We start from the raw sequence: 144,179 nt of genomic DNA, 5'->3' as shown, positions 1-144,179 counted from the left end.
TCTAAGAGTTGCGCGAATGTACCGTTCTAAGGGGGAGAGACTGAAACTGCACCCGGATGAGGTACACTGGCATGGGCACGCTCATTCCTCGAGCACGCACGCTTAATGCAGCTAGATTATAACGTGATGGTTCGCGACTTATTGAATCATAATATATGTCACTGTGCATTTCTTATCGTGCAGAAAATTGGCAATATGCAGCTTTATTAAAAAGAGAGTTTGTTTTTTTGTGAGTTAAAGATGGATTGAAGTGAACAGAAAGGTGAGAGAGGATAGTCTTCACCCCATTATACACTGCAACAAAATACGTTTTTGATTAGTTTTTGTTTTGGCTTGTTTTCCAATATAGATATCTGAAACTCCTTTAAAACAACGTACATTTACTTTAGCAGCTATACTGCAGAATAATTTTATTTTTTTATCTGAGAATGTTGAATATAATATTAAAAATACAAATATTTTAAAATATCTAAAAATCCTTTAAAAAAAGATGCATTCACCTGAGAAGCAGCATATAAGATGTTTAGACTTGCTTTTAGAGAATAGATCTTGAATATATTTTGTCTTTACTGCACTCACTGAAGTATAACCAAGTGAAAAAATACACTTGTATTTAAGAAACATTCTCTTAAAGCAAGTCTAAATATCTTATATGTTGCTTCTCAAGTAAATGTGTCATGTTTTAAGGATTTTTAGACAATTTTAAATAGAAAACCAGACAAAAACACTGATACAATAGGATTTTTTTTGCAGTGAATTTCTTTACTGAATTAAACTTCAGCATTTTTTCCCCTTTTTCACCCAATTTGGAATGCCCAATTCCCAGTGTGCTTTTAAGTCCTTGTGGTGGCGTAGTGATTCACCTCAATCCGGGTGGCGGAGGACGAATCTCAGTTGCCTCCGTGTCTGAGACCATCAACACGCGCATCTTATCACGTGGCTTGTTGAGCGCGTTGCCACGGAGACATAGCGCGTGTGGAGGCTTCACGTCATCCACCGCGGCAACCACGCTCAACTCACCACGTGCCCCACCGAGAACGAACCACATTATAGCGATCACGAGGAGGTTACCCCATGTGACTCTACCCTCCCTAGCAACCGGGCCAATTTGGTTGCTTAGGAGACCTGGCTGGAGTCACTCAGCACGCCCTGGGATTCGAACTAGCGAATTCCAGGGGTGGTAGCCAGCGTCTTTTACCACTGAGCTACCCAGGCCCCCACTGAATTAAACTTAATAAGAAGTTTGTTTTTTTCCCCTTTTATTCAGTGAATGTCATTTAGACATCCACATGAGGATTTTGAGATTTGAGTTCATGCTGCCCAAGCTGACAACACTATAGGAACATGTTTTTCCCACAGCTAAATCCTAATGTAAGCATGTAACGGAGGAGGAGTGCCACCAATTTTTTTTTTTTATCTTTACTATCATCAACAAATGCAAAGCGCAAGAAAACAAAGTAAAGGACAGCCAAACCACTCATTTATCTCGCATGACTATGAGTTTATTTGTTGGAGAAAATAAAAAGTGTTGCCTTGAAGCAACAGTAGCTTGTCTGTCATTTACGGTTATTATTTATGCTAGGCAATCATTCCCAGACTTTATCTTGGGCAACCGAATTTAGTCAGAAGAGACAGGATTAATCACCTGTGTAGGAATAGACTTACACTGACAATGAATTACATAGCATCTGACTGTCAAAGAGCAGTTTTTTGTCTCATATTTAGAAGCACAAATTCAGCTCTCAGATAGTGTTTCTTAAGGGCTCTATTTTTCCCCTCACTAAATGTTCCCATTTTCCCATTCCTCAAAGTCTCTGGCAGGAGGCAAACTGACAATAGAGCACAGCACAAAACATGTCTTATTAGCCATAGAACAATGGGGCCCATTTTTCATTCTATATTTTCACAGCAATCCTTTCTTTTCCTTCATGCCTGACATGGAGTGCCCGACTGCCAACAACCACCTGCAGGAAAGAAAATTCCAGCAGCGGGTATGTGAACGCACCCAGACCGTTTTCCTGCATGCACACACACGCTTGTTTATGCACACATACACACCCACACAAAGGCCTGGTGCTTTCCTGCAGTTCTGCAGCCGAACTGGGATGAAGCAAGCTTGAGGAAAACAGAGCGTACACTGTTCATTCCTAAATCCCTCTACAGGCCAGCCGTGTCAGCTCCCATCCCATTAAGCCGGCCTTCAGGGAGCTGCGCTCGCATCAAATTCACAACATCCTGCACACTAACTCTCTGCTCATGCTGCCAGACTTCCAAATGGCACGTCATAAGCAAGTCTGTTTGATTATCCGCTGTCCTCGGCAAACAAGCTTCGCACAGAGAATGTAAATGAGCGGTGATGAATTTCGGGTTATGAAACAGAGAAAAAGTCTGAGAAAATTGCAAATCCTTATCTCCACAGTTTCCGCTTTGTGATTTTTTTGCCATTATGTGGCATCACATCCAAGACATGCATAGAGAAAATTCAAGAGAAAACAGACAAATCTGCAGATATGATTCAATCAGTCTGAGCAGAGAACACAATCCAGATGGTGATATTCCTGTGGCACATAATTCTATGTAATCTGCCATGAAGGTGAAAGACAAACTATCAGATGTTGGTGGTTCTTCAGTGATGACCAAGATTTTGCGAAATGTGTTCCTGGATCATCATCTTTTGTTGGCCATGGAACAACATTACTGCAAAGAAACAAAGTCCTAACCCTATCCCAAATAATCAACTATCCCAAAACTTAGCAGGAAATTGTAGGTAGATAAGAATAACATACAAGTCCTAACCCCGGCCCTAAACCTAACCCTAAAATCTAAATGGAAGTGCTGCGCATCAAAACAGATTTTCCGATTCTCAAGCTCTCTATAAGATTTTGATTAATTTGGGTATATTTCAGTTACAATGTCTATTTTGTTTACATAGGAAATAGGGCTGTGCAGATACAATAATTTATTGATATATTGCAACACTTTAGATCCCTTTACAACTATAACTGTACTCAAATAATGTCAAAGGTTCAATTATGGAAAAACTTCATCTAAAAAAGTGCAAACTCTGAGACCGACATTTCTCAGTGCAATCAGAGTATTCCAATTCATGTCATTTGTACATTTGAATAAAGCTAAAATGTAACCATAATAATAACAAATAAAAACAATAGAACAAAGTTACAAATGAATAAAACAGTGATATAAGTTTTTAAAAGCAGTATCAAGTATTCAAGTAAGAAATAACATAAAACTACTTAAATTACTGGTCATGAATATGATTATAAGACATGAATTATTTTTTAAAGGTACTAAAATTATCCAGCCAAGAGCAGGAAGTGGTTTTCTCATTTCCCTGTTATGGTAGTGTGATTTTTAATATTAACAACATACAAGACAGGAGCAGGTCTATAGACCTTATTCACAGTAGCGCCATATTTGATTTCTGATGGGAATGAAAATGAGGCTGTGAGTGACTTACTCTCTTCAATGACATTCAATTGCAATCTAATTTTCACAACATGTACTTTCTGGAGTTAGTTGTCTACTGAAATTTTTTGGAAAGATGTATTTTTTTGTCCACGGAACCTTTCAAAAAACAGTCAAAAAACAATAATTCTATCCCTCACAGTCTCATCTTCATCCACATCAAAAATTAAATATGGCGCTGCTGTGAATACAATCTATTAGGCTGCATTTACACCTCAATTCCGATATTTTGATACATCAGCTTTTGTGTCTCACTGTTTACATTCACTTTAGATATGTGTTTACATTTATACCTCACCAAGACAAGCATTTTCAGAGAATTTTTAATTGAATTTTATGCACACATAAGCCGTTTGTCAGTCAGTCAATCTGTGCGCAGGTACAGAAATTAGGAAATAAACTCTTCACGATTCACGTTTTTTTCTTTCTCTACTCTATTTTCCTTCTGGCCTTTAAACAAGATCATCCAGTGGTTGTCTTGTGATCGACTGGTCAATTGCCCTCAATGTAATGTGCACCCTCAGGATCTTTAATGAAGATCATGAAGATTTTTTTATTTACCCAGCCCTACTGATTGGTTAAGAATGAAAATATTCTTAACCAATAAGAATAAGAATGCTGTTCCAGGACCAACAAGGATGTCAAACTCGGCAAAATCACGGTCACACACTTTCGGGTTTTGTGTTCATGATCTCCCTGAAACATGTGAAATTTGCCACTGTGGTGAAACACTTGCACAAGCTCCTCGGCAAAGTGACGCAGCAAACATCAGCACCCATTTATCACATCCTGGCAAAGTAATAAGAAATCCACATGTAAATTTCTGCAGTGTTATTTCCCCATTGATAAAGCATTAATTTAGCTTAATTCGATTTTAAGACTTAAGTTATTGTGTTGTAAGCATCTTTGCCTAGTGGAAGTGTTCATCTTGCTAGGCTTAAGGGGCCAAAACGCTTTGAGTATTTGAAAAGCTTTCTTTAATCAACCTGTAGCCCATATAACAAGATTTAACCTAATTATTACAGCTTATTTTCACCCTCAAGATGGTTGTTAATTCCTAGCCACTAAAACAAGAGGGCCATTTGCATGCAAAGACGGAGTAAGGGAACAAAGCGTAATTATCTGGGTGTGTTCAAATTCCAGCACCAATCACTGGTGTAAAGTGACTTCCTAGAAGAACATTTATGGTCACTAGCTGCTCAACAGTCATTCAATTTACAGTGAATCTGTGCTCTCTGTGGGATGCACAGTGCATTTTATTTAACCATTTATACATAACATTACACACTAATGCAAACCACAAAGAGCTGAGATTATATTTACCAAGCACAGGATTTGTCTAAGAATATCAGGGATGTATTCAAGTCAACAGGCATGTTTGTTGCACATCACCACCTCTGAACATTTTGATGACTGAATGACAAGCTCATTTGAATAAGTCAATGGTTTAATTTTTTGTATCTTGTCAGAGATAAGTGCCCCTTGGTCGACAGAACAATGAGAAAGCTGTCTAGTGTGCAGATCACACTGAGTCGTGGCAGGACCTCAAACATCTGCTAAAGGTCAGGTTTCCACTGTATGGAACCAATCAATGAAGCCCATAGAACGCTGCCCAGCACCAGAAGAACTTCCAAACAAAGAATAGTGTTTCACATAAGAGAAGGAACCTTGCCCTTCATTTAAAGGACACTGATTTTATACACTCAGTAATCCCCTCTAGGCAAGACAACCCACATTAAACAAAAAGACAGACATGTGAAACCTGACTGGACCAGTGGCGGCAATTCACAAAAACCTAGTGCATGGCTTATTTTCCATATTTTTGGAAAATATACCGCAGACAAATCAGAGAACGAAACTATCAAAGCACATTAAATATATATGTGTGTATGTATATATATATATATATATATATATGTGTGTGTATGTATGTATCTATATTTTATTATTTTTATTTATTTATTTATTAGGGATGTGCGAGACTAGTCGACTAAACGGTTCTGATGCTGCTAATCGACACTGGAATTACTAGTCGGTTAATATTTCCCCCCATTAAACTGATCATCATTTTTACACATTTACGTTTGGCTTTATATTTTTACAGAGGCTGCACTTAAATTACTGTCATATTAATGTTACATATTACATATAATACAAATATTATTTAAAAAATAGGATTTCTAGGGCAAATACAAAGTTTCATTTCATCTCAGGCTGTGCGTGCTTCTATCTCTCACTCGCGGCGCATGCAGGAAAATATCCTCTCGCTAGACAAGCAAACTCAGCAAAGTAGTTACGAAATCACTTAGGTGGTGGTGCGGGAATCAGCTCTCCAAACGTTTGAAAGTCCCTATGGATGTTTTCACATTTGAGTCTTCTTTAAATCTGTGCATGCTTGTATGTTATTTTTCCACTGAGCCGGCTTTTTCAAGTGCAGGATAGCCGCCTCAGGTGAGTCAAGTCCCGTCTTTCACCGGACCATGTCGACGGGTTAATTTGCTCATCCAAAAAATTATGCTTTTGAGTAAGTAGCCTAGAAAATAACTGTTTTAGGCTAGGTGTGCCATTTTTTAATCTGCTGATTAAGAAGGCTATTTTCAATGAGGTGCCGACTGCTTAACGGGTTAAACTATCCTTGATTCTGTGTGCACGTCATGTTTAGAATACATTAGGTTTATTGTAGGCTACATCACAGGCCTATTTTTTCTATCCTATAGCTACTTTATTTTATTTTTTTTACATCATAACTGTTATTGGTTAACGTTCTTTACCGAACAGCTGTCATATTAGATCAATGGCTAATTTATGACTGCACGTCTTGAAATACGCGCAACTTTTCAGCGCATTTGTTTTCTCTCATAGATTTGGCTTACCTGTTAATTATTTTCAACAATGTCCTGACTGTTTTAATATGTTAAGTAACTTTTACTTGGTGATTTCCATTTAGAACAGGCTTTTAATGGTTGTTCTATTAATCCTGCACTATTCATTCAATTGTTTTCAATAAATATGTCTATTAAATATTCACTAACGTTGATTCAGTGAATGTGTGTCATGTTCTATATTTAATGTACAATCATCATAATTCAAGGCGAGCACGTCACAGATAAATGCCCCTTTTCAGTGGAATTTAGCTTCGGATTTGGAAAAGATTAAGTATTTTAAATGTGTCGCATAAACAATTTTTTGTTTTTGTTTTTTTGTTTTACTGTTTTCTGAAGGTTGGTTTCTCTTTAGACTAGTCGACCAGTCAGTTGCAAAACAGTTTAAACGACAGTCAAATTAGTCGTAGCGCACATCCCTAATATATATATATATATATATATATATATATATATATATATATATATATATACACACACATATATACACACAAAAAGCCATCACCATGCACAGACTTACAGATAACAGCAATACAAAAAGCAATAAAAAAAAAAAAATTAAACAAATGTATCTATTAAAAATCTTAAAAACATTAAAAGTCTTAACTATTTTGTTGCAGTGCAGTTTTTATTCCATAAGTAGGTAGCGGTGAGGTTGTTACTGTGCAAAGTCGGTGATAAGCTCTTCCAAATCTAAATATTTCACCAACTCTTTCTCCACGGACATAAGGATCAAGTGACTTAGTCTCTCGTCACCCATTGTTGTCCTCAGTTACACTTTTTTAGTTAAGGTAGAGAAGAAAAGTTCATTAGAAGCCATTGTGATTGGTGGGGTCACTACGATTTGGAATAGTTTTATCAACTGACCCTTACCCAGATGCATAGACTACAGATGAATGAGATCTGACAAAATGTTGTCATTTGTTGTTTGTTTTAAATGGTTTAAAAAATCCTCACTTCACTGACCTGGGACTCAAGGATGAATTTATCAATATTTGCAGCATGGTAGTTTGCACCATTTTTTTGCTGAATCCAAGAACAAGGTTGAACCTTTGTCAAAGGCCTCCAGAAACTGTAGAAGGCCGTCATTATCACTGAACCTGCCACAGAATTCGGCAATAAAACAATCAATGACAAAGAAGTACACACTTTTCGTGTTGTCTACTCCTATGCGATCTCTTGATCCAGTGGTTGAATCAATTAGATACCCGCTCAAGAGTGCTGATCATTTCTGTAGTCTTGCTAGTCGGGACTGGGATACTGTGTTTGTATATTCGGGCGAAAAGACCTACTGTGACAGCAAAAGTTTTCACTTCCCATTCAGTGTAAGATCTGATGGTCTCAAGGTGCTCATTGGTGCTCCTGATCAGAGCTCTTGCTTGACAAGACAAGACTCCTGCAGCTGTTCAGACAGTCCAAATGTAAAAGCTAATACCTTTTCAACAATGTGAAGGTTCACAATAAAATTGTATGACTCCAATTTTGCCTTAAGCCCACCAGCCTCAACTGACCCGTGCTTGTGAGCCGCAGCAGTTGCATCCAAAACAACCACCAAAGCCTCAATAGCAGCACAATGGTAGTTTCTGTACCAGTTAAGTTTGCTCCAATACCAAAATTTGGCTACAGTACGATACCATCCCTGGTACCTTGGCATCGATACTAACTTGATACTTAAGCAACAAATAAAAAAAAAAGCTCAGATTTTTGATGAAATTACACAGAAAATTACTTGTCTAAAAATACTGCATTAAGTCTTATAGATACAAATGATGCCTTTTCTGTTTTATTTCCATGTTGTGTTTTAATTAAATGTTATGATCAAATTGTGTTTAATCAAATACATACTGTACAGCTTTAATCAAATGAAAATATATGTTATTTTTGGTAAAAAAATAAAAATAAAAAAAAGATACACAACAGAGCTTTACAGTATTACTAAAAACATTAAATGAAAAAAAAATCTGATTACCTGAGGTGAAAGGCTGCCATGGCTGAATCACAACATGCTGATATTCAGTACACTTGCTTATGTGATATTGCTTCCAGATAAAATACTAATAATAAAACCATTTAATATTATATTATTGTTACTATGAGTATTACTGCGACTGCTTTGAATATTACACTTTTATACAACAGCAATATTTTTCTGTAGTAATGCCTTCAATTTCATGAATCCAGCTGAATAGAGCTCTCATTTCAGCGGGACCTTTATTTTGAAAGATCTTTGAAGTTCTTCCTGTTTGTGAAGAGTTCGTTATATGAAACTTCCCGCGAGCTGAAATCTCCGAGCTGCAATGGAGAAAGATTCATTATAGTTCACAGCTGTTTATACACTCAACACAGATGGATACTATTGGACACACTGTATGAAAATCAAGCATTAGTAGTGTGTGTTGTATTTGTGTGTGTGTTCGTGCCTGTGTGTGTGTGTGTGAGAAGGAGCTGACAGGGCAGAGAGGTGCCTCTTATTCATACTGTGGCACGCAGCGCATATGACTGTATATTATTTCATTAAATGACATCTTTCTGCTGTTTAATGATCACAATTGGCCATATAGAGGCTTTTTATTATTATTTTCAAATGGTCTTTGATTTCATCTCAAAACTCTCACATTACATTACATTTTGCTAATGACAGCATACTTTAATATGGTACTGAAATTAACAACAAGATGATATCGTACCATTTTAAATTTTTTGGTATCGCAATATTTCGTTAGAATACTGCACAACCAGTACAGCCACTGAGAAGTGCATGTCCGTTCCAACGTCATAATATGATACACATCATGGTACAGAGGCCACAACACAATACGCACCATGATACATGTTGCGTATTGTATTGTGGCCTCTGTATCATGATGTGTATTGTATTGTGGCCTCTGTATAATAGATGTTTATAGTAAACTCAACTGTATAACAGTTTCAGCAAAACCTATCATTTAGCACGTTACATTACACAATAAGTTCCATAAAGAGAAGAAAAGCAAAATAAATCATTCTGTTACAAAAATGCAAATTACTTTTATTGGCCCTTTCTTCTTTCTGATTTTGAAGTGTTTTGTGCTACCCTTACTACAGTTTCCAGTATTCTGGCTCAAAATCAAATCCTGTTTTTGAAGTATGCAACAGGTAAGGAAAAGCAACTAGTCTTAACACAAGGCAAGCACAACTCACTTCTACACACTGTTCTTGTATTCACATGAAGAGTTGTATAATAATCAAAACATGAGTGTTATTTGTAGCTAAATTTAATAGAAATAATCTAGCCCATATTTTAGGCCAAATTCATGAATACATTGGAAGTGTCTCAGATTATGGGCAGTGCAAAATATAGTGTGCTATCGTGTTGTCAAAAGTACCAGTCTGTACAAGGTCGATACTAAAATAAAAAAGATCTAATGATACCAGTGTTTCTGCTGTACCGGTAATACCAGGCACCGGCTCTATCCGGTACCAGCGCGCAATATGACAGACACACGACTGCTTTAAAATGCTCACAGGCTTATTTTGAACACGAGCTCTGTTACTCCTTGTACACTGAAATGGACAATTAATCAAATTAAAACCATGACATGTCCTAGTGTGATTTATTAAACCACTAAAGGCTGTAATCTTACAGTGGAAGAGCTGCGTACTTTAAATAAATCCGCCAGCTCATCCACTAGAAACTCCACAGACATTGAGAATCATTCACATTATATGAGATTACTGAGCAGGGCGCTTATCCATTGTGAACCACGCAGCACATGTAAAATATATTTTTATATAATTAAAATCACAGCATTTGTGCTTTGATCTCAGCTCAGCTTTATTTATATAGCACAGTAATCAAATTTAAAGCATAACATTTTAAAATGACCACATACACAAACACCAGTAGTCTACAATACAAACACTCCAAAACTGTGTCCTTCATTTCATTTGTGAAACTCAAAGTCCTGTGTAAAGAGATGAGATTTCAGACGTGACTTAAAAGTCTTCAATGATCACACTGCACCGGCAAAGCATCTGGCAAAAAACACGCATCATAATAAAAACACGATTCAAAATCAAATCTAAATGCCTGAAATTGAAGAAATTGAAGAAAAATATATTACAACTGTATAGTAAAATGTAATATTAACTGTAATAATAATAATAATAATCAAAATAATCACAAGCAAGACAGCTGTTGAATAAAAGTTTGGCAAAAATGCAATGACATGTTGAAAAGTTCTATTTTCTCTTATTAAAAGTTTTAACAATTTATTGATTAGACACAATTTTGATGATGAAATTAAATTAACTTTAAAAATATTTCTAGAAAGTTCTGGAAAATAATAATTATTATTAAACAATAATTATTAAAATAATTATTAAATAATTAAAAATAACTAAACTGGTGTGTTCAATAGCACATTATAATATTAGCATAATTTTGCTGAGGTATCGAAATTGGTATTGAGAACCGTGAAATTTCGCTGGTATCTGTACCGAATACTGAAATTTTGGTACTGTGACAACACTAGTGTTCTAAAATTACTGGTGCACCATCAGGAAATTTGAGGCCGATCTAAAAAAAAAAGTTTGCCACACTTTTGCAAGTTATATTGTGCAGTTATACGTTTATGACCCACACAGTTAAATTACAGTGACATTTTACAAAAAGTTCCATTTGTTAACATTATTTAACAACATTACTGTAGTTATCAAATCAAATCAAATCACTTTGTCACACAGCCATATACACAAGTGCAATGGTGTGTGAAATTCTTGGGTGCAGTTCCGATCAACATAGCAGTCGTGACAGTGATGAGACATATACCAAGACATATAGTTAACATGAACTAATGAACTTGATGTTAGTTACAACATATACTATTACATTTTTAAAATCAAAAGTTGTATTAATTAACATTAGTTAATGCACTATGAACTAACAATGAACAATTAACACAAATAACACTGTAACACAAATCACTAAGCAAATGCGTGAAGACACGGTGCCGTTATGGTTAAAATGTAATTGATGTGATTAGTGGTAATGTGACCAACATTAATCTGATTTAAATTGGGATCCTCACAAAATAGCACTGAGATGAGTGACTGATGAGATATTGAGAACATCTGGAGAGCGCGCATGTTTGATTGACACCGCGAGTGAGCATATACTGAAGGGAGTGAAGCTGAAAGTGCTCGAACAGTTTCTATCGCTCAACACAACATCTGATTGTCATGACTCAGGTTACATCACTTATACTCAGATTTGCATTTTTATTTGTTGTTTAATTCATTTTTTATACGTTTGTCTCTTTATCCTCTCCATGCTCACAGTGCAGCAAGTCTAGAAAATGGGCACCTTAATATTTATACTTGTGTTATTCTTACACATTTTTAAAAACAAACCTGCATTGTCATCTGAATAACAGCATGTCTAAAGTTTAAATTCGTGAATACTTAGAATTGCCAACAATTCACCCTCCAGAGGCCACATTGTCATGCATCAAGGGCTGAGAAAGCACTCATTATTTAGAGTAGCAGTGTATGTGTGATTCCCTGTATGCTGCAAAAAAGATCTGCCCTGATTCTAGGCACGATCGACCGATCACAGACTTAAGACGAAGATCGACCGATTTAGATTGGTGGCCGATCGGTGCACCCCTAGCTAAAATCAAGTGAAAAGTGATAAGCATGTGATATCCTCGATGCCTCAACTGCAGATCTTTGGCATTTTCTGCAACTCAGTTGAGAGCAGGTTACAAAACCAGCCACTTTGATTTTTACAGCCATCTTTAACCGATTCATATATACAGTATACACTCACCCACCACTTTATTAGATACACCTGTACACCTACATATTCATGCAATTATCTAGTCAGCCAATCATGTGGTAGCAGTGCAATGCATAAAATAATGCAAATACGGGTCAGGAGCTTCAGTTAATGTTAACATCAACCATCAGAATGGAATGTATACCTCTCTCTATGAAGGGTCGAGCTTCACTTCTTTCTCTTGGCCCAAGTGACAAACTGCCAAAAATGTCGACAGGCAAAGCTAAAAACAGCATTGTCTGAAATTGAATATTCAATCCACTCATGTATTTTGAAAAACTGAGATGAAAATTGTCTCCCGTTTCAGACTGGAATGTTGGATAGCTGGGGCTATTTGGGGGATTAATTTTTAGTCTTGCTGATATCTCTGGTTGAGTTGCTAATGCTGCTAGATCACATAGAAAAATCCATTGCAGGATTCATATCAGAAATTGTAGATGATATTTTGCTAAAAGTACCGGTAAAGTCCTGATTCTTTTCACTGCTGCTCTTTTTTTGTTAAAAAGACATCCAGAGACCACCCGCTACCATAAATCATCTTCATTAAAGGATCCGACCTGCTAATGTTATGTTCAGATTTAAGACTGTTCTATTAATATTTATCTTTAATGAGCATATTGAGGCATATATTTCCCAGGTTTTGTCTGCATGCTAGGGTATGGCAACTGCCATACGTGAACACATCACCTAGATTCACTCAGCCACTCAGAAAAACCAAAATGTTCTGTTTGATCTGCCTGATCATTCTCTTTGCGTCACATGACTAGTGCTTCTTTTGATGGCATGTCAAAAAGACAAAAAGTCTGTCATTAGCTCAGATTGCAGTCACCAGTGATTAAGTTAGTTCATCGTTATCAGAGTAAAAGTTTGGTTTGACTCATTCCATCCAAAGATCCATGAATTAATATGCAAACACACACACACACAAAAATATACAGCCTATTTATCAGTTCTCGGATGCATTATGCTTACATGTTATGTCAATGGTCTGGTAAGTAAAATAAAAAAATGTACTAGCCAATGGAGATTCTTTCTCTAGAGGGTTGATTATGCATGGGGTGATGACAGCAAAAAAAGTTAAGAATAGCAAAGACAAGCCTAAATTTGGGTGAATTTTAACTTTATTTTACTGAATTATACGCAAATAAGTAATTAATTATGCCTGTGAAATAAGTGCGTACTCCATCAGTAAAAAATATAACTCATAGTATTTCTAAGTAATATATTCAGCGGCCCCTACAAAGAACAATGCTGAGCTCAAGAATCTAAGAACAGGCACATGTTTGCATCAAAGGTTTCTTGAACCCGGCCGAGACAGTTCCACCACTTATGAATAGACCAGTTTTCAGCATTGTTCCTGGACGATCCTTTGCGCACTGTAATTGCACTCAAATTTCCCCTGATATTTTCACTAAATCTGAAGTACTGCAGCCACATGCTGTGCCCTACATGCCAAAGGTATGCACTGATGTATGTGTGTGTGTGTGTGTGTGTGAGTGTGTCTGTAAGGCTGTCTTGGCTCCAGGCGTGTACACTCCTCTCACTGGGCCACTCTTGAAAGGTGTGTCATGCACACAATGCTGCCTCCAGCTCGTGGGTGTTGCTTTTTTAGCCCCAGGCACAACAAAACTAAATAAACGCAGGCATTTAGCAACCTCCTTCAGATATTGTCAAGCTGCTGCCAGAGTCAAGACATTACAACAAACAGAGACAAAACAACTGCTTAAACACATTTGTTTTTCAGATCTACATATCCTACCTAAACTGGACTGAGACACTTGAAACTGAGCAAAAACTCTGCATTACAACACTTTCTCTTTCTTCAGCGTTTCCCGTGTCCAAGCTCTGCTTCCACATGCATTATTGGTAATAACATGTGTGACTATTCAAAAAGGGAAGTGGAGATATTGCACTCGAATATTGCTATCCAGATGAAGTGGGACTGTATTGCTCAAAGCAATTCACTGGTGCTAAAATCATCTGTGCTGCAGTCGAGTTACCTTTATGAGCCAACAGGAGTTCACTTGTTTGGGAGCGAATTTAATTAAGAGCACATTCCAGCAGGCTTCTCAAGTAGCAGCGCTGCCACCTCAGATGGAAGTGCTAAAAAAAGCCAAGCCCTGAGAGTAACAGTTCATTTATTTGATTTGTGAAAGTATGCGCTGAAAACGAATATACAGTACAGTCTAAACTGAAGACATCTGGTTTCATTTAAGAGCACATTCAACATAAGCAAAGATGGATCGACACAAGGAGATAGGGCTGGAAGCCGGCGTTAGCTCAGTTGCCCATAACCGCCCACAGAAAGCTGGCCTAACATTGTTTATGCTTTACTGCTGACTGTTTTCCTTCTTTTCTAGAGCTAAAAAGACTTCATCAAAGGCACAACTACACAAACCAACATTAGCTCTTCCAGTGACAACGAAATTACAGGAAGCTCAACAATTAAACTTAAACTGCATGAGAAATACATTTCCCAGCTCAGGCTGCTTACTAATGTGAGTGTTATTCAGAAAAAGAGGAATCGGCTCTGAGTGTAACAGATCTGTTGCCGAGCATAACAGGATATATGACACTACTTACTCATTGCATCACCCCTAAGCTATTCAGACCTCTGCCGTTAATGTGTCCGTTCACACAGCGAGGTCAGCCAGTGGGGCTCCAATAAATGCACTTACACACTTTGATATTTGCCGTACTGAGGGACTGTGTTTGACTATTCATGAACAATCAAACGATATCGGCTATATGCACGTTTAACACAATTAAATGCATAAATATGCATAATTCCACTTAACAGCAAGACATAGCCTATGTTCTTTTCCAAAACATTGTGAGCTGCCTTGCTGTCTACTGACTACAAAGGCAGCATCCTGAAAACAGAAATGGAACTGTACAATGACCAATTTGGAACAATTTGGATAGCAAGGTCACGAGCCACACTGTGAGACACTCAACATATTTCCTGATTCTATTTGATTACAATTTCGATTAGATTGTGATTCATTCTTGCATATATCAGATATAATGTCCATTTATCTTACAAATTAAAGAAATTCTCTCTCAGCTAATGCTGTTAATTATACAGGGGACCTTCTATCGAGGTACATAATGAAAATATAAATTTTACTCATTTTATTTTATCAACTTTTCTTTATTTTCATTTTCTTATATATATATATATATATATATATATATATATATATATATATATATATATATATACACATATACATATATATATATATATACATATACACAAATCAATGTATTCCATCAATAAATATGTATTATATATTATATATACATATATTATATTGCATTAGGTCTGGGTATCGATACAGATTTCCTGATTAGATTCAATTCCGATTCACAAGCTCGATTTCGTTTCGATTCCAATTTCGATTCGATATCGATTCATATGGGTATATTTCAGTTATTATGTCCCTTTTGCTTGCATATGAATAAATTCTCTCCCAGCTAATTATGTGAATTATACAGGGGATCTTCTAACTAGGTACAATATGAAAATATAAATTTTACTAAATATATATTAAATGGGTTTAGTTTTAATAGTTAGGGCTGAAACAATTAGTCGACGTTATCGTCAACGTCGACAATAAAAAATTGTTGACAAACATTTTCATTGTCGAATAGTCGTTTGATCTTAACGTAACATAAGATCATATGAAACTCTACTGATTGCACACAAGAGCAGCACTGCAGCTCGCACCTGACTGAGGAGAGGAAGAAAACACATCTAACAGTCCAGATGCACTCTAAACTTTCCAAATATCTTCAGGTGATGTAGATCGCAAAGTATGAGGGAATTATAATGCAAAAATACAAAATAAGTAAATACAGAAGCAACTCTTGTTGTGGAATAAGCAGAGCCGGAGCTGACACTCAGCTTAAGCAAAACTTGCGTGTCGAGCGTCTTTAAAGGAAACACCCCAGCGTTACATCTTTAATGCAGTTCTATTTAATGCGTTATATCTTTATTAAAGTTAAAATAATAAGGAAACTGGCATTTCTCTGTGCGGTCAGTGCCTCGAGTTGAGCGAAGTGTCCCGATCTAAGGGGGAGAGATTGAAACTGCACCCGGCAGATGTACAATCTGTCACGGGGACGCTCATCACTCGAGTGCACGTGCTTAATGCAGCTAGATTATAATGCGATGGCAACTTATTGAATCATAATATATGTTCACTGTGCATTTCTTATCGTGAAGAAAATTGGCAAAATGCAGCTTTATTAATAAGAGAGATTTTGTTTTTGAGAGTTAAAGTGAAGTGAATTGAAAGGTGAGAGAGGGTAGTCTTCACCCCATTATACACTGCAACAAAATAAATTTTTGATTCGTTTTTGTTTTGGCTTGTTTTCCAATATAAATATCTAAAATTCCTTTAAAACAACGTACATTTACTTTAGCAGCTATACTGCAGAAGAATTTTATTTATTTTTATCTGAGAATGTAGAATATAATACTAAAAATATAAATATTTTAAAATATCTAAAAATCCTTTAAAAAAAGATGCATTCACCTGAGAAGCAGCATATAAGATGTTTAGACTTGCTTTCAGAGAATAGATCTTAAATATAAGTGTATTTTGTCTTCACTGCACTTGAAGTATAACCAAGTGAAAAAATACACTTATATTTAAGAAACATTCTCTTAAAGCAAGTCTAAATATCTTAAATGTTACTTCTCAAGTAAATGTATCTTGTTTTAAGGATTTGTAGACAATTTTAAATGGAAAACAAGACAAAACCCTTGATAACAATAGGATTTTTTGTAGTGAAATTTTAACTGAATTAAACTTAATAAAAAGTAATTTTTCCTTTAATTTAGTGAATGTCATTTAGAGGTATTTTTAAAAGATGATTTTGTCCTCTTTATTGTTGGCAAGCACGTTTAATATAACCTTTAAAGTCGCGGCACAAGTAATCGGTTAAATAATCGGTTTAAAGCTAATGATTAATCGTTGTAATAATCGCCCAAATAGTTCTAATAATCATTAGATCAGTCAATTATCAAAATAATCGTTAGTTGCAGCCCTATTAATAGTTAATAGTTTGTGTCATCATATTGGTTGTGGAAGTGTTTTGGATGAGCACATATTAATGACAGTGAAGTCAAACGGCTTATTTACACGGTGCACATGTGCATGATTTACTCAAATTGTAGAGGGTTGTGCCTGTAGTATGAGATCAATCTTGGGAATTAAGAACCGAGATCATTTAAATGAAAATCGCAATTTAGCAGAAAATCTATATTTTTACCCACCCCTAATTTTAACAGTAATAGTATATATTGCATACAATGAAATCCTTCTCTTTGTGTTTCGGCATTTAAAGAGTTAAGTGCAAACCTGCTTAAAATTATGGCACCGTAGTTCACACCTTTGGGTTATTGTTGCTATGGGATACAGTCCAATCACTGGTTAAACACTTGAAGTGTTACTCTCTTTGCTGTTGCTCACAACCTCTTTTGAGATGTCGCATCATTGGTACATCTTAAAGATTCCAAAAATTGCAGGACAAACAGTCTGAATTCTCTAAGGTGATACACTTAGTGATTTAGGAAGTCATAAGACTGTAAATCTGAAACAATATTATTATGATTTAAACAAAAAAACTAAAATGGCACCTAATTTTCATGTCATAGTCCACAGTATTGCTAAAACAATGAAGTAGGCCACTGTTGAGTAAATATTATAGTGTAAATTGTTCTTGTAACAGAAGAGGTCAGTAGCATTTGAATGGAAAGATTATTCCAGAGAGGTCTGGCTGATATAGGACAGGGGTCAGTCCAGGTTAGACAGCACAGATTCTGGGAAGAGCATCTGTCAGTGTCACAACAGACACACACGGCAGACTAACCTCAGGCTAAAATTAGTGTGGCATTATATGATTATTCATCAGAGAACAATTATGCAGCATTGAAAAAAAAAAGGAAAAGTTTGCCTAAAACTATTGATTTAAAGTTGTTACATTTAAGTATTGAGTCAATATATTTAGTGTATATAGCAAAAGCCTTCAGATATATTAAAATATGTAAGTAATTATACTCGATTGCATCATTCACAGTACATCATGCGAGTTGGTGGTCGCTGCATAGCTCGTCTGGTGCATTAAGTTGGCTGCGATTCTCTGATTAGTGGATCTCTCTTCAGGGTTATGGGTAGTGTAGGTTTCACCAGAAAGTTTATATAAAGCAGCCTGATGGCTTCAACAGAAGCATATAGGCTACCATTGATTAACAATCTCGGAGCTCACAGTAGGTCTGTCTTTAAAGGTTTTTAAGTTATCATAAGCGCCCTCCAGCCAGGTCTCCTAAGCAACCAAATTGGCCCGGTTGCTAGGGAGGGTAGAGTCACATGGGGTAACCTCCTCATTGTCGCTATAATGTGGTTCGTTCTCGGCGGGGCGCGTGGTGAGCTGTGCGTGGATGCCGCGGTGGATGGCGTGAAGCCTCCACACACGCTATGTCTCCGTGGCAATGCGCTCAACAAGCCACATGATAAGATGAGCAGGTTGATGGTCTCAGACGCGGAGGCAACTGGGATTCATCCTCCGCCACCCGGACTGAGGCGAATCACTACGCGACCGCGAGGACTTAAAAGCACATTGGGAATTGGGCATTCCAAATTGGGAGAAAAAGGGGAAAAAATTTTTTTAAAAAAATAAAATGGCAGCACCCGGTTTAAGTATGGATTCCCCCGAAGAACAAGCTGCAGCTAAAAAAAAAACTCGCCTACGGTCATCTAAAGCGTGGGAGTATTTTAGCCAGAGACCTAACAATGTGGTGCTGTGTAAGCTATGCAAATTGGAAATGGCTTATCACAGCAGTACATCCGCCATGAATGAACACTTGAAGCGAATGCATCCCAGAGTGCTTTGTCAAGACGGCAGCACTGTAAGTCCTGTTTACTTTTTGTCCCCTGATTCCCCACCCAAGCATGATATATTAGTATTACAGCACGTGTTTCTGTTAGTAGTAGTCACTTTAAATTGATTTTCTAAATGTTTCCTCATCGCCCCCATGTTAAAAGTAATTTCTGCACCGCTGCTAACGTAGGGTGTGTGCGCGCATATTTGCATTGCTTTAACCCCTCTTTGTAAGTCCCGTCTTCTCGCACACCAATTGGTCAATTATAAGAGGCTTGCAGCAACTATTGGCCAAATTCCTGCCTGTCAATCTCTCCGTGAATGCACGAAGCGCTGTGGTGTTCGGCATCAAACAGCTGCTTGACAGCAGCAGCAAATGACAGCTGACTGGAAACAATGCCCAAACGAAAGTGCAAATTTACAGAAGATTTACACAAAAATTCCCATGCTTTTGTCCAGCAGAATGTATGACATGTAAAGCTGGCACTTATGTGTCAGTTGCTAATAAAGGTGCAAGTGATTTAGAAGCACACATTAGCTCTGCGAAGCAAAAAGGGTCAGCAAAAGGTGAAAGTTTATCAGGTAAATTAACGGACTACTTTTTGTGACCAGGTAAAACTGTTATCACATTGCTTCATTTTCCATGGCCATTCAAAATAATACTAATAGTTAATGAAGGTACACTCATGGTATCAAATATTTTATTTTAGTACATGGACATTCAAAAGAATGTTGGAGATTTTTATTTATTTCTATATATATATTTGTTATGCTAATAGAGTGTCTTTTTCACTGTATTAAAGTTTGCATTCATAGTAACACTGTTTTTTGTTGCAGAATAATGCCCTGCAGTGCACAGTTTGTTTCTTGTACATTTGTTTGTGTTTAAGAGAAGATGATTTAATAAAATATTGAAATATTAATGAGACAAGTTTTGTATATTTATTTTGGGTTAATTAATTGTTATATTAAACATGTAATAATTATAAAAATCTTTAGGATAATCGGCAAATTAGTCATTAGATTAATCAACTAATTGGAAAAACAATCGTTAGGTGCAGCCCTATTTATAACGCCATGCCAGCTTCTATGGCTATTTCCATGGCGAGAAATGTGCAAGGAATTCTATAAAAGGTTTTTAAAATCTATTTTTCCTAAAAACTCTAAAATTGCATTCGGTTTGAGTCACATGGGGTAACCTCATTGTGGTCACTATAATGTGGTCCTAGCTCTCGGTGGGGCACGTGGATGCCACGGAGAATAGCGTGAAGCCTCCACACGCACTAGGTCTCCGCAGTAACGCGCTCAACAAGCCAGGTGATAAAATGCGCGGATTGACTCTCTCAGATGTGGAGGCAACAGAGATATGGTATTTATTTAATTAATTAATACAGTACAAAAGTTCAATGTTTTTCCAGCTCATTGCATTCAATTACGCAGCATCCTTCAACACTCCCGGCAAACTACTGTTGCAATCCAATCCTGAAAGGGAACATGACAGAATGCTCCGCATTCAGGTTAATGCTTTGGTCCACCTTTAATGTTTAAACTCGAGGCATGTCAGCCATAAATCTCTCCAACCAATAAGTGTCATATCTCTTGTCGCAAACCACTATTTTACAACCGAAGGATTACAGAAGGGGTTCTTTATATTATGTAAGTCTAATAAAGATAGGAAATGTGCCACTGCATGGCCTCACATAGAAATGTTGTCATTACCAGAGTACAAAGTGCTCCATAAATCGTTTTAGAGAAGATATTTAAATGGATGCTCACTGTCAAAGGAAAACATTGCAGGGTTATAGTGTCAATCAAATAGAACAAAGAGCAATCTCTCTGTAGGTTAACTCCAGTTCAGGGGAATGTTTGAACATAGCAGTCTTTATGCTTTGCTGCAGTGGGGGAGGGCAGTGAATGACCATTGCTCTCATGTTACTAGCTGTTTTCTTAAGCCACAAATCACATGGCCACTTCCAGCACTTTACAGCCAGTTGTTGCCAGTGTGATTGAGGGCTGTAAATGAAAGCTGCATTGGTATTTTTTGCAGTTACATTCATTATTGAAATACCTGCAAATGCGCTTTTCATTATTATCAGCACTGATATCTTTCCAAATAATAGTGGTACGATGTCATGAGAAGAATACTTAAGAAATTTTACCAAGAACAGAACTGGAAGATGTGTGATTTTAGGCCATTAAAAAATACTATATGACAGTGTGCATACATGGTCGCATTCAAGTCTGCTGTTTTAAATAATCTCTCAAGTGAAAATATATTCTTTTTCAAACTATTTATGAATGATAGATTAATTAAAACAATAAAAACAACTTGTTGAAGCAAGTTTGTCTCTGTATGCTTTCTTATTGTCCTTTACCACATAGCTGCTCGACCAGACTACACGCTTTTAAATTCTCTCTTTTAAAAAGAGCCAAAGGAACCGCGGACGTTTACAGCTTTAACTTTCAGCTGCAGGGAGGCTATTGAAAGTGGAAAATTCTTTGTGCTGATTAGTAGCGGTACAGTTGGTAACCTCAGGACACAGCCCTGAAAACAAACGGAAGCGTACTGCACACACTTACTCTCTATACACACACTGACAGGAGCCGCTCCATTCATCTCCAAACATATGAGAGCAGCTGTATAGCCCTGGAACCTGCCTGTGTGCTTCTGACACTATCAAAATGATCAAAGATCACACTTTTGTTTCAGATGGATGATAAATTAGTGTAAAGGTCGACATTTGAAACTTTACAGCTTAAAATTGTCTTTATTTCCCATCCTTAACTAATCACTGAGATTTTGATATTTTATGCTTAGGATTATTATTATTATTAAAATATACATATTTTAGAACTTGTACTTTTATGGAATAAGTAAGGACATTAAGTATTCATTGAAATGTATGAAAACATGAAATCATAGCTTATATTTTAAATAGCTTATTCTATTCTATAAGTGACATACATAAAAAGGGACAAATTAAATGCTGGGGGGGGGGGGTAGGTGCATGTATGTATTTTTTAACATTTTACCACTGAAAAACTAATAACTCTAAATTACCTAGAACCATTATGGAAGGTCTGGGACGTCACTAAACTATATATTCATGAATGAAAATTCAGGTCAGAATTGTTTTATGGCTCTTTTACGCAGATGTCTTACATTTGGCCCATCTGTTTGTAAAATACTAGATTTCAAAAAGTACCACCATGATTACACTGACGTCTAAGGCAAATGGCAACAAACATGACCATGTTTAACAAGAAAGATCCTCTAAATAATAATTTTTTATATTTTTCAATGAGAAATCATGCTGCAAAATAGTAAAGCTGTTCTTGAATTGATTACACTATTACTAATTACTTGTCATCAAGTCAACGTTCAGTATTTGAATGGTATTATACAACGGGAAAATGTTTTAATTCAGATTACCAAGGCAAAAATGTCACCAACTGGCCAATAATATTGCAATTCACCGATGTTGACTCTATTCCAAGTAGAGCTCGATTACACGACTCCACTGCCAGACTGACTTACAAGCCTGTTTCCATGTACCAACCAAACGACCAAAATGTAGAATAACCCAGCGTTTAATTTGCTATTTCAGAATGCAATGTCCTCACTTAGATTTCCAGCTCGTAATATCGCAGTATTTTGGCCGCTGTCTTACCGTCAGTTCGGGATTGTCGTGGTCACTGTGAGTGACGGCTCGGATGACTCCGGCACGCCATGACCAGCGCGCGATGTGCGCGGGCTCCAGCGGCTCCTCTCCGCTCACGCACAGGAACCGCTTCCCGACCACCATGGCGAAAACCCTCGAAAACTTCAACACTCGCACCCTAACGACCGCACATTTACGCCGTCAAAACTGTGTGCTGAACAAAAAAGAAAGAAAGATCCGTAATTTTTCGCCTTTTTGCGTGTCGACCGCAACCCGGGGGATTTAAATTTCTCTCAGCCTCCACCCGCGAATGGTCGCCCTCGCGCTCCGTAAAACTGAACACTGGACCGGATCACTACGAACGTAAAAAGTAGTATCCTTCCGCCTCACACAACGCACAATGGCCATGTAAAACCGCAGCAGGGAGATTTCTACGTCCGCCAGACAAATTCATTCTCAATGGGAGACTGGCTCATTCCCTACTATACGCCTGTCTGCTGAAAATAGTGCTCAGTTGTTTTGTGTTTGATTCACTAACAAGGCAGAGCACCAGAGAAAAAAGATCAAAACAAACTGTAAAAAAAAAATCCGTATATACAAAGTTTTATGACAATGCATTTATATATATATAAATGCAGTGTCATAAAACTAGATCAAAACAGTCAAAAAACAAACTATCTATTTATCTAGAAACTCCAGTCCATATCAAATCAGATCACCTGATTGTCAATTCATCATGTACACAAGTGCAATACATTTATGCATTTGGCAGATGCTTTTTTTCAAAGCAACTTACAGTGCCTTTATAACAGGAACAATCCCCTTGGAGCAACCTGGAATTAAGTGCATTGCTCAAGGACACAATGGTGGTGGCTGTGGGGATCAAACCAACAATCTTCTATTTACCAGTTCAGTGCTTTAGTCCACTACACCACCACCAATGAGTGGAAAGAGTAATGAGTGGAAAAACTTTCAATCTAATTCTAATTCTTAATATAATAATATCCATTTAATTCACCCATTGGAATATAACAGAAGTTTGTTTCCATTCACTCATACAATCACAGAGATGAAAATGTGAGTATGAATATAAAACCTTTTGTGTCCAATTGTGTTATTGCAAGTTTATAGCTACTCCTGTAGTTGACCTCTTAGGCTGTTGTTCATTGATGAGCATGAGAGGAATGCTGATATAAGGGAAGCACGTCCACTGGATACAATCAGTGCAGTGTCACCATTAGGTCATAGCAGAGGATGGAGACTGGAGACAGATATCTCTCTGCTGATAGAATCACAAATCATAGAGTTCTGTTGAGATGGTTGTTAGGCTTGTCGGGTCTTGCTGACACTTTGCTCAAAGCAGGATAGCTAATATGTGCCTGATCAAAATGTCTAATGCAGCAAGGCACGATTCCCATTTACAGTCTATTGAACATCAACATCAATGATCGCAAGCAGCAGTGGAGAGAATTATACTGTTCACTTGTGAAAATACTTCTCTTTAGCATTTTTTTAAGGTATTACATTTTTTGGCATTTCAATTTCAGTTAAAGTTTGACTTGAGAATATAACATGCATTTCAGAAGTTACTAGTATTTGATATGTCCTCTTTGCTTTAATAGCAAAATGCAATGGAAATCTGACCTTCTGTACAAAAGAGCTAACATTGTTAGTGTCACAAATGTGCTTATTTTATCAGTGACCTAGAAATAGTGCAAAATCTTACATTTATCTTGTTCATTTTATTTTATTTCCAGGTCTAAATAAGATTTTAAAACCCAGATTTTAAATGTGGACTCTTGAACAGCACTGTATATATTTGTCCACTTTATTTATTGTTTTGCAAGCAGATAACCTGTGTCAAATATTATTCAAAATCAAAATCAGATTCTTGCTTGGTCCAACAAAATATTTGCCATTAAATATCTAAGAATATATACACTATATTGCCAAAAGTATTCGCTCACCCATCCAAATAATTGAATTCAGGTGTTCCAATCACTTCCATGGCCACAGGTGTATAAAATGAAGCACCTAGGCATGCAGACTGCTTCTACAAACATTTGTGAAAGAATGGGCCGCTCTCAGGAGCTGAGTGAATTCCAGCGTGGTACTGTGATAGGATGCCACCTGTGCAACAAGTCCACTCGTGAAATTTCCTCGCTACTAAATATTCCACAGTCAACTGTCAGTGATATTATAACAAAGTGGAAGCGATTGGGAATGACAGCAACTCAGCCACGAAGTGGTAGGGCACGTAAAATGACAGAGCGGGGTCAGCGGATGCTGAGGCGCATAGTGCGCAGAGGTCGCCAACTTTCTGCAGAGTCAATCGCTACAGACCTCCAAAATTCATGTGGCCTTCAGATTAGCTCAAGAACAGTGCGTAGAGAGCTTCATGGAATGGGTTTCCATGGCCGAGCAGCTGCATCCAAGCCATACATCACCAAGTGCAATGCAAAGCGTCGGATGCAGTGGTGTAAAGCACGCCGCCACTGGACTCTAGAGCAGTGGAGACGCGTTCTCTGGAGTGACGAATCACGCTTCTCCATCTGGCAATCTGATGGACGAGTCTGGGTTTGGCGGTTGCCAGGAGAACGGTACTTGTCTGACTGCACTGTGCCAACTGTGAAGTTTGGTGGAGGAGGGATTATGGTGTGGGGTTGTTTTTCAGGAGCTGGGCTTGGCCCCTTAGTTCCAGTGAAAGGAACTCTGAATGCTTCAGCATACCAAGAGATTTTGGACAATTCCATGCTCCCAACTTTGTGGGAACAGTTTGGGGATGGCCCCTTCCTGTTCCAACATGACTGCACACCAGTGCACAAAGCAAGGTCCATAAAGACATGGATGAGCGAGTTTGGTGTGGAAGAACTTGACTGGCCTGCACAGAGTCCTGACCTCAACCCGATAGAGCACCTTTGGGATAAATTTGAGCGAAGACTGTGAGCCAGGCCTTCTCGTCCAACATCAGTGTCTAACCTCACAAATGCGCTTCTGGAAGAATGGTAAAAAATTCCCATAAACACACTCCTAAACCTTGTGGAAAGCCTTCCCATAATAGTTGAAGCTGTTATAGCTGCAAAGGGTGGGCCGACATCATATTAAACCCTATGGATTAAGAATGGGATGTCACTTAAGTTCATATGCGTCTAAAGGCAGGTGAGCGAATACTTTTGGCAATATAGTGTATTTTCAAACTGTTTAATAACATGCCATTAGTATGTAGTATGTGTTTGCAATTCATATGGTGGCATGGTTAAATGTACTTTATAATAGCACTTCACTGCAATTTAGTAGGCCCTATTATGTGAACATTAAACATGTTGCAGATGAAAGTAAGGTTATAGATGAATCAGTAATTACCTGCTAAGTGTAAAAAGTGCTGTTATATTACCTTAATATGTACTTAATATACAAAGAGAAAATTACATGGTTAACACTTCAGATGTTTAATAACATGAAACTGTAAGGAGCAAAAAATAAAAAAATAAACCTCGTACACATATTCATGAATAGCAACAAGATTAACAAGAGAGACCACATTTCACAGATGTCATCAGTTAGTGGACATGTTCCACTATACACTTTATGTATTTCAATCTGTTAGAAAGCACAACTCATCCTTCCTCTCTTAGAGATATCGCTATGGTGATTTCACAGCAGATATATGCTGTAATAATACCACAAGTATTGCTCGATATTTCTGTGTTATATTTCAAAATATGGAAATTACAGTTTCTCACAGTTGTGACAAAGGAACAATTTGCTTTGAGTTAAGGAAGGGTATTTGCTTACACATTTTATACATACATTATAATAGATACTTTTAAAATGGTTGGATATAAATCATATTAATTAGCACATTTAATTAACATTGATCATTGTTTTTTTACATTTACATTTATGCATTTGGCAGACGCTTTTATCCAAAGCGACTTACAGTGCACTTATTACAGTGGTTGGTGCTATTCAGGTTTCAAGACAGTCTTATCTATGAGATAGACAGATAGACAGACAGATAGATAGATAGATGATAGACAAACAGACAGACAAGTAACAGAAAGTAAAGTCTTATATTTACGTATTTAAAAGCAAAAGCCATTGAAAAAACAACAAATACACATAATTGTCCCAGTCTGTTGTTATTGTAGTACGCTGTCACTACAGAGTTTTTATTTTCAACACTTTTATATGTGATTGGTCAATACACACGTCACGGTGTCTATCAACCAATCAGCATTGAATGCGCTGAGAGAGTGATGTTCACGTCATTGAAATAACGTAATTTGACAGACATTCATTCCGACCAACTAATGTACGAGTTTCATGTAAACAAAACCTAATAGCCAATCACATACGAAGAAGATCGGGTCCCTTAAATCCAATTATTCCTGACGTCAACCGCAAAGAGCACCTTTTACAGTAACGGCGTCGGCTTGGTCGGGGGCTCGAAAATCATGGGCACAACAAAAATGCGATAATTTAACTCATGTTAATGCCATAGTTAGTTTTATACGCGGTAGACGAGATGTCTGTGTGTAATACAGAGTAATGAGCGACCGCAGGCTTTTAGGAGGGCGTTAATGTTTGTCCTCGTTTGAAGTTGAAGTCAGGTTAGCCTAGCTAGCATCTCTCTCTCTCTCTCTCTCTCTCTCTCTCTCTCCAGTGGTTGTGGCCTCTCTCACCCCGCTTGACTCATTGCTGAGGAAAATATGGTGTCCTGGATCATATCAAGATCCGTCGTGTGAGTATAATCCTTTTTTTCATTAAAATTGTTAAATTTTTGTGTTTCATTGGTTCTTTATTTTATCTGGTTAGTTTCTAAGCATCCATATACTGGTCAAGTTTGTACCTGTAAGAACAGGATTGCACATTTGGAGGTTGTAAAACTAGATTTATGGTCTGTTCTAGCCGATACCTGCTCTGATTATTTAAGCAGAGTGCTGTATTTATTTATTTTGTAAACTTGATTTGAATTTGTAATTTTTAATCAAGGTAAGTACTAGCATCAGCAAGCCAGTGTTTGTTTATTTATGGGAATTATTTGCCATAACCACTGGACTGCAGTATGTTAATGTATGTTTCTTTTGTGTATTATGTAGTGATTAGTCAGATAGCATGTCGGTGTGATGTGTCTTTTTGTGTTGACGCCCTGTAGAGAGGTTGTTGTTCAGGCCTGCGGGTTAGGTCGAGTTGTCACAGGGTTCTGACTCATCTTTCTGAACTTTTCACATCTTTTATTATTAACTTACACTTAATCTCATTCTGCAGGCCTCAACAGACTTAGAAAATCGTTTTTAAAAACCTGAAGTTCCTCCCAGGGAATCGAAAAAGTAGTCTATGTCTGTCTGCCTAACCTCATCCATTTTTTTAATTTTTTTTTAGATGTCTTATATATAAATAGACCACATTTGCCTTTATGGGTAGGAAAGGTTTTGTATTATTGATGTGTCTGCCCTTGTATGCTCATTTGCAAACAGTAAAGCGAAAGAGTAGTATTGTGCTTTATTTTGTGGTCAAGACGTATTTTGCTTCGTGGACCCCTTAGAATGTGCAGGAGTCAGTGCCAAGCAGTTAAGAAGAGACAGTAAGGGTGTGTTCACACGTGTAGTTCGGTTCTCTTGGTCTGGACCAAAAAAGAAAATGATACATTTAGTCCTGGTTCGCTTAGTGTTCACTCTGGCATTTTTAACACCGAACCTAAAGATATAAAACCAAAGGCGTCAGGAAAAATCACAACCTGATTGGACAGCTTTTATGACGTATTTTTGCGACAGAACTTATATATATATAAAATTTTGTATTGGTGGTATTTTTACCAGCTGGGAACAAATGAAGAGCTAATAAAATGTGTAAAGGAGTCAAAACAGTGCCAGGAATTCCTCCGTTGCACACACAAATGAAAATATGCTGCAAGGACGGCTGACGGGGCTTCCGACGCCTGTACCGAACTGTAATGGGCAACATAGCTCCTATGATGAGAAGAACCAGATATGCTTGAGGTCAGTATTAGGCAAATTACTTCCTGTTTTTGGTCCGTTTAGACGTCTTTGGTCCATGTTGCATTCATATATCAGTCGAACCCCACCAGAGTTCGTCTGGAAGCGAACCGAGACCCACTGTTCAGGCGGTCTCGGTCCTCTTGTTTGGTGCGCACCAAGGTTCGGATGGCAGCGTTCACACTTGCTCAAATGAACCGCACTAACAGAGCAATCGCACCAGAGTTTGTTTTAATCGAACCAAACCTGCCAAGTGTGAACACACCCTAAGTCACAGAAACCAGCAAGTACCTATTAAAATCCACCTTGCTAGTTTAAGGCTATAATTCATCAGCATATATGTTGTAAAGGTTAAAATCAGTGTTGGGTAAGTTACCCTAAAAAAGTAATTAATTACTAGCTACTAATTACATCTTCTACAGTGTAATTAGATTACTGTACTAATTACTCTTTTTGAAAAGTAATTGTATTAATTATTAATAATTACTTTATAAAACCCTGATCAACCTTGCCAGATGAAAAATACAAGGATAGACATTAAACTGTTCTTTTAATTCTTTCAAATAAATCATATAAATTCAAATCAATTATTCATGAATTGGCCAAAGAATTTAAGGGGGCTGCAAATTAGAATTAGAAAACATCTGAACATTTAGATGTTACATTTCTATTTTAAATTCACTATTGTTTTATATAGAATTGTTCTATAGTCTATACAGTATTTAATGCAATTAGATCAGAAGTAACTGTAATTAAATTACTGAGAAATTAAGAGTAATCCCTTTACTTTTTTCAATGAAGAAGTAATTTAATTACCGTAATTAATTACTTAGTAATGCATTACACCCAACACTGGTTAAAATATAGGACAATAACTCTGAGTATGGCAGGATAAAGAGAGAAATTGAGACCACATTGTTAATGTCTGAAATTATGCTTTGAGGTTCTTGCTTTTTGGCTTATCTGCTTCACGGAAGCTTCCGTAGCTGTGTTTTGTTTGCCTGATTTGCCTTCTCTATATTTGAATTTTAAAGCACAGAGTTGTCAAGTAGTACTAGACATCAAAATAGAGGTCTGCATGGGCCTTAAAATGAAGCCCAAACCTTAACCATACCAGAGACCGTGTGACTAGGCCCTACCCGACCTAAATGGTACCGCCAGATTTTAAGCCAGAACCTGAAATTTCTCACTCTCTTTAAATTTCTTCTCCAAGCAAGTATGGTTGCAATAGGCTACCAGAGTAGAATAGAAAAAACATTGGCTTACCGTTTATCAAGCACCAAAACTGTGCTTAGTGCAGAACAATCTGGAATCATGTGTAACAATGTAACAGTCACGTTAAGTCCTCTTTGCAGACAGGCAAACTCCTTCAGAACATCATATCTTTGTGACACCAGCACTAAAAACAAGCTAGATGCAGTGCAACGAATGAAACGGAACTCAGGTGTCTCTACATGCGTTTTTGAAACTTTAACTTCTTTCTTGACAAGATGTCTAAAAATGTTGCGGTCCTGCGCCAGAAGTTAAACAAACAGCGAGACGCGTTGCAACAGTCAAAGACCTCCATCGAGCATGCGTTTACATAGGAAAACAATTGAAAAACAGAGCAGACGTGTGCAAAACACATTTGGTGTGAGCAGCCCCTAACTCGTGCATGTCTGTGAGTGAGAGCGTGTGCGCTGAACAAGTTTGTTAGGCCTGTTTATTTTTTCATTCATTACAAACACAACCCAAAGTCATACTTGGAAAATCTGATCCGAACCCGGCCTGAAACCCTGGTTTCTCTGCATCACAAACATTCCTTAGTCTTTACAATGAATTTGGCAGTATGATATTATGCTGAGCAGATTCATGATAACAATGTGGAGACAATGCAGAAATAGCTGTTGTTTTCCCCTGTTTCACTTATTTCGTTAACCTTTAGTTTGTAAACTAGTCTGGCATCTGAGAACTGTGGTACACAATAGGTTTGTAAAAAAAAAATTCCAATTAGGATCTCTGTATTTGTGCATATGAATTCCTCTCTATTGCTTAACTGTAAACCTCAGGGCTTTTCTTTCTGATTGCATAATATAGTATGTTTATTTGCTTGCTTCAGCTTAACTAATATTTCACTCCAAGTAATTTTACTAAGATAAAATAAACTATTGGCCTATCTCTGTCTACACAGCTGGGGCCAAGGCTTTCTACACTGAAAAAAATACAAATAAAAAACGTTATTCAATTGTAGATTCTTTGGTTCCACACAAAGAAAATGAGTTTCTTTGATTTGAAATTAAAATTGTGGCCTACATCATGGCCAGTGTTCATATATTTGACATATTTCACACTGTGTATTCTGTACTACAGATGGTGGACTAGTGTAGTGTGCTACTGTTTATGAACATTTCAGATAATCTCATGATGATAATCATGGCCTGATTAAGACTCCTTAGATCTATAGTTTTCTTCTAGATGATATAAGTGTTTTTCCTTCAGTGACTCATGTGCTATTTTTCATGTTTTCTAAAGTCATATAAAAGCTGTGTGTGAGGAATGAACCGAATTTGCAAAACTGTTTCCTGAGACACAAAACTTTCTTCCTCCAGGGGGCGCTTGACGGCATAGAAAACCGAATCTTCCAATAATCTGTATTCATATCTCAGGATGTTTTTATATCTAATTGGAGATATTTTTACACTGGATAGTTATTTTTAATCAAAACGGATAATTGCAATGATTTGTTACTTTGGATAGAAACCCCGCCGCAGCAGTATCTATACAATAATTTCTTAAACTCCTCATCCATCCATTAATAATAAACAACAGTTACTGGTTCATCCTGACTAGCACTGACAAATGGAACAGGTGCCAAGTGACAGCGCCGTGTATGTAATGCTTTGGCAGTGGTCTGGACCTCTGGACAATAATTAATGAATGATATTAAAACTTTTGAATAAATATTGAATTAAAGATTCAGCGTGCTGCAGTATATAGTAAACTTGTCAGAAATGAACTGAACTAAGGCAATTAAAAATTGCAGTTGTGTGTTGGTCCATTATAGTTTCAATTTTCATTTTTGAATATGAAAACTTTACTGAGGTCACTCATAGCTGGTAACGGCCAAGATTCCAAAAGAATCAGAAGCAGAATAAAGCAGTGTTACAAACAATAGGCTAAAAATTCCCATTGCTGTTATACAAGATATAAGCCCTTTGGGAACCCCACATGTCCGATGAAATTAGTGGACAGCCTAGTGGAATTAATTGTAACTTCCACATCTAGTAAATTGTCTTTGCAAAATCTGATGGAATATCAAACCATTGAAAAGCTGAATATCTAAACACCCTGACAGGCTTTATTTTTGTGATTTTAAAGGAAAATAGATTCCAGTCCAGAGAGCTGAACCAGATGTGGTTTAGGAGACTCAGTGTTTGGCTCCAAGCAATACCCAGTCCACGCAGTCATCAGAGTAAGAGTTGCCTAGCCGTGTCTTAGCAGGAAACTCAAAGTTGACCTAAACAGGGTGTCTAGGCCCATCTGTAGGTTTTATTTTTTCAGCTGCACACCCTAAAGCGATATCCTGCTTCACGAAAATACTTTCTAGACTACTTGATGCAGGTCCCTTTTCCTTCAGGGGCCCACTGGAGGAAGACCAACTCCTTGTTGTGAAAACAATGAAAGGTTGATGTGCAGCACATTTATTAGTTTTGCATAGGGTCTGTGCAGGTTCTGTTGTGGAAAGGAGAGACCACAGCCAGATAGTGAGAAGAATCAAAGCCTTCAAGCTAAGTGATTGCTAAACCAACAAGTTGATTGTACTTTATGGTTTTATTATACACTGGTAGGGCTGGATGATATGGCTTACCGAAACTCTAAAATCTGCCCCCAGTGGCCACTGCGGTAAGTGTTGTTTTTATATGTCTATTATTATATGGGCTCGTGTGATCTCCATTTTCTGGATGAAATATCCACGGATGGGTGCCAAAAGCGAGTTGTGAAGCGAGTTGTTTTCAGCTGTACCGGCTTTAATACAGTGAAGAGGAATGCATGTTTTTATAAACATACCCCCTAAACCTAACCGTCAGTGGAGGAAAAAAATGTAATGTTAGAGGGAAAAATGCAACCTCCGAATCATACTCGTCAACCCGGGTCTTCCACGCTGCTGGCGCAACACGCTTCCATGGGAAAGTAAATACACTTGAGCCAATGCAAAAATGTCTGAAGTGATATTTACCTTGAATGCTCTTTGTTTTCTTCACAAATCAGTTGTCTCATATTTCATCTTAAGCATGCTCTTCACTGACACATTTGTTGACTTGGATAGTAAGTACACTGCAGGGCAAAATGTGTCCCAAACAAGTCAAGACGAGGTAGAATCTATTATTAAGGGGTGTAACATGAAGCAGAGTTTAGTTGTTTAGGTTGCTGAGCAATGTCGCAACTTGATGCAATTTTTTTTCTTGGAAAGGTATGCAGAAATTTGTGCTAATCCCTGAAAGAAATGAATGAAACAAGTGTTGTGAGATATGTCCCGTCTCTGTGACAGCTCTAGACTCTGTTAAAAGCAAACAAAATTGTGTCTGCGGACAATGACGCTTTCTGCCTGTCAATCATTTTGCGCTTTCTCATAGTTTTGTAGTTGCAGCGAATTATTGAGGCAAAATGCTTTTTTATGCCATGTTGTTCATTACAGTTGTCAGATGAGGGTGCTATTTTACAACTGTTGTTTTTAACCACCGTTTCTGCTCTCAATAAAGCTCATTTTGGTATCTTTGGAATTCGGGGATTTGGAAAGAGGGGCGTGGCTGATCCAACGGCTCAGTCTCGTGGAAATAGAACGTCTGAAATTGCTTACATCACCTTTAATGTAGAATTTAAGAATGTATGCATGTGCGGCTAAATGAATGCGTTTGTCTGCTGTTTCACAATGGCTTCAACTGTTGCACATCAAATTTGAATTTAGAATTTAGAGTTAGATCTATCATTTTATTATAGTTTTAGTGTTTTGAGTTATTTGTTTTTAGCTTAATTGTCTTTCCACTGATGCCAGACACTGTATCATTCATTTGTTATTCTATGAATAATCTTATCTTTTGGTTTGCATCCATCGAGTTCCAAAGATAAATAAATAAACAAAACAAAAGCAATTGAGATGGTGCATTGTTCACTTGTTAAGTATTTATTTTACTGGACTGTCCAAAAATAGCCGTTACCTCATGGTTATTTAATATATTAGTTTATACCGCCCGGTATCATTAACATACCTGCTATCTGAAGAGACTTTAGCCCAGATCCACATTTGTGCTTTGGAAATATGAAATAGCTTTGGCTAATACACTCTCAACAGCTTTTGACATACTGGTAAAAAGAGGATGACTGGTTGTATTGTTTTTCCTCTTGCATATTTCATTGTTCATAGAGCTAGATATGTTTCTGAAGTCTGTTCTTGGAAGTGTATTTGATTTCCATATAAACAGAGTGGAGAATGAGTCAGCAGTAACCTACACAACCGTGATATCTAACAATCGGCAGGGCTGTTTGTATGTCTGTGATAAGTCTGGATGCGAGAAGGCCTAGGCTAATACCGCACTGGCATTAGGCTAGTAATTTAGTTGAAAGACAGTTCATTTAATTTTTGTTTTAATCTTAAGTCATTTGTTTTAAACTCACAAATTTCATGTATGTGGACTCCTTATCAACAGGTTCTGTCTTTGTATACAAATCATGACTAACACCGTGTCCTAACTAGGGATGGGCATTTTTGAGTAATTTTGTAGTTGAGTACTCTAACCCACAAAAAGCAAGTAATCAATTACTTGTTAATTAAAATGTTAAAGGTTAAAATAACAAGTACTAAACAACAAAAAACAAAATGTTACCAAGAAAGGATTCAAAATAATGCTTTTCTTTTTGAAAAAAAGAATAAATAAAAATGAAATGAACAATATGCATTAAAAAAAAAATGGAAAAAGATTTAAAAATGACATCTAAAACTTTTGGACTCACCTGGAACTTCTATAGAAATCAGTACTGAAGGCATTAGGGTAATGCACATATATAAACGCTAAGTCTACATAAAGGTTATCACATTTTTATAATTTCACATGTTATTATTCAGAAAAACAAGTGGTGAATGTGATCGATTTTCAGAGATTTAATGCACATACACACATACTGGTGCAGTATGATAAGCTTCCGAGTTTCTTGCATCTCTCTGCTCTTCAGGTTACTACATTTATCTAAATAAGTGCGCACAACTGTTTTCATCATGGCTGGCTGAATTGTGTATTTTCATATTTAAAAAACAAACAAACATAATGTTGGCTTAACTGGAGACGCCAAAACCACTGCGTTGAAAATAGTTTTGAAGACCCTGCGTTCTGTTCCATTCAGCTATGCTCTCTCTAGCAGTTTGAAATGAAGAACTCGCCTGGTGTGTGTGCTTCTCCAGAGTGTTGAGTGCTGTCTCTGCCCTGGACAGAAAGTCACTGTGCATTGTGTTTGAGTTTTTGCTGTGAAGATTCAAACCACAAGGTACCGCTGAAAATCATGACAATCTATCTCTTAGAAATAAGAGATATACACGTTTGTGTATAGTTAGCACTGAATTTTGAATTTAGTGAAAAGTCACGTCACGCATGAACATTTTCAATCATTGTTTTCGTGATCGATCATTGCTGTCACTTCTGAGTACTCGTGCCCATCCATAATACCAAAACAGTATAATTCAATAAGAATCAAAATATTACAAGTATTTAGGGATGCACCGACCCTGTACCTGGATCGGAATCGTCTCCGATACTGACGTTGTTAACTGGATCGGATATCAGTCCCATGAGCCCGATCCAAAACCGAAACTGTGTGTTATTCATGGTTGTTGCTGTCAAGCTACAAATATATAAATATACATAATGTAAAAGAGTTTTTCGATGTAAGCCTAGATGTGAAAATCTCTTGTGCTTGTGCCTGGTTGGATAGTGCGTGGCATCCTTACGCGATGCAATAAAGCGATAAAGCAATCTCTAGCATGTAAATTTGAGTTTAAATAATCAGCCACAAGCGACAGCATGTTTTGTTGGTCGCTTGATTTCTGTTTCTGTTGCTTTATGCTGGGTAGCCCCACCCACAATAAAATATCATTGGTTTAAAATCCTGTTCCACGTAGTACTGATAAAAAAAGCACTATTACGTGTTCACGACTTTCTAAAATACGTCAGTCAGAAGAGAGAAAGATGACAAATTAACTGTCTCTCCATTAGCAGCTGAATTTGAAACCCCATTGCAGCAGTGGTGACATTTTATTTTTTAATGAATGCCTGGGTAATACAACACAATGAATAATGTTATAAATTTACATTAAATAATAAAAAAAAAGTTTGCTAGATTTTTGCATCATCGAAACACATCACAGTTTGTGAAAAGGTTTCATTGTGGGAAAACCCTTTTGTCCAGTGACTACAGTCAGTCTGTGGCTCCTCGTAAAATGCTGAGCAATGTAGTAGGTGAAAGTGAATTTCCTCATTTGACACTGATTAAAACAATCAGTCAATGAATGCAAAATACTAGTGATTAGACCATGTGAATGCAAGGAACAGATCTTTAAATCACAGTGCTTCAGGGAGGTGGGGGGGTATGAGAGATGTGTGGAGCCGAACACCATTGTTACAGCCTGGTGCCTCTGCTGTTTCTATGGCAACAGGAAAATAAACCGCTGCCAAGGTGGATCCTTGGATGAGGACCATGCAGCAGAAGTTTGTAAACGTGTGTAGAGCACATCCATTACACAAATATTCAAATACTTGTGCAGTAAAGTGTTTCCTCGCTGGCCTTTTCCTATTTGTGTGTGATTGCTAATGCAAATGTTGCTATTATTATTGCCTCTTCTTCGGGTGAGGGATTTTTTTTTCTTTTTTTTTTACTTCAATATAAATGCTTTATTTTTGTAATTATTTTTTTTTTATTAAATCATACAATAACAATGAAATGCAAAACATATATACATATACATATACATAAATAAATACACACACATAATAATCATACTAACTATATTACTCTCCACACCCCACCCAAGAGCCCTCCAAAAACTCCAAATACCTGCCTCATTTCTGTATAAACATATCCAAGCCACCCCGTCTTTCCGATGACACCTCCTCATAAGCTGCCACCCTCCCCACCTCCATGCACCACTTTGGATATGGGGCGCACTAGCTGACCTCCAACCCCTCAAAATAACCTGCCTGGCGATCATCACACAGGTCAGAACCCAGTTCTCTATATGGCCATCCCCCACATCGATGACCGCCCCATCGCCCAGAACACAAAGTCTGGGGCAAAACGAAACCCGAGTGCCAACCACGTCGCACACAAAATTCTGAACCTTCGACCAAAATCTATGCAAAATTTTGAATTGTATAAGACGCACCCTTGCATCTCTAGATGCAGACTTAACGTTTTTAAGAATCTTAGCCCACACTCCTTCCTCCAATGCCAAGTTGAAATCTTTCTCCCAAACTCTCTTGAGAGAAGTTAAGGCTCCGTCCCCCAGACTCTGAATTAACAGGGAGTAATACACTGATGCCTCATGACCTTTTCCAAAAGCCGCAATCACCTTTCCCAAAGCATCTGCCTCCTTAGGGGGGTGTGTGCTACTCCCAAAAATAGTACAAATCAGGTGGCACAGTTGTAAATACCTATAAAACTGAGGTCTGGGGATCCCAAAATGTTGGACCAAGTTTTCAAACGATCTCAACACTCCACTTTCATATAGGTCACCGAGTGTAGCAACCCCCCTCACAATAAACTCTAGCCAGCAGAAAGGGGACTTGCCAATACACAATCTTGGGTTCTGCCATATGCTCGAGGCAACATTTAAATAAGTGTCCAATTTAAACAATCTTGACGGGTGTAAATGCGAAATAACGGGGTGTAACTTAACTTTTCCGATTAGTTTGATAGAGATGTTTTGTAATGGCGAAATAGGGGCAAGAACTGCCTGTTCAATAACAAACCAGGGAGGGGCTCTCTCAGGTAGAAGTGACCAATGAGCCAAATGTCTGAGACTGAACGCATAGTAATAAAACAAAATCTTGGGTAGTCCTAGCCCACCTTTGTCTATCAGCCTATGTAACTTATTAAAATGCAATCTGGGACGTTTACCATTCCAAATGAAGGACTGTGCTTTGCTATCAAATTGCTTTAAATAAGAGAGGGGGACATCTACAGGGAGAGATTGTAGCAGGTAGTTACATTTTGGAATACAATTCATTTTAATAACATTAACCTTCCCAATCATCGATAAATGTAATGAAGCCCACCTGCCCACATCGCTCAAACCTTTTTATCAAGGGGTCAAAATTAACACTAACTAAATCAGACAAATTTACTAGGAATAAAATCCCCAAATACTTAATGCCCTGTTTGGGCTACTGGAAGGTGCCCGGCTGGAAAGCCGTTACTGGACAGTACACTGTCAGAGCCAAAGCTTCGGATTTAGACCAATTGACTTTGTATGCTGAGAACTTGGGAAAGGAATTAATAATTCTGTGGAGGTAAGGCATAGATCCAGTAGGTTCAGAGACAAATAATAAAATATCATCTGCGTAAAGCAGAAGCTTATGCGCCACACCTCCCTCAATCACCCCTGGAAAAATCATCCTCCTTTCTTATCGCGGCAACTAATGGTTCCAGGGCAAGACAGAACAATAATGGGGAAAGAGGGCAACCCTGCCGAGTGCCCCATCCAGAGTAAAATAATCTGAAATTAATCCATTTGTTTGTACCGCTGCTACAGGGTGTCTTATAAAGTAACTTAATCCAACCAGTAAATGTACTCCCGAACCCGTACATTCCCATAATCTTAAAAAGATAATCCCATTCTACCATATCAAACGCCTTTTCGTCGTCAAGTGAGATGGCAGCCACTGGAGACTGATCATTCGCTACTGACCACATGATATTGATGAGACACCTGATATTATCAGAAGAGTTTTGGCCCTGAATAAACCCCACCTGATCTATATGTATTAGAGATGTCATAACCTTACTTAATTGGTTAACCAAAATTTTTGACAAAATTTGTACATCTAGTTGGATCAGGGAGATTGGACGGTAACTTTTACACTTGCTTGGATCTTTGTCCTTTTTAAGAATCAGACTGATCCGGGCTTGTGTCATGGTTGGAGGAAGCTTTCCATTCTTTAATGATTCCGTATAAACTTCTAACAAAAGTGGAACCAGCTCTGTAGCATAGGATCTAAAAAATTCTGTGGCAAAACCATCTGGCCCTGGAGCCTTTCCTGTTGGTAGGGACTTTATTACCTCGTCAAACTCCTCCAAGTTTATCTCAGAATTAACAGCGTTTTTTTGCTCAGTCTTCAGTTTAGGAAGATCTAATGGTTCCACAAAATTTCTCATATCTTCATCAGTAGACGAAGACGTGGAACTATAAAGATCAAGATAGAATTCTTTAAAGGCATTGTTAATATCAATGGCTGAGGTAAAAAATTCACCACCAGCAGATTTCACTGAGGGAATGATAGAAAGAGATTCTCTCTGCTTTTTATATCTAGCCAAAAGCTTCCCTGCTTTGTCACCCGACTCAAAGTGTGACTGTCTTGCCCTGATTAACCAAAACTCCACTTTCTGCGACAAAATAGTGTTATATCTATATTTCAATCGGGTCAATTCTCTGAGGCCATCAGATGACATACAGCGCTTCAGTTCTGCCTCTGCACTTTTAATATTTCCTTCCAACTCCACGAGTTCTCGTGCTTTGGATTTTTTGATGAATGAGGCATACTGTATGATCCGACAAAGCCACGCCCACAGATGATACCGAGGACCAGTTGGTCTCCATATCAATATTGATTTCAGTCTTTAACATTTGTTGGAAATCAGGATTTTGCAAAAGGGACACATTAAGGTGCCAATTATATGATTTCTTTTTCTCTATATGTGGCAACACCTCTAAACTCACCAGGGCATGATCCGAGACTAAAATGTTACCAATTGAGCAATCAACAACAGATGAAATGAGGGATTTGGATGTAAAAAAAAAAATCTATTCTAGAATAAATCTTGTGGACTGATGAAAAAAATGTATAGTCTCTACCAGATGAGTTCAAAAGTCTCCAAATATCTGTAAGACCAAGATTTGTACACATCCTGTGAAGCGTCAATGTTGCTCTAGGGGGCTTACACACTTTTGCTTCACTATGATCAAGGACTGAGTCCATCAAAAGATTAAAGTCTCCTCCCAAAATTATATCATGAGGGGTGCCAGTGGCTTGCAACATCCCTTCAAGATCTATAAAAAAATCCCTGATCATCAGCGTTAGGTGCGTAAATATTAGCCAAAATCAGACTTTGCCCCTGAATTTCTGCTAAAACAATAATGACTCTTCCTAATTTATCATTAAACTGTTTGAGACATTTGAATTGTAAATATTTATTTACCAATATAATGACTCCTTTGCTCTTACTTGAGTCAACACTAAAGAAAACATGTCCACCCCATATCTTTCCAAATTTTTCAGCTTGAAGAAACACTATATCATATTTCTTACGTTTAATAAAAGAAATAACTTTTTATGGGGTGCCCCAACCCATTCATGTTCCATGTGGAGAGAGATAGTACACTCATATTAACATTTGACATTTTGATATAATAGAAAAAGAAATTGTGTGCCAAAGACAAAATTATGAAGACCACATTTCAACATTAATGCAACAATAAAACCCCGAACTTCCCCCTGAACAAAATAAACAGAAAAAAGAAAAATGTGCACATTAACCCCGAGCACAACAGCGCCAACCGGCGTCAATCCCTTTAAACTCAAAGAGTCCATGTACGCCTACGAGAGCCCCTGCGACAATTTTGCCATCGGATTGCTCAATTTTGCCTCACAAATTTGTAAGGCAAAATTACATAACATCAGATATTTTGTAAAACAAACCCCAGCCAATAGGCAGAATAAACACAAAGAACGTGTAGACTCATTCACAGAACTGTCTCGAAGATGTGTTCCTTCACAAAACAAATTCCAGCCGATATAAAGCCGTTCAGTTTCCTCGGTCAGACAAAAAAATCTAAAGTGAGCCAGCTGATGAGTGCAGCAGATGACATAATCATTCCAATGTCCCACGAAAATACTCCACAAATCATACTCCAGCCAACAGGAGGCATAAGCACAAGGAACTGACAGATTCATCCATAACTGTCCCGAAGTAGTGTTATTTAACAAAACAAGCTCCAACCGCTAGGCGGGACCAGCACAAAGGAAACGAAACACGCATCCCGGTTCCTCGGATGGTCAAGAGTCAATTTTCTCGGAGGCCGCATAAAAGTATATCCCATGATTTATATAGTCCGCCAACTTTATAAAAGACATCCTTTGTGTGGTTATGTAGATATTTTGCAGTCATCCGTAGTGTCTATTCTCAATCTGCCTGGGAATTTCATTGTAAAAGTGATCTTCCGTCAATGCAAAAGTTTCTTTAAGGAAAAGTGTTAATCCACAAAACAAAACAAACTCCAACCACTCGGTGGAGCCAACGCAAAAAGAAAAAAAATGGTGCCCAGCTTCCTCCGAAAGCCAGAGTATGTACAGTGAGTCAATCCACTCACAAGAAAAACACCCAATGGTTGCTCACCCATTGTTTCAATAAAAGACATTGCCTGATTGGGACATGTAAATACTTTGCTGCCATCCTTTGTGTTTATTCTCAGTCTGGCCGGAAACATCAGAGCAATCTTCCGCTGATGTAAGAGTTTCTTGCATTCCTTAAACCGATTGCTTTTCTCTCTTGTCGAGTTCGCAAAGTCCGGGAACAAGAAAATATTGTAATTCTGCCAAGAAAGCTTTCCTTTGCTCCTCGCCTGGTGCAACACGAGATCTTTATTGGATGATCTAAAAAATTTGCCCAGAATCAATTGGGGGCTTTCTCCCTCAGCAGATCTGTGAGCTGGGTCTCTGTGAGCTCACTCAATTTCTAGCTTGTGGCCTGTTATGTCGAGCAGACTCGGGAAAAGCTTGTCTAGGAATTTCACCATATCTCTGCCCTCCTCATGCTCAGGAATTCCAACAATTCGAATGTTATTCCTGCACTTCTATTCTCAAGATCTTCAAGCTTTTCAAGAACACGTTCCAAATCAACTTTGGTCGCGGGTGGATTAGCGGCTAATTCCCTCTCTGATGCCTCCAAATAATCGATTAGTTTTTCAACATCTGTCACTCTTATGACTAGCTCAGAGAATTTTTTTTTCCATCGCCGTAATCGATCGACGTATTACAGCGAGATTCTGCAAGTACCTTCGTCAACTTCACCGACATGTTGGACAGTTGACGCTGGATTCCTTCTCCCGCCGCGCCATCCAAATCGAGTCCCCGGTCCACAGGCCTGTCTGGGCTTTCATCTTGAACCTGTAAGTGTCTTTTAATGTCTCCAGAGCCTGAGGATTTTGACTTCTTTGCCATGTTTACCTCAAACAGTAAATGTGTAACTGTATCGAATTTCACCGGATTATATCATGAAAATAATAAAAAAAATTAGCAAAGTGCGCAGAGCTGTCTCTCACACATCTGCCCTTCACATGGCGTCACGTGGCTCCTCCCGGGTGAGGGATTTGAATAAACCTCTGACCTGAAGTATTAAACGGTGTCATCTGTACTGTATGTGCTACTGACATGAATATCTCAAATCAGAATCAGCTTTATTGCCAAGTATGCTTACACATACAAGGAATTTGTCTTGGTGACAGGATCTTCCAGTGTACAACAAGACAAAAACAATACAAAAACAGCAGCAAGACATAGTTTATAATTTAGAATTAATAACTAATTATACACATACGTACAGACAGACACATACATACACACATACACATGGGTAGTGCAAATCTAATACAAATTTTTATGTGCAGAGAAAATACAAATCTGTTATGTCAGGGCAAATGTTTTTTTTGTTTTTGTTTTTTCAGAGGAATGAAATGGCAGAAGAGGTTGGATGTGTTGGATAAATATAAGACAAACTAAACTGTGTATTGCACATAGTTATTGCTCAGTGGGGCAATTTAACTGTTCATGAGATGGATAGCCTGAGGGAAAAAACTGTTCTTGTGCTTGACGGTTCTGGTGCTCAAAGCTCTGAAGAGTCGGCCAGAAGGCAAAAGTTCAAGGTAGTGGGCAGGGTGAGTGAGGTCCAGAGTGATCTTTCCAGCCTTTTTCCTCACTCTGGAAGTGTATAGTTCTTGAAGGGGGGGTAGGGGGCAACCAATAATCCTCTCAGCAGTCCGAACTGTCCTTTGTAGTCTGATTTCGTAGCTGAACCAAACCAGACAGTTATTGAAGTGCTGAGGAGAGACTCAATGACTGCTGAGTAAAACTGTATCAGCAGCGCCTGTGGCATGTTGAATTTCCTCAGCTGGCGAAGGAAGTACAACCTCTGCTGGGCCTTTTTCACAATGGAGTCAATGTGGGTCTCCCACTTCAGGTCCTGTGAGATGGTAGTGCCCAGGAACCTGAATGACTCCACTGCTGCCTCAGTGCTGTTTAGAATGGTGAGGGAGGTCAGTGTTGGGGTGTTTCTCCTGAAGTCCACAATGATCTCCACCGTTTTGAGTGTGTTCAGCTCAAGGTTGTTTTGACTGCACCAGACAGCCAGCTGTTCAACCTCCCTTCTGTATGCAGTCTCATCGTCATCTCGGATGAGGCAGTGGTGTCGTCTGCAAACTTCAGGAGCTTGACAGAGGGGTCCTTGGTGATGCAGTCATTGGTGTAGAGGGAGAAGAGTAGTGGGGAGATCACACATCCTTGGGGGGCACCAGTGCTGATTGTACAGGTGCTAGAAGTGAGTTTCCCTGTCTCACAAGCTGCTGCCTGTCCATCAGAAAGCTGGTAATCCACTGACAGATAGACATGGGACCAGAGAGTTGGTGTAATTTATTCTGGAGTATAGCTGGGATGATGGTGTTGAAAGCCGAACTGAGGTCCACAAAAAGGATCCTTGCATATGTCCCTGGTCTGTCCAGATGTTGCAGGATATAATGCAATCCTATGTTGACTGCATCATCCACAGACCTGTTTGCTCGATAAGCAAATTGAAGGGAATCTAGAAAGGGTCCAGTGATGTTCTTCAGGTGGGCCAACACCAGTTTCTCAAATGATTTCATGACCACAGACGTCAGGGCGACAGGTCTGTAGTCATTAAGTCCTGTGATTTTTGGTTTCTTTGGGACAGGAAATGACTTGCACCTTGTCCTAACAAGAGGCTAGGGCTGTGAATTGATACAGATTTCCTGATTTGATTCAGTACTGATTCAAACAATTCGATTTTGATACAGTTTGATTCAATTCTGATTAATTTGGGTATATTTCACTTATAATGTCCATACTGCCTGTATATGAAAGAAATGATCTCTCAGCTAATGCCATAAATTATACAGAGAAATTTCAAATTTTAAAAATTTATTTTAAACTATTAATTTTAAAAATTAACAACAGGGCCCAAACTGTGCAGTTCAATTGCTGTTTATTTAAAGGAATAGTTCACCCTTATACTTCTTTTACTCACCCTCATGCCATCTCAGATGTGCATGAATTTCTTCTGCAGAACTCAAACAAAGATTTTTAGAAGAATATTACAGCTCTGTAGGTCCTCACAATGCAAGTGAATGGGTACCAAAATTTTGAAGGTACAAAAATCACACAAAGGCTGCATAAAAGTATTCCACACGACTCTAGTGGTTAAATATGTGTCTTCTAAAGTGATATGATAGGTGTGGGTGAGAAACAGATAAATATTTGAGTCCTTTCTTACTATAAATTCTCCTCCCTGCCCATTCGGTGGCGAAATGCATGAAGAAATGATTTTTTTTGTTTTTGTCTTATCAACCGTTATAACAAATGATAGGACATTCTGTCCATTGGGCAGCCCCGTCCGCTGTGAACTCTCATTGGTCTTAAATAACATAACAGTATATTAAAGCTGGGGTCTTACTATAGTTGATTCAAAACAACTTGAATTTGGCCAAAGGTGTTTTGCGGATTTGTCGTTCACTTCATTTGGTGATCTGTCACATACACAGATTCTGTCACATGGAGCTTTCTGAAATAAAAACAGGAGTACAGCGTGAACCCTAAGAAAACTATGAATGTTCAATTTTTTTTCCAATTTACGTGTAATTCTTTTCCAAATTCTGTGTTTTCTGTTTTATTTTTTCTGAATTTTGTGTTTTACAGTTTAATTAAATTTTATCATCTAAAGGCTGTCTAATCAAATTAATTCATAACATTTTAGGGCTAAATTAAATATATAAGAGCAATTAAAATGCCTTCAGGACTCCCTATAGTGCAATAATGTAAATAAATATCTCATGTACATGTATAAATTCACTCATATTTAATTCAATAATTGTTCATATCCCTACCTTGCACATTTATTACCACTTGCACATGTACATACGCCATTCTTTGTTATATGTCCTATTTTTTGTACGTCTGTTTATGTCTCACTGTAATGTTCTGTGTGCACTTTTTTCTCCTATCACCAAAACAAAATTCCTTGTGTACGTGAGCACACTTGGCAATAAAGCTCATTCTGATTCTGAAATAATAAATTCAACATACCATTACGTTTTATCAAATGAATTGCTTCTTTACAGATCATCAATGGATTTTTTTATTTTTAAATACAGTACGGCACAACATAGCATCACAATACTGATACATTGAAAACTTTTATTCAGTACAACAGCACTCTTGCTTATGAGATATTGTTTAAATATAATCTAATGATTAATATATCAATAATAATAATAATAATAATAATAAAAGAATACTATTACTAATAATTAGGGTCTGTAGGTCTTCAGTAAGGTTGCAGGTGTTTACATGGAACAGCTCTCATTAGCTAGTCCCACTGCTAATCGAAAGTCTCAGTTAGCAGTAGGGATTCTGCATTTATGTACTTGTACTTGTAAAAATGCTCTGATACCATCTGACGTATGAATGTCATTCCGTAAACATTCAGCGCACAAATTAAAATCACTTTTTCTCCTAGCAAGGTTCCCACAGATCCTTAAAGTCTTAAAATGGGGGGCCTGGGTTGCTCAGCAAGTAAAGACTCTGAGTCAAAAGTTTGAATCCAGGGGGTGCTGAGTTACTCCAGTCAGGCTTCCTCAGCAACCAATTGGCCCTGTTGCTAGGGTGGGTAAGGTCACGCTGGGTTAACCTCCTCGTGGTCGCTATATTGTGGTTCTCGCACTCGGTGGGGCACGTGGTGAGTTGTGCGTGGATGCCGCAAAGAATAGCATGAGCCTTCACACATGCTACGTCTCCGCGGCAACACGCTCAACAAGCCACATCATAAGATGTGCAGATTGATGATCACAGATGCGGAGACAACTGAGATTCGTCCTCCACCACCTGGATTGAGGCGAGTCACTACGCCACCTCGAGGACTTAGAGCATATTGGGAATTTGGCATTCCAAATTGGGGAGAAAAGGGGAGAATTTAAGTTCATAAAAAGCCTTAAATATCTTAAATCAGGGGTCGGCAACCTATGGCACGCGTGCCAGCAATGGCACGCAGAGGGGTAATCACTGGTGTGCCAGCAACGGCGAGAGAGGAGTAGACTATTTTATTTATTCCGCACCTGCATTCCAATCTACGTCTTGATGCAATCCTTCATGATCACACAGCGTGTTTTCATGAGCTGAATGGGAGGCTAAACAAAAAGTTAAAATGTGACGAGACTGCAGTATACCCAACAGACTCATGCAGCGCGTGCAAGCCATTTGTGGATCAAGAGCCGACTGTCAGTTTATCGCGCGAGTAAACGCTTTGCTTCGGTCAGTCTGCGCGGATGACAGCCTACAATCCGTTTCATTTGTTTCTTTTTGCTTTCAGAACAACATGTGATATAATAAGTAAAACACCACTATTAATCCTTGAGATTTCCAACCCAGCATACAGGTACACCCTCCTTAAACCATAGTCACACTCAAAATTACATTAAATGATTAAAAGAGAAAACATAAACCCACATCGTGGGGTTCAAAATTGGAGTCTATTCAAAATATACATTAAACCTGGAAATAAAGTTTTAGGATTTTGCAGGTGCGATTCATCGAAAAGGGCTAAATAGTTAATGTGATGTGCGAATGGCTTGCACGTGCAGCGCGAGTCTCGTCACACTTTAATAGTGTTTAACCTTCCATTCAGTTGATGAAAACATGCTGCGTGTTCATGAGGAAGGATAACATCAAGATGTAGATTGGAATGCAGGTGCGAAAAACTTCATATAAATAAAATAGTCTGCTCTTCTCTTGCTGTTGCTTGCGTGCTAGTGATTACCCCCTCTGCTTGATTTTGAAAAATGTATGACAAAATATAAAAACAATTTCACAATTTGCCCTATGAAAATTCACATGCAGGATCATGATTGTATCATAATCATTGGGTTTTGCAAAAAATTTTCACCTATATGCTGATAATATCATTTGTAATGAAAAATAAATGATTAAACTAGAAAAATGCAAAATAGAGACATTTTCACAAGTGGACTCAAACTTCGGAAAATCACTCGCATACATGCGGAAACCATTGACCAGGAAAATAAAAAATGGCACTCCATGTCAAAAAGGTTGCTGACCCCTGTCTTAAACTAGACAACAGAAGTCTTAATTTTTATTAAAGAAAGACAGGAATCGTGATATGACCTAATGTGATTATCAAATTTCAAAAGAATATGTTTTAATTAAATAAATGCATACGCTGCGTCCTTCAAAGTGAAAATGCGGCACTGTTGTATTTTCTCCAAGCACGCGGGGGCTTGTGAGTGTTTCCAGCTGTTGCAGAGCAGTTCACAATCATTAAGCCATATTGGAAATTTATGACAAACTATCACTAAAGATCAACTGTTGATGATGTAGTGTTGATGAAATATGACAATGTTTGCTTTTAATTGTTTATATTGTAATATGTTGTAGGTTATTGTAGGAGTGCACATTTTATATCCCCTATTTCTTTGAATGAGCAGCTGGAAGCAGTGAAACGCAAACATTTCAAAATAAGAGTCCCCGGTGTATTTCAAAGTTAAAGTGCCTTTAAAGTTAAAAGTTCCACGCTATTATAAAGTGCATCTGAAATTTAATTACATTTGGACTCTTGTAGCCTTTGTCTGGCCCTCCCCATCACAGGAAGGAAATACTAAGAACATTTGATATAGGCTACCTATTTTAAAAAACTATTGGCAGACCAACTGGCTTTCTTTCAACACATTATTGAATCAGCACAATCAAATATCGTTCGACCTCTAATTTATATTTATTATATAATGGTGCATAAACCAATTTTAATGTGAAATGTGTGGCGTATTTTAAACTTGCATATAGCCTACCCTGTTTTACTGATAAGCAGTGTTAAGGCCATGTTGAATGTGTTCCCCTGCTAGTTTAAGTCTGTGATTATGTGATTTATTTTGAGATTGTGTTGGTTTGTTTTGGTATGGGGATACGGTATTCATTTTATTTGTTCAGATCTTGAAAAAGGTCTTAAAGTCTTACATATTATTTTAAAAACTCTGCAGCAACCCTGACTTAATGAGATAATTATATATATTCTTTGCATGTGCTTTTTGCTCTGTTTGCTTCTTTGTTAATCTGTTGCAGATTACCACGAGCAGAGCGCCAATTCACTTTATGCAGACTACATTTTTATACAATTTAATAGCAGCCGTTTGCAGTTTAATAATCACTTTGAGTCACGTAGCGACTGGCTTTTCTGGAGGTGAAAACTCCCATTAAAAAACACAAAAAACGGAAAGGGCTTCAAAATAAAAGCTCAATTTACATGGAAATAAGTATGACAGAAATATATCACTACTGTATAGTCAAGTTATATTCACTGTAATACTACTACTACTACTAATAATAGTAATAAATCAATAGTAATTGTATAAAATTTAAGCAATATCCCGGGCTCCAGACTGCGACTAAAATGGTCGCAAGTGCGACCCAAATTTTTTTATTGCTTTTAATTATTTACAATCTAGTCGCCACTAGCGACAGTCGGGTTGTGTGTGTTCATTTGCGGTTTCATCAGATATCATCTTGTGAGTTATTGAATACATCTTTATAGCGCGCACCGGTGTGTCTTCGCACCGCTTTTCACCTGTTCTGTTTCTGACAAGCTCGCTGCACGCAAGCAACAACAAACCCAGCAAGAGGGTCGTGAACAAATGACTCTTTTGAACCAGATCTTTTTCATGATTCACCCGAAAATAAATTAGTGTTTGAGCTCAGGTTAGCAGTTTGAATCAGATTCACTTTCTCAGTGAATCAGCCATCAGTGAGCTCACAACTGGGAGTGCAGAAGTATCAAAATAAGAGTCCCATGTGTATTTCGAGCTTCTTTATAATTAAAAGTCCTGTATTGTGTACCACTTTTTTTCTTCTGGAAATTATCGATTGGGATTGGAGTAGCACAATAAACTGCATCTGGGATTTCATTCAGTTTTACTCTTGTAGTCTCTGTGTCTGGGGCCATCCGGTAACAGTAAAGAAAGACTAAGACAATATTTTAAAACAATTAAAATGATATATATATATATATATATATATATACACACACACACACACACACACACACACACACGCGCACACACACACACAGTGGCGATTTCTCAGGGCCAGCAAAGCCTTCTCTACTGGCGTAACATGCCTAATAAATAAATATTTTTTCATTCTCATTCACCTTTTTGCAAAGTTGTTGTATTTTCAAGCGGTTTCCACTCCTAATTCATTTACAAACGCATAGCAAAAAACAAAGTTTATCCAATCAGAATTTATTCTTCGAAGCTTACATACAAAGTGTGACAACTGTTTCACAAATCGCATGCCCGAAGCCTGCTCCTTAGCCGAAGCAGCGCATGAGTCTGAGCTCCACCCCGTCAGGCCTTCAGAATTTCCACAGAATCCCTCAACAGTGAAAGTGAATAGGCATCTAAAGTCAGATTGTCAGATTCATCAGCCAATTAGATTGATTTATTTGTTCTTGTGGGTGTGGTCTTTAGGATATGTCCCAGTCCAGGCCTTCCAGCTGGCCTTGAGTGACGCAATCACGCTTTAAGTGATGTACATAATTTGAAAGCAAAGAGCGCAAGATTTTGCTGACGAGTCGGCTGTCACTGCCACATCACCACTGAGAAAGAGATCCTTATGGATTTAAAAACCTGAGATGTTCTGCATGATTGTGCGATTGATTAATTAAACAGGAAAGGAGGACTGATTTTTACTTCAAGCAAATTGGTAAGTGTTTTTGCATTGTTATAGCAACATCAGGAGTTTTCTAAGTGTAAATTAGGCTGCTTGAGCATTGTGTCGGATCAAATAAAATGTGGCCCGGCTGTATATATATTTATATATGTATGTATATACAGCCATGGCCCGTGCATTTTAAGTCTAGGCCTTCAGTGCGATTCATGCCATTTAGAAAACACAGTTTCACAATGAATAAGACACCGTATGCCTATCATAAATTACATGCAAGTCAACTAATAATACCAACTGACATTTTAAACATGTCCACGCACGAAAGCCAGAACCAAGGAGGTCTAATATCAAGAAAAAGCTCTCTAATATATATATATATATATATATATATATATATATATATATATATATATATATATATATATATATATATATATATATATATAATATTATTATTATTATTAATTGGCATTGATTTTGAAAATATGACTGATCATGCAAAAAAAACAACTGTCTTTTATTTAAGGATAGTGATCATATGAAGCCATTTATTATCACATAGTTGTTTGGCTCCTTTTTAAGTCATAATGATAACTGAAATCACCCAAATGGCCCTGATCAAAAGTTTTGAATGTTTGGCCTTGTTACAGACACACAAGGTGACACACACAGGTTTAAATGGCAATTAAAGGTTAATTTCCCACACCTGTGGCTTTTTAAATTGCAATTAGTGTCCGTGTATAAATAGTCAATGAGTTTGTTAGCTCTCACGTGGATGCACTGAGCAGGCTAGATACTGAGCCATGGGGAGCAGAAAAGAACTGTCAAAAGACCTGCGTAACAAGGTAATAGAATTTTATAAAGATGGAAAAGGATTTAAAAAGATATCCAAAGCCTTGAAAATGCCAGTCAGTACTGTTCAATCACTTATTAAGAAGTGGAAAATTCGGGGATCTCTTGATACCAAGCCAAGGTCAGGTAGACCAAGAAAGATTTCAACCACAACTGCCAGAAAATGGGATGGAAGATTGTTCGGGATACAAAGAAAAACCCACAGGTAACCTCAGGAGAAAAACAGGCTGCTCTGGAAAAAGACAATGTGGTTGTTTCAAGGAGCACAATATGATGATACTTGAACAAAAATGAGCTGCATGGTCGAATTGCCAGAAAGAAGCCTTTACTGCGCCAGTGCCACAAAAAAGCCCGGTTACAATATGCCCGACAACACCTTGACACGCCTCACAGCTTCTGGCACACTGTAATTTGGAGTGACGAGACCAAAATAGAGCTTTATGGTCACAACCATAAGCGTTATGTTTGGAGAGGGGTCAACAAGGCCTATAGTGAAAAGAATACCATCCCCACTGTGAAGCATGGTGGTGGCTCACTGATGTTTTGGGGGTGTGTGAGCTCTAAAGGCACGGGGGAATCTTGTGAAAATTGATGGCAAGATGAATGCAGCATGCTATCAGAAAATACTGGCAGACAGTTTGCATTCTTCTGCACGGAAGCTGCGCATGGGACGCTCTTGGACTTTCCAACACGACAATGACCCTAAGCACAAGGCCAAGTTGACCCTCCAGTGGTTACAGCAGAAAAAGGTGAAGGTTCTGGAGTGGCCATCACAGTCTCCTGACCTTAATATCATCGAGCCACTCTGGGGAGATCTCAAACATGTGGTTCATGCAAGATGACCAAAGACTTTGCATGACCTGGAGGCATTTTGCCAAGACAAATGGGCAGCTATACCACCTGCAAGAATTTGGGGCCTCATAGACAACTATTACAAAAGAATGCACACTGTCATTGATGCTAAAGGGGGCAATACACAGTATTAAGAACTAAGGGTATGCAGACTTTTGGACAGGGGTCATTTCATTTTTTTCTTTGTTGCCATGTTTTGTTTTATGATTGTGCCATTCTGTTATAACCTACAGTTGAATATGAATCCCATAAGAAATAAAATAAATGTGTTCTGCCTGCTCACTCGTGTTTTCTTTAAAAATGGTACATATATCACCAGTTCTCCAAGGGTATGCAAACTTTTGGGCACAACTGTGTATGTTTGTGTGTGTATATATAAACACTATATTGCCAAACAGTATTCGCTCATCTGCCTTTAGACGCATATGAACTTAAGTGACATCCCATTCTTAATCCATAGGGTTTAATATGACGTTGGCCCACCCTTTGCAGCTATAACAGCTTCAACTCTTCTGGGAAGGCTTTCCACAAGGTTTAGGAGTGTGTTTATGGGAATTTTTGACCATTCTTCCAGAAGCGCATTTGTGAGGTCAGACACTGATGTTGGACGAGAAGGCCTGGCTCGCAGTCTTCGCTCTAATTCATCCCAGAGGTGCTCTATCGGGTTGAGGTCAGGAATTTGTGCAGGCCAGTCAAGTTCTTCCACACCAAACTCACTCATCCATGTCTTTATGGACCTTGCTTTGTGCACTGGTGCGCAGTCATGTTGGAACAGGAAGGGCCATCCCCAAACTGTTCCCACAAAGTTGGGAGCATGGAATTGTCCAAAATCTCTTGGTATGCTGAAGCATTCAGAGTTCCTTTCACTGGAACTAAGGGGCCAAGCCCAGCTCCTGAAAAACAACCCCACACCATAATCCCCCCTCCACAAAACATCACAGTTGGCACAATGCAGTCAGACAAGTACCGTTCTCCTGGCAACCGCCAAACCCAGACTCGTCCATCAGATTGCCAGATGGAGAAGCGTGATTCGTCACTCCAGAGAACGCGTCTCCACTGCTCTAGAGTCCAGTGGCGGCGTGCTTTACACCACTGCATCTGACGCTTTGCATTGCACTTGGTGATGTATGGCTTGGATGCAGCTGCTCGGCCATGGAAACCCATTCCATGAAACTCTCTACGCACTGTTCTTGAGCTAATCTGAAGGCCACATGAACTTTGGAGGTCTGTAGCGATTGACTCTGCAGAAAGTTGGCGACCTCTGTGCACTATGCGCCTCGGCATCCGCTGACCCCGCTCTGTCATTTTACGTGGCCTACCACTTCGTGGCTGAGTTGCTGTCATTCCCAATCGCTTCCACTTTGTTATAATACCACTGACAGTTGACTGTGGAATATTTAGTAGCGAGGAAATTTCACGACTGGACTTGTTGCACAGGTGGCATCCTATCACAGTACCACGCTGGAATTCACTGAGCTCCTGAGAGTGGCCCATTCTTTCACAAATGTTTGTAGAAGCAGTCTGCATGCCTAGGTGCTTCATTTTATACACCTGTGGCCATGGAAGTGATTAGAACACCTGAATTCAATTTGGATGGGTGAGCGAATATTTTTGGCAATATAGTGTGTGTGTATGTGTGTGTGTGTGTGTGTGTGTGTGTGTGTGTGTGTATATATATATATCAAGCTTTTGACACTTAGGACAATTGAGGGACTTGTTAACAACTATTACACAAGGTGCAAACATTCATTGATGCTCAAGAAGGCAACACATTTATATGTATACTATACTTTATGTACATATCTGTAATGTAGATTCTGAAGAGCAGTACTAAATTAAAAAATAAATCTTTTATCTCTTATATTTGTATAAATTATGAAAGTGGTGTGAACATTTGAGACAAAAGGGAATGCAAACTAATCTTCTCAACTATATACAGTGGTGTGAAAAAGTGTTTGCCCCCTTCCTGATTTCTTATTTTTTTGCATGTTTTTCACAATTAAATGTTTCCGGTCATCAAACAAGTTTAAATATTAGTCAAAGATAACACAAGTAAACACAAAATGCAGTTTTTAAATGAAGGTTGTTATTATTAAGGGAAAACAAAATCCAAACCTACATGGCCCTGTGTGAAAAAGTGATTGCCCCCTGAACCTAATAACTGGTTGGGCCACCCTTAGCAGCGACAACTGCAATCAAGCGTTTGCGATAACTTGCAATGAGTCTTTTACAGCGCTGTGGAGGAATTTTGGCCCACTCATCTTTGCAGAATTGTTGTAATTCAGCCACATTGGAGGGTTTTCGAGCATGAACTGCCTTTTTAAGGTCATGCCACAGCATCTCAATAGGATTCAGGTCAGGACTTTGACTAGGCCACTCCAAAGTCTTCATTTTGTTTTTCTTCAGCCATTCAGAGGTGGACTTGCTGGTGTGTTTTGGATCATTGTCCTGCTGCAAAACCCAAGTTCGCTTCAGCTTGAGGTCACGAACAGATGGCCGGACATTCTCCTTCAGGATTTTTTGGTAGACAGCAGAATTCATGGTTCCATTTATCACAGCAAGTCTTCCAGGTCCTGAAGCAGCAAAACAACCCCAGACCATCACACTACCACCACCACATTTTACTGTTGGTATGATGTTCTTTTTCTGAAATGCGGTGTTACTTTTACGCCAGATGTAATGGGACACACACCTTCCAAAAAGTTCAACTTTTGTCTCGTCAGTCCACAGAGTATTTTCCCAAAAGTCTTGGGGATCATCAAGATGTTTTCTGGCAAAAATGAGACAAGCCTTAATGTTCTTTTTGCTCAGCAGTTGTTTTCGTCTTAGAACTCTGCCATGCAGGCCATTTTTGCCCCGTCTCTCTCTTATGGTGGAGTCATGAACACTGACCTTAACTGAGGCAAGTGAGGCCTGCAGTTCTTTGGATGTTGTTGTGGGGTCTTTTGTGACCTCTCGGATGAGTCGTCGCTGCGCTCTTGGGGTAATTGTGGTCAGCCGGCCACTCCTGGGAAGGTTCACCACTGTTCCATGTTTTCGCCATTTGTGGATAATGGCTCTCACTGTGGTTCTCTGGAGTCCCAAAGCTTTAGAAATGGCTTTATAACCTTTTCCAGACTGATAGATCTCAATTACTTTCTTTCTCATTTGTTCCTGAATTTCTTTGGATCTCGACATGATGTCTAGCTTTTGAAGATCTTTTGGTCTACTTCACTTTGTCAGGCAGGTCCTATTTAAGTGATTTCTTGATTGAGAACAGGTGTGGCAGTAATCAGGCCTGGGTATGGCTAGAGAAATTGAACTCAGGTGTGATAAACCACAGTTAAGTTATGTTTTAACAGGTGGGGCAAACACTTTTTCACACAGGGCCATGTAGGTTTGGATTTTGTTTTCCCTTAATAATAACAACCTTCATTTAAAAACTGCATTTTGTGTTTACTTGTGTTATCTTTGACTAATATTTAAACTTGTTTGATGATCTGAAACATTTAAGTGTGACAAACATGCAAAAAAATAAGAAATTTGGAAGGGGGCAAACACTTTTTCACACCACTGTATACTGTTTATTAAACCTTCGATGAATGGGTTATCAGCTGACTTCCTTTTCTTCGGCTTTCTATCTTGTTTCTGAACAGCAATCTAAATCGAGAACTACTAAATACAGCCATTTGGCTCCTAAGTAATTTTTTTAGTCTGGAGCCCTGAATATCTCACACCTGCAGCACTTTGACAAAAATAACTTGTGTTGTATTTTGGAATGTGCTGTGAGGTTTTGAATAAAATCACCTCATTTAATAAAAATAACCCAATATTATGTTGAAAATTAATTGTTTTATTTTCATTTGATTAAAGTTTTAATTAAATTCATTTATTTAGACACAGTTTTGATAACATTGAAATAAACTTAAACTGTAATGGATTTCAGGAAAAAAATAGAACAAAAAAAAAACAGGTATCAGTATTAGCGAGTACTAGGGATGGGGATTCATCAATAATTATTATTCGAATATTTAAGCTCACACAAAGCGAAGAAAAAGAAACTGCTAATGAAGTAGACTGATGCAGTTAACGTACAGGACGAATATAAAGACTCGACATATAATAGTTATGTTTATATTTTATCTCATGTTTTTGTTGAGAAAAACAAGCATATCCACATGCTCAGTAAACTGTACTCATTTATACACACCAGTTTAAATGGAATGTCCCTTACCTCAGCTAGCAAAATCTTTCTTGGATGCCGTGTTTGTTGTTTACAGAAGTGTCACGGGGATTATGTTGCTATGGGGACGCTGCTTTCTGACGAGCTGCACATATACGAGAGTAAAGTGCACACTGCTTATCCAGTACATTTAAACAGGAACCCAGCTATCCCGATGTAAGCCACATTCTCACAATAACCCACATTTTGGTGTCCATCTGAACATACTGACAGAACCGTTTGCTCATCAAATGTGATCAACTTGTGTCCACGCTCAACAGCGCCACCCAGTGCATTCTGTTATAACTGCCAGTTTTAGTTTGTGTGTTCAGGATTTAACATACATCTCACTGAATATATGGCCAGCAAAGCAAAACTTTCAAATAGTATTTTTACTATTTGAATAATTATTGCAGAACGAATACTCGAGCAGTATTTGAGCTGGCTCTTTTTAGTGAATCAAAAAGACTTCTGAACCAATTGGAGCTGACTGAATTAATTGACTCACTCTAAAGAAACCAAGAACTGACTCTGTTTTTTGTGTACTTAAGGCTCATGAGACTCAAGAGAGTTACTTGCTGGTCGTTCATATGACAACATGTAGTTTAAAATAAAAATGTTGTTTTGTATAATAAGTGAATAATAAATGAATAATCTGAAAAATAATTCTAAATTGACTATCTGGCAATTAAATATTTAACTCATTTTTAAACATGTTTACAGTATTGCTTATTTGTGTCTCATGTCTATAAAATCCACTTGTAAAATGCAATAAATAAATGTAAGAAGAAAAAAAAATGGCCGGTAATAAATCTGACTGGCTGGTACATTTTTTCATCTACCAGCCACCTTGGCTGGTGGGCTAAAACGTTAAGTTCGGACGCTGCTTATAATTATTATTATTATTACATTGCGTATTACATTTTACCATACAGCAGTCATTTATTTCTGTTGCAATTTCTTCAATTTCCTGCATCTAATTAAATTGAGCTTTTATTTTGTCAGAAAACCGAGTGAAGCCGTTTCAGTGTGTATGAATTTGACGACACCTCCGGATAAGCAGTTCCCTAGACTATATGGCCTAATGTGCTTATTAAACCGCCAAAGGCACATAAATATCTGTATGTGCTGCACTTCAAAGTGAATGAACGTTCTATCATCTATTACATACTGTATACATCACGTGCAGTACTCGTGATGTAGTGTTTTTAGTGAATGCTGGTTTCACACATTCACTATGAAGCACGCAGCACATGCAGACTGTATATTTATTTAAATCTCAGCCTTTTGTGTTTTAATAATCACACTGGGACATATCACAATTTCAAATGTGCATTCATACTTTCTATTTTGACCAAATATGTAATTCTGTGTTATTCTCCATTTGAAAGTTAATTCAGTTTTTATGACTGGTTTCCACGATTCCATCCGTGTTTTCTGCATCGCAGAAATCATAGGTCCCTAATCATTAGTATATATAATTTTTATTACCACCTTGGTGTTTTGTTGTAGCACAAATCACAAATTATTAAGCAACTGTGTGAAGACGTGGTGCTGTTAAGTTTAAACTGTGTTTGTTGGAATTTTGACCAACATTAATCTGATTTAAATTTGGATCCTCACAGAATAGCACTGAGATGAGTGACTGAGTTATTAAGAGCACCTGGTGAGCGTGCTTGTTTAATTGAAACAGAGTACGCATGTTAAAGGGGGAGAAGCTAATAGTGCTCATGATCGCTCAAAGTCTCAGTCGCTCCACACAACATTCGATTGTTATGACACACGTTACATCTTGTATCAGATTTGTATTTGCATGTTTATTTGTTGTTTAATTCGCTTTTATACCAGTTTGTAGTATCTTTGTCATCTCCGTGCTCTTAACTGTGCAGCAGGTCAGAATTACTACTGTAATAATGACTCTTGAAAATGGGCCCCCTAATATTCATACACGTGTAATTCTTACATATATTTTTAAACAAACTGGCATGTTTATCTTAATAACAGCATGTCTGAAAGTTTACATTTGTGAATTCTTAGAATTGTCAACAACCCACCCTAACTGTATGCTTTCTGTATGTATGCTGTACTATATACACACAGTAGTGTTGTCACGGTACCAAAATTTCAGTAGTCGGTAGCAATACCAGTGAAATTTCTAGGTTCTCATTACCAATTTCGGTACCACAGCAAAAATATACTAATATGATAATGTGCTATTAAACACACCCATTTAGCCTATTAAAAAAGTTACATTTCAATGTCAATAATAAAGTAAAACAACTGCATGTTTCCTTCAAGTGTTTCTCAATCAGGGATACATTGCTTAAATGTTATGTGCAAATGCTGTTTATTTATATTAATATTGAATTATATAAATGTATGGTTTACGTGTGCTGCGTGGTTTACTGTGGATTAGTGCCCTGCTTTGTCGTCTGATACAACGCGAAAGATTCTGTGGAGTTTCCAGTGTATGTATTTGGCTTTATACAATCATTTAAAGTATGCAGCTCATCCACACAAAGATTGCAGCATTTAACGGTTTAATAAATCAGACTAGGACATGTACGATTTTAATTTGATTTATGGTCTAATTCAGTGTAAAAGGAGTCACAGAACATGCGCTCAAAATAAGCGTGTGAGCATTTTAAAGCAGTCATGTGTCTGTCATACTGCGCACAGGTACCGGATTGAGTCAGTACTACCGGTACTGCAGAAACACTGGTATCGTTACGTCTTTTTTTTTTTTTTAGTATCGACTTTGTACCGGTACTTTGGACATCACTAACACACAGTATGTATGATTCCCTGTGTGCTGCAAAAAAGATCGGCCCTGAATCTAAGCACGATCACAGATTTTAGACGAAGATCAGCCGGTTTAGATCGGTGGCCATCGATTGGTGGCATACAGTTGAAGTCAGAAGTTTACATACACTTAGGTTGAAGTCATTAAAACTCTTTTTTTTTTTTTTTTTTTTTTCTTTTCTTTTTTTTTTAACCACCCCACATATTTCATATTAGCAAACTATAGTTTTGGCAAGTCGTTTAGGACATTTACATGAATAATTTGTTTACAGACACATTGTTTCACTTTTAATTGACTATATCACAATTCCAGTGGGTCAGAAGTTTACATACACTAAGTTAACTGTGCCTTTAAGCAGCTTGGAAAATTCCACAAAATGATGTCAAGCCTTTAGGCAATTAGCCAATTAGCTTCTGATTGTCTAATTGGCTAATTGGAGTCAATTGGAGGTGTACCTGTGGATGTATTTTAAGGCCTACCTTCAAACCTACCTTCAGTTTGGTGCGAAAAGTGCAAATCAATCCCAGAACAACAGCAAAGGACCTTGTGAAGATGCTGGAGGAAACAGGTAGACAAGTATTTAAAACACAGTAAAACACGAGTCCTATATCGACATAACCTGAAAGGCTGCTCGGCAAGGAAGAAGCCACTGCTCCAAAAATGCCATTAAAAAAGCCAGACTACAGTTTGCAAGTGCACATGGGGACAAAGATCTTACCTTTTGGAGAAATGTACTCTGGTCTGATGAAACAAAAATGAACTGTTTGGCCTTAATGACCATTGTTATGTTTGGAGGAAAAAGGGTGAGGCTTGCAAGTCGAAGAACACCATCCCAACCGTGAAGCATGGGGGTGGCAGCATCATGTTGTTGGGGTGCTTTGCTGCAGGAGGGACTGGTACACTTCACAAAATAGATGGCATCATGAGGAAGGAAAATTATGTGGATATTTTGAAGTAACATCTCAAGACATCAGCCATGAAATTAAAACTCAGTCACAAATGGGTCTTCCAAATGGACTAGGGATGGGCATTTTGGTCATTTTGTCTACTCGAGTACTCTGACTAATTACTCGTCATGTACTCGAGGGGCAATGACATGTACATAACTGTATATATAATAACAATGGTTGCTGAATTAGGTCTTGTTGTTCTAATGTATCGTCTATTCATTATTATAGGCTGTTATAAAATAATCTGTTACAAAATGGACAAGATTGCATAATCAAAATATAATGCATCATATTTTGTCATTATGTAAAGATTCGCTGCCCAACTCAGTGAAGAGTGTGCACAACGCTCATCTGTCTGTTCTTCTTCAGGTTACGGTAGTAATCTTAGTAAGAACGCACCAGTTTTTTAGTGACTGTCTGAACCGTCTATTTTCAAATCGTGGTTGGCTTAACAGGAGATGCCATAACCATCACTTTTTGAAGACGCTGCATTCTGTTCCAGTTAGCTGTGCTCAGTCTAGCTGTTTGAAACTCTCACAACTGAGACTTGTCCTCCACCACCCGGATTGAGGCGAGTAACCGCGCCACCACGAGGACCTACTAAGTAGTGGGAATTGGGCATTCCAAATTGGGAGAAAAAGGGATAAAAAAAAAAAAAAAAAAGAACATCCATTAACGAGTTCTTACATTTAAATGATAATAAAACGTGTTTAGCAAATGTTTTGCAGAGACAGGTGTTCAAAACACGGTTAATTACACTATCTTTTGATTATCGTAATGATAGCATTGCAGCGTCGCATATCGGTTTGGTTGCTATGAGATGTCTCTGACAATCAATGTAAAATCTAAAAATAAAAAAAATAGCTCCCTCTTTGACACTTTTGTGTTTAGTTGTCTGGTAATTGTCACTGCATTTTGAATTAAGTGAAGTCACATCATGCATGATCACCATCGATCATCATTTTCATGATCGATCATTGCTGCCACTTCCGAGTACCCGAGTACTCAAGTACTCATGCCCATCCCTAAAATGGACAATGACCCCAAGCATACCTCCAAAGTTGTGGCAAAATGGCTTAAGGACAACAAAATCAAGGTATTGGAGTGGCCATCACAAAGCCCTGACCTCAATCCGATAGAAAATTTGTGGGCAGAACTGAAAAAGTGTGTGCGAGCAAGGAGGCCTACAAACCTGACTCGGTTACACCAGTTCTGTCTGGAGGAATGGGCCAAAATTCCTGTAACTTATTGTGAGAAGCTTAAGGAAGGCTACCCAAAATGTTTGACCCAAGTTTAACAATTTAAAGGCAATGCTACCAAATACTAACAAAGTGTATGTAAACTTCTGACCCACTGGGAATGTGATGAAATAAATAATTCTCTCTACTATTATTCTGACATTTCACATTCTTAAAATAAAGTAGTGATCCTAACTAACCTAAGACATAGAATGTTTTCCGCAATTAAATGTCAGGAATTGTGAAAAACTGAGTTTAAATGTATTTGGCTAAGGTGTATGTAAAATTCTGACTTCAACTGTAAATATTTTTAGTGGTTTTAATGGGAGATGCATTTCTCAAATTAACTGAGAGACGCAACTCCTTGGAGAGCTTTTTTGCGACATGATAACTTGCTGTGCTTAACAGTGAATACGGTAGTAGTCAGCACGGTTAAACCCTCTGCAAGACGTATTGTCTCTAATGCTTTAGGTGTAGTCCTTTTATATGCTGCTGTTACAGCAATCAAAGTACTAAATCAACAATACATTTTAAGATAATCACTGTTGGATGTTAAATCCTCTGCTGTGAGTAATACTCCCATATTTGTGAGGTGATTTGGAGAGAAAGTCTTCTGCTGGTTCTGTCTGACACTGCTTAAATAAATAGTTGCAGTAAAAAAGGTTTAAACTGTTTGATGTTGTGAACTAGATGTGTACCTACAATATTATCTATCATTATCATCTTGAAGCACTCCAGTTATGTTAAAGTGTGTCATTCTGCATTCAGGATGCGCATAAGCAGTTTTGTGCCGCTCTGTATTGAAGCCTTTCTTATATCTTTTCTGCTTTGATCGTTTTGTGTGATATGATGTGTATGAAGCCTATTTATTTGTTGAATATCTGTTCATTACCATGTTGAAGTTCTGTGCTTAGTGTCCATATACCTCTGAAACACATCTGATCACGGTCATATGAACATAACGGAGCCTAATTATACATTATTTTTAACACTGAGTAGTTGTCTAGACGTTCAAACAACCGACCGACTAGTCAATTATGAAAATTGGTAATTGCACATCGCTAATAGCAACGTACTAAAAACACTCAGAACACCTAAGCAACCTCATAGCTACAACAACTTCTTAGAATTGTGGTGGTGAGTTTTGCACAGGCAAGGACTGGCCTACTCACATTTTCTTGCTGTCCATTGGCCTTGCTATAAGCCTCTCCAAACAGGTGGTCATGGATGATTTTATCAGGAAAAATCACAGATATGCTACTGTCATAAATAAGTCTGTTACAGCATGTTTAAACTGCATAAGAGCTGAGCATTCAGTCTGTGATATTGGAGTGGGCTGAATTTCTGGGTTCCATATCGTCTATTATTGGCAGCGGAAATAGTACAAACTGTCCCCCGTTTTAGTTGCACTGCTGAGTCAAGAACACTGTCTGTCTGCAGTGGCACACTACCTCTAAATCATATCTGAGGGAATGCTTTAACCCAAGACAGTTCGCCAAAATCTACTTCAATCAACTCTTTCAGCCCTCGGGTAATGGCATTTTTCATGGCACAAACTTGAGTATCTAAATGTGAAACACAGGTTTCAGGGAGCAGCAGTATCATCTGGGAAACATCAAGGCTGGTTCCTGCCAGTAAAATCTCTGAAAAGTCTGCGTGGCATGTCGAAATGAATGCTAGCAGGAGCTTTCGTCTGTCAGCAGCACGGTGACACATGCAATCTGGGCCACAGGCATTCTGAGTTTTCATCTGGGCCCACAATGCATTTGTGTATTAGGGATGTGCAAAACTTCCAATTTTCATAATCGAGTAGTGGCTCTTATGTTCACGTGATCCCAATCAGACACGTTTCAGAATGATATACGGACACTAAGCGTAGAACTTCAACATGGTAATGAACAGATATTCAACAAATAATTAGGCTAAATAACTATAACATCATATTGCACGAAACTATCAAAGTAAGAAATAAGGAATGCTCCAACACAGAGTGGCAAGAAACCGCTTAAGCGCATCCTGAATGCAGAATGACACACTTCAATGTAACTGGAGTGCTTCAGGACGATCCTTGCTGCGCATTCAGAGCACATAACTGTAAGATTGCATGTACACAACATCTGTTTCACAACATCTAGCAGTTTAAAACTTTTTTACTGCAAATATTTATGTAAGCGTTGTCAAACAGAATCAGCAGAAGACTTTATTCTCTCCACAAAACCTCACAAAAACGGGAGTATTATTCACAGGAAAGGATTTAATGTCTGACAGCGATCATCTTGAAATGTGTTGTCGATGCAGCACTTTATTGGCTACAACAGCAGTGGTGCATTAAAGGACTAAACATAAAACATTAAAGAGACAACTTCTTGCAGAAGGTTTTACTGTGCTGTCTATTATTCACTTTTAAGCACAGCAAGTTTTCATCACACAAAAAACTTGCGTCTCTCAATTTAACATTTGCATTTCTCATTAAAACTACTACAACTAAAAATATTAAAGGTGCACTAAGTTTTTGCGAATTAAGCTTTACACAAAGACATGAATAGTATTTTTTAGAAATATGTTGAAAATTATGTACACTTGCATGAGATGAAGACTCCAGTCATATCAGAAGAAACATATATATAAAAGCTGTTTAATTTTACAATTGAGTAATAAGTGACAACACATGACTGTGTCATGCAGTGGTCATCAATGGTACCAATGATGGTACAGTATTGATAAACAGGAGTGTGATCCACCAGACAGTCCAAACAGAATGAGTAAAAGGGGAAAGATTATTTAGGAAATTGTAATTGCTACTTAAATGCATTTACGTGTGCTCTGAGCAGAATTAAAGGAATAGTTCACCCAAAATGAAAATTCTCTCATCATTTAGTCACCCTCATGTCATCCCAGATGTGTATGACTTTCTTCTGCAGAACACAAATGAAGACTTTTAGAAGAATATCCATACAATATAAGTGAATGGGTGCCAATATCAAATTATGAATATAGAAATATGAAACAAATGAAAATATGAAGTTATAGTTTTAAATATGAAACTAAATTATAAAAAATATATGCTCAGTCATGACAAAAAAATATTAAGGCTGCTCTGATGCAGCATTTCATGTATACAGAACGAAAGTAGCATCAGAACTGCCTTTAACATTCAGGGCTGAGGTGAGACAGAGCAGGTACAATTTAGCGACATTGCGTCTCTTTTTGGGTCGTTAACGTTAATGAATGAAATTGATTTATCATTAACAATAACAATAATAATCTGTAAGTGGTTTACAGATTAAAACTCAAAATTTCAAGATGAATCTTTTTCTACAGTCAAAGCTTTATTTGTACAAAGTTAGATTTTTGACTGACCAACCGAGCGACCAATCAGTCATTATACTGATGATCCCTCAGTATTTGCTTCATAAGAAAGGCAAAACACTGATTTTTCAGTAATAATGTACCCAACCATGTCCTAACTATTAGCTCCACTCTTCTCCACAATGGTAGCCTCCAAAATATTTAACATGACAGAAACTCTGTCACTGGTTACACATATACACTGGTTGCACTGTAGATTTATGAGTGGTGTTGACATGCTGCTGATTATTTTAGTATGCTGTTCCACCTGCATAGGCGGAAGAATGCACAAACTGAAAGTTCTGGAAATCATTCAGTTCCTATATTTTTCAAAAAATGTAACTGTTCCGAATAAGAACAGGTTCTCAGTTCCCAACTTTATCTGAGTGTGCACTAATTACCCAGTGCCACTGGGAGTCTTACACAAGGGGGGGGGGTTCGCTATCACTGGTGGGTGCAGTATGAATTGTTCTGCAGGTTCTCCCACAAATTTAGGCAAGTGGAACATAAGAAATGGTACTCAGCTGAGAGCGACAGGCCACAAATGAAGGGCTGACACTGGGCCCTTCTGCTGGTATATTGCCTAGTCTCTCAGGTCAGTCGCTCAAGGGATGAAATGAAATATCAAAAAATAAAATTCTTGCCCAAACGGTGCCTCAACAGTAAATGTGACCTTTTCTGCCAAGAGAGCATCATCAGTCGACATTTACATTAAATCCAATTGTTCCTTGATCATTTGCACACGTGCACTCTGATTTTTACTATTAACATTTCTATAAACCATACAAATATTTACAGGTATGGTATCTGTTAAAACCTTTTGTTGGCCGAAATTCCAGTGGATCACATGAAATCTTTCTTGGCTCATTCCCTTCCCTACCAAAAACACACCACCCTGCTCTCTATTAGGGCTGCAACTAACGATTATTTTGATAATTGACTAATCTAACATTATTAGAAAGATTATTCGGCGATTAATGCAACGATTTATCATTAGCTCTTAACCGACTATTCAGCTTGTGCTACGACTTAAAAGGTTATATTAAACGTGCTTGCTAACAATAAAGAGAACAAAATCATTTTTTAAAAATACCTCTAAATGACATTCACTAAATTAAAGGAAAAATTACTTTTTATTAAGTTTAATTCAGTAAAAAAAATAATTCACTGCAAAAAAATCCTGCTGTTATCAAGTGTTTTTGTCTTGTTTTCCATTTAAAATTTTCTACAAATCCTTAAAAAAAGATACATTTACTTGAGAAGTAACATATATTTAGACTTGCTTTAAGAGAATGTATCTTAAATATAAGTGTATTTTTTCACTTGGTTATACTTCTGCAAGTGCAGTAAAGACAAATATACTTATTCAAGACCTATTCTCTAAAAGCAAGTCTAAATATCTTATATGCTGCTTCTCAGGTGAATGCATCTTTTTTTTAAAGGATTTTGAGATATTTTAAAATATTTGTATTTTTAGTATTATATTCTACATTCTCAGATAAAACTTTTTAATTCTGCTGTATAGCTGCTAAAGTAAATGTACGTTGTTTTAAAGGAGTTTTAGATATTTATATTGGAAAACAAGCCAAAACAAAAACTAATAAAAAATGTATTTTGTTACAGTGTATAATGGGGTGAAGACTACCCTCTCTCACCTTTGTGTTCTCTTCAGTCCATCTTTAACTCACAAAAAAAACAAACTATCTTATTTTATTTATTTTATTTTTTTATCCCCTTTTCTCCCAATTTGGAATGCCCAATTCCCACTACTTAGTAGGTCCTCATGGTGGCGTGGTTACACAAGTCTCAGTTGCCTCTGCTTCTGAGACCGTCAATCCAAACATCTTATCACGTGGCTCGTTGTGCATGACACCGCGGAGACTCACAGCTTGTGGAGGCTCATGCTACTCTCCGTGATCCACGCACAACTTACCACATGCCCCACTGAGAGCGAGAACCACTAATCGCGACCACAAAGAGGTTGCCCCATATAACTTTACCCTCCCTAGCAACCGGGCCAATTTGGTTGCTTAGGAGACCTGGCTGGAGTCACTCAGCACACCCTGGATTTGAACTCGCGACTCCAGGGGTGGTAGTCAGCGTCAATACTCGCTGAGCTACCCAGGCCCCAACAAACTCTCTTATTAATAAAGCTGTGTATTGCCAGTTTTCTTCACGATAAGAAATGCACAGTGACATATATTATGATTCAATAAGTCACGAGCCATCACATTATAATCTAGCTGCATTAAGTGTTCACGCTCTCTCCGCCTTAGATTGGGACACTTCACGCAACTCGTATAAGCGGCTCTGACCGCACAGAGAAATGCCAGTTTAGAAGTTTGTAGTTATTTACATGATCTGCTTCCATATTATTTTAACTTTAATAAAGGATGCATTAAAGATGTAACAGTGAGGTGTTTCCTTTAAAGACGCTCTGACACGCAAGTTTTGCTTCAGCGGAGCGGCAACTCCGGCTCCGCTGTATTTCACAACGAGAGTGCTTCTGTATTTACTTATTTTGTATTTTTGCATTATAAAACCCTCATACTTTGCGATCTACATCACCTGAAGCTGTTTGGAGTGCATCTGGACTGTGAGATGTGTTTTCTTCCTCTCCTGAGTCAGGCGCAAACTGCAGTGCTGCTCTCGAGCATCATCGTTAGAGTTTAATGTGATCTCATGTTACGTTAAGTGAGATTAAATGACTGTTCGACAATTAAAATATTTGTCGACAATTTTTTATTGTCGACGTTGTTGATAACGTCGACTAATCGTTTCAGCCCTGCTGTCTATCCACTGCAGGCCATATGGAAATAATCTGTTTTAGGACATGTTTCACATTAGATATCTCCTGTACACTCTTTCTCTCTCCATTTCTTTTATTTCTTTATTTGGAAAGGAAGAAAAGGAAATCGTTGTTTATCTTGTAACACAATCAATGGGAGAAGTGGTTTTTAATAGAGCTAGACATACAGATGGGAGTAACGGAAGAATGTTTAATAGTATCAAACTATTCATCCCCCTGCTTGAGGAGAAATTGTTTATTTATTTCACCCTTTGTTTCTTTGCACAGGCTGGTTTTTGGAAACCTGTACCCAGCGTACTACTCATACAAAGCAGTGAAAACCAAAAACGTCAAGGAATATGTAAGTAAAAACAATGCAGCCTTACATTCACCTGTTCATTTTTTGGCTATTTGTCATTTAGCAGACACTTTTTTTTTCCGATGCATTCTGAAAAGTCAAACACTTTTCTTTGTCTCGTCAATATTGCTGTTTGATTAAAATTAACGATAGGCCTATTACACATAGGAGCAGGTCTATTAGGCTGCATGTACACATTGCACAGATTTGAAATATAAGATTTTTGTCCTGTCTGCTTAGACTGTAATATTACATTATCAGCTGTGTTTACACTAATATTGTGTCAATTTTACCAAGAAGTGCATTTGACTGTTCACGTGCAACTGCATTCACAGTGAGACACTAGTGCTCTTTACAGCACGCGCAGAAATACAGTACGCATATGAGCGCTTGAAAGCAGCCAGTCAAACAGCGCGTTGGTGTTGACTGTACTTATAACATCGGTGGCTATTAAAATACTGAATTAAGCAGAGATTCTGCGCCACCCCTAGCCAGTCGTGCCAGACTAGAGCACGCACAGACTGTATCCACAACATACTATACTTTATGTATTTATATATTACAACTTACATCTCCACAGACAATATAGCGAATGATCTTGAACTATATTATGTGCTATATTCTAACTAATCTTGCTACTTATATAGAGTGAGTCTTCTGAAATAGTTTATTTGTGAGTTTTCATTTCAGTTAGAATGCCTCCTTAGAAGGCAGCTGCCTATGTAGAGAGCTCACTAGGTTTTGGAAGAGCCTTTATTTTCCAAAGTGATCTGCAGTACACTTATTAGAGGGACTGTCCACCCTGCAGTGACCTGAGGTTAAGTGCCTTTCTCAAGGGCACAATGGTGATCATGAATCAACTTTTCCAGCAATTCCTGTGGTTAGGTCTAACTTTTGGGAAAGTTGCCCAGATCTTTAAATACTCAGCCGCACCACTCCTTTAAATGGGATGTGAACAGTGCAGCACATTATTGTTTCTGAGAGAGTTCGGGCATGTTTAGGGAGAGTGAGTTGGCTTGTGTGACCGGATCAGATGACATGTTCTCTTTTTTATGTACTCAACCTCCTGTTATTCCAAACCGAATGCTGTGAAACACATAAGGAGAATTTTTGAAGAATCTTCACAAAATTCATAGTGACCAGAGCTGTCAAGCTCCAAAAATGACCAAAAAACACCATGTCCTTTTGTGTTCCAATGAAAATAACAGCATATATGGGCTGCAATGGCATGAGATGAAATTATGACCGAATTTTCCATTTTGGATGAACTATTGATAATACTACCCATTGTTTTGGTGTTCTGCTTTGATACCTCATTGTCTTTACAAACCTGTGGACAGCTTCAGCTTTTCCTTTGTTCTCACTGTAGACATGCCTTTGTCTACTTCAGACGTCCAATTTTATGTTGTCTTAGTGGTTTTACTGGTGGTATTTTGGTATCCTGGAGTCTAACCTTAAGAGTCTGTTTGAGTTACTGCTACAGTGAAATGCATTCCCCTTTTCTTCAGTGGTGTAAACTAAACCAGCACTACATTATCCTAAACAGAACCATTTTATATGCGTCTGAATTATGTAATTCATCATAGTGTTTCAGAACGTCTTTGAGATGCAGCAAATATTCCTGAACATGATTTAAAGCAGGAAAAACCTTTGTTGTCTTTCTGTCTACCTTAGCATAGATAAAGTGTTCAATGGCATGATGCTTACAGTAATATATCAGATAATGTGTTCTCCCTTATTTTAAAAGGATCAGTTCATTGAACTTATGAAAAGATTTGAATTGTGATGAACAGAGATAATTGTGGTAAACAATCGTGGTCATATATGTCTATGAATACTAACATATGTCTATAAATAAGAATTTTCTGAGAATTAGGAATTAAGAAAAAATTACACATGCAGTGGAAACCATAAAGGATTTGTTTTTGTCAAAAGAAATGATAATTCCCTCATGATCGTCTCAAGCTTGGATGACTTTCTTCCTTCTGCGGAACACAAAGATATTTCGAGTGTTTTTGTCCATACAATGTAAGTCAGTGGGGTCAGAAACTCCAAAAAAGAAATAAAAGCAGCATAAAGGGAATCCAAACAAGACTAGTGTTTTAATCCATGTCTTCTGAAATAATACAATGGCTTTGGGTGAGAAACAGAACAAAATTTAAGTCCTTATTCACTATGAATCTTGACATCTGGCTCAACTGGAACACAGTACAGGCTTCTAGATGGTAATTTTTTTGATGCTGCTTGTGGTTGTCAGGCACTCAATCCCGATATCATTATACATCAGTAAGATGTTGCACTTAAATTTTCTAGTGTTTACCATCAATATTTTGGTGGCACATGTACATTTAAAAAGTAACCAAAAAAAATAAATAAAACCCAACTGGACGTGAAAACCGCGAACATGGCAACACTGCGTCTGGTTTGTGTACAGAACTCTGCGTATGCCTCAAGTGCAAGGAAGTGTGTGAACAAGCTTCTGTCATGAACACACATCAGAGAGCTCGGTGGAAATGAAGATTTTTAGTTAATAAGGACTGAATCTTTGGTTTCTTTCTCACCCAAATGATTGTCACTTTAGAAGACATGGATTAAACCACTCGAATATGGATTACCTTTAAAATGTCTTTATGGAGCTTAAAATTGTTGGGCCCCGCTGACTTGCATTGCATTGACAAAAACTGCTGAGATGTTCTCCCAAATAATTTACTGATGAAAGAAAGTTATATGAGTTTGGGACAACATGAAAGTAATTAAATTATGAGAGAATTGTAATTTTTGGGTGAATTATTAATTTAAGGGTGTGAATCATTCGCTTTCAAATCAAGTTTAAAGTGATTTTTGTCAATTCAGTTTGATACAATACCCTTAACAATTCAGGTCGCTAACTATTTCAAATGCATTTATAGGATTTTTAAAATAATTAATGTATTTTAAAAGGAAAATATTTCCTGAACATAAAGGAATCTTGCAATAGTTCAAAGATCAATATCATAAAATGTGTACTGAAGTAACCAGAGATAGAAGGGTTATTTTAAAAATGTATTGCAGTACAAATTACTAATTACTTGCTATAAATGTAATCAGTATTCAAATCCATATATCATTCATGTAAAAGTAATGTAATCTGATTAGCCTAGTTTTAGTTTTTTTTTTTTTTTTTTTTTTTTTGGAGATTAAATATTCTTGATATTTTGGATCACGAATATTTATATGCTTTGCCAAAATGTTTGAGCGGAAAGTCAATTTCAGTAAACTTGGACTAAACGCCTTGGAAAAAAAGAAGAAAGCTCAACTGACCACAAAAGCAGTTTTTTTAAACTCCCCAAACATGTCATCACTGTTGCTGTGTTTGCCTTTGAGTGCAGACAGGTAATTGAGAAACCTCCTTTACAATCATTTCCAAAATAGAAGTGGACAAATGATGCTTTGTGCTGCAGTTCCTTTATATAGGGCCTGTTCACTGGAGTTGCTGGTTTATGTTGGACTTAAAATAAAGTTTAAAGGCAGCTTGACAAGGCCTATGTTTACTAGCATATACTAGCTCCTCTCAGAAACCACATTGTGGTTTGTCTGCTCGGAACAAATCTCTACAATGCCTACAACTCCTGTTTGTTAGATAAACATAGAGTAGGCCAGCTCATATGTCTTATCGTCCAGTTTAAATATGGAACAAAAAAACTTCTCCACAGTACACTAAACACATTGAGCAGGAAAGGAATATGTCCATTCACAATCAAGATACTTCAAAGGGTTTTTTCCTTTTGGAAAAACAGGCTACACAACTCCTTATCAACAGGCAACATTGAACAGAAAGGCATGCTTGTCTTGGGCACCAGCCCATTCCTGAGTCGCCTTCAATATAGAGCAAAGCGGTTGCAATTCTGCTTACATATTTACATACTTTTCTAAATAAACCCAGGTTATTGCAGACTTGTAATGAACAGGATTGTCTGGAGGATTATGCGAGGAACGCTTCCAGATCTGATTAAATTTTTTGGTCCCACCTTATATTAGGTGTCCTTAACTACTACAATGTATGCGTTTAAAAAAATTAACCATTTGGATGCAATGTTCTTATTGGGTACGTTCTTGAGATTCATATTTTCCCTTACCCTTTGATTGAAGTATGGGAATTGAGTGTCAAATTCAATTTTAGCCTGGGACACATCAGGGTTTATTTGTGCCCTCAAAGGGCCAGTTAACAATGTGACACCAGCACCTGCTTTGGTAGCATCCATGCAATTACCAATAATATTGCATATTTTGTGCATTGAAATGAACATTTGACAGTAAAGCACTGATTTTGAGGTTAGGATGCAGATGTAAATTATAATATTAACAACAGTAATATCTGTGGAAAAAACCAAAACCTAATTTTTATCAATTTAAATATACTGAGTCTGACAGTGTGACAAGTTCTCCTTAGTCTCCTTAGATTTCTTTCATCAGGCTCCTACTGATTAAACAGTCATCTCTTGGAATATCTGAAGGCAAACAAAACAACTTACATTTTCCTACAGTCAGAGAGCATTACAAGTGTACAGATTTTACACAGAATGAAAACTGATATCTTGGTTCATAATAATTATGAAATTGAGTTAGTTATTCCATAATATCCATGGTTTTAACAATGATATTTGTAATAAGACCATGGTACATAGGTAAAACCATGCATGGCTCCTCACCACCATGTTTTGTAACTAAGTTTTCCACATAAAGAACTATGACATTTTTTTGTAATGAAAAACAGCAGTCTAAATAGATTTAGAATTTTTTTCTGCCACAACTACAATAGTAATACAGTACAGTTAGTGTTAATGCAGTAAATCCATGGTTAATTTTTGTAAGCATTGTGATCTGAGAATTGAAAAGCCTTCTGATTTATGTTTTCTCATGTTTTCTTTGTCAGTGCCATTTAGAATGTGGGGGATGTTTGTTTTAAACTACAACCCCAATTCCGAAAAAGTTGGGACAGTATGAAAAATGCTAATAAAAACATAAAGGAGTGATTTGTAAATTATGTTCACTCTTTACTATATTGAAAGCACTACAACTACACATTATATAATGTTTTATCTTGTGAATTTCATTATTATTATTATTATTTTTTTTAATGTACAGTAATTTTAAATAAGATAATTGCAAAACGCACCAAAAAAGTTGGGACAGTCGAGTGTTTACCACGGTGAAACATAATTTCTTCTAAAAACACTTATTAGGCATTTAGGCACTGAAGACACAAGTTTGTTAAGTTTAAAAAGTATTCATTACTTTTTATCCATTATGCAGGTCTTCAGCTGAACAGTTGAATGGGGTCTTCGTTTTCATGTTGTGCGCTTCATAATGCACCACACATTCTCAATTGGAGACAGGTCAGGACTGCAGGCAGGACAATCTAGCACACACACACACACTCTCTGCTTATTTAGCCAGTATGTGGTTTGAAGTTGTCCTGCTGAAAATGCCGAGACGTCCCTGGAAAAGACGGTACTGGATGGCAGTATATGTTGCTCCAAAATTTGTACATATCTGTCTGCATTAATGGTGCCCTCACAGATATGTGATTTACCCATGCCATGGGCACTGACACACCCTTGGCCCATACAGACACTGGCTTTTGAACCTGATAACAGCTTGGATGGTCCTTTTCCTCTTTGGCCCGGAGAACACGATGGCAGTGTTTTTCAAAAACTATTTGACATGTGGACTCATCGGACCAAAATACACGGTTCCACTGTTCTACTCTCCATCTTAGTTGAGACCGAGCCAGGAGAAGTCGGCAGCGCTTCTGGACAGTGTTGATGTATGGCTTCTGCTTTACATAGTAAAGTCTTAACTTGCATCTGTGGATGCAGCGGCGAATGGTGTTGACTAACAAAGGTTTACTAAAATTATCCCAAGCCCATGTTCATGATATCTATTACAGATGAATTATGTTTTTTCAGACAGTGATTGCTGAGGGATCAGAGATCACATGCATTCAGAAATTTTTGGAGTTTTTGGGAGTATGTTGCAATCATCTGATTTGAAATGACTGTACATAAAAAAAAACAATTAATGAAATTCACAAGGTAAAACATCATGTAATGTTAAGCTGTAGTGTTTTCAATATAGCAAAGGGTGAATATAATTTACAAATCCTTGTTTTTGTTAGCATTTTTCATACTGTCCCAACTTTTTTGGAACTGGGGTTGTAGTTTAATCACTGAGACATTTGGAGCTTTGCAACAGACAATTCTGTATCGCATTCAAACGTTTTGCAATCCCCGCCGTGCATCTCACTGGTTCACAAGCGCATTTAAGGGTGCTTTCACACTTAGTTCAATTGCTTGGACCGAACCCAAGTTCGTTTCCTCACCCTTCCGCTGCCCGCACTGCACTGTGTTCACATCATATTATTTGGGTTTGAACCACGGTCCGATTACGTCAACAACTTGCATACAAGAGGCAGTTGTTTACCACTGTAACTAGGTAAAAGCTTGAGAAGACATCACTGTGTTAAGTTTACCATGAAAACTTGCCATGCACAGAACAACACTTGTGTTTGTCTCCCGCAGATGCATTGAATGTGCAATGATGTGATGAATATTAGCATTTGTCTGCCGCTTCACCCGCGGATGCGTTGCAAGAGATGTGAAGAATGTGAGCTGCTCTCTGAAGGCAATGTATTTGGATACAATCATGCAGGAGAAATGCATTATATCATAATAATTGCGATCGCGAGCCTGCAAAGATGCAAATTATACGATTGCGTTCATATTAGCAGCGAACCGTATCAGAGTTCACATGAACCGTACTCCAGACCACTTTTTCAAGCGAACCCAGGTGTGCACCAAAGTGCTAGTGTAAAGGCACCCTAAAATAGCCTCTTGAGATCAGTCCGCAAATAAACTCATCTGCCCTGTGCTTGCGTACCTCATTCCATTCTGCTGTGTTGATAATTGATCTGAGAAGCGTCTAGCGTTGTTGATAATGATCTGCGTGTTGCGTGAGTTAACGCAACTGCTCTGCGCTCGCACTGCTCTATCCATTGAGCCGTGATGATAAATGGTCCTGGGAGCACTGTTTCATTCCGCTTTTGAAGCGAGCAAAATGCGCTCCAAAACATACGGTTAAGGTGATGGGAAGGCTCATTAATATTAATGAGGAAAGCGCTAACTAATTGGTCAGTGAAACATTGGGATAATAATTAATAATTTTATTATCACACATTATATGTTTGCACATATACAGTGAAATTCTTTTTTTTTTTTTTTTTCACATATCCCAGCTAAGCTGGGGTCAGAGTCAGCCATGATAGGGTCAAGGGCCTTGCTCAAGGGCCCAACAGTGGCATCTTGGCAGTGCTGGGGCTTGAACCCCCAGTCTTCTGATCAGTAACTCAGACCCTTAACCGCTGAGCCACCACTGCCCAGTGGATCCCTGGATCCTGCCCAGGATCCCCTGCCATCCTACGTTTTAGAAGTTAGCTCGCAGGCCACATGGAATGAAGTGAGTTTGAGCAGGTGTGTTATGCGGTGACGTCATTATGAGTATGTGCGTGTATTTGTGTGTGTATGTGGCAGGGTCTCTTTCGCAGTGTAGAAAGCGCACAGCTGACTGGGGCTGGCAAGCAATATGTTACATCAAGAATATTAAATGAGCTTTTTGAATTTAACAGCGGCGCTCATAATTCAGCAGCGGCGATGTGCATATAGGGGAAACACTGCAAATGCTTTACTTATGGTTGTCTCTGAACATTTAGATGGATATGTCTCAACTGGTAGAGCATGACGCTTGCAACGCCAAAATCATGGGTTCGATTATGAGGGAACACACAAAGTGATAAAATATCCTGAATGCACTGTAATTCGCTCTTGATAAAAGAGTCTGCCAAATGCATAAATGTAAATTGTAAAATGTGAATTTTAACATTGAACATCAGCTTTATTTTTTTTAAATGTAAGTACATAGTAATTAAAGTAACCAAACATAAAGTGGGTCTGATTTCTTTTATCGCTGCAGTCAGCAATGAAAGTGGTCAGGCTTTTAAATCATACGCCCCATAACTGCTTCGTGAACGGCTACAAAAGTGGTTCATCTGTGGATTTCGTTTGACGGTTCTTCACAGAGTGGCAACTTTCCTGTGGCTGATGCAATGCATTGATCTCTCTCGGACCGCTAGAGGTTCATGGGGAGGACACCAATTAAATCTGACGCCTCCTGTCAGGCTGGTAATGCTGCCTCTGCATGGATTCATTTGACTTTGTTCAGTGAGGCTGAAAATATCACCTAATTCCTTCAAGAACTGCGGCTCAAGGCTGTGGATCACATGACTGTCTGCACGGACGTTTGAAATTGAAATGCTAAGAAGCTCTCTGAAAGCTATCTGTGCTTCAGAGAGGAGGAGAGCAGGAGAGGTAGAGCATACAAACAGCTTCTGCTGCAGACAAAGAGAGCTGGGATGGAAATTAATGTCACAGCCATAATTATTTTTTTGTTACAGTCGGCTGTGTTTGCGTCTCCTCCAAGGAAATGAGGTGTGCTTGGATTTATGTTAGCAAGCCACTTTGTGGATGGATTATGCATTCTATTTAATGAAATGAGAAAAATGTATGGATTTTATTTCAGCAATAAGGCATGAAAGGCAGTGCTATATTGTGAATATAGTCACGACTGAAGGGCGTTGTTTGGCACAGCGCAACGCGAGAAGTTTTTTAAGCCACGATCGTGCCGATATTCGCCTGCTTGAATGTGAATAAACTGTCAGAGACGTAAATGGCAAATTACATTTCGATTTGTTGTTACTTGCCATTGTGTTACCACAGTAATAGACTGGTCTTTCAACACATTTTTATTTAAACATGAAACTTGCGCAAATCCTATTTCTTCTTGTGGAGCAATCATATATATTCCTCTGAAGCATGTTTTATAATAGCCTGTATCAAAACTGTGTGCCTCTGACTCAGGAAATGTTGCACAACGGTCAGTTTGACCACTCCAAGCATGTGATCTGGGCCGTATAAACTGGAAGCGGTCATGAGATTGCTGCGCTAAGCTTAGAACAAGTTCAAAGTAGAAGCGCTTCACATTTTAAGGATGACGTTTACTTATAACTTCACATTATAACTACATGTCATACTCACTGTGCACTGTATGCACTGAATGTGAATTAGTTTAATTTGACCTTTTAGTGAGAAAATATGAGTGTGAATGTGCACATTCTCTCCGTGGTTGCTGGACTACTGTGTGCACTGTTGTTATTTTCTTCTTTCTAATTTATTACAATTTCTTTGTGCAAACAATTACTAAAATGAGAAGACTAAACAGAAACCAGTAGAAACTGCTATCTACCATCTAAAACACACAAAATCGTTTTTTTTAAAGATTTATTCATTATTATTTTTAAGTTTATAAGTTAGTGAAGGTTTGAGTAAATATAATGCTTAATTCTTTTTTTAGACAATTTATTTTTCTTATTTGCTATTTTATTAAATTGTGATATATCTGCATTATATCAGCCTATCGGCCACCCTGTTCTCTGGATATCTGCAATTAAAAAACCTACATCGGTCGACCTCTAGTTGGGAGAACCGGTTCCATTTTCTAACTGCAGGGTCTGAAATGAAATTTTTAGCATGCAAGTCAAGGTGGCTGGACGATTAAAAAAAATTACCATCCAGTCAGATGTCTTGCAGGCCTATTTTTTTATTGTTGTATTGCATTTTAAGTGGATTTTACAGACATGAGACACTCATACAGAATAAATACTGTATGTGTGTTTAAAATTGAGCTGCTTTTTTAACCCTTTGTGGTCTGAGGGTTTTTTGGGCCCTGGAGAAGTTTTGACATGCCTTGACATTTGTGCTTTTTTCAGTTGCTTAACATATTAATGGCTAAAGTCTGATAACACTGTATTCAGCACAAACTGGCCTCAATAATATGTGAACAACATGTATGTACATGTTTGTATTTTTGAGAAAATAACGTTTATGCGTGGTTTTTGAAAAACTAAAATTTTAAGTCTGAAATAAGGCCATATAACACATACTAAACATTTGTTCACAAGACTTTTGAGAACTGGATCTTGTAGCCTAGAGTTTTTGCTACAAAAATGATGTGAAAACCATCCTGATCACTCATTCAAACAAAACAATATAGTCATTTAACTTTTGTAAGACACTTTTAGTGTTAGAAAGGCCATATGCGAGGAGGCGTGGATGATCATGAATATTGATGTCATTCACACCTGAGGAGACAAAGACCCCTCCCCTGAGAAAGAATGAATGTGAGGAGACTTAATGATTGAATGTATTGTTTGTAGCTTATTCACAAATTCAAGTTTAAGTTAAAAGAAGTAATCTGACTATACATTTTCTTTATGTAAAGACTTTACTTAAAAACTTTAGACCTACACTACCGTTTAAAAGTTTTAGATCTGTAAGATTTTTTTAATGTTTTTAAAAGAAGTCTCTTCTGCTCACTAAGGCTGCATTTATTTGATCCAAAATACAGCAAAAAAAGTGATATTGTGAAATATTTTTACAATTTAAAATAACTTTTCTATTTGAATATATTGTAAAATGCTGTAAAATTTGAATATATTGTAAAATGTATTCCTGTGATCAAAGCTGAATTTTCAGCATCATTACTGCAGTCTTCAGTGTCACATGATCCTTCAGAAATCATTGTAATATGCTGATTTTCTAATATGGGCATATTTACAGCACATTTTATACATTTACACCCGAACAGATATTTGCAAGCACAAGCTTTGTTGATGATAATGAGGCAGCATAAACTCTAGTTAAAATATAATCTAAACATGCATATTGTTTTTATATCATATTACATATATTGATATCATACAGCGTACCATTTCAATACCTGCTTTAGCTGAAACAACATTTAAATGTAACAAAGACTTGCCTATTAGGACATATTTCAAATTTCAGTACTCTGAATACTGGCTGGCAAGTCTGGAAATAGTCCAACTAGTAAAATATGTACATGTTTATATAAAATAGCATGTCAACTAATATGTAAGTAAAACTAAATGACTTACTCATCCGAAATTGTATCCTTGGCTGGATCAAGCTGCTCTTCAAAATGCAAACGTTCCTCGTCGGATTCCCACTCTTCTGAGGAAAATGTGAACTCTTCGTCACTATCCAGGAGCGTCCTCGCCTGTGTAACGTGCCATCTATCAAACACGCAGAAAAGTGAACGAACTTTATGCTTTTTAAGGCATTGTTTGGGGCGTTTATCATTTGCATTGATCGCCTCAGCACATTACCGTATGAATAGGCACTCTGCTGGTGGATGTGATCACATTAGGGATAATTAGCTGAGCCAGGAGAAACTGTACATTGCTTTGTTTCATACAGATTACATTGCAGGAGAATATTTGTTTTAAATTTGAATTGTTTTATTTAAAAGTAGACATTTTAAGCTTTCTTTAGACATATGTTTCATGTTTGTGTGATAAATATTCGCGGAGTTTCAGCAAAATATTTTGATATCTTTCAGAAAGATGCTCACGGAGACAGAGACGGCTGAAAGCGCACCCTGTTTATTTTATTTTACAAAAGCACAAGGTTTTGTTGTTATTGTGAGTGTACACAAATAAAAGTAGACCCTTTATAGTCTGTAATGATGTCTTACACTTATCTGTATGCCCAAAAATGACAGAGTATTTTAAGTTGTTTCTGCTGTTATGAGGAAAAAATTCAGCAGGACGCGCCGGTGCGTCCGTCAACCCCAGAGGTTTAAAGAATTTTACTATAGTTCGGACTCAAGTCCGAGTCACGAGTCCAGTTTTAATGGACTTGGACTTGTCACAGACTCGGATGCATTTTTACTCAGACTTGACTCGGACTCGAGACTTTCAGTCCAGCCGAGTACATGACATTTGTGATGCAATGAAAAACAAACAAACAAAAAAATAACATAACATAGGGTGACCATACGTTCTCTTTTCACCAGACATGTCCTCTTTTTCAGACCTGAAAAAAGCGTCTGGCCTGGATTTCAGAATTGCCTCTAAATGTCCGGGATTTGGCTTTGTCTTCATATTGATGTGCTCTCTACAGTTAGTACTATTATACATTCTGTGTATATGATACTGCATCAGTTTTCACGTGTGTATGTCCTTAAGTGTGATTATTCTGGCTGAGAGCAGCAGCGCGCACTCTTTCAAAGTACTTTTTAGCTTTCCTGCCCGTGCTGTATGTGTGTGTGGGAAAGAGATCGCCACACGTGCTCTGCAGCTCAAATCCAGAAATATCAATAATATAAATACACTTTAAAAAGTACATTCCCCAACTCTGCAAATTATTAAATAGAACAAATGTTTTATCAGACTCACTTTTACTACGCAAAGTCATTTCTAACTGAAAATGTTGACTATATCGGACAAAATCTAATTTTCTGTGAATCAGGGACATTGACATTGTGTTACCTGTAAAGCTGGCACTTGCGTTTCAATGGCAAAAATGTCAGAAAATTCAATGAAGAACACAAGTGAGGGGAGAAGCCTCTATTCACCTATTATCCGTACTAAATATAATATGAAAAGAATGAAATGTCAGCCCAAGTTGAGTTTGATCTTGACTTTAGGGAAGTAGGCTATACCTGCACACAGCAGGAGGACATAAAAGTGTAGTACTGTAGTATATAAATATTTTTTTAATTGTATCTGATCTATTCTGCTTTTATTTTATGTTGTTGTATTTAATTTTATGGGCATTGTTAAATGTTTTAATATTACCATTTATTAAATATATTAAACACGTTAAATGTATTTCACCCATAATTTTAGATAAAATTAAACTAAATTGAATGGACAAATTGAAAATGAAGTAGAAATAAAAACTAAATTAAAATTTGAAATAATAACTCTGGTTGTGACGACTAACGCAGCTTTCACTTTCATTGGCGTATGTTTGAGTGGAGGGGAAAAGCAACAAATAATTGAAATGTCAACAGAATGCAGTAAGAAGTGTGTTGAAGGACAGTTTTCATACACCTAAAGTATATGCTTTCATTCTGAAACCACTTTGAAATTTGTTTAGCAGGATACTAATTTATTTTTTGCATTTATATTGACAAATAGTTTTTCTTAGTAGTGAAGGTTAAAATAAGCTTAAAATATTGATGTTGAGTTTACAGTTACAGTTTTAATTCAGATGAATTAAACAGATTCATTCGGACTCGGCCTGTTATGAGCTTGGTCTTGAGTCCGACTCGGCCCCTTTTGAACTCAGACTCGATTGTTTAAAGACTCGGACTTGAGCGGCCTGGGTAGCTCAGCGAGTATTGACGCTGACTACCAGTCGCGAGTTCGAATCCAGGGTGTGCTGAGTGACTCCAGCCAGGTCTCCTAAGCAACCAAATTGTCCCTGTTGCTAGGCAGGGTAGAGTCGCATGGGGTAACCTCCTTGTGGTCTCTGTAATGTGGTTCTCGCTCTTGGTGGGGCGTGTGGTGAGTTGTGCGTGGATGCCGCGGAGAATAGCATGGGCCTCCACATGTGCTATTTCAATGTGGTAACGCGCTCAACAAGCCAGGTGATAAGATGTGTGGATTGATGGTCTCAAATGTAGAGGCCACTGAGATTCGTCCTCCGCCACCCGGATGAGGCAAGTCACTACGCCACCACGAGGACTTAAAGTGCATTGGGAATTGGACATTACAAATTGGGGAGAAAAAAAAAAAGACTCTGACTTGACTCGGACTCGACTAAGGTAGACTCGAACCCAACACTAAACAAAACTAAATTTTAAGTACATATAACACAGTAACATATTTTCTGTAAAACAAGTTGCGTTTTTGTTTCATCATCTTAAAGGTCCTGCGACTTATAGTCCGAAGCAACTTATATACATAATTTATACCTAACTGATATCGGCTGATCATACCTGCCACAAACAATCTCCGTCAGTGCGACTTATATACAGATGCAACTTATCTGTGTTTTTTTTCTCTCAACAACGTGATTTTGACCCGGTGCGACATATAGTCAGGTGCAACTTTATTTCCGGAAAATATGGTAACAGTTCTTGGGTTATTTCGAGTGGGTCAATTAATTCAGTCAGATTTATCCAGTCAGCTTCGACTGATTCATAAGTTTTGTTAATTCACTAATAAGAGCCAGATCATAAGAGTCATTCATTCGAGAATTGGACAACACTGGTAACGCTGTAGTTGTTGATTCTCTAAATCAACCGGCTTTGTTAGGGAATCTGATTACACTGGTCGCGCATAATCTTTTGCACTGTAGATTCAAAAGAACCTGCTCAAGAGAGTCATTTGATTTTGGAATCGAACTACGCTGGTCACGCTTTATGTCTCGTGCTCAGTGCTCACGATGCACGTTCAAGAGTTAATGGAACCAAACGTCATGTAAATCACTCGGTTCTGGTAATATAATGCTATTATAACAGGAGAATTTGTGTGTGGGTTGGTGGGTAATTAAAACTTTCGATATCCACTCGAAATCTGAGAGTGGTCTTCCCTTCTTCACGATGGCATGAATGGTCCTGAACATTGCCTTCTTGTTTAAAAAAATACTGCCACCTGGCTATCGATAAGCAGCAGGAAACTAACTAAAGGTGTCCCAATTGATCGGCCACCGATCGGTATCGACTGATCTTCACGTCCTATGACTCGATCGGTGATCGGTAATTTGGCGGATCGCATAAACCGATCGTTCATGTCGCAAAATATGCGCGGCTTCTTGAAGACTTGAGCAGCACTGTCATGGCATCATGGAGTGTGGGGAATACTGGCATAGGGTTGTAAGACAATAAACTTGATTCAGCAGTTAAGAACAATGCAGTGGGAGAGGTTTGGCGAATATGAAACTTTTGTGTTTCACATGCACAAAGCAAAGGGAAAAATGCATGAGCTGTGAAACGGTTTTTATTATCGTTCATGGTGGCAGCTTCTCAGTCGCTGCCGGTCATAGGCATCTCAGTAATAATGCGAGTTACAAGATGTGGTGTAATTCAAACATCTTTGTTAAATATCTCCTGATTAAACAGCATAAACAATAGTAGCACCTGTAGAGTCCAGATACATGCACTGTTTCTCCGCTTTCCTTTCATCTCTTGCCCTCATGAGAGAGCGTGTGTTTCCCTTATTAAAAGCAGCAACAAGTGTGAAAATGAACTAAAAATTTACTAAATGACTAAATGAAAAGGCAGGGAAGAAATTTATAAATATATTAATTCTTCATACAATATTAAGATACCATAATATAATGTATTAAACATAATGCAAAAATAAAATAGAAATCAAATGAATAATAATAATTATATGAAATAATGACAGTGAATCAATAACCAAAAATGTCACATTAAGTTTAATTTCTATGGGTAATCAGTTTGTCTTCAGTTTGACATTAAGCTTCATTTTTTTCATTTTTTATCTTAATATAGAGAATATTTTGTTAGCCTATACTTGTTTTAAAGTCTTTTTTAATAAGCATTTTAAACTTTTTAAACTTTTTTTTGTCAGCAAAAACCATATAACTGGGAAGAGTAAAATTCAATTAATAGTGACAGTGTGCATAAAGCTTACATAAAGCCAGTTATGACAGAGATCCTGATAAAAGGTGAAATGATCGGTATCGGCCAATCAGGTGACAAAAAGATCAGTGATCATATCGGCTGTAAAAGTCCTGATCGGAGCATCCCTATGACAGAGGTTAATAGAAAGGAAAACTGTGAAATACACTGGCAAAATAGAAAATTAGCCCGCATTTGGCGCTTGCCAGGTGTTAATTTCAGACCCTGGCTTCTGGTAGTCCGATTCCCGAACAAATGATTATTATGAACCGGCTCTTTTTAGTGAATAAAAAAAAAAAAAACTTGTCAGTTATGAACTGGAACCGTTAAGAGGTATTGGAACCAGGATCGTTGAATTCCTTATGATTTCCATCCCTATTGATAATTATCAGTTTTTTGCTTTACATTATGATGGCCTGATTTCAGTTCTACACTTTATTTACAATTCTGTTTTGGAACACACTGTGATTTTTGTTTTTTTACAGAATAAAACTGGGAATGCAGGATCCTATTTATTATAAATATAACATTTTAAAAACATCATTATTCGAGCATTTATTTAATGTAATCGCTGATGCAATGCAATAAAGCTACGAGATAAAAGCTATATCATTGCGCTGGGTGAAATCTCATTGGTCCACAATCCTGTTTCACATAGCTGTATATTGACCATCAAATGTGTTTTCTTGCATCACACAGCATTTTTGCTTTCAGGGTTGGCTGACAAATTACTTGTCAATGGATCACGTCGTGTCTGCATAGGACACATTATCGAGTGTATGGCTGATATCTGTATGTTTAAAAAAAAAAAGAATTCAGCCATTATACCAGTTATGTGCCATACCATATTATTTGTTATAGATATTGGTCAAAATTGTATACATCCTAACACGCATAGGCCTACCTTAAAGAACATCATATCTTGTTTTATTTATGTGTTTATGAATATGTTTCATGAATCCTTCATTAATTAGAATTTTTTATTATTATTACATATTAATTACATTACATATTAACATTATGCTTTTTTTTTTTTTTTTTTTTTAAGGTGAGATGGATGATGTACTGGATTGTATTCGCCCTGTACACAGTGGTGGAGACCATCACAGATCTAACCATAGCCTGGTGAGACTGACAGTCATACCCATGAGTCTCTTACTTGACACCAGCACGTCATTTACCTGATTACATGTGATTCATGTCAGGCTAAACAAGCAATCGTTTCATTCAAGATCTTGTTTTTGTCACCCTAGACCAAGGAATGCAGGGAAGTAATCATGGTTTAATGAAACAAAGTTGCTGTTTTAATTTGGATTTTCTCAATTAATTTGTTGGAATACAGCCTTAATGTGTGTAATTATCTCAGCTGATTAATCGGATGTAACTTGTCTCTCACTCTCTCCTCTGATCTGAAGGTTTCCTCTGTATTATGAGATCAAGATTGCGTTTGTGATCTGGCTTCTGTCTCCCTACACAAGAGGAGCTAGTGTCATCTACAGAAAAGCCCTGCATCCTCTGCTGTGCTCCAAAGAAAGGGTAACTCCACTGATCACATTTATCATCCTGTAGTACAGTTGTTCTCTGGTATCTCATTTTGCTTCATTTTGCTTCATGACTTAACATTTACATTGGACATCAAGTGGAGACACAACGCAATACCCACATTTTTTACTGTACAATAGTAAACTAAAATGTGCTTAAAGACCCCAAGAAATGGCTGAACATGTGCCTTTTTCTTTCCCATGTTGTCATATTTCCTATTGAAATGGGACAAAAATAGCCAATAAGTTTAAAATAGCCAATATGCTTTAGTTAACATCACAGCTACTTGCTAGTCAATGGCAGGTGGTAAAAGGGGGCATTCTAAAAGATAGTTTTGTCAACTTTTAGAGGTGTGCACTGGCATATAGATGACCTCATAGCTAACAGACTTGAACTAAAATCCATACAATCCAAAATTTATTTCATGGGGTCTTTAAAATCAAACATTGAAATGAATTAATATTGACAAATTGCAATATGCAAAATTAGGAACAAACACTGGGTCATATCTTGTATTAGTATTAAAGGAATTTTCCAGGTTTAAAACAACTTAAGCTCAATCAAAAACTTTTGCGTGTTAACATGATTGTGCATGTTAACATAATTTGTTTTAATAAAATCACTTACTAATCTTATCTGTGTGAAACAGTGTGCATTTTAGCCTTTATAGACTGACCCCATACACTTCCATTGTAAGTACCTTACTGTAACCGCAATGTTTACTTTTTTTTAACAAATAAGGGGCAAGTCAAGATTTTGTGTGGAAATCAATTTAACTTGAATTAAACCTGGAACATTCCTTTAACCATATAACCAAGTGATGGATACATTTGCATCAGAATATTATAGAGTTTTGCTGGACAGCATTTGACTGCCAGAATCATAAGATAGGGGAAGCGATAAGCTTATTTATTTGCCGTAACAGAAAAGACCTGCAACCCTTCTGTTGAGAACCACTGCTCTATTCCAATTTCCAATGATTATGTGCTTCAAGAACAGAAAGTTCTAACTCACTATCTTTGATTGCCTGTTATTCTTCAAGGAAATTGATGACTACATAGTTCAGGCAAAAGAGCGAAGCTACGAAACCATGCTGAACTTTGGCAAGCAGGGCCTGAGCATTGCTGCAACTGCAGCTGTGACTGCAGCTGTCAAGGCAAGTGTGTGTGTGTGTTGAAGAGACTCATAGAGAATGATAATAGAACCATTTTGGGGAGGATTTTATATTTATGCTTCTGAACTACACTGGCGGCCAAAAATTTGGAATAATGTACAGATTTCACTGTTTCGGAAGGAAATTGGTACTTTAAATCACCAAAGTGGCATTCAACTGATCACAAAGTATAGTCAGGACATTACTGATGTAAAAAACAGCACCATCACTATTTGAAAAAAGTCATTTTTGATCAAATCTAGACAGGCCCCATTTCCAGCAGCCATCACTCCAACACCTTATCCTTGAGTAATCATGCTAAATTACTAATTTGGTACTAGAAAATCACTTGCCAATATATCAAACACTGCTGAAAGCTATTTGGTTCGTTAAATGAAGCTTAACATTGTCTTAGTGTTTGTTTTTGAGTTGCCACAGTATGCAATAGACTGGCATGTCTTAAGGTCAATATTAGGTCAAAAATGGCAAAAAAAGAAACAGCTTTCTCTAGAAACTTGTCAGTCAATCATTATTTTGAGGAATGAAGTCTATACAATGCTTGAAATTGCCAAAAAACTGAAGATTTCATACAAAGGTGTACACTACAGTCTTCAAAGACAAAGGACAACTGGCTCTAACAAGGAAAGAAAGAGGATAAGTCCATCAGAGTCTCTAGTTTGAGAAATAGATGCCTCACATGTCCTCAGCTGACAGCTTCATTGAATTCTACCCGCTCAACACCAGTTTCATGTACAACAGTAAAGAGAAGACTCAGGGGTGCAGGCCTTATGGGAAGAACTGCAAAGAAAAAGCCTTTTTTGAAACAGAAAAACAAAAAGAAAAGGTTAGAGTGGGCAAAGAAACACAGACATTGGACAACAGATAATTGGAAAAGAGTGTTATGGATCTTAACCCCATTGAGCTCTTGTGGGATCAGCTAGACTGTAAGGTGCGTGAGAAGTGCCTGAAAAGACATCTATGGCAAGTGCTACAGGAAGCGTGTGGTGAAATGTCACCTGAGTATCTGGACAAACTGTCAGCTAGAATGCCAAAGATCTGCAAAGCTGTCATTGCTGCACGTGGAGGATTTTTTGATGAGAACTCTTTGAAGTAGTTTAAGTTTTTTTTTTTTTTTTTTTTTTAATTGTAATAGTGTTATTAATGTCCTGACTATACATTGTGATCAGTTGAATGCCACTTTGGTGAATAAAAGTACCAATTTCTTTCTATAAGAGCAAAATCTGTACATTATTCCAAACTTTTGGCTGCCAGTGTACATGTGTATTTTATGTGTCTGTGGGGAGTTTGCTTCAGTAATGCTGTTACTGAAGTTGGCTAATGTCCAATGTTTCCTCCTTTTAAAGTCAACATGAAATGACTATTGACCGTATTTACTTTCTTAAAGGGATAGTTCACCCAAAAAGGAAAATTCTCTCATCATTTACTTACCCTCACACCAACCCAGATGTTTATGACTTACTTTCTTCTGCTGAACACAAATGCAGATTTTTGATAAGAATATTTCAGCTCTGTAGGTCCTCACAATGCACGTGAAGGAGTACCAAAATGTTAAAGCTGCAAAAGCACATAAAGGCACCATTAAAGTAATCCATATCTTCAGAAACAATACAAGTGTGGGTGAGAAACAGATCAATATTTAAGTCCTTTTTTACTATCGATCTTCACTTTCACATTATTCTTTTGTTTTTGGCAATTCACATTTTTCATGCATATTGCCACCTACTGGGCATGGAGGAGAACTTATAGTGATATTGATCTGGTTCTCACCAACACCTATAATACCGCTTCTGAAGATATAGATTTATCCACTGGAGTGGATAAACTTTTATGGTGTCTTTATGTGCTTTTTGGAGCTTCAGCGTTCTGGCCACCATTCTTCAAAAAATCTTCATTTGTGTTCAGCAGAAGAAAGTAAGTCTAAACATATGGGATGGCATGAGAGTGAGTAAATGATGAAAGAATTTTCATTATTGAGTTCAATATCCATTTAATACATGTTCCTGCTCTAATTGTGATTCATTGCTGTACGTTATTCCTAAGAATTTTTTTGTTTGTTTTCATAATCTTTAATTAAAAGTGTAATAACATTTTGCTCTGCCTCTGAAATTACTTTCCTCTTCAGCTGATCTTGCCTGGACCAGAATTTTTTTTAATCAATAGCCAAATAAGATAAAAAATCCTGCCCTACATTTATTATTTCTCATCAAATGTCCTGTTTCACTCTGAAATGTGTCACATTACTAAAGTAAATTCTATTTCTTGTTGACATTAACCTCTTTCCCTTTTGGGAGCACGAGCAATAAACTAAACACTAATGACTTTCATTTGCAAGCAAAGGTCACAGTTTCTTTGTGTAACAAACCCAAGGCCATTAGTATTGGTGCAGCACTGAATGTAATTCTAATCAAAGGCAGAACACAAGACTGCTCAACAATGCTCCAGATTTCATTTGGCCACTGTCCTGTTCTCTTCAGGGTTTGAAATCAACTTTTTGGCTCAGCGGCTTCTGTGGCTAGTGGTGTTCCAAGGTCACTAGCCACTCAGCATTTTCATTAGCCAAAATCCCCTGCCTCACAAAAAGTTATAAAGGTAACTGGAGACTGCATGCATTTGTTTAGATATTTTATTTGAATGAGAATTATATTAGTTTAGCAGGACACATGCCTAATGATTTAAGTCACCTTTAGAATATCTGAAGATATCAATATAAAACTTGGCCATTTAGAACAGAATTTGGATAGAACTATAGGAAAATTTGTCAATTTGTCCAAAATTCGTGTAAGTTTTAACCCCTTCATTGTAAATTGTACTTGCCTATATGAAAGTTTACCATTGTTCTGCCATTGATTAAAGGGTTAGTTCACTCAAAAATGAAAATTCACTCATCAATTACTCAGCCTCATGCCATACCAGATGTATATGACTTCCTTTCTTCAGCAGAACACATTTGATGAAAAATAGAAAATATCTCAGCTCAGTAGGTCCTTATAATGCAAGTGGATGATAACATGATTTTTGGTGCTCCAAAAAGCACAGACAGTCTGCATTAACGTCATCCATACTACTCCAGTGGTAAAATGAATGTATAAAATGATACGAAAGCTTTTGATGTGAAAAAGATCAATATTTAAGTACTTTTTAACTTTAAATCATCACGTCTGGTAAGCAGCAGAATGCACGTTCACGAGAGGGCTGAGGTCACACGGTGTTTCCAGCGATGGCATGGCAACTTTCCATTCATTGCAGCAGATGAACTCTACCTCTGTTGGCATTGCCTGGCATTGCCTAAATGTGCACCACCATGTCTCCTGAGCTCTCTGTCTCTCTGAGACTTGTTGTGCTGTTGTTGCTCCAGCCTCCTCCATTTCCCTGTGCTTCTGGTCAGAGTACTGCAGTTTAAATAAAAATGGCTGTGCAGAAACTTCTATCTCCTCTTAAATCTAAATATTTTTTTTTTTTTTTTTTCAATTTGGAATGCCCAATACCCAGTGTGCTCTAGGTCCTCGTGGTGGCGTAGTGACTCGCCTCAATCCGGGTGGCGGAGGGCGAATCTCAGTTGCCTCCACGTCTGAGACAGTCAATCCGCACATCTTATCACGTGGCTTGTTGAGCGTATTACCGCAGATATATAGTGCATGTGGAGGCTTCACGCTACACTCCGCGGCATCCACCACATGCCCCTCTTAGAGTGAGAACCACATTATAGGGACCTAGAGGAGGTTGTCCCATGTGACTCTACCCTCCCTAACAACTGGGCCAATTTGGTTGCTTAGGAGACCTGGCTGGAGTCACTCGGCACACCCTGGATTTGAACTCGTTACTCCAGGGGTGGTAGTCATCATCTTTACTCGTTGAGCTACCCAGGCCCCCCCAAATCAAAATCTTTTGACATCTTTGTTTAAATTTGTTTGTTTACGCCGTTCGGTCTCTACAATGTTCCTCCTACTCAGTTGTAAACAGCGCTGCTCTTCCGGGTGTGTCACGCATGCGTGAACATGCCAACGACAGTACATCACACGAGAGACCGCGTGACCTCAGCCCTCTCGTGAACACGCATACAGCTGCTTAACAGAAGTGATTATTTATAGTTAAAAAGTGCTTAAATATTGATCTTTTTCACACCAAAAGCGATTGTATTGCTTTATAAGACATTCATTTTACCACTGGAGTAGTATGGATGACGTTAATGCTGATTGTCTGTGCTTTTTGGAGCATCAAAAATCGTGTTATCATCCACTTGCATTATAAGGACCTACTGAGCTATTTTTCTATTTTTCTTCAAATGTGTTGTGCTGAAGAAAGGAAGTCATATACATCTGGGATGACATTAGGGTGAGTAAATGATGAGAGATTTTACATTTTTGGGTGAACTAACCCTTTAACAGTGGCATTTGTAATGACAAGGCCATTACCAAAGATAAGACCATGGATAGCTCCACATTACTGTGGTTAGGATAATGTTGATAGTCTTTTCTAAAAAAAAAAATAAACTACTGTATTTGTTATGAAAAACTAATAGTCGAAACACATTTAGAAACCTTTAACTACAACTTTCACAGTTAACAATAAAGTCTTAATAGTTTGGCCCTAGCAGATTTAATATGAATCTTACCAGTTAGTGTTACTGCAGTAAAAAAAAAAAAAAAAAAAACACACACATTATAGTAAAATGATTTAAAAACTGATGATGTGTATTTGTCTCTTCTATACCTCAGTGCTGTTTATAATGTTGTGGCTGTCTAGCAGTTTGAGAGGTCTGACTTCCTCTAGATAGAGCTTTATACTAAAATGTTCCCTGAAGAATTCAAATGGGTCACATAAATGTTGTGGTCTCCGCTGGCTACCGTGATATCGATTGAAGCCCGAATGAATCACGTGGTGCACCAGAGCTCTGTCGATCTTATCTCTGGAGCACGCTGATGTGCGTTGCGGTGGTTTCACTCTGCAGAGATGCGCGTGATATAAAGCACTGAACTTGAGATGAATACAATTAAATTTACTTCGGCAGTGGCTCTGAGTCGCCCTACATTCACAGAATTCCCAATGCAGGAAAAACCATGAAAACGTCACCTGCCAAAGTGGCTAGAAAGAGTGACGGGGTTACCTGCCACTGCCGATTTTAACCCGCATTTGTCAGGTTGCCTGGTGTTTATTTCAAACCCTGATACTCTTATAGAGGACACCATTTTTTTTAATCCAGAGGGCTTGTAAAAGGCTCATATAAGTCATTCTTGAATATGGCCATATTAACACCATCGTATTTCTTCTTCCTTTTTACCCACTTGCTGGTATTTTTCTGGATTGTTCACCCAAAAATCATCATTTACTCACCCTCATGTTGTTCCAAACCTGTTTGGCTTCGGTCTCAGTCAGAAAGAAAGTCATATGGGGGGCGAATAACATAATTTAAATTTTTTGGTGAACTTTTCCTTTAAATCCTCTATTTGGTAATAATCTCTTTCTTGTCACTTTGTACTTTGACATTTACCTGTAGGAATACTGCACACCTGCTCTCTCCAGTGCAGGTAATGCTACAGAATTTCTAAAGTAACATCATTTTAAAAGTTTTTAGCTCATGGTTTCCTCTTTCCATTTTCTCTTTTGCTAAGTTTTCACTTACTCATACACATGGTGCTTAGAACTAATGATCAATGGTTCAAAACAGACCACCATGTCATTAGGCCTAATACGTGCCCATCTAAAGTGTATTTTGTATTGTCTACAGAGAGTTTTGAGTAAAGTTCTGTTTCAAAACCTAGTAGGCCAGCAAGGTGGGCAACATTGTAAGACATCATAGGCTAATTGACTATTTTACATTTTTGTTTGTGGTATTTATTTCTGTGCCTCATTAGAAAATGCGACATTAGCCTAGCAACATGCTAACACGAAACTCTATTGAGATTAATTGGGATTTAAGTCTATGGTGCACTTAATGCGGAAAGCACTATTTGTATAATGCACAGAGTTGTTGCCTATATAGAGCATTTTAAATTGGTCACTTATAATGTTCCATTTCACCTGCCTTCACAACCAGGCTGCTCACTAGGTTTCAGAACAGAAACTAAATTAGCTTCTTTTTCAGCATGTTGTTATGCCGAAATGGTTGTCCATGCAGTGGTGTTATGCTCAGTTCTCTGTGTTGTCAGTGCTGACATGTTTATAACTAGGTGCTGTTCTTTATCTCTGCAGGGTCAAGGAGCCATCACAGAGAAGCTCAGAAGCTTCAGCATGCACGATCTTACCCAGATCTCTCAAGGAGATGTGTACCCAGGGTACTCCAGCTCCAACCCTGCCAGAAGAGCTATTATGGACCATCCCGACGGAGCTGGTACATCTTACCTGTCACTTTAATTATTTACATGGCATCCTTTGTTACCTTTCACAATGCTGATTCTTCTCAGTGTCCAGTCAGTCATTGACACCTTTTTGGGTGGGCAAAGCGCCACACCAGCACCCCTGCTAGATCCGGCCCTGCTTACAGTACCTTTATCTGTCCCTTACAAAAATTAATACATAATTATTTAGCCAAAAAACAACAACATGGTAACTACAGTTTTACTATAGTAACACCAATGATTAATTTGTGGTACAAGTATGGTTTTTAAAACAATGGTTTCCACCAAAAAACATTACCTTACAAAAAAATAACCATGATTTCACTATGTTTTTGTTTTTTGGCAGAAAGATTTAGATTTTGATTTACATAGTTTTTGTTTTCATGTATTATTATGGTTTTTCCACAAATAGCATGGTAAAAATGTAGTTACTGTAGTAAAACCATGATTAATTTTCATAAGGGATGGATAAAGGGATTGCTGGGGAACCCAAAATAATAGTGAGGGAATATAAAACTATTGAGAGGAAATTCCCTCCCTGTCTTCTAAGGGGCTCTGTAAAACACCAATCAGGAGCTGGGAAAGAAATGCAGCATGCAACAGGGTTTCCCATGGAAAACTTTTAAATATCAGAAAATTTTTAATTGAACTTTGTATTTGTTTTGGGATTGATTGTGATTTACAGGCCTGGAAAAGTCATGAAAATTAAGAAAAGCTAGTGAATATTCTTTTTTCTATTCTTTTTTGTTATGCACACTTTAACATTTTCCATTGGCTAGAAATTGCTCTTTGTGAGTGCAATTTCTATAACGATTGCATGGCTGCAATCTCTATATTTTAACAACTCTTATGCAGAAATCATGAAATCAAATTCATTGGTCAATAGATGAGGGAACCCTGATGTAAGGATGCTTTTCAGTAGCGTCAGTAAATCTATAGAGCTTTCATAATGATATCTCAACCAAAAAGGTTCTGGAAATCACCGGCATGTTAACACAGCGCTGGTTCTGAAGCAAATGGAATGGATTCGTATTTGTCTCCAGCATGGGAGAGTAATAAGTAATAGTGGCACATTCATAGCATGAAAGGTCTAGTGGCGCTTTGTGAGAAGATGAAAAAGAGGGGGGAAAACTGCTCAGGGAGCCTCTGAGCGGAATACCTAATGTGCCTCTATCTCGGTATGCTAATGCGCCCGGCACGTTTGAAATTCCGCCGGCATCCAGGTCATTTTCATCTCCTCTGCAATGAAGCCATCAGAAAGCCAGCTCCTCCAAAATGGCATTCCCTTTCAGATGCTCAAAGCCAAGGTGAAAGATCCCAACTGATCAAACGAGCTGCTAATTGCAGTTTGAATTTAAAATGGGTGGTGTAAAGAGAGGCTTTAGACTGTTATTTATTCTCCCGTCCTTTAATGTCAGTTACGCTTTGTGTAAAGCAGCATTCTTCAGCTTTGGAGAATGCCGTAAACGTGCCTGTATATAGCTTGTGTGTTTCTTTGTTCTCTGAGTGGCTGGGCAATGTATAAAATATTGAAGATATATTCGCAGTGTTTTGCAACATTGTGAAGATCACAATGATTTTACTTTTTGTTTGGCCATTAAGGTTCATGAAGAGCGTGTCATTAGACGAATTACCTAATTTCGTGAAGTTAAAGGAATATTCCTGGTTTCATTCATGTTAAGTTTAATCAACAGCATTTGTGGCATAATGCTGATTACCACAAAAAAATAAAATACAATTTTAAAATAGCGGTAACAGTAAGGTACTTACAATGAAAGTGAATGGGGCCAGTCCATAAATGTTAAAATTCACTTTGTTTCAAAAGTATAGCCACGAGACGTAAACATCTTAAGTGTTAACATGATTTTACTGTGATATAATCGCTTACTTAGCTTATCTGTGTAAAGTTATGTCCAAAATTACAACTTTGTTGCCATGACGACACACTGTTTTAAACCCTCTAAGTGATTTTATCACACTAAAATTGTGTAGAACAGAGATTTTTTTTTTTCATTCTAAAATCATATTACATCTTGTGGCTATACTTTTGAAACATTGTGTTTTAAGGCTCTATTTTCACGAGTGCGCAAAGCGCAGCGCTACTTCTAAGTGCAATTTTTGTGCCAGTGCAAGTGGGCATGGGTGGGAGTGTTTGCACTGCTGTGGGTGTAGGCATGCAAACTGTGGGTGTATTGTTTGTAAATGAAGTGGCGTATAGCGCAATTTGCTATTTTCCTGAGGAATTGGTCGTTGCGCTAAGACGTTTCAATACCACCTCCTAACTCCTAGAGTCCAAATTCAGTTTCTGCATTTGCAGTTTGGAGATTCCACAAGCAGGTGGTAATAAAGTTCATGTTCAAACTCTTAAAATATAGTGGAACATTAAATTAAGTCCCTGACAGTCATAGCCACTTTAAGAAAAAAAACATTTATTATGAGATTGCGTTAAACTATCTAAAGGTCATAGCTCATTTTTCAATTATTATCATTATGTTTATATTTACAGTTGTATTTATGATCTAATTTATATTGGTATTTTTCCTCCTGTTGTCGTAGAGTGATTTTTAAGGGGCTGGTGGAAGAAGCTGGACAGAGTAAAATGTTTGGATTTGGTATGATTATTTTTTATTTTTTTATTTTTATTTTTTTACCACTTCATTTTGATTATATTTTCGTTTTGTTTGAAGTGTAATTTTAATTTAGAAATATATTTGGGTTTTTTTGTTTCATTAAATAAAATAAATTTTTTCAAAATCGGCCAATAGAAGTGAAGTGCGTTCCGATACAATCACTGTTAAAACTAGCCATGATTTGTGTGTCAGTTGATGAAAATGATTAATATTACTTACATTCTGTATAATTTAACAGCGCATACATCCAAATTCTGACGAGAATTACACTTTCTGTGCGTTTAAAAGGAGTGTGTCACTGTCATAGAAAATGCCTGACATTCAACAAGGATGCAGTTAATGCACAAAAGAACACAAGCCATATTTATATTCTTCTAATTCATTGCATACAGTCCATTTACACTGCCAACTTCTTATGAATGTGCTGTCGGGATGGACTATATAATAGGACGCAGATGCTGGAATAACCGGAGAAGAACCTCAGAATTAAATTGTACTTGATCCAGCCTTTTTGCGCATTGCGCTGGCGATTTCACCAAACCCACTTGCGCCTAGACTTAGTGCATGCTTGCATGAAAATACCAAAACTTCATGGCCATACCCATTGACTTTGCGCTTATGGCTTAAGGCATTGCGTTGCGCTTAAAGTTTGCGCTCTTAAAATAGGGCTCTTAATGTTAAAGGATTATTCCGGATTCAATACTAGTTAAGCTCAGTCGACAGCAATTGGCATAATTGATTACCACAAAAATTAATTTAGACTCGTCCCTCCCTTTTTTACAAAAAGCAAAAATCGAGGTTACAGTGAGGCACTTACAATGGAAGTGAATGGGTGCCAATTTCTGGAGGTTTAAAAGGCTGAAATGTGAAGCTTATAATTGTATAAAAGCACATACATTAATTCTTCTGTTAAAACGCTTGTATTATTTGAGCTGTAAAGATGAAAATCATCATTTTTACAGTCGTTATAGGGGTTGTTGACATTACATCGTTATGGCAACAAAGTTGTAAAATTGACTATAACTTAACACAGAAAAGGTTAGTAAGCGATTTTATCACATTAAAATCATGTTAATAGGCATATTGTTTACTTCTTGTGGCTATACTTTTGAAACATTGAGTATTTTAATGTTTACGGATTGGCCCCATTCGCTTCCATTATAAGCGATTCACTGGAACCGAGATGTTTTATTTGTTTGTTTTCTTTTATAAAGAAAAATGAATTTTTTTTTTAAAGAAAAATGAATTTTTGTGGTAACCAATAATATGACACAAATGCTGTCGATTGAGCTTAACTTGAATTGAACCCGGAATATTCCTTTAATGGATTGGCCTTACTGTACATGCAACCTTTTTTATTTATTTATTTATTTTTTTATAAACAAGATACAAGTCAAATATTTTCTGTGGTAATCAATATTACGCTTTAAATGCTTGATTAAGTAAGCTCAAATCGATTGAGCTTAACTTGTATTGAACTTGAGATATTCCTTTAATTTCTGTTGATCAGTTCAAATTGTAAATTTTAATTAACCGATTCAAAACTCTCATTGAACAATTTGTCAAATCACCCAAAGACATTTCTTGAAAAAGATACTAGGCTATACATAGGCAAATATTGCTGTTTATCACTATGTTTTGTTATGTTGGTGTATGTAAATAACAACAATTAAATATCATTCTTCCTTGCATCCATTTAGTGGAAAACATGCCTTGGACATTTTTAATTAGATTTTGTATGTATTTTACTTCTTGCATTAAAATTTTTTGAATACATTAAAATTTTTGAATTCTACTTGAATACAATGGCTTTATGATCGAAATTTTGATTCCTCCGATTAAAAAAAAAGAAAAATCCCTTTTTCTTTTTTTTTTTTTTTTAGCAAATTTATAAATATCAAGATAGAATGTTGTCAAAAGGTTAGAAATAGATTAGAAATTTTTATTTTTTTTTTTGTTATATTGCCCAGTGCCATGGTAACTATATACAGTATAATGGCCATATTCAGACAATGAACCTAGTGAAATAGTCAAATCAAATTGATAGCATATATCAGAGAAGTCAGACTGACTGTCAGGGCTTTTTAACAATCCACAGAAAATAAAGATCTGTCAGCTGCGTCTCTATATTTTTCATCTTTCTGCTTAGCTTGCACAAAAATAGTCCTGGAACATTAGTTGCATACTTTTCCAAATCTTAAGGAAGTTGTGATATTGCAGTAATTGAAAACAGTGTTGGGTGTGGAAACAAAGGATAGTGCTCAGAAAGATTTTTTTTTCTGTATTTAATCTGCCCCCTTATGGTAGAATTGAAAACTGCATGCACAATACTGACGTGTGCTGTGCTGGTCTTGCGTCCTTTTGTCTGGTTGTATCGTTTGAGTGATGGAGTGTGCAGTGAATCTGCTCTGGCTCGACTGGTGTTAGCCGTCCTGGTACAGGCTGGCTCTGCCTAGCCCCAGCGCTACCCATGGAGCCCAGAGGTGATGGTGCCAGGAGCAGCCTGAACCCAGCTGCTCTCTCTCTCACACACTTTCATACCAGTCGTCCTTCTCTCTCTCTTTCCCTCCATGACTGAAATCTAGATCTAGACTCGATTAGACCAGTGCTTCTTAATTGGTGGGTCTCAAGTCTGTTGTGATAGGGTAATGGACAGTGGAGAAAAACAACACTTAATGCAAATGATAAAAAGCAACTAGACATATATTCGTGGATGGTAAGGATAGCACAGTAAATACGATTTTAAAAGAAACTTGTTTCCCATACTTTTGTTGTTGGCATTAAAAGCCATGCATCCAATCAAACTCAAAAACAAACTGTTTTTTCAACATACATTAATCTGTCTCTTATTAATATGGCTTATATTATTACAGTATTTGGCCCATTTTTGTACCATGTGTTAGGCTGGTAGATCACACTTCTGCTGATGTTTATGCATTTACAGAAATGTCAATATTTCTTCTATTCAGCCGATGTTATGTAATTTTGTACATTGTTTAACCTATGCAGTTCATGGTATTAATCTGTGCCAATGTTTGATTTCTTTAAGTATTGATGTGTTGTATGATAGACAATTTTGGCAGTTTGTTTAGTCACCACACGATGTCTAATGTAAAATCTGGATCTTAAAGCAAAAGCATTTGAAAAACCACTGAACTACATCATGCTTACAGTTCCACCTATTGTCATGCCGGATCAAACCTTGAACTATACTTTGTCCATCTTTTTTCTTGACACATTTGACTTTTGATAATATTAAAGAAGACTTTAGTATGCTACCAGCTTATGTAAAATTGTTTTTTTTATTTTTCAGAGTATTATCAGTATGATGATGATGATGACAGGAGTGATGAAGAGGGTAAGGCTGTGTTTTCTGAGGATGAAGCTGTGTCTCAGCACGGCCTCAGACGATCTCAAAGCGTCAAAATCACACGCTCAAAGCTGCGCAAAGATGTAAGTCCAACTTCATTTCTCTTTTCCTTTCAAGAAAGAACTACTAAGTGAACATTATATCATATAATTTTGAACACTTATTTAATATTAAGCCTGCTAGATTTTGACAAACAATTATATTGTAATTATTTTGACAAATTTGACACATTAGTATATTGCATGTAATTGGGATGATACCATTTTTTGCAGAACGAATACAAGTATCGAATGTTCCTCTACAGTAATTGCCAATACGATACCTGTTTTTTTGTTTTTTATGTTGCAATTGTCAAATACAATACTGTGAGACTGATGATTAAATGACAGCATGATTGTTTTTTCAGCAGTCGTTACTCAAAAGACATGATCAAAAAAGTCATTTTTAGCTGTCACAAAATGTATTGGATTAGCAGCTCAAAAGACAAAAATAAAAAAATTCACAATTTCATGAACCGAAGCATCTCTGCATGTTACCATGTAGGGCCCTATGAAATCCATTGCATTTTTTTAATTTAACGAATGTTTTCCGTTTTATTTTTCTAAATCCTCTATTCGACAGTTTAATTCAATTTTCTCATCAAAAGACATTACATTCATTAAAAAACTTTAATCAAATGGAAATAGAACAAATCATTTTCAACACAGCATTGCATAGTTTTTATCAAATGAGTGGTGCATTTATACAGATCCTCACAGCACAATCCAAACTGCAACATTGCACTTCTTTTTATCAAATAAAGTGCTGCACAACAGAGCATCACAGATATGAGATATTGCTTAAATATAATACATTTATTATTATTTTATTAGTAGTAGTAGTATTATGGTGAATATTACATAACTATACAGTAGTGATATATTTCTGTCATTTTTTGTTTTTTGTTTTCATTTAAATGGAGCTTTTATTTTGGCGGAAGTGAAGCCCTTTTAGTTTCCATGTGTTTTTGACAGTAGTTTTTTCACCTTCTGATAAGCAGTTCACTACATGGCCCAGTATGATTATTAAACTGCAAATTTTATACCGCTGCGATTTAATTAAATAAATATATAGTCTGTATGTGCTGTGTGCTTTAAAGTGAATAAGCTGTGCTCTCAGTCATCTACTAAACATCTACTAAACACACATAGTGCTCATGATGTGTTTTTTTTAGTGTATGAGCGAAGCGGGCTGCACATGCAGACTATATATTTATTGCATTAAATTGCAGCCTTTGTGGTTTAATAATCACGCTTAGACATGTCGTCAGTATATAAATTTTTTTGGTATTGGAGCATTTTTATAAGTATGAGTACAAGGACAGTATTGGACCCGATTCTGATACCAGTCATCGGGACATGCCTAACATGTAACATTGCTGCTGCTGCTTGGATATCAAAAAATCACATTTAAACAGCTGCACATGTTGAATAGGGCGTGTAAAAATTATAAACTAGCACACAATGTCTTTTGCCTCCAAATTAAGTCATATTTTTCCCATATTCTGCTGCCAGTAGGAACAGTTACACTTTTAGGATGTTCACATTTGAGTCCTCTTTCTAAGAACTAGCACCGCAACTAAAAACTTTAATTCATTCTTTAATCTGTTAATTATTTCTTTAATCAAATTTAGTTAAAAGGCTAATTTTATTTATTGCATTTTATTGAAAATACATTATTCCACATATTGCCAACTGTCTTCTTCATGTGCAAGTTGGTGGCTGAAAAAAACATTTTATTTTATTTTGTAGGTATGTATGCTACACAAAATGTTCAAAAAAGATTTTAAATATAAACATTGATATGCATTTTTGTTATACTAAATTATAAATTAACAAAAGCCCAAACCTTTAACTGGTAAGAAGTAGAATGTTCTGCAGGAACACAAACAATTCACTCCTCTGAACAGTAACGTGTTACTTTGACTTCTTTTTCCTGTAAATGTTTAATTAATATTTTTATTATAATCCCCAACTTGCAAAATATGGATGTTAAGTTAATATGGTTCATTTGAAACCTCCATTTAAAGTCCAGCAATGAAAATCTTATCAAAATGAATTTTTAAGTCAAAATTAATGGCTCAACGACCTGCACAGATGAAATTATGTGATTATGACCTCCTTTAAAGGGTTTAATATAAAGAACTCTATTGCTTTGGACATCTTGGTTTGTGTATTTTTTTTATCTGCTCTGTGGCCTTTTTTCAAATGCATTTTTCACTACTTTAACCCTTAAATGCATGGTAATTTTTTCCCAAACACACTTACATATTCGGGTCTTTAGAAACCCGGCACTTATCTATCAAAAATGCCCAGATAGTGTCAAATTTTCAAAATATTTTCAAGACAATAAGAAACAATAAAATAAAATACATTTGGATGTTTTTCATAAATTAAAGAGATAATGCAACAAATCCGGACAAATCAAGAACAGGATTCATTATTTTCACACTGAAATGTCATCAGATGCAACTGGCTGTCAAACACATATTGAGCTACACATAACACATAATCTACACATGTGTAATGTATGTGTAACTTATGTGAAGCTTATGTGTATTTTCTCAGGCACTTGTTGAATCTAAATAGATGCACAGCTTACATTATTTCAGTAGTACACCCAATTGACAATAGTCATATCATAATGTTCATGTGTTGTACTTGCTATAAGTTTACTTCGAAGTTGTTTCTTCGTCAAATAGCAATGTCAAATGTAAATCAAGTCAATCACTGAAACATCAGTGCCACCTCATCAGTACATCAGTATGCATATAAAATACTGATAATTCACCATTGTCGGTAGTTGCACAGAAAGTCAACGTGATATAGTATTTATTTGTATGAATATAGTACTCATTTCTCTTGTAATATACAAAGAAATAGATATCCTGTGATAGTAAACTTAAATAGATATGAAATAATTATTTTAAAAAAATGTTTTTTATATATATATATATATATATATATATATATTGCAAAAAATAAGAAGTGCAACAAAAAAAAACAACACTCTTACATACCTCGGGTATTTAGAGACCCTATACACTTTTGGTACCTAAACCATTATACTTTTTATTTTTATTTTTTTTTGTTGCAATTTTGCCGTATTTTTATTTTTGTGTTAAACTATTTATAAGAGATAGACTGAGGAATACTAAAGAGGAGTGGGCACATCTCCAAAAAATGGATGAGGTCCCGGGTCTCTAAAGACCGAGGTATGCATTTAAAGGTTAAAATGACGTCACTGATGGAGGTTTGCCATGCCACAGTGCACAAAGCAAACTAATCGATAATGAAATTCCTTGTTTATTTTCAATTCTCAGTTTTTAGCAAATACTTGTTGCAGCCCTAAATTAAATATTATTAGATACATTTTTTTATGGTTTTCCACCTGATTTGCTGTACGATTGATTATAGTAACAGTAACAGATGCTTGTTGTCATCTGTTGGTCACAGGCACGTTATGGATCTCTGAAGATCAAAGGGAAGAAACGGCCAGCGCTCAATGCCATGACTTACTCCAGTGTGGAGAACTGAACTCACTACTGACATGAGGGATGAAGTGTCCACATTATCAGTGGACAACAAATATCTTCATATTCTCTTTCATAAGGGCTGTGGACTATTTTTCATGTGGTCTCTTTTTCATGGATATACCAAAAGGACTATTTATTTCTTCTACCAGCACAAGTGTGTACATATGAGTATCATGAGTAGTGAAATGAGCATCTGAGAATTGAGTGATAGGTGTTGGCTTTTGCATTGCATGTTTTTGTCTGAATTTGACATTCAGATGTCTTTTGGCTTCAGTATTTGTGTTTAGTAATGTGTTCTTTTTGGATGTGGGTTTTATACTTCTGTTTTACTTCATATTTTGCTGCCTTTTAGATAGTTTGTTTTAAGTAGGTTTTTGACAATTTAGTTTAGGTTTAGTTTAGGTTTTAACACTTGAAAATGATTTGTCAACATTAGACCAAAAGTGTCCCTTATCAGTAATGAAGAACATACCAAAGATATAGAAAGGCTGTGTTGTATTAATGTTGACCTTTTAGGGGGGGAAAAAAAACCTTTTGCACATTTTGTGAATCCTTGATTTCTGTTCTCAATTTAGAATGTTTCTTTATTTGGGAGAAAGTCCGCACTAATATAAAATCTCTGCTGTGTCTGAGCGTGCAGGTAACTCTGTGCTGTTGTGTGGGTGGATGCGTCATTCAAAATTAATGCAATGAGATGAATAAAACCAGAGTATTGTTATTCAATAACTGTCTGCTTGTTTATTCATATGTACTTTTTTGTATTATTTTGATATTTATTACTGTTTTACACTTTATTAGAAAACTAAATATGATTTATTCTGCTGATGAGGACATGACATTTCAGTCAAAAACATATGATATTTTGGATATTTTGAGGTGGCTCAGTGGTTAGCACTGGTGCCTCACAGCAAGAAGGTCACGGGTTCAAGTCCTCAACTGGGCTATTCTGTGTGGAGTTTGCATGTTCTCCCTGTGTTCATGTGGGTTTCCTCCAGGTGCTCCGGTTTCCCCCACAAGTCCAAAAAACATGCAGGTTAAATGAATTGGAAACTCAAAAAATTTCCCCATAGGTATTACTGAGAGTCCCCAAGCCATTGAGGGTTGCATTAGGAAGGTCATCCAGCAGAAAAACCTGTGCCAATTCAAATATGCAGATCATGGTTTGTCTGCTGTGGTGACCCTTAACAGGATCAGCCAAAAGAAGAATAGATTAATACATGGAATATTTGTACTTTTCCTTTGTCAAAATACATCACACTTATTACTAGTTACAGCACCTAAAACATGTGCTTTGTTTTAAACAAATATTAAATCAACTTAAAATCTTGATGTTAAAAAAATATCTTCAAACCAGAGACTATTTAGCAGAGACGGGCCACTTCTGTTAAAATGAATGGGAGAAATTGGAACGGTTAACGGATGTACAAAGGAAGTCCCACCTTAAAGTGGTGTGTGGCGTAGTGGACTAAAGCGCTGAACTGGAAGGAGAAGGTTGTTGGTTTGATCCCCATAGCCACCACCATTGTGTCCTTGAGCAAGGCACTTAACTCCAGATTGCTCTACGGGGATTGTCCCTGTAATAAGTGCACTGTAGGTCACTTTGGATAGAAGCGTCTGCCAAATGCATAAATGTAAAGTTAAAAAAGCCAATCTCCTTTTAAATTCAGATGTGGCCTGTCAATCAACTCGAGAATACGCATGCGGGGGAAGTTGCGTTTTTTAGTGCAATCTGAGGTAAAGAAGAACAATTTAGGATTCCAGTGTCTCTGTCTGCACTGCTATGTATATGACCAGTAAAATAAAAAATATATGTATTTACAATTTAATATGAAATTATTTCCATCACTTAGTTCCTTTAAATGGTTTCATTATTAATGTGTCATAATGGATGTAGTATGCAAAAAAAAGATTAGAAACTATTCTAGAAATTGAGGTCAACCATATATAGTCAAAATTTCAAAAAACTTATTTTTGATTGTAACACTTCTCAATGGAAGGAGGCAAGAAGCAAGGTTTCCTGGTTCAGGTATGCGTTTAATTGAGCACCCTGTCGCTTACAGTTCCACACACTTAACAGTTTCACAAACAAATAGTTCCTTAGGTCGTGTCACTTCATTACATCAATTGCATAACATATCACGCCGTGGCCTTTCTTGTGCCAATCTCTCTCCCCATCTACTGGCGGTGTGGCTCTTTTATGCCGCTCTCCCCGTGCTCACTGAAATTAGAGAGTTAGACATAATTTACCTCAGGTGTAAGTGCCCTTACCGCTTTCTCTCTCCGGAGAGATGCTTGACCACGCTTGACCACTGCCACACATCCCCACCGCCCAACTCAGGCCAGGGCGGCATCCAGGTAGGTTCGTGTAATCGGTAGGGGCGGCTCCATACGACGACCCCCGGCATGGTCTCGATGTGGTGGTAGAGGGGAGAACACATCCACAAACTCCTGTTGCAACCTGGCAACCTCTGCGAGTTGACTCGGCGAGAGGTGGTCTCCGCAAGTAACCGGGGTGAACTGTCTATGTTTTGAACTCACCTCCGGTCCGAGCTCCGCCTTCTCGGGAACTACCATAGCCAGCATCACAGGGACCGCCTCCCTCCACAATTTCAGGAGGTTGAGGTGGTATATTTGACGTGCGCCCCCTCTATCGGTTCGTCTAACTTCATAATCGAGATCTCCCACTCGTCGTGTGACCTCGAAGTGTCCTTGCCACTTGGCAAGTAATTTAGAGCTCGATGTGGGAAGTAATACAAGCACTTTATCTCCCAGTGCAAATATCCTTAGCTGAGTTCCCCTGTCATACAGTCGGCGCTGTCATTCTTGGGCTTGGAGCAAATTCTCCTGTGTCACTCTATACAACTGCTCATTTATAATTGCAAAATAGGGGTATGAAAGGGCGATGTCAGGCTGGAGTCGTTGACCATCGATGACTCTCACTTGGTCGAAGGCGTGTTTGAGGGTTTCGTCTCGTGACTGCTCCAAAGGGAAATCCCCCTCAGGGAGTTCCCTGAGAAGGGGAGGGGCTGCAGCCTCTCCCCCTCACTCGTCATTATGACGTGGAGCTGTCGAGGACGGCCCCGGCTCCGCCTCCTCTGCCAGAGCATCGCACATTGCACATCTCCCTAATTTCATACAGGACCCATCCGCACAAATTCCCTTTAATAAAACTCTAAAGTCAGGCCAATCAGTCCCCAAAATCAGTGGATGGGTGAGGCGGGAACTAACCGTGGCCTCCATTCTATGCTTTTTTCCCCGGAATTTAACCGTCAGGGTCACCACCGGATACTTGTGGATATCCCCGTACACACATTTCACCCTCACCGTTTTAGTTGTGCCCAAAGCCTCGGGTTGAACCAAGTGTTGGTGGATAGTGGTTTGATTACACCCGGTGTCCACCAACTCTTGGTGAGTACCCCCCTTGACACTTACCGGTATCCGGTACGCTCCGGCCTGGTCAGGGGCAGCCTGCGGGAGGTCCGAGACCCGCACTACCATCCCCAGCTCCATCAGAGGGCACTGATCCCGGAAGTGGTCTGGGTCCCCGCACATCCAGCAGGCTGGCCCAGGCGCTACGCCCGCACTTGCGTTGGCAGGTGCCCCCCCCCCGAGAGGGAGAGTGGCGGGGCATCGGGGTAGGGGAAGGTGTCGCCTCCCATGCCCGGGGAGCTGGTCTCGGTGGCTGAAGTCCTCCTCGTCTGCGTGGGGCAGGAACGGGCCCTGGGGAGAGAGTAGAACGAGAGGAGAGAGGGGAGGGGAATGAGACAGGGGGAGGAGAGAGAGAATAGGAGGGCTCTTCTGCCCTCAGGATCACCACCATGTGGTCCTCCGCAAGCCGGACGGCTTCCTCCAGCGACGCCGGGCGGTGACACTGGACCCACTCCGCTGTCCCCTTTGGCAGTCGATGTATTAGTTGCTCCAGTACCACCTGGTTGATGGTCCCGTCGACGCCGAGGTCCCCCGCTAGCAACCATCTTCGGCAGGCGTCGCGGAGCCGTTGGGCAAAGGCAAACGGGCGGTCGGAGCTCTCCAGCTTCAGGTTCTGGAAGAGTTGACGATTCTCCTCCGGACTCTGCCCAACCCATTGTAGGATGGCTTTTTTCAAATCTCCGTAAGCCAGGAGACTCGTTGCCGGCAGTTGTTGAGCCGTGAGCTGGGCTTCCCCGGACAACAGCGGAATAAGTCGGGCCACCCGCTGGCCGAGCGGCCAGCCCCAGATCTCGGCGGTGCATTCAAACAAGTCGAGGAACGCCTCGGGGTCGTCCACCATCCCCATCTTCTGTAACGCAGGCGGGGGCAATGGCGTGTGGATGTCCGAGGTCACGGCTGGGGACGCCTCCTGGCTGAGGAGGCTCCGGATCGCCTGCCGGTCCTCTGCTTGAGCGTGTAGGAGTTCCACAAACCGGCGATCCTGATCTTGCCGGAGCTCAAGCAGGGTTTGCTGGGGCGACTTCCGTCCATCTTCAAACTAATCCCTGGTTTCGGCACCAGTGTAACACTTCTCAATGGAAGGAGGAGACAAGAAGCAAGGTTTCCTGGTTCAGGTATGCATTTAATTGAGCACCCTGTCACGTACAGTTCCACACACTTAACAGTTTGAGTTTCGTGTCCACTGCGGTTTCACCCAGTCTGAGAGAGTGCAAAATGATAAGCTTTAATCACATGAGAAAGATAGATAGTGTTATGAAGATATCTAAATCTCCCAAAAGGTACACATTATTTAAGCATGTAGACTGCTATGAAGAGTCTAATCAACCTTTCTTCTAATGTTGCTTTCATCCATGAGCTCTTATGTACTTAATGTTTAATGTTCCTGAGATTTTAGACCCTGCTTTGGTCTAATAAAATACAATGATCATATTGCAAAGGCTAAACAAAAGTATGTCAAGCCAAAGTGAATGCTCCCGGGCAGCTATTTTCTATCAATACAAGTGGCATAAAAGTACAGCTTCTATCTACTTGAATGGGGAAAGACCAAAATCTACAAAACGGTTGATCAAGATTACAATCAGAGAACATATTTCAAATCGGCAGTAAAATCTGACAACAACTGTATCATAAATTGTGCTTCTTTAGCTAAGATCATGCTAAAATACTTTATTTATCAGGATGGTCCAGGCGATGTCTGTATCTAAAAGGTGATTGGCTCTTTTAAATGTAGGGCAGGACTTCCTTTTTTACACCCGCCATAATGGGCGTTCCAATTTCTCCCATTAATTTTAATACAAGTGGTCCTCTTGGGCTAAATAGTCTTTGGTAAAGCCTGCTGAGCATTTACCAATACAACACATCCACTAAAAATACTTTATATTATTATGTAGACAATTATAAATACTGTATATTTATATTTGTCTACAAAAGTTATTTAAGCATTTAATCAGAAGCCTTTAGATTAAAACGTTTTAAGGTCATGAGGAACATTAGGCCTAAACGTTTGATTTGAGTTTGCCTGCTTACCTACAATATCAGTCGAGTACCTGCCTCGTCCACTAGAGAGCAGGCGTTGTTAAGGTAAGTCTAAACAAATTCCCGATTTTCACATCACTGAAAATGTGCAAAAATTATATTTTTTGCCTGTATAAATACAAACTGTTTGATTAAACTTTGGTATTTTCTCATCACTATGGTTGCCAACTTTTTGGGGTTCACCAAGAGAGCTGATATACATCTTTTTGGTTAAGAGCAGTCCAGAGCTATTGGACCAAATTTAGGACCGTGATTTGGCACCTTGGTTCACTTTTGAGTAGTTATAAACTTACACCGTTACAATGGTTATACTGAAGTCAGAGGTTGTCCATTTCTCCATTCTTACTATGTATTCACCCTAGAACAGAAATAACTGATAGAGAACGTGGTGTTTACAAGAATATTTCAGATTAAACCATGTCCACTAGGGGGAGCTATAACAGCATATATTTAATGGATGTATTCAAAATGTAATATTAGACCTCTGCATGCTGTGCATTATATGGTACTGCCTGCTATTAAAAATATTATGTGAAACTAAATGTATTATACAAGGATAGCATCCAGTTATCATTTTGCAAATAAAATTGTTGTTTTGCATTTTTAATTCAATTTTGTATAAGAAAAATTCTTAACCTTTGGCAGACTGATCAAATAATCAGTCAAGAAAGAGCTGCTATTACTTCTGGTAATATACGGCATACTATATCCAGCAGAAAAAGTAAGTATACAATTTGGAACATAGCCATGGTCATATCATTTACAATTTTGATGAATGGCACTCTTTTCCATAGAACAAAAGTGTATAGTGGCCAACAGGCTGAAATTGTATTCGTTTTTCGCTGATAACCTTTCTCAAATCTCATTCTCTCTTGTGCATGTTCAAACGCTGTTTGGCATCAGAAAACTGAAGAAGTCGTATTGACCACTTTTACTGTATGTTATTTTTATTGTGTTGTTTGACAGTCCTTGGTCACTGTGTGCTTTAGTTGTATGGAAAACAACAGCATGAGCATCTGTTCCACGGAAGTCATTTGGGTTTACAACAATTCAATCCTGACAGAATTTGCATTTTTGAACTAACTCTATAAGGCACTGTTTATACATTGTGATCACATTCCCTTACAGTCCAGTTTCTGAAACTTTCCATAAGTAAATAATAAGTGTCCCCCCAAGGGCCAATAAATAACTGCTTATATTCAAACCTTCATGACAGTAAGAACCGGTAAAGGCACATAAATATTTTCCATGTGACAAAACGTCCTTGCTGAGCCAAAATCAGATTACATGAATAATCTTTTGTTTATTTGTTTGTTTTAAATCAAAGCTGCTTATTTTCATACCACATTCCTGAAATGCTTAATCATCGCTCTAAACACATGTATGTCAGGCTGAGCTCCTCCGTCATGGCTGTCCCCCAGGGTTTGACCAGTATTTGACTTCACGATTAGGGAGAGGTCAGGAAACCCCTGCTGATTCTCCATGTTCTACTATGGAATCATACAGTGCTGCCGTACAGAGATCACAGCGTGCATGGATATGTTCTCCTGGATCTGTGTCTGTACTGTTACTTAGTTTGAACTCTTGCATACCTTGAGTTCCAAAGTTTTGGTGCAGAGCAACTAAAAGCACTAGCACCCATAGAACTAAGTTTAAACGATGGAACAATCAATAAATCAGCAGATGATCTTAAGGAACGCAACGGAATGTATGGTTGGAGAAGGTCTGAAAGATAAAGGGGAGCCAGATTATGAGTAGCTTTAAAAGTGAACAATAACATTTTATAATCGAGCCGATATTAGACAGGTAGCCATTGAAGTTGAATAAGGGAGGGTGTGATATGTTTAGTAGTCTTAGTATGAGTGACAATTCTTGCAGCTGAATTTTGAATTATTTGAAGACGATGAACTAATTTATCAGGGATACCAAATAAGATGGAGTTACAATAGTCAATAAGGGATGTTACCAGGGCATGAATAAGAATTTGAGTACTATGCTGGGAAAGTCATGGGCGGAGACTGGCAATACTACATAAATGAAATAAATGCAGTATATATATCTTAATCTGGAAATGCCCAGCAGGAGTTCTACTTGGGAATACCAGTGATACAGTAGCACACTAAACCATTCCACACCCATTACTCATAACACACAAGCATTTAATTAAGCAAGAATTAGGTAGCAGACGATTAGCATGTTCATGAACTATATCAGAAATCCATAATAAAAATACAAATTAAACATGTTTAAAACTATGATAATCTAGTGAAAGAGTGAAATAAACACAAACCATTTCAATATTTATTGTGTGAAAATAATTTCTATACATTTTCCAATAATAACGACTGTCCCACAGTTGTGGCGTCATTTCTACCACACGAAAAGCAATTTTGTCCCTACTAAAAGTTTTTTTTTTTTTTTTTTAAGTTAGTGTACTTCTTAACAAAGTCGACAAAAGTGTCAGTGAAGAGCATGCTTGAGATGAAATATCAGACAAGTAATGTGTGGAGAAAACAAAGAAGCATCAAGGTAAATATCACTTGTGAGCAGAATATTTTAATAGGCGTCATTTCCAATTAAGCAAAAAGTGTAAAAAACATTATTTAATTGTATTTAGGATACATAAAATGTTAGCTATGAAATTAGCTTCAAGACAAAGAGGGTGGACATTTTATTTAGAAAATGATAAAAATGTTATTTCCATCACAGAATTAAACACAATACAGAATATGAGATGTGCTGGAAATGAAACTATGGTGGAAATTTTCATGACTTTCAATAAAAAAAATGACAAACCTCCTGTGATACATGTACTTAAGCTGTTGGACATTTTAGGGGAAATAATCATTATTTTTTATACAAAAAATACAAAGTGCTTAAAGCTAATATATAGTCATAATTCCAACAACTGTCTTCACTATTCAAACAGCTTATTAAACATAGTAAGTATTGATTTGATACAAATCTAAAAATGTCAAAAGGTTTCTGTGAGGGTTAGGTTAAGGGGTAGGATTAGGATTATGATACAGAAAATATAATTTAATACAGTATATAAAACTATAGAAATGAATCAATATTGATGATAGTAATACCAACAGGTGTTTGTGTGTGTGTGGAGAGATACATTACTGATTGCAGTGTACAAACATTGCAGGAATATCAGCAAGGAGCGTTCACCAAACTGACAGCAGTTTAGTTTGCCTCCCATCAGCAGTTATCTGAAGCGGAAGACATATGCCATGCATAAGACAAACAATATGTGGTAAAAGTTTACGGCTATCTGCTCACTGCAGGGAGTGGTGTTTGGACACGCAGAGATGCATGTGGCACTCATGCACGCACACCAAAACAGAAGTTCATAAATGGGTTCAGGAAAGGGTCAGTCACACACTTAATACACACTGCACCATTAACTAAATGTTTCCTTAATTGTTTGAATTATATGGTAGTTGTGTCCCCTTTTGCCCATCCCCCACCCCCTGTCGCTAATCCGCATGACCCCTAAAAGGCTGCTCAGGTGCGTGTGTGTGTGTGTGTGTGTGTGTGTGTGTGTGTGAGTGTGTGTGTCTGTGTGTCTGTGTGTGTGTGTGTGTGTGTGTGTGTGGTGCCATGCTTGTGGAGGGAGGGCAAAGGGGAGGAGCTATGTCTAACTGACCCATGGCTGAACTTTGCAGAGATTTCCTGTTGCTGCAGTAGACAGTGTGTTCTGCTGTGGAGAGGTTCAGATAGCCAGATCTCTCCTCCCATTTGCTCATTCCCTCAGTTTGAACCTCCATTATTCAACTGAGCATGATCAGATTTACTGTTATTATCCATTTATTTGGGGTTAACATGTAATTTCAATGCAGCAAACAGTCAGGATGCCTGTTTTGTGAGTTGCAGCCCCTTTTTTGCTGCAACATCAGTGTGATTTGAAAATGAACCTTTAAGGGCTGAATCTCATTAAAAATCAGGTCAAATTTTATTTCAAAATAAAAGGAAAAATCTATTATATTATAAGAAGCCTAATGTGTCATTTGAATGACAATCTAGCACATTTTCCCTAAAATCATCATTACCATAATGCACACAAAAATTTTTTTTTGTTTTTTTTGTAATTCTCATTATTCTCAATGATGTTTCTCAATAGATTTTCATTACTGTAATCTAGTAATTTGTAAAAAAATAAATAAATAAATAAATGCTTTACCACAAATATGATCACAATGTAAATATACTTCACAGTGTAAATAATATGTACATTTTCTGGATTACAGTAATGAGAATAACATTTCTGCATCATGGTAATGAGAATCTAATAAGAAACATTATTAACAGGGCCGTCCTTAGGGCAGTGCAACTGGCCTTCGCTTGGCCCGACCCTTTGCTTGGGATGGCCAAGTCACAGGAGTATTCGGGAAACAATGAAGCAGTTCAAGTAAGACTTTATTTGTCGCACACTCCACACTCTTGGCATCTTGGGCTCTTCACTCAAACGAAAACACTCTCTGAACATAAACTCTCAAAACAGGCTCTTAATAACATACATTCTAAATACACTCTCAGAACATGTCATGCCTCACTCTCGTGTCGCTCTTTCTGTTCTCTGGCGTGTCTTGGATGCTTTTTGAGGTCTCTCCCCGCTATCAATGTAACAAGAAACAGCTGTTAGAAATTACTCCAACCATTTTAACGAGCCACACCACTCCCTCTCTCCCACAAACAGACGCACGACCATGCCCCCATCCCCACAGTCACATTACAGTAATGAGAATACAATTTTTGCATTAAAGTAATGTGAATATAATGAGAAACCTCAATGAGAATAGTGAGAATTATAAAAACTCAAAAGTAAAATGTTTGGTTACATTACGTTAATAAGAATCTAATAAGAAACCTCACTGAGAATAATGAGAATGACAAAACCTCAAAAGTAAAAATGTTTGGGATGACTACAGTAATGAGAATCTAATAAGAAACCTCACTGAGAATGTTAGAGAGTGACAAAAACTCACAATTAAATTGTTTGTCTGCATTACAGTAATGAGAATAAGATTTTTGCATTACGGTAATGAGAATTAATAAGAAACCTCACTGAGAATATTGAGAATGATAAAGACTCACAATTTAAATGTATGTCTGCATTACAGTAATGAGAATTAGATTTTTACATTACAGTAATGAACAATCTAATGAGAAACCTCACTGAGAAATGTAAGAGCAGCAGTAATTCTGTCAGGAAGTCTCGGTAGTTTATACCATTCATTCAATTAAGGAATCTCATCCAATCATAATTCAGCATCTGCTTTTTAAGTTCCACAGGTGTCATTCATCATTTGTCATGCACAATGGTTTTACTCACTCGCATGTGAGCGAAACACATAATCACGTTCACATTCATCTATGCAGCTGGTCTCAACAGCAAGTCACGCAAGTCCAATGATTTTTTTCTTCTCTTGGGGGAACAGTTGTCAAATACATCTAGCTGATGGCTGTTGGGGTTTAGGTTTTCGCTATCAATGATCTCAATTCCCACTTCATCATATATTTATATCAGTACGGCTTTTCAAGTGGCAAGGTTTCATTTTCAAGCGTACTTGATGTGCGCCTGTCTTTATGTGTTGTGTGAGAAATGCTATGTTTTTCCAGCATGGCGGTCATGTCATGCGGGTGAGCCTTGTTGAGGTTTTCATTGCTCATATCAACAGTGTTTGCATGCCCGAGTATACCCCTGCATTGGGGAATCAGTTCCAATATTCATACATGTCGATTATGCATAGTACTTTAAGTGTACATTGTCTGATTATATCCTTCAAGTTACATGATGTGTCTCGTGTTTCTCTTGTTGCTCCAATCGCATGTGAAATCACAGAGATTTCGATTTACTTCCCATGTTTACATACACTGTTCTCTTAAAGGGAAATGTTCATAGGCTGCTTTGTCCCTTCTGACACCTAGGTAGGATGTTGCGCAACAACATTACTGAATTACATTCAAATAACAGAGCAGCATGCCTGGATCATTCAGTTATGGTGACAATTATGTCCCTTGGCTTTAAGTCATGATAAATATTCAAATAGTCATGAAACTCCCTTCCAAGGCATTTTTCTATGCTTCTTCCTTATTAAATCATTTGTATGTTTTGATTTTATTGTCTGCTCATTTGAGATAATATTTACATTTTCAATTCCTGATATCCCTTTCTGCTTTTCATCTAGTACTGCACTTCGTGACAGTTAAAAATTGTGTTTATTTCCCAGATATGTGCTGGTAGTGTTAGACCTTTCAATTGTGCAACCCTAATAATTGCGTTCAATTGCATGGTTCATTATGTGTCATTGGTGTTTATTGCTAAGGTCCATATATGAGATTTTTGCTAATTATTTAATGGTATATTAATTATTTTTACTGTGGATTTGTTGTGATGCTTTTGACATCATATAATTATCTTTTGGAGAATTTGTCAATGGCATTAGACATGGTGTTTTGACAAAGTTTTACCCTCAGCTTCTATGGGTGTGCACTGTATTGTAATTTTAATATTCTTAAGTTGGGCAGTCATCTATTTTGAGTATGACCTGACTAATTTGGCTAATACATCTAATAACCCTTTAGCAGGGGTTTCTTTCATTATTGATACTGGAATTGTTCTCTAAGCTGCTGCACTAGGTTCTATTCTGACAGAGCATTAAGCGATCCTATGAAAAGATTCTACAATGCATTCTTTGTCAACATCTTATAATTAGGTAAGTGATAGTATTTTCGCTCTGTGTAGGTTTTTCACTGTTCTGGGATAGTGCTCTTTTGAAGCAGATACCTTGTATTTAGTTGATTAAGCTTTGCACGTCATGAATCAGTGTGTGTTGGTTTTTGACACAGAATTCAACAAAGCTTAGGTATCAACATCTCATCATTACTTGCATTTACACATTTGCCCTCTTGATCTGCTTCTTGTGGCATTCATCACCGTGCTGTGTTTTCTGCCTTCTATATTATTATCATCTATGCCGTTACTGCTGTGGTCCCAATCAGACAGTAACATTTTAGTAGCAGGTAAGTGAAAGTATTTGTGGCTGGTTATTTGTGTTCAAATATAAATAAATATATAAATAAATAATGGTTAGCATAGTTGTCTTTGCAGGGTATTTCAAAAGCAATTGTAACCCATTCACAGGGTTAGAAGCTTTGTAAACCTTAGCAATCCAAGATTAGCAAGCTTAGCAATCCAAATTTCATTGGTATTGCTTCAACTATACCCGCCCTTTTTTTACAAGGGTTCAAAATGGTTAGTATGTTTTTGGTAGTATTTTTGGATACCTACTATTCTGTCGATGCTTCACATATCATGGATAATGCATACATTAGTGGTTTTGACACAGGCTTCAACAAGCTTCAGTTCCAAACATCATATTCACTCTTTTGTCTTTTTGATGAACATATTTTTCAGACATTACTTTTCTCCCTTGTTGCATGGGTAACTCTTTTTCGCTAGGGTAGCTCACAATCATGCAAAAAAATAAAAAATAAAAAACAGCTTTGTTTAACTTTTTCAAGGATATTGCACAAACAATGCACACTTTCCCCTCAAAGCACAAAACGTTGCTCTTTTCAAGGGCATTGCACAAACAATATTTGCCCAGTTCAGGGCTCAGATGCGCCATTGCTATCCATTTCAAGGGTATTGCACAACAATGCCAGCTCTATTCAGGGCTCGGACACATAGCTATACATTGGTTATCCTTTTCAAGGATAATGCACAAGTAATGTCTGCCCTATTAAGGGCTCAGCTGAATTACAAGCATTGTTATCCTTTTCAAGGGTATTGCACTAACAATGCCCACCCTATCAGGGCTCAGATGCATAGCTAAGCATCGGTTATCTTTTTCAAGGGTTTTGCACAACCAATGCTCACCCAATTCAGGGCTCAGACAAGTAAATTGCTTTGGTTATCCTGTTCAAGGGTATTGCACAACCAATGCTCACCCAATTCAGGTCTCAGACAAGTCAAATGCTTTGGTTATCCTTTTCAGGGTTATTGCATGATCAAAGCTTGCCCTTCACAGGGCTCAGGGACAATATTAAGCATTGTACAAACAATGCCCACCCTATCAGGGCTCGGACACATAGCTAAGCATTGGTTATCTTTTTCAAGGGTTTTGGACAACCAATGCTCACCCAATTCAGGGCTCAGACAAGTAAATTGCTTTGGTTATCCTTTTCAAGGGTATTGCACAACAAATGCTCGCACAATTCAGGTCTCAGACAAGTCAAATGCTTTGGTTATCCTTTTCAGGGTTATTGCATGATCAAAGCTTGCCCTACACAGGGCTCAGGGACAATATTAAGAATTGTACAAACAATGCCCCCCCCCCCCAAAATAATGCAAATAAAAAAAATATAAAAATAAAAAAATACATTAAATCGCATCAAAGCATCACCTATTTTTCACAGGGTGTGTGAAGGACTCTCACTTTATCAAAGAGTGCACACAAGTATCAGGCTTCCTTTGCATGTTCTAAACATCAATGCTCATCCTTTCGCTAGGGCCAGCAATTCACACAAGCTTTTGTATACTTATGTAGAATGTCACACTATGCACACTTTCGTAGGTTAATGTGTATTTAATCATATCCTATGTTATGTTTCATACAATTATTTCTTCTTTATCAGGTTATCTTCACCTAGTTTGTCATTTGGGTTGTTTTTTGTATTTTTTTTAATAACTTTTGGGGGTTTAATTTTAATTAAACCTAAATTGATTTTGGGGTAAGTTCCTCTCCCCTGCCGTCATCATCTTCCGGCAGGATCTGACGCCAGTTCGAGCAAAAAATCTGAATGCTGAACCATAGGACGGGACTTACGGCAAAAGAAAATATTCTACCCCATAATTATGTCATCATGATTATTCTCATTTATTCTGAGTCTTTCTGATAGAATAGTGAGAATTGCAAAACTCAAAAAAAATTAAATGTTTGGCTGCATAACGGTAATAAAAATTAGATTTTCGAAGTTACAGTAATGAGGGGGATGTGTTAAATTCTGATTTAAAAAAATTTTACAATGTAAAACATATTATTGGTCCTAAAATAGCCTTAATTTTGTGTGCAAAATGTATTTTATTTTATTTTTTAATTCTGGGGTGAAATGTAAGTGAGATGTTCTTGAAAGATTTCGTGATATTCACCCTTAAAACAATTTAAAATTATGATGCAGAAAAACAAAGGTTCAAAGTTGCTTTTTTCAAGCATATCAATCTATTCTGTTCTAGGGAGCTGGCTGCACTGGAACAAGCTTGTAAATGAACATGCACTGAGGCAGGCCATGGAAAGTAGTTAGCAGAGACTAAGCAAACAGAGCTGCCCTTCAAAGTGAGAGGAAGCATCATAAATCCAGCCTGGTGACAGCAGGCAGTGTACCTCCTCAAGCTCTTGCAAACCTCTGCTCCGCCTCACAAATTCTCCATACAAACAGCCCAGCGGCAGCCTAACTCACAGCAGGACTGAGCTCAGGTGAAGCAACCAATTGCACCCATCCTGTTTCACTCACTTCCCATTTCTGAGTTTTTCTCACTTTCTTTGGGGTGCATGCAATCTGTCTATATGGTGGGTGACTGAATTTGCTAAGTAACAAGTGTTCCTGGATCAATACCTTTTCTTGGTCTTGGAACAACTTTCCTGTCAAAGAAACAGGCTGCATTTGAATTCCCATACCTTAATAGTCTGTACTGAATTTTATGAAGAACTTACTTAACCCTAACCTTGACCTTCTCAATCATTCTGTAGGTATGCAGGTTTTTTGTATAGATACCACAATTTATAAGCACAATTTAACCACAAAAAACAATTTTCTTGGTACCTAGCGCTTACACTTGAAAAGAGCCACCTGACTCGTTGTCCACCGGCATGTTTTATTTTTCAAGTTTTTGAATGCTGGCTCCTCAGCTTCCATGGCATTATAGAATAGTAAAGTGTTCACAGGTTGCACACTTCAGAATCTCAGCTGATGCAGTAGGTCATCTGGGTATTGGTCATCTACTGTATCATGAATACTGAGTTTGCGGACATCCTACTAATTTTTCTAAAATTTGTAGACACCAGGATAGTCCTACATACTATCCCTAACCCAAACTCTAACCCTAAGCTTGGATTTGTTAACAGAAATGTGGTACCAGAACCAACAAGGATGATGTTCCAGGAACATGTCTTATTTGGAAGAATCGCAGTCACCCATTTAATAATATACCTGATGTAGGTTTTTTTTTAATGTTGGCTTCTTGCGCTAATAAGGATGCTGAGGTGTCCAATTGATACTATGTGTGCCACAACAAGTGTGAAATCTGGACAAGTTGCATCCCGTGTGTGAAACGAAGGGTTTCCTTGTGGTTTTGTTGCTTAATAGGAGCAATCCACATCCAGCCAAATGGAGGTATTTTACACACTTCCCTTTTCTGTTTCCACACATACACACACAGCTGTTCTGCCCAAGTCTTGGCCTGATGGCCACCAATAAACAAGAAAAGTTCACATTCCCAAAGGCGGTGGGGTCAAGACCTCAAAATAAACCGGACAAATCTGATTGTGGAATCAGCACGTGTCGCCGAGCCGAGGCTGGAGGGGGGTAAGGGTAAGTCGAGGACAGCAGGGAGTGAGAGAGGGCAATGTTGCAGCCTCTGTGTTTGAGTTCATGAGAACTTTCCTGCAGTTGTCCCCTTGCTGACCTTGTGGTGCTGTGCTGCTTCACCTGTGTTCTGTTTTCTCACATCAATACTCCAAGTACAGCAGGTGCTACTGTCCCCAGAGTGACCTGTTTACATGCACATCATTTTCAGATTTTGATTACGCCTCTATTCCAAAAAAGTTCTTTACATGCTCTACTGCTATTGGAACATTCCCATATACTTGGTAATCAGCATATTCAGAATAAATGTTAAATTCCTGCTATTCTCTTGTGGAAACATTGAAGAGTCTAGCTTTGGCCATTTAGTATACTGATTTTTTAGGAATTGTGCACAGGAATTTAATACACTCGTTAAATCACAATTTCGTCCTTAACAATAACACACAAGAATGAGATAAATCACAAAATGTAGATCATGAGATTTCAAAGGTTTAAAGGCTTTAAATCTTCCGGTTTAAATGTTCGTATAAAATCAAATCTCCTCACCTTCATTGGACATGCACGGATATAAATGTATGTTCAGTTATGATGGATGTTCCAACTGAGGTGTTTACATTCCCCAAACTTCTTATTAATACAAGTATATGCCTGCTTATTCAGTTTTCTTAAAAGACAACAACAGAATATTGGCTTAATCTGGTTATGGCAATCCGTTTAATGTATAATTGGAAAATGAGCAAACTCTGATAAATACAGGCATATGCACACCGTCTTATTCCGATTTAAAAACAAAATATTAGCTTAATCTGGTTATGGCAATCAGGTTAATGCGTTTACATTAACAAAATATGACCATATTCTGATTAGTACAGGCAAAAGGCCTGCCTTCTTGTCAGTTTTTTTTTTCTTTTTTTTTTTTTTTTATGGAATATTGCCTCAGGTTATGGCAATTGGTAATTGATTTACATGACAAATACATTACATACTCAGAATATGACAAATTTCAGATTATTATTGGATTATACCTGTGCATGTTAATGCAGGCAGTGTCCCATCACAATAAAAAGCAAGAGCGGGTGGATGGAGACACCAGGCAGAGTGAGTGTGGGCATGCGGTCACAGAATTGAGTGCCGTGGAAACATAACACGTCAGGGGTGCATCCCCCCCTCCACACACACACACACCTCCTGCTGAACTCCGGCACACTGGCTGACCTGATGTTATCAGTCGCTTTCACACTCGCTGCCGCTTCTGGTTGTAATTACACCGTGTAATGGAGCATCCTGTCAGCGCGTCTTAAACGCCGCTGACCTCTTATCTTTCAGGCTGAGCATCTGCTGGGGCTCATGAGAGAGAGATCTGCTATGACAGTTGCACAGAGAACAGTTCACTCCACGTGTTGCCCATTTGCCCAGTGTTGTTTCGTCCCCTGCTGCAGGTGCAACAACACTTTGTAATTGATCAGATGAGAACACTAGCATGGCTATTATCTAGCAACTGATTCCAAGTGAACTTTATTAGTGTGTTATAGGTGTTTGCAAGGTGGCTACTTACATGTCCAAACCAAAAGAGTCCACCCCCAAGTATTTATGATATTTTACTCTTTAGATATGGCTTAGTTCCCTCCTTCAGTGTAAGTCTAAGGAATTTTTCCATTTTTATTATTAGGCGAAAATCTTAAATCTACAGAATTAGAAAATTAATAGCACACTTCTGATCAACAAGCTGCATGGTTTATGGTATCATTCCTGTCAGCAGCACAAAAGCGTGAGATGAGTTACATGCCAAATTTGAATATTTTTGTTCAAATAGGGTTAGGGGTTTGATCAAAGTACGAGCAATAGTAATATTATTGCTTATCTTAGCAAACACCACTAATTAGATTAAAGAAAGTTGCTGAATGCACTACTTGTTGACCTGTTGAAGTGATTTATGTTATGGTATTTTTTATAACAGGAACCAAAGGTGCAATTGTCATAGTGCTTTCAGCCTAGTTCAGATGTCTAAAATTCATCAGATAAGAGACATAAGGGACATAATTTCTGTTCTTTGACTATTCAGTTTCTTAAAGTTAGTCAGCCAACTAAAATCAACACCATCTCGTTTATATTTCAAAACAAAAGATGCAGACATACGGTGTCTGAGCTGGTCTTTTCCATACAAAGTAAGTGGATGGTGACCATGGGCTGTCAAGCTCAAGAAAGCATTAGAAAAGTAGTCGATATGACTCATGCGCCATATTCCAAGTTGTCTGAAGTTATGTCACAGACTGAAATTTAAGATATTCAGTGAAAATCTCGCCTTTAAAGTATTTTTTGAGCAGCCTTGACATTGGGATATTAATACTTTCTCTTGCGTTCCACAGAAGAGTGAAACTATTATGGGTTTGGAACAACATAAGGATGAGTAAATGACAGAATGTTTTACTTTTGTGTGAACTATTCCTTTAAACCACATTGCAGTCCATACCAAACTCTTCTCCTCTGGTGAATGGCCAGGAAATGAAGCACTTCCCTGTTTAATAAGAGGTCAGTGTGCGATGATTTCAGTCGCATGGACAACTCTACTGCTCTCTCTGATGGGCAGCTCTGAGTTCAGCCACAGTTCAGGGTAATTCTGGGTGCAGAGACAATATTCAAGCTTTTATTTTGATCTGCTACCAATTAGCTTTGACAGTGAAGTGCAGTCATTGCCGCTTGACTTGTTTGACTTGGGTCAGGGAAATGCCACTTTCTGAAAGGTAAAACACAAAACAATTGTAGATAACAGCTGATTCCAAACAGATAACCTGTTTAAGCAGTCTTGAACTGTTTTGGTGAGGTCATATATTGGCCTACTGGAAACATAACAATGTCATTTTAGACAATAATATTTTCCTGTACCAAAGTTCTGTACCATTTATTCCACAGATTCTATTCTACCTGAAAAATTCTGTCTTGTTATAGAGAGAGTATCATATCAGTTTGTTAGAAGTTTAAAACTGGTGATGTTACACAAGAATACCACATGCATGCATTGTTGTAGCTGAATTTCTGTCCCCATATTTAGGAAATTGATTGAGCGCAGTTACATGCACAATACAACGTGTAAGGTCATGTAAATACCTAAATTACTTTCCTTTTTAAGGGTAAGGTCATAAACTGTTTAAGCATAAACCGATGAACACAAGTAGATTTTTGCCCATTAGCCTACACTGATTTCACGTTGCATGTAGACACCATAACCGTAATTCTTTCCGGTCTCATAGAATCACTTTAATATACCTACATTTTGCTAAATGATTTTTACATTACATGTTGTATGTATTGCGCAATTTCCTGATGAAATAAACACAAGAGATGCTACAAAAACAATGACTCTTATTCCCTTTCCCACAAATCACAAATAAAACGGCAGATTATCAGTTCATAAACACTTTTTGCCCCGTTCCTAATGACATTAAAACACTTTTACTATAGTAAATGACTTGTAAGGTGATGCATTTTAACATTAGCATTACATAACCAACTACATTTACAAGTGTGATTGAGCGCGATCAAATTGCATGGTAGCTCAACTGATAGAGCATTGCATTTGCAATGCTAGAGACCAAATTACGAGTCCTTAGTTGAAACGTCAGCCGAAAGTGTCAGAAAAGTCCCACAAAATGATGTGGGTGCTTTTAGCAATTGCGTTTTTCATCTCACATTTGCTTATTAGAGTACTGTTTAGGTTTAGGTTTAAAGTTTAGGATGGGCAGGAAGGTTTTGTTGATGTAAAACTCAATAAAGCATTAACCTTAACCACCTGAGACCCCTGTGTGATTGCTGTGTGCATTTTGCATTCCCCTTTTTGATTTGTAACTAGTAGCCCCTAAGAAACATGCAATTAATATATATATATATATGTAGAGACGAGGAGGGCGGGGCCGAGCTGGAATGACGCACGCCCGGTCCCCAATCAGCCTGATGGGGCACGCGAGGGATAAAGGCAGCTGGGGACGACAGTTCAAGAGAGAGAGAATTACAGGCAGCTGCCCTGCATGTGTTTATGTTTACGTTTGTGTGTTTTGGGTTAAGTTGATCATTAAACTATTATTTATATTCTCAAGCCAGTTCTCGCCTCCTTCTTTCCACTGAACCCCCTTACACTGGTGCCGAAACCCGGGAAGGAGGAGGGTTGCCCGTCGCAGAGTCCTCGACACTGCCATCCACCCAGGGGAGCGCCGCTGCCATCTGCCGGGGGACGGAGTAGCCCGACCACCCTGATGCGGGGAACGGCCGCCGTCCACGAGGCAAGTGGGGACTGGACTCCCCGACCACCTGGAGCGATGGAGCCGCTGCCAGGGGCGGAGGAGTGCCCTGCTATCCCCCAGAAATGCAGAGGGGTCAAGAGAAGACCGCCATCCGCGAGGGGAGGAGGGAAGCGACTACCCGACCGCCTAGAGCGATAGGGCCGCTGCCAGGGGCGGAGGAGTGTCCCCATGGGTCGCCGGGAACGCGGAGGAGCATTCTGTCCACTGGGGGTCGGAGGTCTGACTCCGGTCCACCCGGGGAGGAGCAGCTGTCGTCCACCTGGGAGGGTGGAGGAGTGATCGAGGACCACGCGACGGCTCATCAGAGAACCGGTGAGTGAGTTTCTTTTTCTCTCTCTGTCGCTCCGTGTTGGCCTTTCCCTCGCCTATTTTGTTGTTGTTTTTTTTTGTTGTTGTTTTCCCCTCCTGTCTCCCCCCAGGTTGAGGAAGGCAGGGATGACCCGCCGGCAGTCAGGGCGCAAGGCACGCCCCCCCCATATGTATATATATATATATATATATATATATATATATATATATATATACAGTTAAAGTCAGAAATTTACATACACTTAGGTTGAAGTCATTAAAACTCTTTAAAAAAAAAATTTGGAATTGGAAAATTCTCCCCAATTTGGAATGCCCAATTCCCACTACTTAGTAGGTCCTCGTGGTGGCGCGGTTATCAAACCGGGTGGCGGAGGACAAGTCTCAGTTGCATCCGCTTATAAGACCATCAATCCATGCATCTTATCACGTGATTCGTTGTGCATGACACTACGGAGACTCCCAGCATGTGGAGGCTCATGCTACTCTTACCACGTGCCCCACTGAGAGTGAGAACCACTAATCGTGACCACGAGGAGGTTACCCCATGTGACTCTACCCTCCCTAGCAACCGGGACAATTTGTTTGCTTAGGAGACCTGGCTGGAGTCACTCAGCACACCCTGGATTCGAACTTGTGACTCCAGAGGTGGTAGTCAGCGTCAATACTCACTGAGATACCCAGGCCCCTAAAACTCATTTTTTTAACCACTCGACAGATTTAATATTAGCAAACTATAGTTTTGTGTATGACACAAGTAATTTTTCCAACAACTGTTTACAGACAGATTGTTTAACTTTTAATTGACTAAATCACAATTCCAGTGGGTCAGAAGTTAACATACACTAAGTTAACTGTGCCCATAAGCAGCTTAGAAAATTCCAGAAAATGATGTCAAGCCTTTAGGCAATTAACCTATTAGCTACTGATAGGCTAATTGGCTAACTGGAGTCAATTGGAGGTGTACCTGTGGATGTATTCTAAGGCTTACCTTCAAACTCAGTGCCTCTTTGCTTGACATCATGGGAAAATCAAAATAAATCAGCCAAGACCTCATAAAAAAGTCTGGTTCATCCTTGGGAGCAATTTCCAAATGCATGAAGGTACCACATTCAACTGTACAAACAATAGTACACAAGTATAAACACCATGTGATCACACAGTCATCATACCGCTCAGGAAGGAGACGCATTCTGTCTCCTAGAGATGAACGTAGTTTGGTGTGAAAAGTGCAAATCAATCCCAGAACAACAGCAAAGGACCTTGTGAAGATGCTTGAGGAAACAGGTAGACAAGTATCTATATCCACAGTAAAACGAGTCTTATATCGACATAACCTGAAAAGCTGCTCAGCAAGGAAGAAGCCACTGCTCCAAAAACGGCATAAAAAAAGCCAGATTACAGTTTGCAAGTGCACATGGGGACAAAGATCTTCCTTTTTGGAGAAATGTCCTCTGGTCTGATGAAACAAAAATTTAACTGTTTGGCCATAATGACCATCGTTATGTTTGGAGGAAAAAGGGTGAGGCTTGCAAGCCGAAGAACACCATCTCAGCCGTGAAGCATGGGGGTGGCAGCATCATGTTGTTGGGGTGTTTTGCTGCAGGAGGGACTGGTGCACTTCACAAAATAGATGGCATCATGAGGAAGGAAAATTATGTGGATTTATTGAAGCAAAATCTCAAGACATCAGCCAGGAAGTTTAAGCTCGGTCAAAAATGGGTCTTCCAAATGGACAATGACCCCAAGCATACCTACAAAGTTGTGGCAAAAATGGCTTAAGGACAACAAAGTCAAGGTATTGGAGTGGCCATCACAAAGCCTTCAATCCGAGAAACATTTGTGGGCAGAACTGAAAAAGCATGTGTGAGCAAGGAGGTCTACAATCCTGACTCAGTTACACCAGTTCTGTCTGGAGGAATGGGCCAAAATTCCAGCAACTTATTATGAGAAGCTTGTGGAAGGCTCCCCAAAACGTTTGACCCAAGTTAAACAATTTAAAGGCAATGCTACCAAATACTAACAAAGTGTATGTAAACTTCTGACCCACTGGGAATGTGATGAGATAAATAAAAGCTGTATGTAAGATGTATGTAAACTTCTGACTTCAACAGTGTGTATGTATGTATGTATGTATATATGTGTATATACCAGATATTTCCTAAAAATGTATGTCCACATATGTGGACAATGAGACTAAGCTATGGGGGGCCTGGGTAGCTCAGCAATTAAAGACGCTGACTACCACAACTGGAGTCGCAAATTCGAATCCAGGGCATGCTGAGTGACTCCAGTCAGGCTTCCTAAGCAACCAGTTGTCCCAGTTGCTAGGGTGGGTAGAGTCACGTTGGGTTAACCTCCTCATGGTCACTATAATGTGGTTCTCACTGTCGGTGGGGTGCGTGGTGAGTTGTGCAGGGATGCCGTGGAGAATAGCATGAGCCTCCACAGTCAGTAGCTAGGTCTCCGCAGTAATGCACTCAACAAGCCATGTGATAAGATGTGCGGATTGACTGTCTCAGACATGGAGGCAACTGGGATTCGTCAAGTCACTACGCCACCACGAGGACTTAGAGCGCATTGGGAATTGGGCATGCCAAACTGGGGAGAAAAATTATAATACCAAGCTATAGAAAGTCAGATTTTTTTTTTTTTTTTATCAAATTGGTTATTATGCTTCCAGGAGTGTTGTTTATTCATTTTTTTATTTTATTTTTATTTTTTTAGACAAACAGACATTACATAAGAAATTAGCATAAATAATTGTGATTCAAGTATTGGTCAGCATCATCCAATCACTGCCAACCATGTTGTAATAAAATTATACATTATAAATTCTGAATCTATGTACTGATTACCATTATCCCATGTCTGCCAAACATGTTGAGTAGTCCAAACGTCATCTGCAGCCTGAAACTAAACTTTAAATAGGAAGTTTGGATTGAATGCACTTAGCTGCATAGAGAGCTATAAGATACTCCCAATTAAGTGAATGACTTAACCTCCAGTGTGCTGTCTTTCTGCACTGGTCTCAGAACAGTTTGAAATGTACCTTATTTTCATCCTAACTCCATATAAAGCCTCTGAAAGCAATATTTTCCAGTTTTTGGATGCATCCATTGATTCTCAATGTGATAATGCACAGTAAATATAGGATATTTTAACTGAAACTGAGCATGCAGTCAACTAATGTGGTCATTGTGTTTAACAGCATGATGTTTTGCGATAAATCGCTCAAATTTTAGAAATGGAATATCGGATGAAACTAAAGACTTTAATCTTTTGACTCAAAGGTTTCAATATAAAAACTTAATTATATTTCTTACCAGATCACCGGCATATTGTTTTGTCACATGACTCCGTACATCTAAAGTTTAACACTTTACTGACAGCACAGAGTCTACTGAACTGAGATCAGTCAGTTTAAATGAAATGAAATTATGCGTTGCGTATAGCGAAGCCAAAATACAAAATCCACACATGTGGATGAGGGGTCGCACGAGGTTAAAAACCTCATCTGTTTCTGAGAAAATTTTACTCGCTTTAACACCACACAGTGGACATTTCACCTTGGAACTGCAGCGACACATCTAAGGAGTCATTACATCAAAAGCAGTCATTACATCAACCTAGCACTTTTTAAACACAATTGTGAGCACAGCAATAATTGTAAAATTAGAGTAAAAACTCTCAAATTTGCTTTTAAAGGACATTATTAATACTAAGTGGCCAAAACAGTTTTCCGTTGCAGCACCAAAGGCTAAAAGTTCAAGAGTTCAAAACAGAAACACATACTAAATATATATATGCTCCATTTTCTTCAGTATCCGGAACGTAACACAGAGCAAAAAGTCAAGCGGCAGCTGTAATTGTATCATGGCTGATCAACCGCAGAGAGGCAATGTTTCAGAGTTTACTGTGAATGTTATAAAGACCTTAACTCCCTCTCTGATTGACAAATCTATAAATAAAAGCTCATAAGTGAGAGGGAGGTCACATGCAGTGTGTGTGGTTAAAATGCATTCCTGGTGGATCTTGGCTGAACTCAGATCTGCTGGTTGTGGTTCCAGTGGCAGTAAAAGAGAGCAGATCTTCTCTGTTGGTGACAGATGGAGAGGGATGGAGGTCTCGCAGCAACTCAAGGTGAACCAGAGGGCAGTCCAGAGAAAAACTTCACTGCTACCAACAGCATCAGCGGTCCATGAGGGAATTTTCCAAGGAGGCTTATATGAAAATCAATTCTTACTGTTAATTATGCTCCAGTTTACAGATGATCTCTCCCTGATATCTTAATATAGTTTTAAAGGGATAGTACACCAAAAAATGAAAATTCATCATTTACTCTTACCCTGATGCTGTTCCAAACCTGACTTTTATTCTTGCGTGATACACAAAAGGCAATGTTCCCTTCAGTTGTAACTTTAATTTTAAACACCTCTGAAGGACCTCCACTGACCGACAGTAAACTTTGGCTTCTCTCACAATGCTGGTGTTCTGTTAAGGATGAGACCAAGCACTCCTGTCCTTTAACCTCCTTTCTTTCTTTCTCACTCCCACAAAGGAGACAAGACAGTCCTTTGATGGTGACAATGAAAAATGGCTAATGCTAAGCAAAACACTCGCATATGATTGATCATTTGATGCATGGCCACAACAAAAGTGAAAATGGATGGATGATACATGCACAGGCAAGCTCACGGGGAGGAGGACTTCATGTGAAAAGAAGAAGTTAATGGAACTATTAATGTGTTTCTGAAAAGCATTTCTCAAATATAAGTGCTAAAATGGGTGGACATAAGTGTGCCACACAGCATGCTCATTGTATCCATTGAGAAACTAAATTAAAGTACCATGAATATAATCCACATTTAAGAAATAATTCACAACAGAGCATTGAATCATTGAAATTTAAAGGAACTGATTATTTGATGACCCTGTGAAATAAATATTAAATTTTGGCTGTTTTTAGGTCGATATCTATTAACTTTAAGCTATAAGCTATATCTATTAGATTTATCTATATGCGAGTGTACTTCTAAACACTGACAAAAAACATTTCAGAAGATATAAGCATTTAAAATCTGCAGTCTATAGCTGTGTCCCAAACAACACACTATGCACTTAAAAAATATTAGATACAATATTATTTGCACGCCATGTAGTTTTCAAATGGAACACTTAACGGATTTTTACTACACTGAAGCATTCACCGTTTTAACAGCTGACAGAAGTGACGTTTCAATCGGATGTGATGTGTTGCCGCTAGCTTTAGCACATTAGCCAACCTCAGTTCAAAACTTGTACCTTATACAACTGTAACAAACTTCACAGCAAGAGGGAAGGAGCAAGCCGAATGCGGTCTGAGGATTTGGTCCATGAGGCGCTGAAACGTAGTCGGGGCCCCAAACAAACCAAACGGAAGTGTCACAAATTGGTGTAAACCGAACGGTGTGGAGAAGGCTGTTTTTTCACGGGATATTGGTGTCAAGGGGATCTGCCAATAACCCTTTGTCAAATCCAGTGTCGAATAAAATTGAGCAGTGCCCAACCAATCGAGCAACTCATCAACGTGAGGCATTGGGTAGGCATCAAATTTAGACATCGCATTGACTTTTCTATAATCCACACAGAACCGCACAGATCCATCGCTCTTAGGAACCAGAACAACTGGGCTGGACCAATCGCTGTGGGATTCCTCTATTACCCCCATATCGAGCATTGCATCCAATTCTTCCCGAACTATTTTTTTTTTTGTGCTCAGGCAATCGGTAGGGACGGCCACGTACCACTACCCCTGGCTCGGTCTCGATGTGGTGCTGGATGAGGTTTGTACGACCGGCAACCTCTGCGAGTTGAAACGGTGAGAGGTGGTCTCCTCAAGTGACCGGGGTGATATGATTGTGTTTTGTATTCACCTCCGGCCCGAGCTCCGCCCTCTCCGGAACTACCGTAGCCAATGTCACAGGGACCGCCTCCCTCCATAATTTCAGGAGGTTGAGGTGATATATTTGATGTGCGCCCCCTCTATTGGTTCGCTTTACCTCATAATCGAGATACCCCACTCGTAATGTGACCTCCAATGGTCCTTGCCACTTGGCGAGTAATTTGGAACCCGATGATGGGAGTAATATGAGCATTTTGTCTCCCGGTGCAAATTCCCGCAGCCGAGTTCCCCTGTTATACAGTCGGCTTTGACGTTCCTGAGCTTGGAGCAAATTCTCCTGTGTTAGTTGTCCCAAAGTGTGGAGTTTTCCTCTAAGATCAAGAACGAATTTAATTTCATTCTTACTGGTTGAAGGCCCCTCCTCCAAAGTTTTGGGTATGACATAAAGCACGCTGCGCGGGCGCCACCCATATAGCAGCTCGAATGGGGAAAACCCTGTGGAGGCTTGCGGGACCTCTCGTACTGCGAATAACAGGGGATCGAGCCATTTGTCCCAATTTCTAGCATCCTCATGCACAAACTTATGAATCATATTTTTAAGGGTTTTATTAAATCGCTCCACAGGCCATCTGTTTTTGGATGGTAAACACTGTGTGCGAATCAACTTAATCAAAGGCGTGCTTGAGGGTTTCGTCTCTCGACTGCTCCAGAGGGAAATCCCCTTTGGGAAACCACCTGAGGATGGGAGGGGCCGCTGCCTCTCCCCCCCTCACGTCACCCTGACGTGGAGCTGACGAAGACGGCTCCGTCTCCGCCTCTGCTGCCAAAGCACCGCGCATTTCACATCTCACAGCTTTCGTCCAGGACCCATCTGCACACATTCCCTTTAACATGTTTTTGAATTCAGGCCAATTAGTTCCCAGAATCAGTGGATGGGTGAGGTGGGAACAAACCGCGGCCTCCAATCTATGCTTTGTTGCCCGAAATTTAATAACGAGGGTCACTACTGGGTAGTTGTGAATATCCCCGTGCACACACTTCACCCTCACCCTTTTGGTTGTGCCCAAAGCCTCATGTTGAACCAAGCGTTGGTGGATAGTGGTTTGGTTACAACCCGTGTCCACCAAGGTTTGGTGAATATTCCCCTTGACACTTACTGTACTCTCCAGCCCAATCAGGGGCAGCCTGTGGAGTGTCAGGGATCCGGACCACAGTCCCCAGCTCCATCACAGGGCATTGATCCCAGAAGTGCCCCGGATCCCCACAACTCTAACAGGCTGGCCCAGACACTATGCCCACACCCGCGTCGGTGGGCACATCCACCTGAGGGGGAAAGCGGTGGGGCAGTGCAGTCACTGGGGGAACAAACCCCCGTGAACGGGAAGCCGGCTTCGGTGGTGGGACTCCACGCCTCCGTGGAGCTGGGATGGGCTGTGGAGAGAGAACAGAGTGAGAGGGGAGTGGGGAGGGAGAAGAGAATGGGGAAAACATAGAGGGAGGGGAGAGAGAGTAGGAGGGTTCTTCCACCCTCGGGTACGCCGCCATATGGTCCTCCACCAATTGGACAGCTTCCCACAGCGATGCCAGGCGGTGGCACTGGACCCATTCCGCCATTCCTTTCTGTAGTCGTAATGGATTAGCTGCTCCAGCACCACCTGGTCGATCACTCCCTCAACGTCATGATCCCCCACCAGCAGCCATTTCCGGCAGGCGTCTCGGAGCCGTTAGGTGAAGGCGAACGGGCGGCTGGTCCTCTCCAACTTCATGATCCGGATAGAGCTGGCAGTACTGCTCTGGACTGCGGCCAACCCGCTGCAGGATGGACTTCTTCAGGTCATCATAAGCCAGGAGGCGAGCCGCCGGCAGTTGTTGAGCTGTGAGCTGGGCTTCCCCGGACAGCAACGGAATCAGGGTGCACGGCCAACCCCAGATCTCCGCGGAGCGCTCAAAGAGGTCCAGGAATGCTTCCGGATCATCTTCTGCCCCCATCTTCAAGAGCATGGGCGGGGGAATGGGGGATGTGGTGTCCGGGGTCGTGGCTGGGGCTTTCTCCTGGCTGAGGAGGCTCCGGATCACATGCCGGCCCTCTGCTTGAGCTCGAAGGATCTCGAAGAACCGGCGATCTTGATCTTGCCTAAGCTCAAGCAGGGATTGTTGGTGGGTCTGGTGTAGGCTGGCGAGGGATTTTAGGATTTCTGCCAACATGGGGCGTACTTCCTCCAACTTGATCCCGGGTTTCGGCACCAGTGTAACAAACTTCACAGCAAGAGGGAAGGAGGACACAGGGAACCAGTTTTCTCCAGTCACAGGTAAGGTTTTTAATTGGCTACTTTCTGGGCTTACAGATTCACAATAAATCATCAGCTTCACAACTACACATCAGCTTTACAGCAGGACTTTACAGCAGGCTTAGTGCTGGCGTCGTCCGTTTTATGCCGCTCTCCCCAAGCTCACTAGAATTAGAGACAGGTGTTAATCATTATCTGGCTCAGGTGTATGCACCCTTACCGCTTTCTCTCTGGACGAACACTCGACTACGCCCCCGCTGCCACAACAACGTACATATTCACACAGCCTTTTTAAAAAACAACATTACACTAACGGTTGTAATACTGTGGTTGTAGGTGGCACACAAGTTTGACTTCAAACTTACAGACTGCTCTTTTTCATAATAGTGCAAAAAATACAAAAAACAAAACATATAATACCATAAAAGTAGTCAATATGACTTGCACACTATACTCCATATCTTCTGAAGCCATATAATAGTTTTGTGTGAGGAATAAACTGAAATTTAAATGGATAATTCACCCAAAAATTTAAATTCTCTCAACATTTCCTCACCCTCATGCTATACTAGATGTGTATGACTTTCTTTCTTCTGCAGAACACAAACATCACAAAACAACGTTGTCATCCTAAAAGGAATAATTCACCCAAAAATTATAATTCTCTCATCATTTACTTCATAATGCCATTCCAAACCCATATTAATTTATTTTTTCTGCATAACACAAATAAATATTTTTTTTAAAGACTGTCTGCACTGTTTTTTCCATACAATGCAATTCAATTGGGGATCAAAACTTTCAAGCTCCAAAAATGACATAAAGGCAGCATAGAAGTAATCCATGGAGAGGTTTAATCTATGCCATCTGAAACATACAAAAGGTTTGGGTGAGAAACAGACAACATTTTTTTCACTAAAATCTTGACATTCGCCCTAGCTCTCATTGGTGTGTTCATCATAAGCTTGTTCACACAACCATGCTTGTTTACAAGTTCATACGAAAACTTATTTGGTTTTTGGTACAACCAGAAGCTTAACTCTAATAATAATTATAATTAATTAATTTAATAATTAATTAATTTACAATTTACAATTTACCTCTATTTACAACAGAGGAGGAGGAACACTGTAGTCAAGCTTCATTGGTTCCAAACCAATTTAGATTCACTTCAATTGTAGGTGCCTCACTTTAACCAGATTTTTGCTTTTTTGATTAAAAAAAAGGAGGGACAAGTCGAAATTAATTATTGTGTAAACAATATCATGCCACAAATGCTGTTGATTGAGCTTAACTTTTATTGTACACAGAATATTCCTTGAAGAACCAATAAATCACATCAGGAAACATTAGCTAACACTTTAGTAACCACTGTTATTGAAGGTTCAAAAGAGTTAAAAACAATAAAGCAAAACTGATTTCCATCAGGAACATGATCTATGGGCTGTGGTCTGAATAAGATGCAATGCAATCATGTACATATGTGACCTGTCTAAAACTTGCTCAGAATTGCCACAGGATCTTTATCAGCCTGGCACTTCCCTCAGGTGGACTGTAGTTAACCCCTGACCACGTCTCTTTCACCCCTTGTTCTGACAAATCGGGGCCCATAAAGTTGAGTATGAAAGCCCATTTATGGAGGAGAGTGTCTTTGATTTCACCATGAGGGCAGTGAAGATCTAAAGATGCTGTCTCACACCATGTTCAAAACGTCATTACGATGTCAGTGTGTATCAGACTGCCTTGACACCAGCATAAAATGCAAATGAGCCCACCAATGGGGTAGGAGGGGGCCTTCATTTCAAAGAGACAGGCACCCGTCATGATGTGTCTCCACTTTTCACAAGTAGGCGAGGTGTGACACGACACAATGCATCCCTAACTGAACATGTGAAATGCAGCTTCGCAGGTTGCTACTGTGGACCTAATGCCAGTCACAAGTGAGATAAGAGAGGGTCAGGGTGGGGGTGATATAGACTGGATGACTAGACATGATAGCGTTTGACTTACAGTGCTGTCACCTCTATGTCCTCCTGTCCTGTTATGGCCCCTGCCCCAGGTCAACCTGAGGGGCCCCAGGACAATTCACATCTCCGGGGCTAACAGGAAACAAGGGCTGTGGTGCACAATGCAAGTCATGTAGACACTCTGACTCCAAGTTAATGACGGCACTTAGCAGGTACCTCTTTAGACGGTCTTGTGCCAAGTGCCGTAAACGACACTCTTTTCTTATGGATGCACTGGAGCATTAGCTCACTTTTCAACTTTAGCCATTGCTTTTTATTTTTTAGCAACAACCTAGAATTCCTTAACAACCACCTAGCAACACCCTTCCAGCCATAAAGTGAGGCACACCTCACTGATCTCTGCTTCATTTAATTCTTTGCATCATTTTGGTCATATAATGGACTACACTCTCTTAAAATGCAATATACAGTATAGACAATAAAATAATGCCAACTAAAGCCTTAATTCATCAGTCAAATAAAAAAGGAAACTGCATTTACGTGCATTTCCACAATCAATTTGGGATGGACTTCAAAGAAACTTAAACATTATTCTTACAGTTCAGTCAATATCCTTCAGTTTTAAACATTGCTCAACAACATCTACTATGTTTACTCAATTAATATATGACTTGTATTACACATAGATAACTAATATTGGCAATGTATTCATGCTGTGTATACAAAGGGGAACTGACTCCCCCAGCTGAGCCTGGTTTCTCCCAAGGTTTTTTGTTTGTTCTCCATTAACTAACATCTGGGTTCTGGGTTCCTTGCCACAGTCGCCTTTGACTTGCTCACTGGGTGCCTAAAGACTAATAGTTTTTAAAGCGTGATTTTCAATCACATTTTTCATTTAAACTGCTCAATGAAGACTTTAAAACATTACAGACATTACAGCATTATTTTCTGTTACAGCATTATTTTCTGTAAAGCTGCTTTGAAACTATATCAAAATGCTATACAAATAAAAATGTCTTGGCTTGACTTGACATTAAAATCACCCAGAACACCTGAGCAACCTCCCAGAATACTCTAACAACCACATCATCAACACCCTAAAACCATGCAGAATACCCTAGCAACCATATAGCATGGAGCTAAAACCTTTAGCAGCTACATAGCATTCCCCTGGCAAGCACCCACAACACCCTAGCATCACAGTGGCAAGATTTTCACAGGCAAGCACCACTCACATTTTCTTCAGAAAAGTAAATATCTAGTTTGCTATTTGTAGATTTATTTTGAATAATAGCAGTTTACAATTATTATTCACATTTTTAAAAGCCAAAATCAGTCGACATTCCTCTGATTTGTTCCTTAATATCTAAACATTAAGATGTAAGGATGAAAACTGCACATGATATAGCACTAGATGTATGACTCAGTGGACTTGAGGAGTGCTAAATCACAATACCGCTGGAGAGGATGAAGCATTGCTCTTTAATAGGCAATAAATAAGCATTAGCATCAGTGGGGTTATGTTCAGGTCAGGAGAGGTCTGAGCAGGGCTCTGGAGTTCACTGATAGACGCTCTGGGCCTGACTGGATTCCCAGCTGTGAGCGCCAGTGGCCCTCATCTGTCCCTGTCTGTCTCAGCATGAGCTAATTTCACCACACCTACCACACTCAAAGACACCTCACACATCTCAACTGTGTGCTGTGTCTTCCCTTTAAGTCTGGACATTAACTGGTTCTTGCTTTTACAATCTAAAGAAAAAAGATTTTGTTCTTTGTACTGTGGATTTGGTTTGTACATGCCAAGTTTAACACTTAGATCATCTTAGGGTCATTTTTAATGCTTTTTTAGTAAACAATATACTACAAATAACATAGCTTTTAGTATTTTAACTAGGCTTTGTGACATTGACAAGAACATCTAAATTGACACAAATTAACAAAACATTTTTTAAATAACTATTTCAAAATGTGGTCAGGGTCTTACCATTGTCCTTTCACTATTTTATGCAGCTTTAATTATTATTATTATTATTATTTTATTATTGTTATTATTTTTGTAGAGGATTCAAACTGACCAAATTTTTTTTTTCACTCACACTTATTGTTCAAATAATCAGTAAATTATTTTTTTTTTAAATCCTCAAAGTTATTATCTGAACAAAGGTGCAATATGTAACAATTTTCTTGTAATATTCACCCTTTTTATGCCAATGTGTGAACGGCTTGTAACGCAACTTAAAAAATGAGCCCTTCCCGGACTTCCTAGGTTGCATATTAAAGCCTGTAGACTGATTTTCATGCAAAGGGAGCAAGTCGCTCTTGCCGGGAAAATCCAAAGGATGTGACGTTTATGCGCACTCCCGAGAGCCTTGCCTCCGTAATCGCTTCTCTTCCACTGTTCAAGAGCGACAACAAACTGCAACACTAGGTAACGTTATCTTAGAGATGGAATCCAGCAAACGTCCAACTCCCAGCACAACACCGACTCCTACACAAACACAGAGTAAGCCAAAAAAATAAAAAACATTTATCAACTGAATCCCGTCTGGCTAAGCGGAAACGTGATCGTGGTCGAGCGAAAACTAGAGTGAACATCAGCAGGGCATGTGATTCCTGGAGGGACCTTCATTCGGTTTTGGGGATCAGAACCGACCCTGAATCGGCATTCTTCTTATTGGACAGGTAAGCTTACATAACTGCAAAGCATGTGAAAGATAGTGCCATAAGCACTGATCTGTGTAATTTTAGCTAAACTACAATAACACATGAAATGAATGCTAGACAATGTTCAAGAAAATGCAAAAAGCTCCATTTATTAGTGTAACGTAACTTGGTTATACAGAAAATATATACATTCTATTATTATAAAACAATAGTGCATCGATATATCAAAATGTCAGTTGTGATGAAATCACATCAATACTGAATTGTGTCAACATATGCTGTCTTTTTTATAAACAGCTACTGTCATCATCCACCAAATTTAACTAACAGCTATTGATAAAACTGTCTAGCTAGCTAACGCCGACATAGGCTATCGTAAAAATACAATCAATGTATCATGCAAAGAAAAGTGATTACTTCAAACTACAGTCTCGCATAGTCAGATCTATAGCCACTCTTTGTTCCAGCACTGGAGAGTCAAATATAATATACAGTCTCAAAGTTTGTAGTAAAACAATCATAACTGTGTAATTTTAATTATGCTACCTCATCTGTCAGCATGATGCCGGTGAATCACGTTGTCTCTTTGTACGTTATGTCATTGTTTTTGTTGATGCTCACTCGCGTCCCTGTGGACTGTGTGCACGAGCACGAGCGCGAACAACAGGTAGCTGGCTGCAGTTCACTTAACAGCCACAGGTGTCATTAATAACAAGGGTTTCTGAATCTTACGTACTGCACATTTAAACAACAAAGCATAAATAAAATGCTGCATCAGAGCCACTTTGTCATTGACATAACGCTGATGCTGCATCCGAAACTGCGTACTGTCACAGTATGTACTTTATTTGATGTGGGACGCACCTATCTGCTGGAAAAACAGTACATTCTTTTAGGTATGCCTGTGAGTAATAGATTTCGGACATACTTCATCTGGGTCCATGGGCATTGTCTCGTGACCCGAATATATGACTTAAGAACAACAATCGTGAAAACTATCCGCTCAGGTTTTGTTAAAAAAGCACCATTTAAGCACAGGGAACAATTATTTTGGTATATATAGCACTTACACAGACTCGCGCTTCACCACCGTTCATTTAAATCCAGCGTTTTGAATGTGACTTCGCCTCAGCTCCTGAGGGATTATGGGATCGTAAAGTGTCCAGTCGATCAGCACTTCAGAATCTCACCGGAAATAGCAGGTCATCCGGGTACTTCTCACTTACTGCTTCATGCATACTGCAGATTTGGACATACTACTCCATTGGCATACCGTTCATGGTATAATATATAGTAAGGAAGTATGGATATTCGGACGCAGCATAAGTGTGCGTCTTATTTTCTGTCTACTATGCACATGAATCGACTCATAATGTGGCTTCAGTGTTGCCTTTTGCAATGTAGTATGGCAAATACAAATGCAATTTATATCTATAATAATGACATCATCAATTTTAAATTTGAATAGCGAACATTCTAACAATGTAAATAAATGTAAATCAATGGGAAATTTTCACACTTTTTCTTTCAAACTTTTTCAATCTTAAAATCTTAAATCATAAGTATAAATTTAAAACAAGTTTGAATGGAATCTGTACATAAAACTGTTCAATTGCAAAAAACATTAAGAGGGGTGGAAGAAAATGTTTTCATGTTTTAAGGATATCCACAACTGTTTAGTTACTATGAGCAATCCTTATCTTATAATTTGTGGAGGAAATATGCTCCACATGGTCAATAACCAACATGTTTAGTTGTAGCAAAAAAAGGTACATGAATGGCCACATTTGCTGTCTATACCTGGTACTAGTTTTTAAAAGCCTGATCCAAGCTGCTGACAGATATTCTCCAGACAATGTTAGTGTAAAGAAAAAAGATTCAGCACTGAACGTTGTCATTCAGCATGTTGAATCAAACACAGAACTGAAAAGCAGGGATAGAGGCAGATGGGCTAAATGAGGAATGAGGTGGCTGAGAAGCCAAGTAAAGCGATCCACCATTAGAATTTACCACAACTGATAATTTACACTTCTCACCACCAGTTCTAGATGATGGTACAGGTCATAACTCCAAGTAGCCAGACAGGATATGCAGCCTTTTGTTTTTTCTTCTTTTTTTTTTCCTTTTATTTTTTTTTTACACATTTTCAGAGCTTATTTTGGCAGAAGAATTTACTTCACTCTTCAGATATTCTTATTGAAAGTTTTATCAAATTAGCCAAAAATAAATAAATAAATAAATAAATAAGGGATGTGTAGAACTTTGTTAATGATGGGCATTTAAATCAAGGTTATAATAATTACCAAAAAACATGAACAATTACATATGTTAAAAGAATTTGCAAAAGAACGAAAATGACTATGACCAAAGTCTTTCTAGCAAGTCAGTCCACTGACGGCCATCTTTGCAATGCTCCCGGGAAGCTATTTCCAGTCATGACAGTGCAGCTCCTATCTACTTGAATGTGGAAAGACCGAATTCTTCAAATCGGTTGGTCAAGATTACGATCAAAGAACATGTTACAAATCAGCAGTAAAATCTGACAACACTGGTATCATTATTTGTGCTTCTTTAGCTCAGATTACAACAAAAAGTGCTATTTTCCCGGCTTGTATAACTATTGCGCATGCGTGTTCTCGAGATGATTGACAGGCAATGTCTGTATCTAAAAGGTGATTGGCTCTTTTACCTGTAAGGTGGGAATTTCTTTCTACCTCCTTTGACCGTTGGGCTCTTTAGAGCTCCTTGGTTGGTCATTCCAATTTCTCCCATTCATTTTAATAGAAATAGCCCGTCTCTGCTAAATAGTCTCTGCTATGACTGTAGTTTTTGTATTTTCAAAAATCTTGGATGGCCGTATTTAATTATTCTCCTAGACCTGACTTTATTCCCTAGGCTTAAATTTAGGGAGGGATGGTATGGACAGGTCCCTACCAGCTTTAAGAAACTCATATGTTACTACATAGAAAATAGTTTAACTTTATACTATATTTGAATTTTTATTTATTTGAAGTTTAAATTATTTTCCCACCTCTTCTAAAGCAGTGCAGAAATGGCATTGTCACATGGCACCTGTTACTTTTCTCAGCATTGTTCAGAATGCACCATTCACAGACATTTTTGATTACTGCATAAAGATTTTTTTAAATAATTTTTGGAGATTACACGGGCAAATTTTCAGAAAGGTCCTGGGTTTGAGACCCAGCTCAACTGGGCCTTTCTATGTGGAGTTTGCATGTTCTCCTCGTTTTTGTGTGGGTTTCCTCCGGGTGCTCTGGTTTCCCCCACAAGTCCAAAACATGCACTTTAAGTGAACTGGACACTCTAAATTGCCCTGTAGGTGTGAGAGACCCCCAGCCACTGGGGGTTGCATCAAGAAGGGCATCCAGCGTAAAAACTGTGCCAATTCAAATATGCAGATCACAGATGGTGTGGCTGTGGCAGGAGCAGCCGGAAGAAGAAGAGGAAGAAGAAGCAGTGGTTTATCGCATATTGTCATCATATAATCCAACAAGTTTTTCACATTTGGCATTTTACATCGTGCAGCCCCAGTGGTCAGTTCTTAAACTGTTTATTCTTCAAAAAACAAACAAACAAACAAAAATCAGGCTAATATTTAATGTGGTGGACCAGAGAAATGGGAAATGTGACTTGTAAATGCTAATATGAGGAAATATTGTTATTTTGCCTATTACCAGACAGATGTTCTCGCATTTTCTTAAAACCAACATTTTGAATATTATCTCCATGTACTATGTCCCTAACAACTTTAAAACCAAACCTATTTTTCAAAACTATAATAACCCTGGTTTGAATTTTGAAAGTGTGGAAATGTGCGGAACTGTGCGGATATGTGCAGAGTTCTGCGCACACAGATTCCGTGTGGGCCTGCTTGTATTTTTTGATCATTAAGGCAGAAACTGCCATTAGAAAATGTATTTTCAGTTGATCCAAACTGTGTTTTCTTTAAGTAATGATGGACGTCGATAATAAATGTTGAGGGGAAGATAATGGCAGGTTGGATGAGGGTGAAATGTTGCACAGTGTTCCTCTCCTGAATGAGGTAATGGGAGAGACAGAGGTAATTCTTTCAGCATATGTGTGTGTTTGTGTGTGTGTGTGGTGTGTGTGTGTGTGTGTGTGTGTGTGTGTGTGTGTGTGTGCACGCACAAATGTCACAGGCAAACACTCTGTATCGCCTCTGCCCTCCCAATGAACTGGGCCAGTATTCCTCATTTGCTTTCAAAGTTTATAGCAGCTGTTTCAAACACACTGTTCTTAAGATGTTCTTGGAAACTCCACCGCTATCAGTTTTCGCATACCAAAACGACTTAACATACCTCTCTACCTGTGATATTGGGTTCTTTAAAGGATTAGCAAACTCATTATGGGACAGACTCATCATTGAACCCCAGACATTGAGCAATACCCCTGTAATGTGATCTCAGAAAACAATTTGTACATGAAGACACGTGACTGTGTATCTAATGGCACTAAACAGTCAAAAAAGTTCATTTCTTTATTATACAAAGATACATTATTTGTGAACTGTTCCATCATTTTGAATCACTTTGACCAAGAAGCACATTTAAAGAGCACTAAAGTGAAAAGAAAAGCACCAGCATTTAAATGATTAGATCCCAACAAAAGTTTGGAGTTGAAACATAATGATTATATAATTGGAAAGCTGAGACTTTCCCTTTGTTTTCCTTCAGTGCAGTAGCTCAAAAAGTGTATCTGGGTCAAAGTGAATCAAAATGATGGAACAGGACACATATTATTTCACAGCTCTCTGGATTACTTGAGATATTTGCATACAAGAGACATGAAACTAGCATAGCTATATAGGAAAGTGGTCAATTAAACAGTTTAACTGTCATTTTACAAAAACATTTTTGAAATTATATCATGTACTGTATATATCAATCATAATATTTTTGTAGAATGACCACCAAACTGTATAATTGACCGTTGACCAATTTGAAATGACTGACTCATCAAATATCATTTCAGTGTGTTTTGAACTACTTTTGTTGGTTTTTTGGTTAATTTCAATAACATTTCAGTGCATCCCTATGAGGTCAGAGAGAACAGCTGTTTGTGTTGTTAGCAGGTAGGGAGTGAAGGGTAAAATGTGAGTAAGGGTTCATGTACAGGTCAAATGAATGAGGACGGGGGAGGGGAGGACATGACAAAATGAAGAGGTAAAAACCACGAGCGTCAGGTGTTTTACTTTTTAATGAAAAGGAGTTTCAAGTCAGAGCCACAGGAAACCCACAGGAAGCCACCAAAGATATATCTTTAATATCACAATTATTTTTCCAAGACATAAATGAGAATGAAAAGTTTCCTGCTCCTTTTTTTTTTTTTTTTTTTTTTTGCTGTAGAAAAAGACACTAGTAATGTCACATGTGTCTCCTTCAGTGTTTACGAAGGTCTTACCAATGTCTCAAACTGTGCAATCAAAAAGTTTGCAATCAAAATCAGAGATCTCAAAATGAACTCAAAACATTTCCCATCAAATGTCTTCCAAGACCAATCTGATCTATGCTATTCACATTAATTTACAGCTCTGTACTGTAAAACAACAATCATCTCATTTGTATCTACTCTTAAGGGAGTTTAGGTCAAACATCTGACCCCAAGACCCCTCCGTTATTCATAATAATCCAATCTCACTACATTAAGCAGTCAGCAGCTACATTTCTTATATTTACAACATCAGAAAAAATAACTAACTTTTCTGGTCTTTTCTCACACATTATGAAAAACATTATGAAAATGAAGCCTATTAAAAACAGGCTTCCATAGCCATCAAGATTTTGTCTGAAGTTTTTTCAAAACATTTAAGCACATTTTCTTACAAACTCTTGTTATTATAACGTTTAACGTATTATTATTTTTATTTTTTTGTCATTACACTTTTTTATTGATTCATACATAAAAATAAAAAAAAAATGACTACATACAATAAAACACCACTGTCTATCTCCCCTAACCGTTACTGAAACCCTCCAGGAAGGCCACATATCTTCCCCATTTCTTCCTGTATGCCTCCATGTTGCCCAGCCATCTATACGTCATTTCCTCGAAAGCCGCCACCTTGCCCAATTCGGTGCACCACTCCTGAAAGGAGGGAGAACCAGCTGCCTTCCAACCCCTAAGAATTATTTGCCTCCCAGTAATCACACTGGATAGAACCCACTTTTTTATTTTTTTGCCATTTATATCAATGACTGTCCCATCCCCCAAAATACACAGTCTTGGGCAGAGAGTAACGTCAATGTCCAAGACATCACTGATGAAGTTCTGGACTTCCGACCAGAACTCCTGAATCATCGCACAGATCCAGAAGGCATGGGCTATGTCCCCATCTTCCAACTGGCATCTCCAACAGGTAGGTGTATCTATTAAACCAAGTCTATACAACCTAGAAGGGGTCCAATAGAAACGATGTATGATCTTAAATTGCATAAGATGTATCTTAGTGCCTCTGGATATAGATTTGAAAATTTTTTATAATCCTTTCCCACTCTCTTTCCTCCAGTGCCACGTTCAAATCCTTTTCCCATAACCCCTTGAGAGATGATAAAACTCCATCACCAAGACTCTGAATCAGCAAAGAATAGTACACCGATGCTTCGTGACCTTTCCCAAAAGCAGCAATCACCACACTAAGGGTGTCTGCTGCTTTAGGGGGCTTTATACTACTTCCAAAAACAGTACATAATGAATGGCGCAACTGTAAATATCTGAAGAAATGAGACCTTGAAATCCCAAATTGCTGTATAATATTTTCAAAAGATTTCAATACTCCATTTTTGTACATGTCTTCAAGCATAGCAACACCCCTTTCAATCCACTCTGTCCAGCAAAATGGGGTCTTATCAATGCATAATTTAGGGTTCAACCATATGCTTGAGGCAACATTCAGATTAATATCCGAACTGAACATGCAGGAAACCTTTGACCACATTGATTGCAAGTGCAAAATGACGGGATGAGATTTTACCTTTCTGGGCAATTTGGTAGAAAGACTTTGTAATGGTGAAATGGGGGCAAGGGCCTCTTGTTCAATGCAAAACCAGGGAGGGGCCCTCTCTGGTGGGAGTGACCAGTGTGCCAAATATCTGAGACCAAAATCTTGGGGAGACCTAACCCAACTTTGTCAACTGGCCTGTGTAACTTATTAAAATGCATCCGAGGACATTCCAAATAAAGGATTTGGGTATACAATCAAATTGTTAAAATAAATGAGGGGAACTTCAATGGGGAGAGACTGTAGTAAGTAGTTGAATTTTGAAATACAATTAATTTTTATTACATTAACCTTCCCAATCATAGACAAATGTAAAGAAGCCCACCTGTCCACATCACTCGAAAGCCTTTTTATTAAAGGGTCAAAATGAACTCTAATTAAATAATTTAAACTTGATGGAAATAAAATGCCCAAATACTTAATGCCCTGCTTGGGCCACTGGAAGGTGCCTGGCTGAAAACTGTTACAGGGCAATACGCTGTCAGAGCCAAAGCTTCGGATTTAGACCAATTAACTCTGTATCCTGAGAACTTAGAAAAGGAATAAATAATTCTGTGGAGGCAAGGCATAGATCTAGTAGGGTCGGAGACGAATAATAAAATATAATTTGCGTAAAGCAGAAGCTTATGCGCCACACCTCCCGACACCACCCCTGGAAAATCATCCTCCTTTCTTATCGCGGCTGCTAATTGTTCCAGGGCAAGACAGAACAATAAGTGGGAAAGCGGGCAACCCTGCCAGGTGCCCCTATCCAGAGTAAAATAATCTGAAATTAATCCATTTGTTTGTACCGCCGCTACCGAGTGTCTATAAAGTATCTTAATCCACCAAATAAAAGTATTCCCCAACCCGTACATTTCCAAAATCTTAAAAAGATAATCCCATTCTACCATATCAAACACCTTTTCGGCATCAAGTGAGATGGCTGTGACCGGAGTCTGATCATTCGCCACTGACCACATAATATTGATGAAACGCCTAATGTTATCAGAAGAGCTGCGGCCCCAAATAAACCCCACCTGATCTATATGCATAAGAGATGTCATAACTTTACTTAATCGGTTAGCCAAAATTTTTGACAGTATTTTTAAGTCTAGCTGGATCAGGGAAATTGGACGATAACTCTTACACTTGCTTGGATCTTTGTCCTTTTTAAGAATCAGACTGATCCGGGCTTGTGTCATGGTTGTCAGAAGTTTTCCATTCTTTAATGATTCCGTATAAACTTCTAACAAAAGTGGAGTCAGTTCTGTAGCATAAGATCTAAAAAATTCAGCGGCAAAGCCATCTGGCCCCGGAGCCTTGCCTTTAGACAAGGCCTTAATTACCTCGTCAAGCTCCTCCAAGGTTATCTCAGAATCGAGATTTTTTTTGCTCAGTCATCAGTTTAGGGAGTTCTAATGGTTCCACAACATTTCTAATATCTTCATCAGTAGATGAAGACGTGGAGCTATAGAGATCAAGAAAGAATTCTTTAAAAGCATTATTAATATCAATGGCCAAGGTAAAAATTTCACCACCAGCAGACTGGTAGAAGGTAATGGTAGAAAAAGACTCTCTCTGATTTATATATCTAGCCAGAGGTTTTCCTGCTTTATCCCCCTACTCAAAGTATGACTGTCTTGCCCTGAATAGCCAAAACTCCAATAGTGTTATATCTGTATTTCAAACGGGTCAATTCTCTGAGGCCATCAGACAATATTTGGTGCTTCAGCTCTGCCTCGGCACTTTTAATATTCCCTTCCAACTCACAAGTTCTCGTGCTTTGGATTTTTTGATGAATGAGGCATTCATGATCCGACTCCTAAGAACCACCTTAAGTGCCTCCCAAGCCACGCCCACAGAGGATACTGAGGACCAGTTGGTCTCCATATAAACACTGATTTCAGTCTTTAACATTTGTTGGAATTCAGGATTTTGCAAAACAAAATTATTTCTTTTTCTCTGTATGTGGCAACACCTCTAAACTCACCAGGGTGTGATTTGAGACTAAGATGTTTCCAACTGAGCAATCAACAACAGATGAATTGAGGGACTTTTTATATATATATAAAAATCTATTCTAGAATAAATCTTATGGACTGATGAAAAAAATGTATAGTCCCTAACAGATGG

At 38.3% G+C, this 144,179-nt stretch overlaps 2 protein-coding genes across 4 annotated transcripts in view; one reads left to right on the top strand and one right to left on the bottom strand.

Moving 5' to 3' along the window:
* LOC127422901 (probable JmjC domain-containing histone demethylation protein 2C) overlaps window positions 1–23,064 on the bottom strand; it is a 244,566-nt gene extending 221,502 nt beyond the window's left edge. For both annotated transcript variants that reach the window (XM_051666731.1, XM_051666732.1), the window contains exon 1: window positions 22,749–23,064. In XM_051666731.1, coding sequence (XP_051522691.1) covers window positions 22,749–22,883 — 135 coding nt within the window. In that variant the 5' untranslated portion in view covers window positions 22,884–23,064. The remainder of the gene's footprint in view (window positions 1–22,748) is intronic.
* Window positions 23,065–27,147: 4,083 nt separating this feature from the next.
* On the top strand, window positions 27,148–102,285 carry LOC127422923 (receptor expression-enhancing protein 3-like). 2 transcript variants are annotated; one of them, XM_051666778.1, is made up of 9 exons: window positions 32,114–32,189; window positions 32,566–32,620; window positions 67,316–67,388; window positions 83,983–84,059; window positions 84,350–84,470; window positions 85,519–85,632; window positions 91,840–91,978; window positions 97,929–98,068; window positions 101,480–102,285. In XM_051666778.1, the coding sequence occupies exons 1-9, from the start codon at window positions 32,129–32,131 to the stop codon at window positions 101,558–101,560; spliced, it is 861 nt and encodes a 286-aa protein (XP_051522738.1). In that variant the 5' UTR covers window positions 32,114–32,128; the 3' UTR covers window positions 101,561–102,285. The 2 variants fall into 2 exon arrangements, with proteins under 2 accessions (XP_051522739.1, XP_051522738.1); XM_051666779.1 differs by lacking the exons at window positions 32,114–32,189; window positions 32,566–32,620 and adding an exon at window positions 27,148–27,483.
* Window positions 102,286–144,179: the final 41,894 nt, after the last annotated feature.

Source organism: Myxocyprinus asiaticus, chromosome 32 (assembly GCF_019703515.2).
Source record: "Myxocyprinus asiaticus isolate MX2 ecotype Aquarium Trade chromosome 32, UBuf_Myxa_2, whole genome shotgun sequence".
NCBI lineage: Eukaryota > Metazoa > Chordata > Actinopteri > Cypriniformes > Catostomidae > Myxocyprinus > Myxocyprinus asiaticus.
The sequence above is the reverse complement of the archived record's forward strand: the minus strand, read 5'-3'. Positions and strand labels throughout refer to the sequence as shown.

What these genes read in the sequence shown, in the direction of transcription:
- LOC127422923 (XM_051666778.1), top strand. Translation starts at nt 32,129, where the DNA reads ATGTGGTTTAGGAGACTCAGTGTTTGGCTCCAAGCAATACCCAGTCCA. An exon ending in ACAGATCTAACCATAGCCTG is followed by an intron (nt 84,060 to 84,349) that starts GTGAGACTGACA and finishes TCTGATCTGAAG; the next exon opens with GTTTCCTCTGTATTATGAGA. An exon ending in TGCTGTGCTCCAAAGAAAGG is followed by an intron (nt 84,471 to 85,518) that starts GTAACTCCACTG and finishes TTATTCTTCAAG; the next exon opens with GAAATTGATGACTACATAGT.